The sequence below is a fragment of the Drosophila yakuba genome, unplaced genomic scaffold (assembly GCF_016746365.2).
Source record: "Drosophila yakuba strain Tai18E2 unplaced genomic scaffold, Prin_Dyak_Tai18E2_2.1 Segkk4_quiver_pilon_scaf, whole genome shotgun sequence".
NCBI lineage: Eukaryota > Metazoa > Arthropoda > Insecta > Diptera > Drosophilidae > Drosophila > Drosophila yakuba.
The window spans coordinates 1,159,235-1,303,413 of record NW_025048816.1 but is presented as its reverse complement, the minus strand read 5'-3'; the positions used below and the strand labels follow the sequence as shown (position 1 = coordinate 1,303,413).

The 144,179-nt window shown below is 38.6% G+C and overlaps 6 protein-coding genes and 1 pseudogene across 7 annotated transcripts; 5 read left to right on the top strand and 2 right to left on the bottom strand.

Moving 5' to 3' along the window:
* Positions 1–15,319: 15,319 nt before the first annotated feature.
* On the top strand, positions 15,320–16,204 carry LOC122319667. The gene has a single exon (XM_043207263.1). It carries the CDS (start codon positions 15,320–15,322, stop codon positions 16,202–16,204), a length of 885 nt encoding a protein of 294 aa, XP_043063198.1.
* Positions 16,205–31,611: 15,407 nt separating this feature from the next.
* On the bottom strand, positions 31,612–33,453 carry LOC122319666. Its single transcript, XM_043207262.1, has 2 exons — positions 31,932–33,453; positions 31,612–31,869 (listed from the first exon to the last, which is right to left on the bottom strand). The coding sequence occupies exons 1-2, from the start codon at positions 32,760–32,762 to the stop codon at positions 31,612–31,614; spliced, it is 1,089 nt and encodes a 362-aa protein (XP_043063197.1). The 5' UTR covers positions 32,763–33,453.
* Positions 33,454–33,815: 362 nt separating this feature from the next.
* On the top strand, positions 33,816–36,590 carry LOC122319665. Its single transcript, XM_043207261.1, has 2 exons — positions 33,816–33,972; positions 34,681–36,590. The coding sequence occupies exons 1-2, from the start codon at positions 33,816–33,818 to the stop codon at positions 36,588–36,590; spliced, it is 2,067 nt and encodes a 688-aa protein (XP_043063196.1).
* A 2,063-nt stretch (positions 36,591–38,653) lies between these two features.
* Positions 38,654–41,265, top strand: LOC122319664. Its single transcript, XM_043207260.1, has 4 exons — positions 38,654–39,221; positions 39,332–40,021; positions 40,148–40,671; positions 40,807–41,265. The coding sequence occupies exons 1-4, from the start codon at positions 38,654–38,656 to the stop codon at positions 41,263–41,265; spliced, it is 2,241 nt and encodes a 746-aa protein (XP_043063195.1).
* A 16,854-nt stretch (positions 41,266–58,119) lies between these two features.
* Positions 58,120–95,035, top strand: LOC6540043 (homeobox protein Nkx-2.1). 2 transcript variants are annotated; one of them, XM_002086874.4, is made up of 7 exons: positions 58,120–58,407; positions 60,002–60,470; positions 62,618–62,829; positions 68,109–68,260; positions 72,172–72,267; positions 79,551–79,637; positions 94,354–95,035. In XM_002086874.4, exons 2-7 carry the CDS (start codon positions 60,043–60,045, stop codon positions 94,783–94,785), a joined length of 1,407 nt encoding a protein of 468 aa, XP_002086910.2. In that variant the 5' UTR covers positions 58,120–58,407; positions 60,002–60,042; the 3' UTR covers positions 94,786–95,035. The 2 variants fall into 2 exon arrangements, with proteins under 2 accessions (XP_002086910.2, XP_015044812.1); XM_015189326.3 differs by lacking the exon at positions 60,002–60,470 and having other exon boundaries at positions 58,122–58,407.
* Positions 95,036–96,115: 1,080 nt separating this feature from the next.
* LOC120322270 lies at positions 96,116–100,271 on the top strand. The gene is made up of 2 exons (XM_039377321.2): positions 96,116–100,030; positions 100,087–100,271. Exons 1-2 carry the CDS (start codon positions 99,662–99,664, stop codon positions 100,096–100,098), a joined length of 381 nt encoding a protein of 126 aa, XP_039233255.1. The 5' UTR covers positions 96,116–99,661; the 3' UTR covers positions 100,099–100,271.
* Positions 100,272–136,816: 36,545 nt separating this feature from the next.
* Positions 136,817–143,856, bottom strand: LOC122319663 (annotated as a pseudogene).
* Between the last annotated feature and the right edge of the window lie 323 nt (positions 143,857–144,179).

Here is a 144,179-nt window from a genome sequence, read left to right as displayed (position 1 = left end):
TGCTGGACACGGGCTCGAAGACCTTCGAGACCGGGGCCATGATCGACCCATGCATGCCGGTGAGCAGCATCGACCGGTCGTTGGCGGCTGCGTTCCGGCTGCCCATCACCCGGCTGGGAGACGACGAGGTCTGCTCGGTGACACTCCGGTCCCGAACAAGCACCTTCCGACTCAACGTCGTCCTGAAGATCGAACCCAGTCTAAGGATCCGGACACCCATCCGAGCTCTGAGGGACGCCGCAAGGGCCAAGTTTGGGGGGGGGGGTTGAATGTTCACGCCAGAAGGGCGCAAACAGTTGAGCGGCAGTGTAAGCGGCCAATGCTTGTACTCAAAGCTCCTCCACGGCTCGCAAGCACCGCTGCTCGCGCTCTCCTTCTCTCCTCTCGCTCTCCCTCCTTCCCGCAAGGTATTCACCACTCCGCGGTCCCGCGGTATTTCCAATGTTAGTTTTAAGTTAGTCTTAATTTACAAGTGTTATAATAAAGTGCTAAAGTGAAGTCGCACCCGTGAGGTTAATTTCTGGAAGAATTAGCAGCAGCAGCCGCAACAACAACAAATTCCGCCCACTCCATTTCATATCTATCTATCTTTACACATAGAACAAGAACATTAGAAGGCCAGACCAGCAGCCAGCGAAGAAGGCCTTGGCCCACGAACTGGCATGTGTCAGAAATAACGCAAACAAAAATAGGAAAAAACAAGAGAGAACGCTGTAGTCAAGTTCCCCGACTATCTGATACCCGTTACTCAACTGGTGAAAGTGCAAAGGAGAAATTTCCATACCGACAGTTTTTGGCGCTTTGTGGGCGTTAGAGTGGGCGTGGCAAAACGTTTTTTGGCAAATCGATACAAATCAACGAGACTAAAACAAAAATGAAAATATATCGAAACATTTTTATACCCGTTACTCGTAGAGTAAAAGGGTATACTAGATTCGTTGAAAAGTATGTAACAGGCAGAAGGAAGCGTTTCCGACCATATAAAGTTTGTCCGTCCGTATTAACGTCGAGATCTCAGGAACTACAAAGTTGAAAGTTGAGATTAAGCATACAGACTCCAGAGACATAGAAGCAGGGCAAGTTTGTCGATTCACTCACTCTAACGCCCACTCTAACGCCCACTTTGAACTATGACACTTTTGAAAAATGTTTTGATATTTTTTCATTTTTTTTATTGATCTTGTAAATTTCTATGGATTTGCCAAAAAACTTTTTGCCACGCCCACTCCAACGCCCACAAACCGCCAAAAACTGTCAGTGTTTGAAGACTCTCATTCGCTTTTTCACTAGCTAAATAACGGGTATCAGATAGTCGGGGAACTCGACTATAGCGTTCTCTCTTGTTTTTTTAATACAATTGGAAGGGCTGTACATCACAAATGCCTGCCCGAATTTAAGAGAATACAGGAGTCTTATGTTTCATGACGGCAGTAGGTACATATACACAGTGACAAACGGCCGATACACGTTATCGAACAGGAGCTTCGTACTCTCAGGCAGGGGAGCCTCATGATCCTAAAATACTATGACGAGGCTGAAAGGAAACTCACCTTTCTCCATAACAACGCCACTATGTCGTACTAAGCGTCGGCAGCGAAGGTCTTGTGCGACAAATACAGGGATGACGCCTTGCGTGTTTTCACTTCAGAAGTTAGGCGCAGTGCTATTCTAGGCAAAGCCGAAAGACGACGTCAGCACTCGCCTTAGCGCAAGGAATGGAATCTAACCACGAGAAATACTCACTCGCGGCTTCGTTTGTAAGAAGCCAAGAGGATAGAGACCGTAGGCAACACCCAAAAGTGCAAGATCGCCAACAGGCCCCGCCTGAGAAAAACTTAAATATCGTCGAACGACCCGTACTTTACTAGACAGCATAAGGTGCAAGTACACCCTACACGCAGCAATAATCTCCGGGAAGCACACCGGAGCCCATGGACTTCGATCCTTCACTGTCCAAAATGTTTAAACAATCCCACGTCCCGGCTTACTGGTCACTCTGTCCCTCACAAGGGTCAAAGAATTAACCATATTTCATATTTCATGTCATATGCCGCCACAGCCCCCGGTGCAGCGGAAAGAGTACGACTCTGACGCCGTTTATTTTTCAGGGGAAAATCCTTGCTACCCGTCATCCGACGAAGAGTAGCTGGGATCGATATGAGACTCCTGGTTAACAGTGGCGTGGCCAAAAATTTCATTCGACCATTCAAAGGGTATCCCGATTTGCAATCCATTCGATTCATTGCGTTAATACAATCACGGAAAAGTGTTTTGTGTGCAGTTTTAACTTGCAGGCTACTTAACTTGATCATTGGCATGGACCTGCTTAAATAGGACGGCGCATCGCTTTGCTTAGCTTCCGGTCAGCTCAAATGAGGCACCGAAGTATAGCAAATCAACTTCCACACTTGCCTCAATGTCAATTTCACTAATGTAGTATGCACATATATTGAATATCTACTGTTTCAATTTGTTGCACTGTTTACATAAACAGAGCTCCGGTTTTTAGCCTAAGTGGCCGAAATATGAGTCGATCAGCGCGCACCAAGAAAGAGCAAATGTAAGCATTCTGTTGCATACGCCAACCGCCCGATCGAACTCAAGTGCATACATATACCATTGCACTCCAGCTTAAAGAGAGCATATATATATATATATGTAATATAAGATATATACATAACCGTCCCTCTGCTGACCAACTGTGGGCAGCGCAGCTAGAAGACCTATGCTTAATTAGAACCTAAGGAATAATGTAAAACTCAGATCCATTTTGACATGGGAGCGGCACCATTGCTGCTCCCACAATAAATCCAAGAAATAAAATAAAAGGACCACGGAGTTTCATTTATTGCACTAAAGTTCATTGCTCGGACGCTCCGCCTTTGGTAAAATGCGTTTTCTTGAAGATGCTCAAGAACAGGAGAAAAACATTCACAGATCTTAACGAAGCTCTTTCCTACAACAAGTCGGTAGTAGCCACTATCCGGACGGTTGAAGAGGAGCCCATCTATGCCGAGAAAATGATGTCCGGTTACCACCAGATTATGCTCGCCGAATGCGACCGTGAGAAAATGCCATTCTCAGTAAATGTAAGAAAATAAGAGTTTCGAAGACTTTCATTTGGACTCAGGAATGCTGTAAGCATCTTCCAATGAACCACTGACGATATTTTGCGGGAGCAGATCGGCAGGTTCTGTTATGCACATGTTGATGACGTTATCATATTTTCAGAAGAAAAGAAAGTCCATGTGAAACAAGTAGATTGGTTTCTAAAGAGCCTGTACGGCGCGAACATGAGGATATCAGCACAAAAGTCACGTTTTTTATAAAAAGCGTAAGCTTTGTAGGATTCATTGTCACCAATAATGGTGCAGCGACGGACTCAGAAACGGACAGGGTCATAAAAGAATTTCCAGAGCCCCAAATGTATTTGAGATAAGCTAATTTCTAGGTGTAGCCAGCAATTATAGATGCACCATCAAAGACTTGCGTCAATAGCAAGACCTATTTCAGACATACTGAAAGGCGAAAATGTGAGTGTTAGCAAGCACAGATCTAGGAACATTCAAGTGCAATTCTTGGAAGCACAACAGCGGACCTTCGAGAAACTTCGCAACATCCTAGCCTCTGAGGATGTTATCCTCAGGTACCTAGGCTTTAAAAAAGCGTTTGATCAACGACAGATCATTCGCCCTACGGCATTGGCGCAATACTGTCCCATCACAATGATCTCTAGGACATTGAAAAACAGGGAGGTAAAAAGGAAGCTGTTAGCCATAGTCTGGGCGCTGGCCAAGTTACGCCACTACCTCTACTCAGTCAAAGAATTAAATATCTTTACCGATTATCAGCCTCTGACTTTCGCTGTATCAGAATACAATCCGAACGAAAAGATCAAGAGAAGGAAGGCTCATTAAAAATCGAGCTCGCGAATTTTCTAAAAGTCTAGCAAGGATAACCTCGTTGCGGATGCCTTCTTAAGAGAGCAACTAAACGTGGTTAGAGATTAAGTGCCAGAGTTGTGCACAGCCACGATACGTAGCGAACTTTCGCTCACTGCTTTCAGAACCAAATAATTTTGGAAGAGGTGCGCTCCCTATGGAAACGCAGCTTTACACTGTTTGGGAATAAAAGAGGACACTTAATATCTCGTGCAAGCAATCGTTGCTCTAGTAACTGGCCCACACCATTATCCATAATGGGGTAAATGCCTTTAACTGTGACGTTGGCATTAATTCCAGATGAGGTGGTTTGAAGATTCCCAGACACGAAGTTTTGGAACTGCAAGAAAAGGGTAACAGATATATTTGCGGTCGCAGAGAGGAAGGACATCCCCCTCATAGCAGAACATAACAGAGCTCATAAGGCGGCCCAGGAAAACGTTTATATGTAATTGCAGAACGTGCTCCAAAGCAATATAGGACAGATATCTGAAAAAACATAATCTCGGCAAGACACAAGAATTACCTGTATCACCAATATTAAATATCGCAATTTTCTCCACAGATAAAAAATACTTTTCCACCGGCATTGATAAATTTTCAAAATTCGCTATTTTAAATTAATTAATTTCTTAAGCTACTAACCTGCTTTGTTTTGGTCCTTGGTACTTATTTTAAATTAATTAATTTCTTAAGCTACGAACCTACTTTGTTTTGGTCCTTGGTTCACGACATCCTGGACGCCCCTGAAACTACATCGCCAGCACCAACGCAGATGCAATAACAATAAGCAATAACATCCAGTGGATCGTAATAGAATTATTGTTATGACATTTATGTTCATATGCTTGATATAAATCTTGCCAAAATTTACGTAGTTAGTCCAAATATCTTGGATCATGCAGATTTCGATCAAGGACCCCACCGATACTCCTATCTCAGATATTTTGTCTATTTCATTCGTAAAGATTTTACATTCATAATTTAAATTCCCTAAAGTAAAGATAGATTGTAATAAGGTTATTATCCTTCCCGTGGCCCACCATGATACGATTTTGACGTTTGTAGATAATAAAGTGGCCAAATGTGACTGAAAAATCCACACGGTTAAGAACTGCTCCGTAGTGCGTGGAGCCACATTTTACCAGCTGTCTACAATAGGCTCGTGCGCTCAAGAACTTCATGCAGGTGGGACAGCACATTGCGACACGCAACCAAGCGACTTGTATCCCATCACCTACGTTGATGAAGGAATTATTGTTATAAATGACAGACAACGGTACAACGGAGAGGGGAGTAAATAACTTAATAAACGGAAACGACCCGCCAACTTGGTGACACAGCGTCTGGCCAGACGCAGAATTTTGGCAGCTATGAATAACTACTGTGTTATCTTTTAAGTTCAGTTCGTTTTATGGTTTTACACAATTAAGACCCATTAAATACCACTCCGGTGGACTCAATTGTCGTTATTATCAAATACTACGTCAAAAGGCTAGCTATACTAAGCTAGAATGTTAAGATTAGGCATACAGATTCTAGAGACATATGCGCAGCGAGAGTTAGTTGACCCATGTTGCCACTATTAAAAATGTTTTGATATTTTTAATTTTATTATTAGTCTTGTAAATTTCTATCGATTTGCTAAAAAACTTTTATTCACGCCCATCTCAAAAATCTTTTTGAATATGTTATGTTTTGATATTTTTTCAAATTTTTGTTAGTTTCTCTCGATTTTTTGTCCCGCCCGTCAGTTTCTCCTTCTTCTTCGCACTTCCACTAGCTGAGTAACGGGTATCAGATAGCCGGGTAACTCGACTACAGCGTTCTCTGTTGTTATTGTAAACTTTGTTTTTTTTTTTGTGGAATAAATACTTTTAAATACTATAGAGGTCTGCATTAATACAGTCACGCAGCACTCTCACTCAATGTTCTGACTATATGAGTGAGACATTGAGTAAGACGGATTTGGCAAATGTGGTGAAGGCATGAGTAGAAATTTACCGTTATCGAACGGAGAAGCAATGCACGACCGAGTACTCGGAATAACCGTGTCGGTTAATTGTGCGCCGCATTGACGACGATTTATTGCGTGTTTGTTTTGATTTTTAATACAAGACATAAATAAATAGAAAGACTTGGATTTTTTTAATAGATCATACCGAAATTGACCAGAACATTAATCAAATTCGTTTCTTGTATCAAAATTAATTTCGGCCCGAAAATCGTCTTCCAGCTCAAAACATTAGAAGCTTTTGAGACGACAGACCTGGCCAAGACGACAGAAGCGCCTGAGCGAGATCCCGCAAAAGTATGCAATTGGCGAGCCTGAAACAACCTACGTGCAACTAAAAGCCCGACCCTGCATAACCACTCCACCCCGCGCCACGCGCGGCAGCGTATACACTGCTCCGACTAGTCTGTCAAGCAACCTCATGGGGGGTGACCGTGCTTAACCTTACTTGGGAGCGATATTACGTCACCGGTATTGATATAACGTTACGGATTGGACATCCGCGCCACGCACTAAAAAACTGACGAAAGTGTACAAATGGCAAAGTCATCCAAAGAGAAACCTAAGAAGGTCATGCTTACTCCAATATACTTTCGCGAAAAACGATCAAGTGCATAAGTAAACCAAATAGCTAACTAAGAGGAAAAAACTCATTTTACGTAATCCCCCTAAGAAAAGGGAACGTAAACGAAACTAAAGTTCAAACTGAAACCGAGGCTAATCATTGTATTATAAGCAAATTACTAAGGAGTCGCCTTAACAAACTAACTAACAGATAAGCACAACTTCCATATTCCAGGATACCTATTCTAAGCCACAAACCATCCTGACGGCAAAGCCCATTGCGGCACTGGCAAACTTATCAGAATTGTCAAATGGCTTTTGAGTATTTCAAAAAACAACTTTAAGTCTGGCAATTCTTTAATATCCTGATTTCTGCATAACCACAAAGTAAAGTAGGGTTACATGCGGGCACTACTTAGTCAAGTACATAAGGAAAAGCTATTGGCAATTTCATTCGCTTCAATGACTTTTACAACAGGGAAAGCAATAACTCAAGAATAGAATAAGAACTCACGTCAACTTATTGGGCAGCTAAAAACTTTGTAGGTAGCCATCCAAAAACTCCTCGAATTGCTGCTTGTATGAGACTAGTTGGGTGATGGCCTCGGGCTACTCGACAACTCTACTACTCCCCGTGCCTCCGATTTTCTCGAGGTTTCCAGGATTGGGGGCACAAAGGATTCGCCAGCGATCCTTGCTCCTGCAACCGCCTCCAGAGCCAGCCTCTCGTAGTGAAAACGATGGCATTCCAAGATGACGTGATAGGCATCGTCTACTATGACTTCGCCGCACTCCTGGCAACCAACACTTGGTTGAGGTAGAAGTCTACCTGGCCGTGTCGAGCATGGCTGTAACTCTGATACCCTCAACTTGGCTTCCTGCTTGAGATTAAGACAGGTTCAGTTTTTTGAGAGGCCAACTTCAGAGTTGTGGGAGTCCGACCGTAACCTCGAACCCTCTGGAGCCCGATATCGATTCCAGAACAAGCACCCAATTACTGAAGTAGCTGCTTACGACCTGCAGTAAGTATTCTGGGACCTTAAAATAGTTCTCTCGAGGGCTTGCCTGGCTTGGCGCTTCCATCTATCGGGAAGACAATTGTTGAATAAATCGTCGGTCTCCTTTGGGTGTATGGACAACAGCAGCTTTGTTGCCTTGTTTGGGATCCGATCGGGTCCTTGTGACTTTTTGGCTCTGAGGCTCCTCTCAGCCGGCAGGATCTCGGTCTCCGTGACCCAATGACACAATTCGATTCCGCTTTGGACGTCTCCGCTTGACCGAGTCTGCCAAGCGGGAATAGCAGACCGACAGCTGACTAATAGGACGGGGATATTTTCCCGTGCAATCGGGTCGGATGGAGCTTCCGATTGACTACCTGTAGGCACTGCCCACGGGTCACTTTCCGCTACGTCGCAGAGTTTAAGAAAGCATTCGCGCTTGCTGGTTCTAATCGCCTTCTTCCATATAATCCTCATGGCATGCTTCTAGGCGCGAGGTGCCACGAGCTCTATGGAAAAGTTTTCTAGTGCGCAAGCAGAGGCTGCGCTGTGTGGCAATCTCGTCGCTTTACCAGAAAACGGGGGTATCATGCCGTCGGTATGTCTTCCTCGTTTGCATTTTGTACCCTGCTGCGCTCACGGGGTCCGCTTCGTCGACCGTCAGGTTGTGGAGAGCGGCCACGTACTAATCTTGACTTATGATGTCCTGACGGTAGGCCTTAGTTTGTTGCACGGTAGCCTTGCTGTCAAATGGTTCTTATGCCGAGTTCGACGTGGATTGCCTCGTGGTCACTGCCTTTTTACACCTTCATAATGCTTCAACGGGATAAGCGTGCCAGTGGACTGCTAACGAACGTGAGGTCGATAAATGACCATGCGCCGGCCTTGTTGAACATATGCTGGTTGCTCTCGTTGAAGAGGGCAACGTCAAGCGTAGCAAATGTATCGAGGATTGATTTGCCTCTAGAAGTTTTGTTTGGTGATGCCCACTCTGGAGTGGCACTGGTGCCCACGCATTGAAGTCCACGACATTACTGTTTCTTCGTATATCGCAGCTGAGGTCTTGATGAATGCATTAAAGGAGACACATTCCATGACACTTTCCATCGCAGCTGAGGTCTTGATGAATGCATTAAAGGAAACACTTTCCATGACCTCGACTACCTGAGTTACGACCTCCCAGCATAGGCTGCTTTCAAGTTAAGTTAAATCAGTTGCATGAAGACGGTTTATGGCGAGTACGCCTGCATCCTGAGGGGCATGGCTTGCCACCTGCTTGATGCTCGTGTTCTTTTTACCGGAAACGACGCAAACAAAGCAACTATCACTCCGGTCAATCGGGCTCTTGCATCTACTTACAATGTGGCCCAGCTTCAGGCATCTAAAACTTCGTCACCCAGCTCGAGAGAGTTGAGCCCTAAGAACAGCAGGGAGTTCTCAGTCAGTCAGTATTGGGACCCGGGGGCTATGGCTCCAAACGGATGGTAACAAAGCTAACGAATATGCTTGATTTGCTTCAGACTCCCACTGAGAGGAAGTCGTAAACTTTTTGGATACTTAACCACCCCAGCACATGAGACATACCACGCCGCAAGAAGTCACTGTTCAGATAAAGGCCCTCCAACTGAAGAACACACCTGAATGACATGGACAATTGTGCAGCCAAACAACTTTTACGCAAAGAGTTCTGGCCCAGGTAAAAGTTTTTAATTTATTGTCATGATACGCAAAGCCGGCAATCCTTCAACGCAGATAGACTCATACCGCCCAATAAGTTTGCTTCCAACCTTTTTAAAGGTCTTTGAACGCATTCCTAGACGTTAAGCAAGCCTTTAACAAGGTATGGCTCAAGGGGTTTTTGTAAAAAATGAGGGCGCTCCTTCCGGCACCCCACTTCGCAATTCTTTCATCATCGATCGGGCCTTCGAGATGGCAGTGAGAGACTCTTTTTCAAGGCTACTGGTCATGAACGCAGGTGCTCCATAAGGAAGTACACTCGGACCTTTCCTGTACACCCCCTACACAACTGTTCCGTCCCCTAGTGCTCCTTCGGCCAAGACACTAAAGGACACATACGCTTACGACACAGCCATGTTTGCGTTGCACATATCGCTGCAAACGGCCATGGATGGAGTATAGAAATGGCTGCACGACATGCAGTCTGGTCAGCCAGGTGAAACTCATCTGTACTGTACATGGTAATCCCCTCTTGTGTTCTTCGCGCACCGGCCCGGCACCTGCACTGGCCTACCTTACAATGGAAACATCAACTCCCGCTGTTACCTTGACTCCACCACATCCACATCGAAAACTCATTTGGAGGGTCCATATCATAGCAGTTAAGACGAAGTGCATTCAAAAGGCATTGCGGTCAAGCAAACTTCAGGTTTCAACAAAAGTTGTACTCAAGAAGGCGATAATAAATCCTATATAAACCTTTGCCATAAATAAATTTTTACAGCAATCAATACGCAGACAAGCTGGCAACACACCCAAACATGTGCTGATCGGTATGCGTTCGGGCTTGCTTGCAACGTCTCCAATTACGCTATCCTAAGGGGTCTGCTGATAAATCTGATTGGTGATCAGATAAATTTTTACAGCAATCAATGCGCAGACAAGCTGGCAACACACTGTGCTAAATGTGCTGATTGGCGTGCGTTCGGGCTTGCATGCAACGTCTCCAATTACGCTATCCTAAGGAGTCTGCTGATAAATCTGATTGGTGATCAGATAAATTTTTACAGCAATCAATACGCAGACAAGCTGGCAATATACCCAAACCCATTGGCGAGTGGTCTCGCCATTTCTCATCCTCTCCGAAATTTGAAGAGAACCCACCTCACTGATCTCCTTACTCTGATTATTTTCTAATTTTACTAATAACTAATTAATGTTACTAGTAAATGTTATCAAGTTAAGGCTCCATTTACCATACTCTAACTTTCCATGTTCCTCGTCCGGTTATGTTCAGAAGGCACTGAACGATTCCACCCAGTGGAACTAAAAGATCGTTCGATTCCATATAAAAGATTACCCTACGGTTTAAAGGCACCACTAAAATCATTTCAAGGAATGATGTACCTAACATTCGCCGGACTTAAGCCATCATCACAAACGTTCTTAAAAATGGATGTCTTTACAGTCATAGACTGCTATGACGATTCATAGCTTTCTGCAATTACTATCGTAGACTTATCCCAAATTTTTCATCACCACAACGCTTTCAAATAATAGAATAAACATTTAATTTATACGAATTGTCAAATGGCTTTTGAGTATTTCAAAAAACAACTTTAAGTCTGCCAATTCTTTAATATCCTGATTTCTGCATAACCACAGATGGCCTCCAGAGCCAGTCCCTCGTAGTGAAAACGATGACATTCTAAAATGACGTGATAGGCATCGTCTACTCTGACTTCGCCGCAGTCCTGGCACCCAACACTTGGTTGAGGTAGAAGTCTACCTGGCCGTGTCGAGCATGACTGTAACTCTGATATCATCAACTTGGCTGCGAGCTGTCTCCACCAGCTTCCTGCCTTGTTTGGGATCCGATCGGGTCTTTGTGACTTTTCGGCTCTGACCGCTTGACCAAATCTGCCAAGCGGGAATAGCAGACCGACACTGCTGCGATGCTGCGCTGTGCGGCAATCTCGTTGCTTTACCAGAAAACGGGGGTGTCATGCCTTCGGTACGTCTTCCCGTTTGCATGCTTCGGTCGCCTCCTCCACCCTCGCTACCATTTTGTACCCTGCAGCGCTCTCGCGGTCCGCTTCGATTTCGACGTGGATTGCCTCGTGGTCACTGCCTTTTTACACCTTCATAATGCTTCAACGGGATAAGCGTGCCAGTGGACTGCTAACGAACGTGAGGTCGATAAATGACCATGCGCCGGCCTGGTTGAACGTATGCTGGATGCCCTTGTTGAGGAGGGCTACGTCAAGCGTAGCAAATGTGTCGAGGATTGATTTGCTCTAGAAGTTTTGTTTGGTGATCCCCACTCCAGAGCCCACGCGTTGAAGTCCACGACGTTACTGCGTCCTCGTATATCGCAGCTGAGGTCTTGAAGAATGCATCAAGGGAGAGGCTTGGGGCCAGGTAGCAGATATAGATTCAGAGCCTGCCTACCTTTACACGGACAAATCTGTTGGTTGCCTCGACTATCTGGGTTGCGATCTTCCCGCATGTCCATAGGATACTTTGCCTGTTCGCTCTGAAATGCACTTGAAACAGGGGGCCATCGTTATACGGGTCGCTGAGGAGAGCTACCTCTATATCTTGATCGCGGACGGTCTGTGTGTGCTCCTGCGCCACCCTGCAATGATTCATGTTAATTTAAATCAGTTGCATGAAGACGGTTTATGGCGAGTACGCCTGCATCGTTTGGGGCATTATTAGACACCTGCTTGATGCTTCGTGTTCTACTACCAACTACCACTCCAGTCAATCGGGCTCTTGCATCTACTTACAATGTAGCCCAGCTCCAGACATCTAAACCTTCGTCACCCAGCTGGAGAGAGTTGAGCCTTAAGAACAGCAGTGAGTTTTCAGTCAGTCGGTATTGGGACCCAGGGGCTATGGCTTAAATCTGATGGTAACAAAGCGAAAACTTTTTAAATGTGCCTACTTAACCAGCCCACCGATGAGACCACGCCGCAAGAAGTCACTTTTCAGTTTGAGGCCCTCCAACTGAAGAAGTCACCCGGATGACATGGACAATCGTGCAGCCAAACCACTTTTACGCAAAAGAGTTCTGGCCCAGGTAAAAGTTTTTAATTTATTGTCATGATACGCAAAGCCGGCAATCCTTCAACGCAGATAGACTCATACCGCCCAATAAGTTTGCTTCCAACCTTTTTTAAATTCTTTGAACGCATTCCTAGACATTAGGCAAGCCTTTAACAAGGTATGGCTAAAAGCGGTTTTTGTTAAAAATGAGGGCTCTCTTTCCGGCACCCCACTTTGCAAATCTGAGTTCCTTCATAATCGATCGGGTGTTCGAGATGGCAGTGAGAGACTCTTCTTCAAGTCATAAACGGGGGTGCTCCATAAGGAAGTACACTCGGACCTTTCCTGTACACCCCCTACACAACTGTTCCGTCCCCTAGTGCTCCTTCGGCCAAGACACTAAAGGCCACATACGCTTACGACACAGCCATGTTCGCTTCGCACATATCGCTGCAAACGGCGATGGATGAAGTACAGAAATGGCTGCACGACATTGCAGTCTGGGCAGCTAGGTGGAATACATCTGTACTGTACATGCTAAGTCCGCTTGTGTGACCTTCGCGCACCGGCCCGGCACCTCCACTGGCCTAACATACAATAGCAACGTCAACTCCCACTGTTACCTTGAGTCCACTACATCCACATCGACAACTCATTTAGAGGTTCCATATCATAGCAGTTAAGACGAAGTGCATTCAAAAGGCATTGCGGTCAAGCAAACTTCAGGCTTCAACAAAAGTAGTACTCAAAAAGGCGATAATAAATCCTATATAAACCTTTGCCATCAATGTATTGGAAACGGCCTCCAAACAACGACTTGACAGGCTGAAACATGTGTGATCGGCGTGCGTTTGGGCTTGCTTACAACGTCTCCAATTACTCTATCCTTAGGGGTCTCCTGATAAATCTGATTGGTGATTAGATAAATTTTTACAGCAATCAATTCGCAGACAAGCTGGCAACACACCTGAACATGAGCTGATCGGCGTGCATTCGGGCTTGCTTGCAACGTCTCCAATTACGCTATCCTAAGGGGTCTGCTGATAAATCGGATTGGTGATCAGATAAATTTTTACAGCAATCAATACGCAGACAAGCTGGCAAAACACCCAAACCCATTGGCGAGTGGTCTCGCCATTTCTCTTCCTCTTCGAAATTTGAAGAGGACCCACCTCACTGATCTCCCTACTCTCATTATTTTCTAATTTTACTAATAACTAATTAATGTTACTAGTAAATTTAATGTAGTTAAGGCTCTATTTACCATACTCTAACTTTCCATGTTCCTCGTCCGGTTATGATCAGAAGGCAGTGAACGATTCCACCCAGTGGAACTAAAAGAACGTTCTATTCGATATAAAAGAATACCCTACGGTTTAAAAGCAGCACTAAAATCATTTCAAGGAATGATGTACCTAAAATTCGCCGGACTTAAGCCATCATCACAAACGTTCTTAAAAATGGATGTCTTTACAGTCATAGACTGCTATGACGATTCATAGCTTTCTGCAATTACTATCGTAGATTTATCCCAAATTTTTCATCACCACAACGCTTTAAAATAATAGAATAAACATTCAATTTAACTGCGATACGAATTGTCAAATGGCTTTTAAGTATTTCAAAAAACAACTTTTAGTCTGCCAATTCTTTAATATCCTGATTTCTGCATAATGTAAGAACAAGAACTCACGTCAAAAACTTTGTAGGTAGTCATCCAGAAAACTCCTCGAATTGCTGCTTGTATGAGACTAGTTGGGTGATGGCCTCGGGGTACTCGACAACTCTACTACTCACCGTGCCTTCCATATTCTCGGGGTTTCCAGGATTGGGGGCACAAGGGATTTGGCAGCGATCCTTGCTCCTGCAACCGCCTCCAGAGCCAGCCCTTCGTAGTGAATCCGATGGCATTCTAAGATGACGTGATAGGCATGACTTCGCCGCACTCCTGGCAATTAACACATGGTTGAGGTAGAAGTCTACCTGGCCGTGTCGAGCATGACTGTAACTCTGATACCCTCAACTTGGCTGCGAGCTGCTCCACCAGCTTCCTGCTTCCTGAGATTAGGACAGGTTCAGTTTTTTTAAAAGGCCAACCTCAGGTCGACCACATCTAGCCATGCTTCGACAGCCTTGATCACAGTGTTTGCTGCCGCCCAACTTCTTTGCGACTACTGTCAGTGTCACGTCATCGGCGAGGCTCACGATCTCGGTGCTTTCCTCAAAAACAAGCTTTAGAACACCATTATATAGTGTTTCACAAAAGCGGTCCCAGGACAGAGCCTTGTGGGAGTCCGACCGTAACCTCGAACCCTCTGGAGCCCGATATCGATTCCAGGATAAGCACCCAATTACTGAAGTAGCTGCCTACGACCTGGAGCAAGTAGTCTGGGTCCTTATCGCGTTTCGGATGCAATGACTCAGGCAACCGTGTTCGTGAACGTGCATATCGCGTCCAGCGTCGACAATCCTTTTCGGAGTCCGTACTGGATCCGAGAAAGTCCCCGTGCAGCCGCTATTGCTTCTTCGAGCATCGCCGCAATCACCTTCTCGAAGACCTTGCCAATCGTGTCCTGCAGGCATGGTTCTCTTAAGGGCTTGCCTGACTTGGCGCTTCCATCTATCTGGAAGACATTTGTTGAAAAAAACGGCGGTCTCCTTTGGGTGTATGGACAACAGCAGCTTTGTTGCCTTGTTTGGGATCCGATCGGGTCTTTGGGACTTTTTGGCTCTGAGGCTCCTCTCAGCCGCCAGGATCTCGCACTCCGTGACCCAATGACATAATTTGTTTCGGCTTTAGACGTCTCCGCTTGACCAAATCTGCCAAGCGGGAATAGCAGACCGACAACTGGATAGTAGGACGTGTATATTTTTCCGAGCAATCGAGTCAAATACAGATCGCCGACGTGTGAAGACGTGTTTTGATCGAGCTCCGCACAAAATCGGTTGTTTTGATTGAAGTGAACGACTAATAAAATAAACTAAATAAATAATCCGAAAGCAAAAGAGACGATCTACGCGATGCAAGATCGCTTAAATAGATATAGTTATTCGTTATTTTAAATAATAAAACTATGAGTCAGAACGACACTCGCGTTCAGCGTCAGCGTGAGCAAGACGAACGTCGGTTCTCAATTCAACGCAACAACGCGTACTTTTCCTACGTCTCAGCGACGATCCTCAACGCAGACATCAAGCGGTCAATACCCCATAGCCCAAGAAACCTTCTTCTACCAACAAATCAAGATAGAGCGCGCTCTTGCCCTCCCGCTCTTTTAGCTCCGACACAAGCCCCGCCACCTCCAACAACAACAGCTGGAGCTAGACCGACCGCCCGCTCTATTTCGTCGTCCGCTGCACCCGCTCCCGCTCTGACTGAGTCAGCGAAAGTAAAACCGCAAGCAACAAACGGTACTGCTGCACTACCAGCAAATCTAAACGAAGACGTAAACAAAAAAGCTGGGTCGACCTGGCGGGCTATAATGGACCGCTACATTACAATAAAGCGAAAGCTCAGCCCGGAAAATTCAGATTTGGAAAACAAGCCGAAAAATATGCGCGACAACTCTACCCTGATCAACAATGTAGCCCCCGCAAATAGCAACAGATTTGCCTTGCTGGCAGATACCGCTGAGGACGTGCCGCTGAGATCCGTTGATATCGAACCGAAGAAAACAAAGCCTCCGCCAATATATATCCGCGAAAAGAGCACAAGCGGCTTGGTAAATACTTTGATTGGCCTAGTTGGGAAAGATTGCTTTTATATAATTCCCCTCGTAAGAGGTACTATCAATGAAATCAAAATTCAAACGAAAACGGAGGACAACTACAGAAATGTCACAAACTACTTACCGCAAAAAAATATAGGCTTCTACCCCTACCAGCTTAAAAACAGCAAGGGCCTGCAACTACCACTGAAGGGCATTGAGTCTGATGAGATAGTGAGTCCGAAGAGATAAGTGAGGCGCTAAAGGAAAAAGGATTATCAAAAACAGAAACAGGCAGCCCCAACCACTCTTCAAGATTGAGCTTGAACCAGAAAACAAGCCTCCTTAAAACAACGAGGTACATCCAATTTACAAACTCTAGCTCCTCCTGCACTTTAGGATCACAGTAGAAGAGCCGCATAATCGTAACGCTCCTGTACAATGTACAAACTGCCAAAAGTATGGCCACACGAGGTCGTATTGCACACTTCGCCCGGTGTGCGTAGTCTGTGGAGGTCTCCATGACTCCACACACTGCCAAACTAATAAAGAAAATGCAAACGAGAAAAAATGCAATAACTGTGGGGGTAATCACACAGCAAACTACAGAGGCTGTCCAATCTACAAAGAGCTAAAAATCCGTCTTCACAAAAGAAATAACACGGCGCGGGCACACCAAGGAACAGCTACGCTGACACCATCAGAAACAAATCCTAAAGTACTTTTCTCGAAAGCAGCAAGTTTCGCTCCTTGGTCTACACCCAGCACCAACAAGATAACCTTTGCAAACGTTTTAAAATCAGGTATGACGCCTCCAACCCAAAATACCCGAACCCCACATGAAGTGCATACAAAATTAGACACACAACAGAACTATAACCCAGCTACGCAGCAAAAACAAAAACTGAAGCTATAATGCAAGCCTTACAACAGAGCACGATGGAATTTAAGACATTTGTGAGGAACACCATACGAGACATGTTGCGTAATCAAAAACATTTTGATACAATGCTTGTAGCCCAACAATAAAATAAATAATGGCTACATTACGCATAGCTACGTGGAACGCCAATGGCGTTTTAATGGCAAAATAATATTCAGGCCACATATATCAACATACAGCTGGAGGACAGCACTCACCTCACACTAGCGGCCGTATACTCACAACTCACACCAACAGGCACGAAACATAAGTCACTGTAGAGAGCCCACTCATCTCTTCGCCCACCGACTGAAACCGTTTTGCCGATAAGGAATTCCTCTGGCGGCTGGGCCCGTAGTGATGCAGATACAAAATGTGTTCACGCCAAACCAGGCTACTAGCACGTTCGCGCTACCGTCCTCACCCGTAAACTGCCACCAGCAACACTCCCCAATTCCTAAAGAAGTAATTAAAATAATCAAAGACAATCTCAGCCCGGGCTGCGACCTTATAACACCGGAAATAATCATCCAGCTACCTCACTTTGCAGTTCGCTACATAACCCAGCTCTTTAATGCCATCACCAAGCTTGGTTACTTTCCACAACGATGGAAGAGGTCCTTAGCTACAACACCCTCACCGACATTGAGAAGTGGCTCTCTGACTGGCGAATAAAGGTAAACGAGTAAAAATGCAAGCACGTGACGTTTACGCTAAACAGACAAGACTGCCCTCCGCTCTTATTAAACAACATACCACTTCCGAAAGCAGATGAGCTAGCATACCTAGGAGTACGCCTTGACAGAAGACTCTCATGGCGCAGCACATTGAAGCCAAAAAAACTCAACTGAAACTCAAAGCCAACAACTTACACTGCCTCATCAACTCTGGTTCTCCGCTCAGCCTAGATCACAAATTCTTACTCTACTATTCTGTATTGAAACCTATCTGGACCTATGGCTCACAGTGCCAGCAACAGCAATATTGACATCATACAGCGAGCACAATCAAAGATTCTGAGAACCATCACTGGGGCACCGTGGTACGTTCGGAATGAAAACATCCAAAGAGACTTAAATATCCCATCAGTTATCAATGCAATTACGGAACTTAAGGAAAAATACCATAGCAAGCTTTACTCGCACCCAACCACCTGCCAACCCACCAAAGAAATTTTTAGGGCCGTTTAATCATAGAAAAGTTGGAAAAATAATACCACTGTTCAGAACAAAAAACTTCTTATAGTTAAGATTTTTAAACTTATTTATAGTTCTTAAATAAGAAGATTCAATAAATAAAAGCAAAGTAATAATAATAAAAAAAAAAAAGAAGAGACGAATTAAGTGAACAGCCAAATGGCATGCGGCCGCTGAAGCTTGTTGAAACCACTGGGTTATTTTAGAACGGCGGAAAACGACGAAAAAAAAGGGTCCAGAAAACGCCTGCCCGCAAATAACTTGAATCCAACAAACCAACAGGCAAAACAAATACTCGCCGGCTGATGGTCACAGTACCACTTTGTTTCAAGCCCGTCTGCGGCGAACGACAATGACACGACCTGTGTGGTACACGAATAATTGTGCGCCGCGACTCCGGAGCGGATCCGAAACTGGTGAAAGTTGCACGTGCTCGGAACGCCACCGAAGAAAATTCGGCCAGAAAATTTCAACGGCCGACTGCTGCTGCGGGCGGATGGTGCGCTATGTGGAGTGGACATCAGAGTTGGGACCGGGAGTGTAGGCAAGAAGATCCGAGATCTCGATGGACGTTGAGCTTTCTTATATTTTGTTGGGTCAAAAAACCAAATTAGGTTGATGTTGTCCCGTAATCCGAAAATAATTATAAATAATTCAGAAAATATTAATCACATAAATTCACTTATTCTCCAACTTTATAATTGCGAAGCCGGAACGGTGTAATTAAAAGCTTGGCTGTTCTGCCGTCGGCAAGCAGTGAGTGCGTAAGGTACGCAAGAGAGAGGGAGAACAATCAACAACAACACCGCGGCCTGTGCAGCGGTTAAATCGAAACTTTGGACAAAAAATCCATCGCCCTCCCGCCTTAATGGATTTGTTATAATGTTGTTGTTTTTGTCTCGCTTTTAATTTGTATTTATATTAACTCGTAGTTTAATAATTTCGTAGCGGAGGTTCCTGGAAAATGGCAGATAATATCCGTATATGGAATATATGGGCATGCATGCATATGTAAGGGCACAGTAAAGCGTCGAAAAGTAGACTGCATTTGGATGTATTGAATATCTGTAAAAGGATGTGTGGGATGAATATATATGTAACTATGTTTAATGTATTAACCAGAGAACTGCAGCAAGCCACCGGCACCCTACGTGCACCCGCTAAACACCGGGTGTCTCAACACCCGGGTGTTTGTAATCTCTAATTTTAGAAATGACAAACACCCGGGTGTTTTGCGTGTTTTGAGTGGCGAGTGTGATCGGCTCTCGCGACGTAGGGTGCCGCATTGATCCGGATGCGCGGACACCAGGGTGTTTGCAGACACCCGAATATTTTGAGCGGGTGTTTGTCAGTACCCGCGATGACCGGTGTGAGTGGCACCCGCCACTCAAAATTGTTGAGTGTGATAAGGGTAGCAAAAAATGCCACTCTTGAACACATGTAAATATATATATTGTATGAATATATGTATGATGTATGAACATATGACCATATGTATGTAAGTTAAGTAAAACATTAATTATTGGTTTCACAAGAAAGTTATTCGGACCAGAGGTCCGGGTTTATTTCAATAAAATTTAGAACTGAAGTTGGTTTACATGTTTTGGTGTTATTTATGCCACCGGCTCCGTCGCTGCCTCTGCCTGCCAAGGTGCCAACTCCGTCGCTGCCTCTGCCCGCGTCGGTGCTGTTGGTTGCCGTCAGCGCTCCCGCGGGAAGCGCTCCAGGCGCTGATTTTGCAGTTTTCTGTTATTGCATCTGCACGGCCGGATGCGCGTGCAAGCTTTTGCTATTTGTTGTTTTAAATTCTTCTGGTGTTAACTCCTCCACCTTTAAAATTGAGTGTCCCCACTCGTTGCGGTCGTTGATCGGTTTGTCATCGGTGTTTGGGTTGATACGGAACTTTGTGACCATCCTAATCAAGATGCAGATCGTTATTAGGACGACTCCGGTGATTATGACGCAGCCCATCAGAATATCGGCTGCGTGGGGGGTTGTCTTTAGCAGCTCCAAGGTTTTGGTATTGTTGGCATTAAGTTCCTTGACCAATTCTAGTGATAGTTTCTCTTCCAAGTTTTTGATGGTATAGGTTCCGGCATAGGTTAATGGTATACGGAGTACTTGTTCGTGAAGACTTTGTCATCAATTTATATTGTGGTATTGCTGAAATTAATGACAAATGACCCATTAGGCGTTGACGTTGTTCCTTTGACTGAGACTTCGCCGCTGAATTTGTTGAGTAAGATAACTCCGGGTGCGATTATATCGATGGTGGGGATGTGTTGGTTGTTGATTCTAGTGCAGGTGGCAGGGCGACTTTTTAGGAGGTTTGGTAGGCAAGATGAGTTACTAATGTCTACCATATTCTTATGTTTACAAATCGTTATTTCATTATAGCTATTACATTTCGTACTTTTTGCGAATAATTTTTCCATACATCTAATTACATTTTCGGTTTCTGTTTTGTTGACATGTTGACCTATTTTTATTGGTTTAAATAAACTTTCTTCACATAGCTTGGTGTCGGTTACAGGGATTTTTACAATATAGATTAACATTGGTCCGTTACTGACTATGTTTACTTCTGCTATGTGCATGGCTTCCTTGAAATGGGTGTAGGGTAATTGCTTCTGGTCAAATATTCTTTTGACTTCACTGATCTCCTGGTCTCCTAGTATTTGGGGGTTACTTATGTCTGCTTTTGCCCACTGTATGGCCTGGTCAAGATTAAGATTTGCTCTTTAAGCATCTGAATTTGAAACATTAATGTGGTGCTAATATCATTTTGGGCGTTTCCTTCATATTTTAAGTGTGTCTGTGGTATGTTGGGGAAATAATTTCGAATTTGTAGGATTTTTCTCTCAAGGATAGCAGTATTTGATTTTTGAACACATTTATTGGTTCTTCTGCCATAGGTATTAAGGTTGCTAAAACTACTGTGCACGGTTTCTGTCATTGCATTTAGTTCTTCATGCGGAGGTCTACTAAATGCATCGGCAACCACGTTTGCCTTGACAGTTTTGTGCAAAAGTTCGTGGGTCTTTTCTTGTAAAAGTAATAATAAAAAAAAATCGGGTCGGGTGGAGCTTCCGATAGACTACCTGTAGGCACTGCCCACGGGTCACTTTCCGCTACCTCGCAGAGTTTCAGAAAGCATTCGCGCTTGCTGGTTCTAATCGCCTTCTTCAGTGCTCTTTCTGCGACCATATACTCCTCATGGCATGCTTCTAGGCGCGAGGTGCCACGAGCTCTATGAAAAAGTTGCCTAGTGCGCAAGCAAGTGCTGCGCTGTGCGGCAACCTCGTCGCTTTACCAGAAAACGGGGGTGTCATGTCTTCGGTACGTCTTCCTCGTTTCCATGCTTCGGTCGCCTCCTCCACCCTCGCTACCATTTTGTCCCCTGCAGCGCTAGCGCGGTGCGCTTAATCGACCGCCAGGTTGTGGAGAGCGGCCACGTACTAATCTTGACTTATGATGTCCTGACGGTAGGCCGTAGGTTGTTGCACGGTAGCCTTGCTGTTGTTATGCCGAGTCCGACGTGGATTGCTTCGTGGTCACTGCCTTTTTACACCTCAAATGTTTCGAGGATTGATTTGCCTCTAGAAGTTTTGTTTGATGATCCCCACTCCAGTGCCCACGCGTTGAAGTCCACGACGTTACTGTGCCCTCGTATATCGCAGCTGAGGTCTTGATGAATGCATCAAGGGAGAGGCTTGGGGCCAGGTAGCAGATATAGATCCAGAGCCTGCCTACCTTTACACGGACAAAACTGTTGGTTGCCGTGACCTCGACTATCTGGGTAGCGACCTCCTCGCATATCGATAGGCTGCTTTGCCGGTTCGGACGAGTACGTCTGCATCCTGAGAGGTATTGTTTGCCACATGCTTGATGCTTCGTGTTCTTTTTGCCCGAAGCGACGCAAACAAAGCAACTACCACCCCTCTCTATCGGGCTCTTGCATCTACTTACAATGTGGTCCAGTTTCAGGCATCAATAACACCGTGACGGGCCACTCTTACTGCAGATCCGGCACAAAGACCATCCTATTTTAATGTGAGAGACTGCCTTCCCTTCGGGGACGGTTAGCCTCCCCGACGGCAGTTTGGGTCCCTGCGAAGCTTGGGCGAATGCTTCGAACCTTCACCTTAATCGCATCTATCCTAAGTACACCTAACCCTGCTAACGCAGCTCTCCAGGTTTACAAACTGGCTATCGTTCCTTCTTGTGACCATGGCAAGGATCTCGCTGTACGATTTCCCTTCCGCCTTGTCCGGGTTGTCTTTCGTTCTCCTTGTGAACGTGTGCCATTCGTTCCTCGCTGGTGCTGGGGCATCAATCGTGTTTAGCGCTTATGGGCGACGACCTTTTGGTGTCCCTGTGGTGACCTCGGTGGCAGCTCAGTAGCAGCCACGGACGCTTTTCGGGTTTCTCCTGGAGAGCGCTTTTAAACACCCTCTGGGCTTGCAGCACCTTGTCGGCAGAGCTCCCCGCAGTGTCCGAGCATCTCGGGCATTCTCTTTTCGGCGCCTTCTGAGGTGTTCATCCACTCACAAACGGGTCCCCAGTGATCTCCAGCGACTGGATTCCGTAGGTTAGTTCTCGCGGCTGCTTTGCTTGACCGTTGGCAAAACTGCTTACGAACCTGCTACCGTAAGGGTTTTCAGGGTGTGATGAGTATAGCTATTTGCAGTGGCAGAAACGCTTCCCATATGTTGAGTTTATTGTTGTGTATTTAAATCTTCATATCCTGAAGTTAAAAGGTCGTCGCTGTCCACGCTAGAAGCTTCATAATAATTACCGCTTCCACTTATCTACGCTGACCCATGAACCAGCGTGTAAGCAAGATCCGACACTTGGGTTTTGATGTATAGGTACTAGAGGGCTGCATAACACCATTCTATTTGTTTGCATTTAGAGTACTCATTCGTTTTAGTATGTATTCAGAATACATACCATTCAGTTGTCGCGATCTCTTTGCGTTCACTTCGTATGCGTTCGGAGTTTTGGGCACCCGAGCGAAATGAAGTCAATGAATGCGCGCGAAAAGTAAATGAAGCCAATGAATTTTCAATAGAAATTCAGAGTACTCTGAATACTTTATGTTGTCATTGTGTAAAATGAGTTCGGACAGCGCGGAGGTAAGTCTGAGTTTTCTGTGTTTGTGTATAATTATGTGCGTGTGCGTCTTATTTAATAATATTGTAGCATTTGTCTAATACATATATATAAATTGTGTTGTCAAATATAAATATTTAAAAAAGAATAGTAAAAAAAAAGTAAGTAATAATAAATAAGTAATAATAAACAATAATATTAAAACACGAATTTAGCATCTTTTATTGAAACTCACACACACACACACATACGCAGACAAGACATTCGAATCACCCATTCACTTTACTCGGTCTTCACTTCATTCGTTTCAGAATGTGCCGTTTGAATTGAATGAATTGAAGTCGGCGCTCGTTGCCGACTTCACTTCGTTCATTTGCAAACGCGCCGAATTCACTTCGTTCGTTTCAACACGAATGTCTCATTTGCCGGTTTGAATGGTGTTATGCAGCCCTCTAATAGGTACCAGTGAAATTCACGAGACTAAGACAATTAAAATAGGGTTTGTTTAATTTGAGAAATTCCCGCCGCGATGCAAGATCCAAAGCGATAAAATAGTTGGTTTTGCGTGTACGGCGTACATTTCAGCTCATCACGCTTTAGCGGGGCATCAGTGTGATGCGTGACAGGTGATCTTCGAGCTTATGGTGTGCGTACGAGTTTAAAAGCCACTAAAGTGTCGCAACGAGATGTAAGATATTTCAAGTCTGCACACTGTGCCAAGTCTTGGCGAATATCTGAATCCAATTTGGTTAACAATATGAAAATTAACCTTGGATCTCGTTCTTCGCAGTTTTGTGGCTGATGTTAGTGTTGGTATCAGCCGGAACTGTCATAAAACTCATTAGAAACGATCGGGTTTGTCATAAAGCTGCTGTAGCCGCAACCAAACTTCACGACAGTTCTCATTGCAGCAACATGTTTGACTTCCTCGGGCAAATTAGATTTTAGGTAACGCCAACGATTGTTGGCAGTCATTTAAGAGTGCATTAGTCACAATCGATGCCGTAAACATGTCCGAGAAATGGTTTTAATTCCTACAACACCCGGTAAAGGTAGAACGTTTAATTAGCTTAAACTGAAAGTCCACCTGCTTTCCTACGTGGTATTTAGCGTATTTAGCGGTATTTAGCAAGGGTCAGGGTACTATTGGTCGCACACTCAGCCAGTAATTCCTCAAAGGTATTGCTTAAAATTGCATTTGTAGGATAATGCTTCTCCTCATAGGCATCAATGTCGTCGTCAGGGTTTTGGAAGCATTTTAGACAATATCAGAAACAGATATAAAGTTGAAAACGTGAGTGTCGAACCCTTTATGGTTATACATGTTTAACATTAAAATATTTTCATGTACCTCAGCTAAGCAAGTTTTAGTTAATTTCTTTTCGATATATTTTCTTCCCTTTTCAATTATAAACATATATATTTTTTTACATTTAGGAATTATATGTAATTTTTTCATTTATGAGATAGAATACTGAGTTTGGCTTGCTTTTATGTCTATACATAACATTCATTATTTGAAAAAAATCATAATGAGAAATCACTACTTGCCTCTACAATTAATTTTTTAAACAAATTTTATTTTTTTTTTTATTTTTAAAAATATTTTCAAAAACTTCTTTAGTCCAAAGTCTGATTCTATTGAATATATGTTTAAACAAGAGAGAACGCTATAGTCGAGTTCCCCGACTATCTGATACCCGTTACTCAGATATTGGAAGTGCCCAGGGGAGTCTTCAAAACTGACAATTTTGGGCGGTTTGTGGGCGTTAGAGTGGGCGTGGCAAAAGGTTTGTTTGCAATCAATAAAAATTTACAGGACTAATACAAAAATGAAAAATTTTAAAACATTTTTCAAAAGTGTGGGCGTGGCAGCTTCGAGCAGTTTTTGGGCGTTAGAGTGGGCGTGGCAACATGAATCGACAAACTTGCGCTGCGTCTAGTTTCTGGAGTCTGTATGCTCAATCTCAACTTACTTGCTTTTGTAGTTCCTGAGATCTCAGCGTTCATACGGACGGTCAGAGGGACAGACGGACATAGCCAGATAGACTCGGCTATTGATCCTGATCAAGAATATAGATACTTCATATGTTTGGAGAGCCTTCCTTCTTCCTGGTACATACTTTTCAACGAATCTAGTATACCCTTTTCCTTTACATGTAACGGGTATAAAAATAATAATTATAAAATAAATACAAATATGCAAGTTGTTTACTGCTAAATTAATTTCTTGGGGAACGACGTGCGGACATAAGCACTAAAGAATTTTTGTCTACAAATATTTTTTAAATGTTGCAAACTACTCAAACTTATCACAATGCCTAGCAAAAACCTCATCAAAGTTACCGAACATAAATGACTAAATCCGTTTGAAGGTGTTATATGCTGCAATTAACTTAGAGGTATCAGCGAAGCTGAAATTATGGTCACAACGCAGATCCCCATTCAAGAGAAAGAAAATGCCCCGTATTTAAAACGTACTAAGAAATCCAAGCCCTAAAACGTATCAAAAAATTTAACAATCGTAGAGCCTGGGCTATATACAAGACCAGACATCAACCGTATGGATCATATTAATCATCATTGGCATGTAGCTACACCTTACTCGGAAAGACCAACAAAAAGGAAGCGAACACTGACGAACTATGCGATGTCTACAAGCTCCCTCTCTACACTTCGGCTAAGTCTACCTCTCAAACCAAACAATCAAACAATTTAGAACAAAAATTGACCCAAGAGAGAAAAAGGAACCTTAAAATTAGTAATGAAAACATGCAAAATACAATAATAACTAGATTTAAGTTAAAGACTTTATTAAGTGCGGATTCAATTAACAGCATAAATATGGAACAAAAAAAACCCAGTCCCCTAACATAAGCTATTCAATCGTCATGACACTAACTATTTCACAATAAATTTTAAACGGTTATTTTAAGAACGACAACGAACTCCTTATACGTATAATACAAATGAGTCCCAAATTCATCTCCCTCCAAGAAACACATATAGTTTATAACCAAATATTCCCTATTCCAGTAAATGTTGTATTGTTTCATTCAAGGCTGAACTTAAAATCCACTGTGACGCAAAAATCAACGACACATTACAGGATAGTGCCCACTTTACCATTACTATATATAGGTTTAGCTCACAAAACAAAAAAATATACAATTAAACACCGAGATTCATTACAAAATAAGCAAATTGGGAAAAAAAGGAAACTACTAACAGGAAAAATTTCCACCGAAAATCCAGTCGCCTAAAACACCAACAGAAAACTACAATTATTAAAAAAGTGTAAAGCATGGACAAAATTTAACAGGACAAATAAAAACCTCATCAATTTCAAACGTTCGCGTTAAAGTACAGAAAAGAAATCCGAAAAAGCAAAAAAGCGAGTATAGACAAACCCACATCCAGCACCTGCCCCGACATCGAATGTGAAACAATATGGAATAAAATACGATGATTTTGTGGCAAAAAAAAGGCAACAACGATCCATTGTATCCATGATGATTTGCCGCATAAAAATGTAGAGTTCCTGGAATATTATATAAACCAATTAGAACCCGTAACTGCTCTAAACAGTTTAAAAAAAACAACCCCAGGCAACGACCGAATAAATTACACAATGATAAAACATTCCTCTGATGTCTTAAAAAAAAGACTGATAAGACTCAATAGAGTCTTGAAATCTCAAATTCCTTACATGTACAAGATTAGCATCAGAATCCCAATCCACAAACTCGGTCGAGACAAGTCGACTCTTGATTTCTACCCATACCACTCAACTCCTGTAAATCCAAAATACTGGATAAGATAATTGCTAAAGGACTATGGTGGTTTGTCATAACAAACAAAATAATCTATTTTCATCAAATGGGCTTTAGAAAATCTATTGCAAACTGTTTACTATACGTGGGCGCTCTAGTCAGCAGAGCCCTTTCGGAAAAAGGATACGTTGCGGTTATTTAGCTAGACTTTGAAAAAGCTTTTCGTAACTTATTTTGATACTGCAGGCAGACGATCTTAAAATAAGTAACGAATTTTATGACTAGCCAAAAAATTTGTGTTCGAACGAATCAGGCCCACTCAGCACATAATCTACACAACGGCATACCACAAGGATCACCGCAATGACAACTGAAAGACACAAAAAGCTTACATTTTTAGCAAACGCAAACGATTTTAAAATAATAATAAACCTCCTCTTTTTACAAAAATTAGGTCGATCTTGATAACAGAGATTATAGGTCGAAAAACGAATTGCATTTGCAAAATAGATTCATGTCTATACGAAATAAAAACAAGAGAGAACGCTATAGTCGAGTTCCCCGACTATCTGATACCCGTTACTCAGCTAGTGGAAGGGAGAAGGAGAGTCTTGGCGGTTTGTAGGCGTTATAGTGAGCGTGGCAGAAAGTTTTTTGGCAAATCGATAGAAATTTACAAGACCAATACAAAAATGAAATAATATCAAAACATTTTTCAAAAGTGTGGGCGTAGTAGCTTTGGGCGGTTTGTGGGCGTGCAAAAGGTTTTTTTGCTTGCCTTGTTGGGCATGATAAGTCCAAATGTTCAAAAAATTTTAATTTTATAACACCATCCTAAAGAGACGGAACTCTCAGTCTTATTTCAAAAATGCTAAGAAACGTAAGGAATTCGTCGTTGTGTAAAGGGCGAGAACACTGTTTTAAAATAGCAAGTGATGAGGAAGAAGAGTTTATATACTGCCGGGTAGGAGGCCAGAAAATTCGCCTAGTTATTGACTCAGGATCAAGATTAAACCTCATCAGCAGCTCGAACTGGTAACTGCTACAAAAGAAAGGCCCTAGATTTTTCAATGACAGATCATAATCGGAAAAACAGTTTCGAGGCTATGCTTCTTGCTATGCTATGCTATGCTTGAAGCAATTCGTGTTTTTGAGTCACACATTTCAGTTGAAAGAATTATTAAAGAGATTCCGAAATATTACGTTATCTAAAATGGTCGACAATCATTATTGGGGCGAGACGCAGCTATAAAACTCAATGTCCTTCGCCTTGGTTTGAATGTCAACCGCGTTGAAAAGCCCAAAATAAAACTTTGCATAGATCCCGAGACAAAGCCGGTGCAACAGCCGGTATGAAAAATTCGGGTAGTTTTAGAGGGAGAAAGTTCATGCTAAGCTGGAGAAAGCCCTTGAACGTGATATAATCGAACCAGTTATGGGTCCAAGTTAATGGATCTCTCCTATCGCACTGGCATTTAAAGTGAATGGAGACATTTGGTTATGCGTGGATATACGATTGGCAAATATGGTAATTCAGCGGGAAAACTTTACCCATTTTTTAATTCTTTATGACATAATTGAAAGACGAAAGATGCCTATCACCAATTAGAATTGGTAAGTCTAGTAGGAAGATTACAACGGTTATAACGTCTAATTGGGCTTTCGATATAAAAGATTTATGTTCGGCTCCTGCGACTTTCAGAGCCGCACAATGGCGCGAAAAATACAGATGCTATACAAAAATCAAATATTTGATGCCAACGGATCGTTGCATGGGATATCGCATTCGACAGGTAATAGTTCAAAGGGGTTGAATCCAAAAATGATTAAAATCGGTTCAGTATTTTAAAAATTACACGTGTTCAAAGATGAACCTTTTTTGGGTTGCAAAAAAATCAGGTATTTTTTTTAGAAATTTCGGACTTTGCGGTCGATTTTTAGGTAAACTATGTAATAGACCTGCTTGGTTATGGTCTCTATGGAAAGGGCGATCAAATCTCGGTAAAACATAGGTAGAATAAATGTATAATACTCTTTACAAGTGCTAGATTACCTGTTTTACCAAAGTACTAATTTTCACATATTTTTCAAAATTGATGGAGAAAATAAAGCGATTCCCTGGGTTGGGAGTATGAGGTGTTGTTATACCCGTTACTCGTAGAGTAAAAGGGTATACTAGATTCGTTGAAAAGTATGTAACAGGCAGAAGGAAGCGTTTCCGACCATATTAAGTATATATATTCTTGATCAGGATCAATAGCCGAGTCGATTTGGCCATGTCCGTCTGTCCGTCCGTCTGTCCGCCTGTCTGTCCGAATGAACGTCGAGATCTCAGGAACTACAAAAGCTAGAAAGTTAAGATTAAGCATACAGACTCCAGAGACATAGACGCAGCGCAAGTTTGTCAAGTCATGCTGCCACGGCCACTCTAACGCCGACAAACCGCCAAAAACTGTCAGTGTTGAAGACCTCCTTCGCACTTTCACTAGCTAAGTAACGGGTATCAGTAAGTCGGGAAACTCGACTATAACTTTCTCCCTTTTTTTTGAATTATAATAAAAAGAGATATTGGCGGCTTGTTTTTTAACCCCTGACTTTGTAATGATTTTAAATGAATGATTAATTATTCTTCAAAAATATTAAATTAAGTAAAATTGAATGATTATTTTTAATAATTTGTAAAAAAAAAGGTAAAAATAGATGAAATAAAAACAAAATAAAACATAAAAATAAATAAAAAATGTTCTTTAAAATTTATTTATTTTTTGTTTTTAAAACATTAAATATTTACTATATTAGCATTTTCAGAGAAAACAAATGAAAAGTATTTGCCGAAATTGCATAAAAATTTAGATATCTGCCTCGAAAAAAATTAATTTTCGAGTATAAAATCTACTATTATTTCACCACATTATCTCACCATATTGTATGACCACTTAATCAAAATGTACTAATATTACCTTTCATTTAAAAAAAATTATGAAAATATCTCAACTGGTTTAAGAGTTTTGATTTTTGTAGCCCAAAAGTTTCTAAGCCGCCACTGTGCGCCGCACTATGGGGCCATTAATTAATATTAATTAATGGGGAATTAATTAATAACTCGACAACGAAGCATCATATTTATGTTCTGTTTTTTATTTATGTTAATGATAAAAATAGTAATATATTTGAGGTAAAATGGGCGTGGTCCTGCGTTCAAACAAAAAAAAAAAAAACAACACCAATTTTTGTTGTCGAAAAAAATTTTTGATTTAAAAAATGTAAAATATAATCTTAAAATATACCAATAAAATAAAATAAAAAATCAATGTAAACATCGCACCGCTGTAATTGTCCGCGAGCTTGCCCAGTACTTTTCCAAACTTCTAACTCCCTTCTAACTGTAACTTGTTTACGTCTTATGCTAGTTTAATCGTATGGCGTGAGTACAGCCAAAGCTTAAGTTAGTCACATTCTTGATCTGCAAGAAAACGTACGCATCGGTGTCGAACTAATTAATATTAAGTGTCTGAAATTAACCAATAAATCAAACTAAACAGTAACACTGGCGGGTTTATTTATGAACATAAAAAAATCTGGTCCTTCGAGAGCTGGAATACCGGAACTGCGTTTCTTTCGGGCATTTGATTTTGATTATTGGCTTTTTGGCAAACGGTGATCTATAGATTCCTACATCGTATAGAATCGTTCCCTTCTTTCGACCACCATGCGGAGTGTGATTCAACAACGGGGCTTCTGCAAAAGCCAAATTACTCGTGCGCATAATAAGGCCTTAAAATTTGTTGATGACATTCATTCAGTGCAAACAATAGTTGTCCGCCTGGCGCAACTACAGGAAAATTATTTATGTATGCATTTAAATCGGAAGCCGATTGGGAGAACCCTGACGAGGATTTTGACGCATATGAGGACAAACATTATGCTACACAAGCTATTCTCAGCAATACTTTGGAGGAGTTGACACGGGATGTCACCTCAAACAGTATTGATGCCACCAGCGTTTAAAAAACTGTCGTAAGTTTCATGTCACATGATTTTGCTTCTGCTTCTGCTTCTGAAAAATCAGAAGTCGCAGTCAAAGCATAAGTAAAAATCCCGCAGCGACGAATATCAAAAATCAGCAGCAGTCGCCGTTTTTCGTTTTTTCGCTTTCTGCTTTGCTGTTGCTTTTCATGCCTTCGACTGTTTGCTGCTTTTGATTTTCGTTGCTATTGCTGCTGACCAACAGTCGCAGCAGCATAAGTCGGTGCTTTCGACTGTTTGCTGCTTTTGATTTTCGTTGCTATTGCTGCTGACCAACAGTCGCAGCAGCAGAAGTCGGCGCCTTCGACTGTTTGCTGCTTCTGATTTTCGTTGCTATTGCTGCTGACCAACAGTCGCAGCAGCGTAAGTCGGTGCTTTCGACTGTTTGCTGCTTCTGATTTTTGCTGCCGAGCAGCATAAGGCGACAGATGCATGAGGCGACAAATTCATTCAGTAGCCGCGACTTTTATTTAATTACGAATGACTAAATTTTTTGGAAATTACTTATACGCTATACTTCTTGTACTTTTTTATTTTTTGGACTTTCTTTTTGTATAATGCTTATAAAATAATACAACTAATCAATTTTAAAAAAATTATAGAAACAAAATTAGCAAAAATAAAAACCTAATAGTATATGAATTTTGAAAAATGATACATAAATAAATTTTCATTGCTTTCTGTTATAACTATTATTTTACTTATTTTATACCCCACTAAGAGTAAGTTCTTCGTTTTCAAAAAGTGCAAAGTATCAATGGCCATGTCCAAAAAGGTGGGATTTAATTTGACTAGCAATATGTTCTCAAGAACATCCTGGCTTAATCGATTGCGGTAGTCGGTAAGCAACACCCTCAGAGTGGAGAATGCTCGTTCAATCGACACCTGTTATAAAATAAGAAACTATCTAAGAAGGAACCTAAATTATTTATGCCATTTTTATTTACCTGAGTTGGCGGTACGACATAACAAACGTTACTAACTGCGTATAACTCCTGGTCAGTATACTGCTTTCCTTTCCAGTAAGATAGCACGTCTATGTCAAATCTTTGATATGCAAGTTGTAGATTTTCAATTTTTGTGTACACGTCTATTGAACTATTTACTTTTGATTGAACGCCTTGCGATAAATAGGCCTCTAACATTTCGTCTTCCTCGTCAAAAAAGAAGTTGTCTATTTGATTGAAGCTAGAGTTGGGAGTTGAACACATATTGCCAGTAGGGTTCAGACTATATAGTCTGTCCCAAATGGATTTTAAATGATTTATTGCGTCGGTTTTTTGTTGCGGAGACAATATATGTTGAAAGAGGGGATCCAAAAACAAGCATGAAACAACAAATTTATTATTTAACAATGTTTTTGTTCGTGTTTCTATTGAATTTAAAATTTTATTTCCAATAGTTTTTGTTAAATTGTGACTTGAATCATTGACTATTTTTTCGGTCAATATTTTTAGTTTAAGCCATTGTGCGTAAGAATTACTATAATGTAGTTGCTCCTCTTGGAATCTTTGTATAGATTTTTGCAAGGGACTAAAAACATTACAATATGTTTCAATAAAATCCCAAAACGAGGCATCTACATCAAAATTCTCTTCATCCATTCTGTTTTTAAGTGACTCAATTTTACTTAAAATATCTTTCGCTTCCAACAAGTTTTTTAACATTATGTACGTGGATCCCCATCTTGTTGGACAGTCTAATTGTGACACTTTTAATTTTTTAAGCTCAAATATTTCGCGGTATCCATTCGATGGTTTTCTAATATATTTAGTCATATTCCTACAATTAAGTAGGTATTTAATTATGTCCAATGATTTATTTAAATCGAGGGCAACCAGCTGTGCTGTGTGCAGCACAACGACAAACTTCAATATTTCCTATTAAAACTTTGGGAATTTTTTCTATTAAGTCTATTTTATCCAAATAATCGTCGTTGGTGCACTCGTAATCGTTCTCTTCATTATTTTGTTCAGACACAAATGACAAAATATAATATTAGTTGCCTGAAGCATATTTGCCCCGTTGTCAGAAGTAATAGATACGATTTGATTTAAATTTATATTATATTTATTAAGCACTTTGATCACTTCGGCTGCAAGATTTTTGGCTCCACGTGATCCTGCACCTTTCAACTCAATCATTCCTAATATTATAGATTTTATTTGAGCCGAATTTATATACTGTGCACTTATTCCAAAAATATTTCTGGACATACGCGTTGCACTGTCTATTTTCAAAGATAATAACGTGTTTTTAAGTTCAGCTGTTATATGTGTTCTTATATTATTTGCCACTATTTCCAATGTATTTTTACAGTTTACTGCGTTTAATTTCATCATTTTTCCTTCTGCTGTTTTTAGACCTTCACAAATTGGATCAAGTATGTTTCTCATATTCTGTGAATTTAGAACATTGAAGGGAATGCTATCTTCGGTTACCAATCCTATATATGATCTTATTAGTTGTTTTTTATTTACTTCAATTTTTATTTTATTTTTTTTCTTATTATTTTAGAAGAAGAACTTGATGAAGTTTCAAGATTTTCTAAACTAATGACATTAACATCAATTTTGTGTTGTTTTTGTAAATGTGCTTTTAAATTTGAAATTCTGTTATTTTTTTGAGAACTTTTACATATATTACATACAGCTAAGCCCTCGACTGCCTTATTTTCAAAATATTTCCAAACTTCACTTGGTTAGCAGAAATATGCAAGTGAGCGTACGTGTCAATCAAGCAGCAAACGTTTTACAAGTAAAATTAATATGCGGAAATAAACGCTGCGACGGCTGCTGTCGCTGCGGATGACTTTCAAAATTTGTCGCCTCATGCGTCTGTCGCCTTATGCTGCTCGGCAGCAAAAATCAGAAGCAGCAAACAGTCGAAAGCACCGACTTACGCTGCTGCGACTGTTGGTCAGCAGCAATAGCAACGAAATTCAGAAGCAGCAAACAGTCGAAGGAGCCGACTTCTGCTGCTGCGACTGTTGGTCAGCAGCAATAGCAACGAAAATCAAAAGCAGCAAACAGTCGAAAGCACCGACTTATGCTGCTGCGACTGTTGGTCAGCAGCAATAGCAACGAAAATCAAAAGCAGCAAGCAGTCGAAGGCATGAAAAGCAACAGCAAAGCAGAAAGCGAAAAAACGAAAAACGGCGACTGCTGCTGATTTTTGATATTCGTCGCTGCGGGATTTTTACTTATGCTTTGACTGCGACTTCTGATTTTTCAGAAGCAGAAGCAATATCGCTCGCAGCAGAAGCAGTGAAAAGCAAAAATATTGCGACTTCTGCTAATTCGACTGCAGCTTTTCAAACACTGGATGCTCGACGCGCAGCTACAACGCACCACGCAGACACGCATCCAAGACGGGAAGAGCCGAAGTGCACATCGTGCCAGCAGAATCACCAACTGTTTAAGTGTCCTCAATTCATCGCACTCGACATTGCATCTCGCCGAGACTTCCTCAAATCAAGAAAGCTCTGTTTCAATTGCCTCAGCCCGGCTCATATGGTGGGCAACTGTACATCGAGGCATACTTGTCGAATCTGCCGCCGCAAGCATTATACTTTGGTTCATGGCTCGTCGCAGCCAATTCAAAATGGCAACAACATTGACACAGCAAGTGTTGACAGCCGCGATTGACCAGCAGTCTCACATGCGGGATCTACAATTGGCCACAATCAACCGCTAGCTCGAGAAGGTCATCGCTTGGGAAGCGAGACTCCCGCGGAAAACAACTTTACGCATCATACTCCGGAGAATATTCCGGCGGCTGGTTCTCAGACTCTGTTGCCAACCATCATTGCTGACGTCATCGACGCCTGTGGAAACACTACAACCTGCAGGCTGCTCCTGGACACTGGATCTACAATAACCTTGGCATCGGAATCATTTGTTCAGCGAATAGGCGTGCGTCGAACGCACGCACGGATTTCTATTCTCGGTCTCGCCGCCAACAGCGCGGGCGTTACCCGAGGACGCGCACATATCAAGCTGCGCTCTCGTCATTCGGGCCAAACTGTCGAATTGGTCTCGTTCATTCTCAACTCGCTGACGTCATCACTTCCTGCCCAAGTTATTGACACCTCATCCTCTACGTGGAGGCAAATCTGCGAGTTTCCTTTGGCAGACCCAACGTTCTGCACACCTGGAGCAATCGTTGTCATTGTTGGATCGGATAAACTTTGGTCTCTATACACAGGAGATCGGAAACACTTTGGTAACGACTTTCCTATCGCCCTCAATACTGTATTTGGTCGGATTCTTGCAGGCTTTTACTCTGCATTCGGTGATCACCCTACTTCTGCGGTTACTCATCACGCGGACCTAGACACGATGGTTCGTTCATTCTTGGAGATTGACAGCATTCAGCCTAATCAGGCTCTCTTGGACGCCAGCGATCCCACAGAGCGTCATTTTGCTGCCACACACAAGCGCTCGACGGACGGGGTGTACGTCGTCGAGTATCCCTTCAAGGAGAAGGCACCGCCTATTGATTCGACCTTGCCACAGGCCATCAATCGCTTCTTCTCGCTGAAACGCAAATTTCGTCGGTATCCAGAATTGAAGCAGCAGTACGAAGCTTTCCTGGACGACTACTTGCAACGTGGACATATGGAACAACTGCCCTCGGCTCAGGTTGAGGAGTCCCCAGACACCTGCTTCTATTTGCCGCACCACGCTGTCATCAAACTGGACAGTCTGACTACCAAATGTCGTGTAGTTTTTGATGGATCAGGAAAGGACAGCTCTGGAGTATCGCTCAATGACAGACTACATATTGGTCCACCGATTCAACGCGATCTTCTTGGCGTTTGTCTACGCTTCCGGCAGCACCAATATGTTTTATGCACAGATGTCGAAAAGATGTTTCGAGGCATTAAAATTCAGCGCATTGTTTGGCGTAAGACTGAGAATGAACCTCTGCTTCATTTTCGCCTGCTGACGGTTACCTACGGATTGGCACCGTCACCATTTCTAAAGCAACTTGCCGACGATCATGGCCATAAATACCCTGCAGCAGCTCACGCTCTTCTGCACGATGCCTATGTGGACGATATCCCTACAGGCGCCAACACATTCGAGGAGCTTATGATTCTCAAGGACGAGCTTATAGCCCTCTTGGATAAGGGAAAATTCAAGCTACGCAAGTGGAGTTCTAATAGTTGGCGTCTTCTGAAATCATTACCAGAGGAAGATAGATGTTTTGAACCTATCCAGCTCCTCAACAAATCAGCTGCGGATTCACCTGTCAAAGTTCTTGGTATCCAATGGAACCCTGGGAAGGACGTTCTGTATCTCAACCTAAAGGGATGCGATGCGACCATTTCTCCGACGAAAAGAGAACTCTTGTCTCAGCTATCAAGAATTTATGATCCGCTTGGACTGGTAGCGCCGGTCACAGTTCTACTCAAGCTAATCTTCCAAGAAAGCTGGACAAGTGTCCTGCAGTGGGCCGACCCCATTCCTGAAAGTCTACGTACGCGCTGGAGAGCCTTAGTAGAGGATTTGCTAGCACTTACGCAATGCGTAAGGACGCACAGCGCCGACTTATTCGACATGTGCAAAAGAAATCCTTTGCCAGAGAATATGCGCAGCTAGAGAATCGACGCCAGCTTAACGCTAAATCGCATCTTATCCGGTTTTCTCCGTTTCTGAATGATTATGGAGTAATGCGAGTCGGTGGGAGAATCGAGAAATCTACACTCAACTACAACGCCAAGCACCCGATTCTGATACCTAAAGATACACCACTAGCTGGACTGCTGGTTCGACATTTTCATGTCTCCTATCTGCACACTGGAGTTGATGCAACGTTCACCAATCTTCGTCAGCAGTACTGGATTCTGGAAGCCCGCAATCTCGTCAGAAAGGCAACCAGATCATGGGAGAGCTACCAATTCCTCGAGTTCAAGCTAGCCGCTGCTTTCAACACACAGGGCTGGACTACGCTGGACCGATCGCAATCAAGGAATCAAAAGGAAGAGCTCCACGCATCGGAAAGGCATGGTTTTTTATTTTTGTGTGCCTCACTACAAAGGCACTTCACATCGAGGTTGTTAGAGAGCTAACTGCACAGGCTTTCATCGCAGCCTTTCAACGATTCATTGCCCGCCGAGCGAAGCCTACTGACCTGTATTCGGACATCGGAACTACATTTCATGGAGGCTTTGGATGACATGAGACGTCTGGCCATTCAACAAGCCAAAGATGAGGAACTAGCAGGATTCTTTGCTAATGAAGGGATTTCTTGGCACATTATACCCCCCCCCCATTTTGGAGGGATGTGGGAAGCTGCAGTTCGCTCAATTAAACTCCATATGAAACGGATACTTGGATCAAAGGCTTTAACGTTTGAGGAGTTCTCTACTATCCTGACTCAAATTGAAGCTATCCTGAATTCACGCCCGCTGTGCCCAACTGGGGATAATTCTTTGGATCCACTGACCCCTGCTCATTTTTCGACTGGATCTCCGTATACTGCATTGCCTGAACCCTGTCGTCTGGATATGCAAGTCAATCGATTGGAGAGGTGGAATCAGCTGCAAGCCATGGTTCAAGGCTTTTGGAAAAGGTGGCATATGGAATACCAGCGGACAAAGTGTCATCTGAAAACCGAGAATCTGAAGATCGACACACTGGTAGTACTCAAGGAGCCCAATCTACCGCCCTCTAAATGGATTCTTGGCCGCATCACCGCAGTGCACGCAGGAATCGACGACAAGGTCCGAGTCGTTACAGTGAAGACTGCTCACGGATTATACAAACGCCCAACTGTAACTTGTTTACGTCTTATGCTAGTTTAATCGTATGGCGTGAGTACAGCCAAAGCTTAAGTTAGTCACATTCTTGATCTGCAAGAAAACGTACGCATCGGTGTCGAACTAATTAATATTAAGTGTCTAAAATAAATCAAACTAAACAGTAACACTGGCGGGTTTATTTATGAACATTTAGAAACGGAGAGAGCCGGACTCACTTTGTTTCTCTATTTAAAAATTATAATACACTACAAAAGTTGTGTTTTATTAGGGTTAGAACTTGAAGATTATTGGGACACCACAGTTAATTTCAACATTCTACGATCACAAACACATATTACAAACCACAAGGATTGGACTGCATGTTATAAGTAACACTTTTGATAATTGTTTTTGCACTTTTTGTCACTTCAAACTTGCAAGATTTTTCAGCGATTAACGAAAATTCGGTTATCGGTGTGGTAGCGCAAACGAAACAGCGAATAGGCGTGCGTCGAACGCACGCACGGTTTTCTATTCTCGGTCTCGCCGCCAACAGCGCGGGCGTTACCCGAGGACGCGCACATATCAAGCTGCGCTCTCGTCATTCGGGCCAAACTGTCGAATTGGTCTCGTTCATTCTCAACTCGCTGACGTCATCACTTCCTGCCCAAGTTATTGACACCTCATCCTCTACGTGGAGGCAAATGTGCGAGTTTCCTTTGGCAGACCCAACGTTCTGCACACCTGGAGCAATCGTTGTCATTGTTGGATCGGATCAACTTTGGTCTCTATACACAGGAGATCGGAAACGACTTTCCTATCGCCCTCAATACTGTATTTGGTTGGATTCTTGCAGGCTCTTACTCTGCATTCGGTGATCACCCTACTTCTGCGGTTACTCATCACGCGGACCTAGACACGATGGTTCGTTCATTCTTGGAGATTGACAGCATTCAGCCTAACCAGGCTCTCCTGGACGCCAGCGATCCCACAGAGCGTCATTTTGCTGCCACACACAAGCGCTCGACGGACGGGGTGTACGTCGTCGAGTATCCCTTCAAGGAGAAGGCACCGCCTATTGATTCGACCTTGCCACAGGCCATCAATCGCTTCTTCTCGCTGAAACGCAAATTTCGTCGGTATCCAGAATTGAAGCAGCAGTACGAAGCTTTCCTGGACGACTACTTGCAACGTGGACATATGGAACAACTGCCCTCGGCTCAGGTTGAGGAGTCCCCAGACACCTGCTTCTATTTGCCGCACCACGCTGTCATCAAACTGGACAGTCTGACTACCAAATGTCGTGTAGTTTTTGATGGATCAGGAAAGGACAGCTCTGGAGTATCGCTCAATGACAGACTACATATTGGTCCACCGATTCAACGCGATCTTCTTGGCGTTTGTCTGCGCTTCCGGCAGCACCAATATGTTTTATGCACAGATGTCGAAAAGATGTTTCGAGGCATTAAAATTCAGCGCATTGTTTGGCGTAAGACTAAGAATGAACCTCTGCTTCATTTTCGCCTGCTGACGATTACCTACGGATTTCACGATTTCTAAAGCAACTTGCCGACGATCATGGCCATAAATACCCTGCAGCAGCTCACGCTCTTCTGCACGATGCCTATGTGGACGATATCCCTACAGGCGCCAACACATTCGAGGAGCTTATGATTCTCAAGGACGAGCTTATAGCCCTCTTGGATAAGGGAAAATTCAAGCTACGCAAGTGGAGTTCTAATAGTTGGCGTCTTCTGAAATCATTACCACAGGAAGATAGATGTTTTGAACCTATCCAGCTCCTCAACAAATCAGCTGCGGATTCACCTGTCAAAGTTCTTGGTATCCAATGGAACCCTGGGAAGGACGTTCTGTATCTCAACCTAAAGGGATGCGATGCGACCATTTCTCCGACGAAAAGAGAACTCTTGTCTCAGCTATCAAGAATTTATGATCCGCTTGGACTGGTAGCGCCGGTCACAGTTCTACTCAAGCTAATCTTCCAAGAAAGCTGGACAAGTGTCCTGCAGTGGGACGACCCCATTCCTGAAAGTCTACGTACGCGCTGGAGAGCTTTAGTAGAGGATTTGCTAGCACTTACGCAATGCCAAGTACCACGGTATATTGCGTCACCATTTCGAGATGTTCAACTACACGGATTCGCCGACGCATCCTCGCACGCCTACGGTGCGGTAGTTTACGCTCGAGTTGCAGTTGGATGCAGCTTTCAAGTGACTCTGGTTGCCGCCAAAACACGGGTGGCCCCGATCAAGCCCGTATCAATTCCACGTTTGGAGCTAAACGCTGCGTTTCTTTTATCTCGATTGCTTTCTATTGTCAAAACATCACTAACAATTCCTCCTTTCAGCACGAGCTGCTGAACAGATTCCGAAATTTTGCTACACTGGCTTTCAGCTCCCCCTCGACGGTGGAACACCTACGCCTGCAACCGAACTTCTGAGATATTGAGCGACTTTCCCCGTAGCTGCTGGAACCATGTTCGCACGGAAGACAATCCTGCTGATTGTGCTTCCCGAGGACTTCATCCGTCAAAGCTTCTGGAGCATCGACTGTGGTGGAAAGGTCCGTCCTGGCTGGCCACACCCACCTCTGAGTGGCCACCTTCTACAAGCAAGTTCAGCGTATCTTCAAGTTTCGATGTCAACACCGAAGAACGAGCCATAAAGCCCACGACTCTACATAACTTTCCTGATGAAAGTATACACGAGTTACTCATCCACAAATTCTCAGCCTGGACGCGTCTTATAAGGGTATCTAGCTACTGTCATCGCTTTATTCACACCCTTCGATCTCATCATAGGAATTCGGCACCATTCCTTACGTCTGAAGAGTTGCTGGACGCACAGCGCCGACTTATTCGACATGTGCAACAAAAATCCTTTGCCAGAGAACATGCGCGAATCGACGCCAGCATAACGGTAAATCGCATCTTATCCGGTTTTCTCCGTTTCTGGATGATTATGGATTAATGCGAGTCGGTGGGAGAATCGAGCAATCTACACTCAACTACAACGCCAAGCACCCGATTCTGATACCTAAAGATACACCACTAGCTGGTTCGACATTTTCATGTCTCCTATCTGCACACTGGAGTTGATGCAACGTTCACCAATCTTCGTCAGCAGTACTGGATTCTGGAAGCCCGCAATCTCGTCAGAAAGGCAGTCTTCCAATGCAAATCCTGTTTTCTTCAACGAAAGGGCACAAACAACCAGATCATGGGAGAGCTACCAATTCCTCGAGTTCAAGCTAGCCGCTGCTTTCAACACACAGGGCTGGACTACGCTGGACCGATCGCAATCAAGGAATCAAAAGGAAGAACTGCACGCATCGGAAAGGCATGGTTTTCTATTTTCTTGTGCCTCACTACAAAGGCACTTCACATCGAGGTTGTTAGTGAGCTAACTACACAGGCTTTCATCGCAGCCTTTCAACGATTCATTGCCCGCCGAGCAAAGACCTGTACAAAGACCCTACATTTCATGGAGGCAAGCAAACTTTGGATGACATGAGACGTCTGGCCATTCAACAAGCCAAAGATGAGGAACTAGCAGGATTCTTTGCCAATGAAGGGATTTCTTGGCACTTTATACCCCCGTCTGCTCCCCATTTTGGAGGGATGTGGGAAGCTGGAGTTCGCTCAATTAAACTCCATATGAAACGGATACTTGGATCAAAGGCTTTAACGTTTGAGGAGCTCTCTACTGTCCTGACCCAAATTGAAGCTATCCTGAATTCACGCCCGCTGTGCCCAACTGGGGATAATTCTTTGGATCCACTGACCCCTGCTCATTTTTCGACTGGATCTCCGTATACTGCATTGCCTGAACCCTGTCGTCTGGATATGCAAGTCAATCGATTGGAGAGGTGGAATCAGCTGCAAGCCATGGTTCAAGGCTTTTGGAAAAGGTGGCATATGGAATACCTGACATCTCTTCATGAGCGGACAAAGTGGCATCTGGAAACCGAGAATCTGAAGATCAACACACTGGTAGTACTCAAGGAGCCCAATCTACCGCCCTCTAAATGGATTCTTGGCCGCATCACCGCAGTGCACGCAGGAATCGACGACAAGGTCCGAGTCGTTACAGTGAAGACTGCTCACGGATTATACAAACGCCCAATTGCCAAAATCGCTGTACTGCCTCATTTAGAAACGGAGAGAGCCGGACTCACTTTGTTTCTCTATTTAAAAATTATAATACACTACAAAAGTTGTGTTTTATTAGGGTTAGAACTGGAAGATTATTGGGACACCACAGTTAATTTCAACATTCTACGATCACAAACACATATTACAAACCACCAGGATTGGACTGCATGTTATAAGTAACACTTTTGATAATTGTTTTTGCACTTTTTGTCACTTCAAACTTGCAAGATTTTTCAGCGATTAACGAAAATTCGGTTATCGGTGTGGTAGCGCAAACGAAACAGCGAATAGGCGTGCGTCGAACGCACGCACGGTTTTCTATTCTCGGTCTCGCCGCCAACAGCGCGGGCGTTACCCGAGGACGCGCACATATCAAGCTGCGCTCTCGTCATTCGGGCCAAACTGTCGAATTGGTCTCGTTCATTCTCAACTCGCTGACGTCATCACTTCCTGCCCAAGTTATTGACACCTCATCCTCTACGTAGAGGCAAATCTGCGAGTTTCCTTTGGCAGACCCAACGTTCTGCACACCTGGAGCAATCGTTGTCATTGTTGGATCGGATCAACTTTGGTCTCTATACACAGGAGATCGGAAACGACTTTCCTATCGCCCTCAATACTGTATTTGGTTGGATTCTTGCAGGCTCTTACTCTGCATTCGGTGATCACCCTACTTCTGCGGTTACTCATCACGCGGTCCTAGACACGATGGTTCGTTCATTCTTGGAGATTGACAGCATTCAGCCTAACCAGGCTCTCCTGGACGCCAGCGATCCCACAGAGCGTCATTTTGCTGCCACACACAAGCGCTCGACGGACGGGGTGTACGTCGTCGAGTATCCCTTCAAGGAGAAGGCACCGCCTATTGATTCGACCTTGCCACAGGCCATCAATCGCTTCTTCTCGCTGAAACGCAAATTTCGTCGGTATCCAGAATTGAAGCAGCAGTACGAAGCTTTCCTGGACGACTACTTGCAACGTGGACATATGGAACAACTGCCCTCGGCTCAGGTTGAGGAGTCCCCAGACACCTGCTTCTATTTGCCGCACCACGCTGTCATCAAACTGGACAGTCTGACTACCAAATGTCGTGTAGTTTTTGATGGATCAGGAAAGGACAGCTCTGGAGTATCGCTCAATGACAGACTACATATTGGTCCACCGATTCAACGCGATCTTCTTGGCGTTTGTCTGCGCTTCCGGCAGCACCAATATGTTTTATGCACAGATGTCGAAAAGATGTTTCGAGGCATTAAAATTCAGCGCATTGTTTGGCGTAAGACTAAGAATGAACCTCTGCTTCATTTTCGCCTGCTGACGGTTACCTACGGATTGGCACCGTCACGATTTCTAAAGCAACTTGCCGACGATCATGGCCATAAATACCCTGCAGCAGCTCACGCTCTTCTGCACGATGCCTATGTGGACGATATCCCTACAGGCGCCAACACATTCGAGGAGCTTATGATTCTCAAGGACGAGCTTATAGCCCTCTTGGATAAGGGAAAATTCAAGCTACGCAAGTGGAGTTCTAATAGTTGGCGTCTTCTGAAATCATTACCAGAGGAAGATAGATGTTTTGAACCTATCCAGCTCCTCAACAAATCAGCTGCGGATTCACCTGTCAAAGTTCTTGGTATCCAATGGAACCCTGGGAAGGACGTTCTGTATCTCAACCTAAAGGGATGCGATGCGACCATTTCTCCGACGAAAAGAGAACTCTTGTCTCAGCTAGCAAGAACTTATGATCCGCTTGGACTGGTAGCGCCGGTCAGAGTTCTACTCAAGCTAATCTTCCAAGAAAGCTGGACAAGTGTCCTGCAGTGGGACGACCCCATTCCTGAAAGTCTACGTACGCGCTGGAGAGCTTTAGTAGAGGATTTGCTAGCACTTACGCAATGCCAAGTACCACGGTATATTGCGTCACCATTTCGAGATGTTCAACTACACGGATTCGCCGACGCATCCTCGCACGCCTACGGTGCGGTAGTTTACGCTCGAGTTGCAGTTGGATGCAGCTTTCAAGTGACTCTGGTTGCCGCCAAAACACGGGTGGCCCCGATCAAGCCCGTATCAATTCCACGTTTGGAGCTAAACGCTGCGTTTCTTTTATCTCGATTGCTTTCTATTGTCAAAACATCACTAACAATTCCTCCTTTCAGCACGAGCTGCTGAACAGATTCCGAAATTTTGCTACACTGGCTTTCAGCTCCCCCTCGACGGTGGAACACCTACGCCTGCAACCGAACTTCTGAGATATTGAGCGACTTTCCCCGTAGCTGCTGGAACCATGTTCGCACGGAAGACAATCCTGCTGATTGTGCTTCCCGAGGACTTCATCCGTCAAAGCTTCTGGAGAATCGACTGTGGTGGAAAGGTCCGTCCTGGCTGGCCACACCCACCTCTGAGTGGCCACCTTCTACAAGCAAGTTCAGCGTATCTTCAAGTTTCGATGTCAACACCGAAGAACGAGCCATAAAGCCCACGACTCTACATAACTTTCCTGATGAAAGTATACCCGAGTTACTCATCCACAAATTCTCAGCCTGGACGCGTCTTATAAGGAAATCTAGCTACTGTCATCGCTTTATTCACACCCTTCGATCTCATCATAGGAATTCGGCACCATTCCTTACGTCTGAAGAGTTGCTGGACGCACAGCGCCGACTTATTCGACATGTGCAACAAAAATCCTTTGCCAGAGAACATGCGCGAATCGACGCCAGCATAACGCTAAATCGCATCTTATCCGGTTTTCTCCGTTTCTGGATGATTATGGAGTAATGCGAGTCGGTGGGAGAATCGAGCAATCTACACTCAACTACAACGCCAAGCACCCGATTCTGATACCTAAAGATACACCACTAGCTGGTTCGACATTTTCATGTCTCCTATCTGCACACTGGAGTTGATGCAACGTTCACCAATCTTCGTCAGCAGTACTGGATTCTGGAAGCCCGCAATCTCGTCAGAAAGGCAGTCTTCCAATGCAAATCCTGTTTTCTTCAACGAAAGGGCACAAACAACCAGATCATGGGAGAGCTACCAATTCCTCGAGTTCAAGCTAGCCGCTGCTTTCAACACACAGGGCTGGACTACGCTGGACCGATCGCAATCAAGGAATCAAAAGGAAGAACTGCACGCATCGGAAAGGCATGGTTTTCTATTTTCTTGTGCCTCACTACAAAGGCACTTCACATCGAGGTTGTTAGTGAGCTAACTACACAGGCTTTCATCGCAGCCTTTCAACGATTCATTGCCCGCCGAGCAAAGACCTGTACAAAGACCCTACATTTCATGGAGGCAAGCAAACTTTGGATGACATGAGACGTCTGGCCATTCAACAAGCCAAAGATGAGGAACTAGCAGGATTCTTTGCCAATGAAGGGATTTCTTGGCACTTTATACCCCCGTCTGCTCCCCATTTTGGAGGGATGTGGGAAGCTGGAGTTCGCTCAATTAAACTCCATATGAAACGGATACTTGGATCAAAGGCTTTAACGTTTGAGGAGCTCTCTACTGTCCTGACCCAAATTGAAGCTATCCTGAATTCACGCCCGCTGTGCCCAACTGGGGATAATTCTTTGGATCCACTGACCCCTGCTCATTTTTCGACTGGATCTCCGTATACTGCATTGCCTGAACCCTGTCGTCTGGATATGCAAGTCAATCGATTGGAGAGGTGGAATCAGCTGCAAGCCATGGTTCAAGGCTTTTGGAAAAGGTGGCATATGGAATACCTGACATCTCTTCATGAGCGGACAAAGTGGCATCTGGAAACCGAGAATCTGAAGATCAACACACTGGTAGTACTCAAGGAGCCCAATCTACCGCCCTCTAAATGGATTCTTGGCCGCATCACCGCAGTGCACGCAGGAATCGACGACAAGGTCCGAGTCGTTACAGTGAAGACTGCTCACGGATTATACAAACGCCCAATTGCCAAAATCGCTGTACTGCCTCATTTAGAAACGGAGAGAGCCGGACTCACTTTGTTTCTCTATTTAAAAATTATAATACACTACAAAAGTTGTGTTTTATTAGGGTTAGAACTGGAAGATTATTGGGACACCACAGTTAATTTCAACATTCTACGATCACAAACACATATTACAAACCACCAGGATTGGACTGCATGTTATAAGTAACACTTTTGATAATTGTTTATGCACTTTTTGTCACTTCAAACTTGCAAGATTTTTCAGCGATTAACAAAAATTCGGTTATCGGTGTGGTAGCGCAAGCGAAACAGCTGGCGCGCCGGCTGGAACATTGTTAGCTGCTTTTCCGAATGCCGTGAATTACACCGTCGACGTGATAATTGTTGGTGCCAACGAACCCGAACAAAGTCTTTACCGACCATACCGTTTTGTTAAACAAACAAAACTACATTTGGAAAACAAATAGACTAAAATTCTTGGGGCACATTTTGTCAGACTCGGGAATTGAAGTTGCCCCTGAGAAGATTTAGGTTGTTAAATCATTAAGAGTCCCAAAGAATTAGGAAGAAACCCGCAGTTCTCTCGGTCTCATTACCTATGTTGAAAAATCCTGATTTGGATGGGAACACGAAACCCTTACGCCTATTATTACGAAAAAAAAAAAGCAAATTTCAAAGGGGCGATACCGAGGAAAAGGCTTTTCAAAAGTTAAAGTCTCATTTAGCAAAGGATCCTAATCTTGCTTATATTACCCGAAAGAACCGCACCCGGTCAATTGCGGAACGCTCTGTTTTCCTGCAGTTTGATACTAATAGCGATCCGTTGATTATTTCATTTGCCAGAAAAGCCCTGACTAAGGTTTATAGGCGGTACTCTCAAACGGAGAAAAAGAGTTTAGCACTAGATAAATTCTACTATTACCTAGCTGATTTTCATTTTGAGCTGGTAACAGATCATAAGCCCTTGAACTATTCTCAAACCGACATCGAATCCCCCGGCTCGTACTAGAGATGGTAGAGATGGTTACTACGCCCTTAATCATAAAATTTTAAAGTAATCTAAAAAACTGGAAAGGAAAATATATTTGATGTATTGTCTCGATTTTACCAATCAACGTCAAGTCCAACTACCTATAGAATGGAATATAAGTAGCATCTTGCGGATAGTGGAAAGCGCTATTTCCAAAACAATGTACATCTCCGAGATCGCAAAATCGTAGTTGTCAAACGAAGAAATTGTCGATGAAATACACGGTTTGGAAAATGACTCTTGGGAATGAGAAACGGCAACAAAATTATATCCATTTCGATTTGTACTGTTGACCATAAGACCTCTCCTGCTATGAGGAAATCGCATTGTAATCCTAACAACTCTTCGCAAACGGATACTCGATTTGGCACATGAAGGACACCCAGGAGAATCAGCAATGAAACGCCGCCTATGATCCAAGGTATTGTGGCGCTGATCGAAAGAGATCAAAACATGCAGGGTACCCCAGTCGATAAGACCAGCCGCAATGGACAGAAATCGATTACCTACGGGTTCGTGGATTTGGGTGGCGTCAGATCTGGGGACCCCTACCTAACAATTCATCTTAGTTTTTATAGACTATTTTTCTCGCTATATGCGGTCGATCTCATCAGGCAGTTTGATTGAAGTCATGAAAGAAATATTTTGTAGATTGGGCTATCCAAAATGGGGCCAAAAATATCGACATTAAGGTTGAAAGTGTAAGTACAAAACGTAATTTTTCTAAGTATACTAATACTGACTTTCGACCAAACATAATAATAACATAGTAAAGATAGCTGGTGGGAGCAGAATATTAATGAGGAACATACCGCACTTAAAAGGTATATGTCGCCCCAGTGCCCGAGTCGAGGACCCAACAAGCCATTCCAACATCTTTTCAGAAGGCCCTAGAAGACCTGCCATCTGAAACACCTGCTCAACACTCTCCTTCGAATGTGAAACGCCTGAAGCTGCGTCTTATAAATAAAGGAGGGGTGAGGGAATCTGTACCAAACAGCGAGAGCTGGAGAGGCGTGATGAGTGGGCAGCGAGAGCGAGTGTTAGTTAATTGTGAACCACCAATAAACCAATAAAACAGATTAATAACAGAAGCTCTGCGTGTATTGATTGTATATTTTCGGGGTCTGCAAAAAAACATCCAACTAACCGTATAACAAATACCAGGAAAATGAAGAAATTGGAGCGCTTGAGAAAATCTAGAGTTGCCACCTTTTTTACAGTTTTAATTCCGATGTTTGCAATTCCTTTACGTTTTCGATTTGTAATCAAACAATTTTTTTTTTGCTTTTATTTATTGAATTGTGTTGTATAAGAACTAACAATAAGTTTAAAAATCTTAACAATAACCAATTTTTAAAAAAGTTATTATATTTTTCCAACTGTTCCTCGATTATACGACCCTAAAAATTTGTTCGCTGGGATGGTAGGTCCTTTTGACGAAGGCGGGAGCGACGGCTGAGTTCTGTTAGACCCCTCGCTAAGTTCATTTGAGATCCGTAATTACATTGATGACAGGTGGAATATTTAAGTCTCTTTGGATGGTTTCATTCCGAACGCACCACGGTGCCCCGGTGATGGTTCTGAGGATCTTTGATTGTGCTCGCTGTATGATATCCATATTGCTGTTGCTGGCATTGACCCATTGCTGTGAGCCATAGGTCCAGATAGGTACGGAAGAGTAACCCCTTGTAGTGAAGGCTGATGGGAGAGCCAGCGTTGATGAACCAGTGTAAGTTGTTGGATTGATTTTTTTTTTGGCTTCAATGTGCTTGCGCCATGTGAGTCTTTTGTCGAGATACATTCCAGGTACATTATCTCATCTACTCTCGGGAGTGGTATGTTCTTCAGCAAAAGTGGTGGACAGTCTTGTCTGTATAGTGTAAACGTCACGTGCTTGCACTTTTGTTCGATTACTTTTATTCGCCAGTCAGAGAGCCACTTTTGTCTATGAGGTGCAATGCCAGCTGTGCTGTAGCTTGCATTGGGGACCTTGAACGGCTTAGAATAGCTGTGTCGTCGGCAAACATAGATACCGTAATCCGACTATTTGTAGGGATGTCGGCTGTATAGATGAGGTATAAAGTGGGACCAAGAGCTATGGGGGATTCCAGCCTCGATTTAATGGTCACCGGAAATGGCCGTGTTGCCTCGCACTTCGAAAGTTCTGTCGTAAAAGTATAACTTTAGAAGTTTGTGAGTACTTTCGGGTATGGTTTTTATACCCGTTACTCGTAGAGTAAAAGGGTATACTAGATTCGTTGAAAAGTATGTAACAGGCAGAAGGAAGCGTTTCCGACCATATAAAGTATATATATTCTTGATCAGGATCAATAGCCGAGTCGATTTGGCCATGTCCGTCTGTCCGTCCGTCTGTCCGCCTGTCTGTCCGAATGAACGTCGAGATCTCAGGAACTACAAAAGCTAGAAAGTTGAGACTAAGCATACAGACTCCAAAGACATAGACGCAGCGCAAGTTTCTCGATTCATGTCGCCACGCCCACTCTAACGCCCACAAACCACTTATATTATTTCTAACAAGTCATTTAATAAAATAATTTACAGGAACACTTGCAATTACAATTGGTATAATACTGTAACGAACTGAGTTTTTTATTTCTGCTCGCTACGGATTGCAACGGCTAGCTCCAATGCTCACTGTGGGAATCCTTGTTGCGCTGCGCCAATTTAGATACTGAATGTAAAATGTCTGGCCTTGATGATAGCGCCCACCACATGAGTTCACCAATGACCGCTTGATAAGCCAGTTCGTTGACTATTTTGCATCCCTCTTTATCACACGTGATTTGGAATCCGGCATCCAGTGGAGTTGCAGCTGCTCTACACTCCTTAATACCGTGCCGCTGAAGTAGATTTTCAAAATACTGGCTCTGACTTAACGTCATCTCGCCCAGCTCGCCTTCTCGCTGAACTTCCAGTCCAGGAAACATATTCAACTGTCCATGATCTACACATTTGAAAGATTGAGCGATTTTTCCTTTTATGCTCATAAGATCATTTTTATCTTGACAAGCTATGATGAGATCGTCCACATATACAAGAATAAGTGCAAGATGTACATGGATTAAAACCAATACTACGCAAAACTCCATCCAATTTACAGTTCCACTCTCTGCCAGATTGTTTAAGGCCATAAATTGCCTTCTTTAGCAAAAGCACGCCGTCCGCATGATCTTTGGCTCGAAATCCGAGTGGCTGTTGCATGTATACAGTGTCTGTTAAATCACTATTCAAATATGACGTACATACATCCATTTGGTGCAAATGCAATTTTAACTGTGCAGCCAGGGCAAGTATGAAACGTATACTTTCCATCCGACAAACAGGTAAAAAAGTCTCTGCATAATTAATTCCATACTGCTGTGAACAGCCCTTGGCTACTAGACGTGCCTTGTACCGCTGCACTTGCCCGTTCGCATCCCTCTTCACAGTGAAAATCCATTTGCAGCCTATAGCTCGTTCTGTTCTCGGAAGATCTACTATCTGCCAAGTCTGGTTGTTCATAAGAGCCTTGTACTCTCGATTCATCCCTTCCAAACATAATTCCGAATCAAGACACCTGATTGCTTCTTCGTAGCTTACCGGAATAAATACGTCACTGCTAGTTGCCACTCCTAAGACATTGTACTGCTTTCGCGGGCGTCCAGGTTTGCCTGTTCGAATCAGCTTAGGTCTGCCAGGACCCACTCGTTTTCCATCCTGCGAGTTTTCCTCACCCTCTGCACCGTCATTATCGTTGTCACCGTCTTCTGCGCTTATAAACTCGTCAATGCTGTGATAATTTTTTATGCCGACCTTGTCTTGGTCGTATGAGCTTTCGTCTTCCGAACTGGTGTATTCGGGCGAACCGGGGTTGAATTTTTTATCTGATCTTAAGTCGTTGCTGCAGTTGTCCCTCTCATCCTCCAGTTGTCCGTCTGAAAGACCACTGCCTTGTGGTAGTTCAAACGATACGAATCCAGCATCCTTTGCTATGTTATCAGCTCGCTCGTCGAAAAGTACGTCCCTCTTTTCGATAACTTGTCCTGTGCTCGGGTCGAAAAGCCTATACCCTTTGGCTGTTTGAGAATAACCAACCATGCGGTATTCCTTTCCTTTCTGCTTGAATTGAACCAAAAGAAAGAACCAAAAACTTTAAAATGAGATATTGATGGTTTTTTACCATTCCACGCTTCCATTGGTGTAATATCTCTCAGGGCGTTCGTAGGCGCTCTGTTCCGCAGATAGACAGCTGTGTATATAGCTTCTCCCCATAAAGACTCCACCAGGCCAGATTGCGTCAGCAAGCATCGGGCCATCTCCACTAACGTACGGTTAGCCCTTTCCGCTACTTCGTTTTGTTGTGGGCTGTACGGGATTGTTAATTGCCGCTTAATCCCATTCGCTTTTAAGAAATTGTCAAAGGTTGCGTTAACAAATTCCTTTCTGTTATCGCTGCATATGCACTTCAGAAGCTTTCCAGTTTGCCTCTCCACAAGTTTCTTAAATTCCACGAATTTTGAGAATACTTCGTCTTTGCCTTTCAAAAAGTAAACAAATATGCGACGAGACTTGTCATCGATAAACGTGAGAAAATATCGATTGCCACCCAATGATCTTGTACTAAAGGGGCCACATACATCTGTATGAGGTATGTGGAAACGGCTGAGCATGTATTTTGCTCACCATACATGTTTTGCAGGATGTATTTTGTGGTATATTACAACCTTCAATTCCACGAACCATGTTCTTCTTCACGATATCGGACAGACTGCGATAGTTGATGTGACCATATACCATAAAATACCATCGGCGTTTACAGCCGCATTACACTGATTGGACTTTTCATCGAATATATATAGATTTCCAGTTTTCTTTACTTGAAATATACACTCACCGTTTTGAATAATCTTTGCGTGCCTTTCGTTAAAGTGCACTAAATTGCCTTACAGACATGAAGTTTCCCTTCATTGTAGGAACAAATAGTACGTCGTTTAGTACAAGAGTGTAGCGATCCGTCTTTAGCTTGACCACTCCTTTTCCCTCTGCCATCAGAATTCCATCTCCTGCTAAGCCAATCGTCTCTGTGTGCTTCTCCAGGGTTGTAAACAAATTTTCGTCTCTTTCCCTCTTCTTTGATCTTGATTCGCAGTACCTCGAACTCCGGCAGTGTATCGCGCGTCTCGATGGCGATCACAACATTTTCGTACTCCTTGGGAAGGCTCGATAGCAGGATTATAGCTCGAAGCTCCTCACTTATGTCAATTCCCACCGACGATAGTTGATCCAAAACTTCACTGAAAGCATTCAGGTGACTGCAAACATTTTGGCCATCCTCCATCTTTAAGCTTAGCAAAGTTTTGTAGAGCGATACTTTTCTGACTGGTCCACTCGGTTGATGCATCTCTCTCAGTTTGGTCCAAACTTCAAACGATGTCGTACACGTTTTTATATAGCTTAGTTGCGACGTTTTAACGCTGAGAGTGATCATGGCTAGAGCCTTACTGTCACGGCTTGGCCAATTCGAATTTTCACCTGCCTCATCCTGTTTCAACGTGCCTGATGCCACGTCCCATAGCTCCGCGTGTACAAGTACGCTGCGCATCTGTATACGCCAAGAATCATAATTCTTTTCCTCCAATATGTCGATTTGGTATAGCGCACTCATAATGAAGCTTTTCGTTTTAGCGATCCGATTCCAATATCATCTGCTTGCACTCGTAATGCAGACACCGTCAACTTCTCAACTTTTACTCAAGAACCGCGTGGCCTATACATGCATATGTATGTATGTGTGTCCTGGGCCCATAACCTCTTAATGTTGATTCCGCTTGAGTAAAAACACGTCCGACTTTGTTGAGTATATACACAACAGAGATATCTTTATTCGATACTTTTAGTGACTGCTACTGCAGTACTTACTAGTACTATCGATACAGATTTTGTGTTAGAGATTACAGTGCTATCTGATAGTATCAATAATAATTACTAGTCTGATTTTATTGTCTAGAAGTTCCATTAACGTTTCCCTTAAAACTGTCACTGTTCAAGAATGAAAAACATCAGCAGCTGTTACTGAAATTCGAATTTGTGAATTTATTGGTAAAACTTCTCGGTCATCAACATCTAACAATCGAATTCCAGAAACTTTCAATTCATTTGTTTTTATATGAATCAAATTTGATATTATTCAAAACCGAGTATTCATTGCTTCAGTATCATTGATAACCAACTCTTTTTGAAGTCACTGATGGTTCATTAACTTCATCCAATTAATGAAGTAAACGTAAGGGAGGGGGGGGCAAAAAATAATAAAGAAATTTATAAACATTATTATTGAAAAGTAGTATAAATATTAAATACCGAACTAATACTGTAGTTATTACAAAAATTAAAAATGCATTAAAGGAGAAGCTCTATCTTGTAAACCTAAATTAGATCATGTAGAGATTTATTTTCTAATAAAGGTACATTTTTTTTAATTTGGAGTGGCTTTTGGCTCCACAAAAAAATAAATTTAATCTGCCATGTATGAAATTACTTTGTAATTCAGAATATCTATGTTCAGCTGGTGATGTATTTTGATATCACTCAATAGATGAATTTAAATGAACTGTGTTGTTAAGATAATAATATAAACCAAATAGTTGACCTAATAGTTGATACAACATTCCGTACAAAGTAGCTAATCAAGTACAAATTTTAATTCCATGGAAAACAATAACTATATTAGCAAAAGTAAGATTCGAACTGTAAATATATAAGTTCATACAAAAATCCTAATATTCCAATGGCAAGTATAGCATAAATTTTTCCTAAAGAACCGACAATATTATTTTTACCTAACTCTTGCCTACTAAGATTAGAAAGTATTAAAAATCAGGCTAATATTAAAATATAAGCTTCTTGGTGAAGCTGTTGATATAAAATAGGTGTTGAAAATAGGAACTCTTTATTTTTAGTAAAAGGGTATTCTAGATTTGTTGAAAAGTATGTAACAGGCAGAAGGATTCATTTCCGACCATATAAAGTACATATATTCTTGATCAGGTTCAATAGCCAATTCGATCTGTCCGTCTGTCCGCCTGTCTGTCTGTCCGTATGAACGTCGAGATCTCAGGAACTATAAAAGCTAGAAAGTTAAGTTTGTGGCGCCCAGACTAAAGCCGAGTCTGGCAACACGGCTTAAGCAAGTACTAACGCCAAGGCCTTTCCTGGAAGACGATAGCTTCTGATATCGTCAGACTGGCAACTCGAGACTTCCCCTCCGCTGCGCTACAAGCTTACGGCATCAATTCAACATTCTATTGTATTTATTAATTAAATAATGCAGTAACTACATAAGTTACTATAAGTTTAAGCATGCACACTCCAGAGGCATAGACACAGCGCAAGTTGGTCCGTTCATGGTGCCACGCCCGCAAACCGCCCAAAACTGCCACGCCCGCACTTTTAAAAATGTTTTGATATTTTTTCTTTTTTTTTTAGTATTGTCAATTTCTATCGATCTGCAGAAAAACTTTTTACCACGCTAACGATCACAAACCGCCCAAAACTGTTTTGAAATTTTTTTACATTTTTGTTCGTTTTGTAAATTTAACTCTATATACCAAAAATTATTTTGCCACGCCCACAAACCGGCAAAAACGGTGTTGAAATTTACCCGCTGAGTAGCGGGTATCAGACAGCCAAGGAACTCGACTATATAGTTATAAATAAGATTCAGTTGAATAATTTTGTTACATTCTTATTTGATATGTTAAAATTAGCAATTTTGTGTGGGAAGAAAGGCGCGCAAACTTATTTGTTTTCTTTTTGAATTTCTTTTAATCCGTTTACTTTAAGCTGACTATAAACTATACGCAAATCGATTTTTTGAAGTTTTGCTTTATACACAAATTCAAATTTTATTAAAGCCGTTTTATTGCATTAGAAAAGTACGAAAATTTAAGCGCCAATAGTAATTGCTATAAATAGAACCTTTTTAGTTGTTAACGTATTTTCTTAATTTTAAAAAATATAACTTAACATTTAATAATTGATATAATAGATGGACTAGAGCACTTACTTGATCGCTCTAATAAAATGAGAAGCCACATTTGCGTATTTGTTATTCGGGAATTCGGGAAAAAAGAACTGGAAATTTATATTAAACTATTTCGTGCCCAAAACAAATCAATAAATCGATGAATTTATGTACCTTGTTGCTTTAAGTCACCAATGAGAAAACTTACTCTACCTTAAATAATAATAAAAACATTATGTTTTATGGCATTCCGCATATTTTAAAGTCTATAAGGAATAATTTTCTGATAGCTAATTTTGAAACCTCTGGCGGACTAGTTGACTTTGATGTCATCCGAGAGGATTACGAATTAGATTAGTGACGAAGGTGTTACGTTAATTCAACTATATTTGAGTCAATGCGGGTATGTTTGGCAACTCAGACACTTAGTAACAACATTGCAGCGGCAATTAAAACTTGTAACCAAAACAAGCAATTTCATCGAAATAATGCCGAAAGTGCAACTTCTACTGCTGCATTTGTCAAAAAAGTTAACGATTGCTTTGATTGCATGAGTAGCTTTTTATTTTTAACTAGTAGAATTAACCACTATCGCCTTGAAAATATATTTTTGCGCGTTCGAGCAAAAGGAGGAAATTGCAGAAATGCTTCAGTTAACGAATTTAATGTAAAATTGCCTAGCTAATATCTTTACACATTTTTAAATTTTCACGAAAGTCCAATTGCGAATCAGATGATGATGTTATGTTGTTAGAGTTTGATTCGATTATATATTAGCATTGCATTGAAATAAAAAAAACACCACAGCAAAATTACTTTGTATCATTTTCTGAATATGTACAAGGTAATGAATGGTACTTTGACCAAAATAAAAATTACTTTATTGAATTGAATTAACATGTATACATGTATAAATATGTATATAAATGTAAATAAATATATACATTTTATATATATGTATAAAAATCTATATATATATATAGATTTATATATTATATATGTATATATATAAGCTATAACTGACTGCCGTCACAACTGATCTCCGGTATGATATACGAACAGTATAATAACAGAACAGAATATTAAGCGGTATTTTCTAAGGACGTATGTATATATATAGCAATAAAAGTTAGCTTTCAGTAAAATGTGTGTTCGTGGTAATGTATCATAGAAAGATATATCAAGAAATTTACATATCAGCCACGGGCTTTCAAAAACTTCTTTAAGAATAATTTCGGATGTTTAGAATGTTAAAACAACGATGTACTCGAGTTTCCCGACAGTCAGATCGCTGTTACTCAACTACGGGGAATGTATCGGTAAAATATTCAAACATAAAAAAAATTAAAAACTTTTTTAAGTAATGGGTGAAACAATATTTTGCGGTTTGTGGGCGTGTCAAAAGTACGGGCGGGACATTTTTTGGTGGCTTATGGTCGTAAAAGGGGCCGTAATAAAATAACAAATATAACATAAAAAATTCCGAACACTTTATAAAGGTAAGTGCCTTTAAGTGACCATTGTGTGACGTGAATATTATGTTTTCGGCATATCGATAGAAATTAGCAATACAAATATTTAAATTAAATCATTTCTGGATAGTACGGAGTTTTGGCAGTTTGCGGCCGATAGAATGGTGCCTATGTGTAGGCGGCACTAGTATCTGCATGCTCAGTTTCAACTTTCTTGCTTTTATAGATCCCGAGATCAAAGCGTTCATACGCACGGACAGCAGACGGTCATGGTCAAATCGACTCTGCTAGTTATTGGTATGATTTTTTTTCTCTAAGGAGCAAATGGTAAACAATTTTATAGAGTATACAACGAAGTTAATGGGCGATATCGTGGATGTCCAACTTAAATCGTATCTCGTGCTTCCATAAAGTAATATGTGAACAACCAAACTGTAAGTAAGAACATAAAAGACATGGGTAAAAGTAAAACAAAAATTAACAGATTACTGCGAGCTCTTCGTTTTCTGAAAACTATACAAAGATTTGCAAAAGACTGCAAAACCATCGAAATTTGACACAAACGGCTTGGACAATTTTAAAGAACCGTCGGAATCTAACCAAAAAACACTTACTTTTATTTTTTAATTTTACGATTTCTAAAGTGCGCGTGAGAATTCTCTGAAGCAAAGTTGCGTTGAGTCTACGTCCGTTCAATCTGCACGCTTAATCTTAACTTGCTAGCTTTTATGGTACTTGAGATCTCTGCGTTTATATAGATAGGCAGAAAGTCAGATTAACAGACAGGATTGACTTCGCTAGGTATTATGAGCAAAACCCTTTTGCTACCTGTTTACATACTTTAGTATATTATTTTACTTTAGTAGTAACAGATAGAACGTTAGTAATTATTCCAATACTCAAAAAAAAAATTATTTAATAAAAAAGTAGGTATATACATATATATTGATGAATATTCAGAAAAATGATAAATGAAAATGCATTCTATAATAATAATAACTTATAAAAATAAAATAATATTTTAAGATATTCATATTTTAATACACTTATTTATGATTATTTTGTATATATTCTTTTCTATTTGTTTTTTGGTTTCGGCTTTGCATATTGGAGAATTAGAGATTAAAAGAATAACTTAAACAATTTCAAATATGGTTGTGTTTCTAATGTAAATTTACTTCACATTAATTATTTTTAATCAAAAGCTTATCCAAAAAGCAAGGCCACATTATTCATTTGGCCGTTTAAAGTACGAGTGTTTGTGAAAGTTTAGAAATATAAGCTAAGTTAAGTTTTTGCGTGTTTGCAGTGAAAGAAAAATTCAATTGGAATTTACTGCCTTTCTAAAATGTTTGCATCGGGGGTAGGATTGTGAACGACAATGCCATTGGCTGCCTTCCAGATTCGGCTCACAATTTTAACACGTACCTGAAAACATAACGATAAAGCTATAGCTGTCCCTTTTCGGCTTTTTTCATTTTCCATTGGGCTGGAGAGCGAATGAAACGAGACCTACATCGTGAAACGAAGAAACAAGCAGCAGTGACCTTTCGGAGAGATTGCTATCGGATCAGCCCCTTTTAGTTCTAGAGCTGGTATTGGCTGTCTGAAGTAAAATGAATAAGCAATATTTTCTGTTTGTTTTATTCACCTAAGTATGTAGCCAGTACCAAACACAGCACAAAGTCATCGTTAATAGGAAAAACTTATTCGAGGGCTATCCAGAAGCCATCTGAGGAGTACTCGTCAGTACTGTTCAGACCTCTTATTTCATTTGACGGAATCGTGTCGAGTGGATATTCATAATAAATTCACTGACGTGAGCTTCTATGTGTTGTAATTTACATACATACTTTATTGTGCTAAAGAAACAAGAATCAGATTTTACATATTCTATGTGATTTGGCAATAAAAATATAGTGAATAAATCGACGTTAATAAATAAATCTCAAATAACGTCCATCGGAATTAAATTTAATAGATCTTTGTATTATGAAATTAAGCTGCATAAAAAGATTATAAAAGAGAATTAAGTGAGTGAAATCAAATTATAAACAAATTATAAAAGAATAACACATTGTTATATACAAACCTGTAGCTCTACATAGTATATCGTGTCTCATTAAATCTTTAAATCACCTTATAATTTTTTTAGTAATTGTCATATTGGTGCCAGAACGTTACATACAACATTAATTTTAGCATTTATAATAACAGATTTTAAGAGGCTTGTATACTTGTATATATAATATATGTAAAGACAACTTTTTTTGGAAATATTATTTATGCTGATAATTGATGCCTTTTCGTTTTAAAGATAAATATTTTTTAAATAAGTTAGCACACAGCACACATCAATTTAATTGGGAACTGGATTTAAAATATATTGCTTATGGGATATATTGGGCATTTTTAAATTATTATTAAATTGGGCATATTTAAGCTAAGCATCAGAAAAAAGGAAAAAAACACTTTCATTTTGAAATAATTTTTTTTCATATATTTCGTTTGATACAATGTTGGTTTTCACATAATTTAAATAATATTGATAATATTACTAATGGTTAGACCGTTTGTCTCTGTGAACGAGATGTCGTTTTCTAGAGAGTTCAAAGCACTCGCCGGAAATAAATCTAGCACCCTCAATATGATGATCTACAAACTTTTTCTTCAACGTTTTCCTTATAAGTTTAAGTTAAGTTCCGAACGCAAAACCCTTTTTAACTGTTGTTAAATCTTTGATTTAATGCTAGTTTCGGCTTTGTTAATACTTTATATGGTCGCAGATAGCTTGCAATCTTCTGGTTAAAATCAATCTACCCTCTGCAAACGTATAACATCTTTACCTTAAATAGATGTTACTGATACTTCGTATAGCAACAATCTGACATTTAATTTAATAATAAACAGTTATTTCGGCCTAGAAGTTAATCATATAAACGATTTTATTTAGAATATTTTTATACCCGTTACTCGTAGAGTAAAAGGGTATACTAGATTCCTTGGAAAGTATGTAACAGGCAGAAGGAAACGTTTCCGACCATATAAAGTATATATATTCTTGATCAGGATCAATAGCCCAGTCGATCTGATCATGTCCGTCTGTCCGTATGCCCGTACCTGTGTCCGTCCGTATGAACGTCGAGATCTCAGGAACTACAAAAGCTAGAAAGTTGAGATTTAGCATACAGACTCCAGAGACATAGAAGCAGCGCAAGTTTGTCGATTCATGTTGCCACGCCCACTCTAACGCCCACAAACCGCCAAAAGCTGCCACGCCCACACTTTTGAAAAATGTTTTGATATTTTTTCTTTTTTGTATTACCCTTGTAAATTTCCATCGACTTGCCAAAAACCTTTTTGCCACGCCCACTCCAACTCCCTCAAACCGCCAAAAACTGTCAGTGTTGAAGACTCTCCTTCGCACTTCCACTAGCTGAGTAACGGGTATCAGATAGTCGAGGAACTCGGCTATAGCGTTCTCTCTTGTTTATATTCAATAAGACATTTTTTATTCTCATTATTATTATGTCTTCATTTTAGTTTTTATCCTATGGAAAGAAAAAGAAGTAAATAATTAATATATGAAAAAAATGGTATTAATATATACGTTTTTTTTTATTTTAGCTGTAAAACCCTTCAACGAACTTGTTAAACAATTATTACGCATGTCAACGCACGGTCTTTCTAATACATTAAAAATTGAAAAAAAATCTTTTAAAGATCTACAAATTAATAGAGATCAATATTTTGTAACTGCCCCAAATGAAGAAGATTTGGTTATGAGTTTATCTCCAAAGGACATTCTGATACCTACTGCCATTTCTGAACATCATCAAGTGGATACTTCTGCAAAATTAAATACAAACGAAACATCGACACAAAATACCGTATCTACCGCAGCCGCGGCAGCGGTGGCACATCATCAGCACAACCTTTCTAGTATACACCACCTCCAAAATCTGCATAGTCAGCATCAGAGTTCTTTATTTAATAGTAATCACTCAACACCCTTTAGCGTGAACGATATCTTGAGTCCAATTGAAGAATCGTATCGCAAACTGGAACTGAACGGAAATCCACCGTCTCCGTATCGGTAAATATAAGTAAATCGTTACACTATATATACGTTATTCCACAATTCATCAAGAAACAGGAAATCATTAAATTTTAGGAGTCGTAAATACATTCAGAAAAAATCATCGAAATGTTTGAAAATTACGGTACACTTTACGGTTAGGCTTAAATTTTAGGTAAATTTTGACATTAACTAATGTTCATTAACATAAAAATTTTGGGAGGTTTGTTGACGTTATGATGGGGGCGTATCAATATTTTGAAATAAACTTGCGTTGGCGGCTCTAGAATCTGCATGCTTAGTCTTACCTTTCAGTTTCTTTAGTTCACGAGATCTCGACGCTTGTACGGTTAGATCCTCTACAAAATATCTGGTATACTACCCTTTTACTCTACGAGTTACGGGTTTATTGGGCCAGATTATTTAAGCGCACTTCTTACATAATTAATTAAAATTGTTTTCCATTTATATACGAATTTTGTTTAAAACTGTGAATATGATTTTTTTTTATTTTCTATAGACTTATTAGTACAGGAAATAAAATGCAATAAAATCCAAAGTAATAAATTCATTTATTTTCCCTCAGTTTATTATAACTTTTTGTTAAAGCTGTTATTGGCGCACTATACTGACACTTTCGCAACTTGGATCATCAATTTACGTCACCATTAACAAACCGTTCACAAAAATATATCATATAATTTATTCTAATCACTGTGGACGGTAGTGTTGAATCCTAAAGAAATATTTTTTTGTTAAATAGTTCGATATAAGAAACTTCAGTATTATCCCTTTTTGAAAAATTAGTTTCGCGGGAAAAACGCAATAAATAGCTAAATTTCCTTCATCTATAACTTCTTCACACCTGGGTTTAAAGATATTTACTATTTGTCATGAAGTCATTTTCAAATGCTATATACTTTACTGAAACCAGCTTTTGTGACAAAACATTTTTTATATTCAATTTATAACTAAAATTAAGTAAATTTCAAATATGGTATTTTCTTAGACGACTGTAAAATAATTTTTCGTAGAAGAAAGCGTTTTCAACCACATAAAGTATGTATATATATTCTTGATCAGGATCCATAGCCGAATCGAACTGGTCATGTCCGTATAACGTTTCGATCTCAGGAACTATAACAGCAATAATGTTAAGAGCGCAAGTTTGTTTCCAAATGCTTTGAAATTTTTTCGTTTTATTATTAGTCTTGTTAATTTCTATCGGTACACCAAAAATATTTTGGCCACCCCTTCTTACGCTCAAAAACCGTTCAACCCACTCTTTGCTTAGCAAAATAAGAAATTTCATGTTCGCATTCCCACTACCTGAGTAAATGGTATCTGTTAGTCAAAACTTTAAAAGTTTACACCCTTTATAATAAGACTGAATAAATAAAAATAAAAACAAAACTGAATATATATACGTTATATGGTCGGAAACGCTTCCTTCTGCTGTTACATGCCTTTTTAACGAATCTAGTATACCCCTTTACTATAAGATTTACGGGGTATAAAAAGTAGGCCTGACGACAGCAGGAAACAAACTTGAAAAACTATTATGTTCCTGAAGTCTGCTAAATCTGCTATTGATCATGTTAAAAAATATTCGAATCTAGTATGTATGTATAACCTTTACCAAATACATAAGAACTAGACATTATTTTAATGTCTTTGCTTTTACTCTACGAATATAACAAGGGTATACGGGTATATAACTACGGGTATAACAAGGGAGAACGCAAAAGTTCCCTGACCATCAGATACTTGTTACTGAACTACTGCGAGTGCTAGTGATAAATTAGAAAATTATTTTACCATTGTGTAGAAACTGAAATAGTAAAATAAAAAAGTAATTCAACAATTTTTCGAAATTGTAGCTGCTGACACTTTTGTTCTCTTTTGAGCGTCAGAGTAGGCGTGTCAATCTTCTGAAACAAACTTTCACTCTGCGAGTAACGGTTTTAATCAGAATTTAAGAAAACAAGTATGTAGTTATGGTAACAAAACTATAATACTTTCCATATGAATCGATAAATATATTATTAAATATTCAGTGCAGTAATACTTTAAATCATAAATATAGATACATATATTTAATGTTAATACTTCTTAGTAGACAGCTAATTTGAAAAAATATTCAATAATACTAAAACTATTTTCAGGTCAAACTCTAGTAGCAGCAGTATAAATTCTCCTGGAACATTAACTACATCAACTATGGCCAATCCTTACGCTATGGGAACCTTATATCATAGTCCAGGTGTACAGACCTATTGCGGACCTACGGATAACATATCTCTGGCTGGTCACTACACTGACATGAGAAGCTCTGCATCATGGTACGGTTCAACAGCAAGCGACCCAAGATTTGCAAGTAAGTTAGGGACTATATAAGAAATGTTTTATGAAATTACATTACGAATAATTTTATTACTTTTCCTTTATTTATTTTAAGATAATCCTTTATTTGTGATAGTCGATCACACATTTTGTCCTTTTCCGGATAGATCAGTCCTTTTTCTAACGACTGTTTAGAAATCTGTCATGATTTTCGTGTTTTTTTTTGCTATTTTCTTCAATAACACCAGTGAAAAGCTCCCTTAAGTTATATACATATATTCCATTAAATTTTTACGAGCAAAATGCCAATGAGTTTATAGACAAAAGAAGCCCTATAAAATTAATCAGAATTTGAAAACTGGATGTCTCGCAACTAGAAAGGCACCATTAAAGCTTTCTGCAAATACGGCCGATGTAAAGTTTGAGCTCAGAAATTGATCATATCCTATAAAGATAAGAACAAAAAAGCACGAGCACAAGGTATTAGCTTTAAAACTAAACTTATAATTACATTACACATGCGCATAGAAGTGATGATGATACCGATGCTGCTGCCAAAGATATGTTATCACCGACTCAGCTTATTAAAATCTTTTTATTTTTTTGCAATAAAAATTAAAATATTATTAAAGTAAAAGTTTGCTATTTCCTAAAAACGTTGTCAGGAACTAGTATATAAGCTAGAAAGTTTAGATAAACCAAGTTCGATTTTGTCACGCCCAATATAACGTCCACAAATCATCCAAAAACAACCACAGCCACACTTTGATTTTTTTTTCATTTTCTTTTTTAGCTTGTTAATTTATATTGAGCTGCCATAAAAACAACGCTACATATATTCGGCTGGTAGGAATGCGGAGGAGATACTTTAGTATTTTATCAGTATAGAGATAGAAATCAAGTTATTTTTATAACCGTTACTCGTAGAGTAAAAGGGTATACTAGATCAGTTTAAAAGTATGTAACAGGCAGAAAGAAACGTTTCCGACCATATACAGTTTATATATTCTGTCTGTCCGTTTGAACGTCGAGATCTCAGGAACTATAAAAGCTAGAAAGTTTAGATTAAGTATGCAGACTCCAGAGACATAGACGCAGCGCAAGTTTGTCAATTCATGTTGCCTCATGATATTTTTTAATTTTTATATTAGCCTGTTAGAAACCTATTGATTTGCCAACAATTTTTTTTCCACGCCCATAAACCGCCCCAAGCCACCCCCGCACTTTTTTGTTTTGATATTTTTTTACATTTTTGATAGGTATGTAAATATCTCTTGATTTGCCAAAAAACTTTTTGTCACGCCCACTCTAACGCCCACAAACCGCCAAAAACTGTCAATATTGAAATTTCTCCTTCGCACTTCCACTAGCTGAGTAACGGGAATCAGATAGTCGGGGAACTCGACTATAGCGTTCTCTCTTGTTCAAACATGTGAGCGTGACATTTTTGGGCGGTGCCTTTGTAGGCATTAGTGAGGAGAAAATTGTAGAATTACAAATTTCAATTTTTTTTTATGGTATTATCGTCTTCTGGGAGAAACCTGGAACATAAATTTTATAAATTTGATTAAAAGTAAAAAAAAAATGTTTTTAAAAAAATCAGAGCATTTGTTTTTTAAGTTTTTTAATTATTAAGAATAAATAATATTAATAAATAGAGCCACAAAATTATGTATATGTATATTTTTTTGGATCAGCATCTAATGTCTAATGTTGTATCGCTCGATTCCAGCAAGCTAGGTATATAGGCATAGCTATTTATCAAAAGGTATCGCAAAAATTAATTTATTTTATTCAAAGTCTTTGGAAAAATAAGATGGATCACTATAAAAAAGAAAATGCTTCTCCTTAGGTATAACAAAAACTCTTCGGCAGTTGTGTAACATAAGTAAAATTATTTGCGTCATCGTATACAGCGTACTAGCTTAAAATGAATGTAAAAAGGTAAATCAAGGTTTACCTGGCGTTGTTCATTGAAAATCTATAGTAAATGAACTGCATCTTATTTTTCTTGGTAGAGCCCATACCCCTATATAAACAATTATAAATATACATATTTACAGAGCTCCATACCAAAAATATATTCATACATACACACATTCAAATAGTTTTTGTGTTTACATACCATTCAACAATAATAACCTCTTAGAGAGTAGGGTCATAAAAGCAAAAATCAACAATCATCTTTCCATTTTTAAAGTAAACAATGACAACGAAATAATTTTAAATTTAATTGCTTTATTCGATCACCTTTTACCTGAAATAGAGTAAACCCTCTTAGTTACACTCCTTAGCCGTTTAAATATCCTTGAAATATTTTGTGTAACAAATTTGCTTGCACATTGCTCAAGCATTAACAACATATAGAAATTTGACTTTTAGTTACTTTTCTATTATTTATTTCAAACTGCAAAATTGCTCTTTTGTAATCGTGTCCTGGACTTAAAGAAAATTAATTTTTCTAAAAAAAATTATAAAGACAATTGTTTATAAAGTTGCTTTCGAAATGTATAATTATAAAAAGTTAAGTAAAGGGTGCGCCATCTGGACGTATCCTATTTCAACATTGAAAAATATTTAATTAAAATACAATTATTCAATGTTTCGGCTTGTCAAAAATGATCTAGTGGCATAATAATATGCAAGCGCAGGAGGGTACACGAGCTTTGTCGACTAGTGCTACTACAATTGACAAATTTCCAAAAAAAAAAAAAACAAGAGGAAACGCTATAGTCGAGTTCCCCGACTATCTGATACCCGTTACTCAGCTAGCGGAAGGGAGAAGGAGAGTCTTAAACAAAGTTTTTAGCGGTTTGTAGGCGTTATAGTGGGCGTGGCAAAAAGTTTTTTGGCAAATCGATAGAAATATACAAGACTAGTACAAAAATGAAAAAATATCAAAACATTTTTCAAAAGTGTGGGCGTAGCAGCTTTGGGCGGTTTGTGGGCGTTAGAGTGGGCGTGGCAAAAAGTTTTTTGGCAAATCGATAAAACTTTACAAGACCAATACAAAAATGAAAAAATATCTAATTATTTTTTAAAAGTGTGGGCGTGTCAGTTTTGGGCGGTTTGTGGGCGTTAGAGTAGGCGTGGCAACATGAATCGACAAACTTGCGCTGCGTCTATGTCTCTGGAGTCTGTATGCCTAATCTAAACTTTCTAGCTTTTGTAGTTCCTGAGATCTCAGCGTTCATACGGACGGACAGACGGATATGGCCAGATCGACTCGACTATTGATCCTGATCAAGAATATATATACTTTATATAGTCGGACACGCTTCCTTCTGCCTGTTACATACTTTTCAACGAATCTATTATACCCTTTTACTTTACGAGTAACCGGTATAAAATGTTAGGCGTATTAATAAAATTTATTTAAAAAAAAAATAGTAAAATAACAAAAGAAAAATTGTGGGCGTTGCCGATATGCGTTTGGCATATTTATTACATAAAATATTCATCTAGTATTTATATGATGCACTGTTTTGTTAAGATTGAGCGCATATATGGGACCAATGTTATGCAATGGTTAAATTTTTTTATTAATTATAAATATGAAATGATATGTAAAAACAAAAGAGATACAGTTTTCAAAGGAACACCGTGGGCAACAATTAGTGCCCACATTTTCTTACAACTTGCTAAGTTGATCAGTAGAAATTAAAACGATTAGCTCTCTATTTTTCTACACAAATGGATGACAAATATTTGAGGATAATTTAAAATTGTATTAATGAAATTTATAATAAATGCAATAACAATTATGTTTTAACATTAGCAGGCAAAAATATTTTTAAAATAAATTTGCGTCTCTTTTTTTATATTATATTTTTATACCCGTTACTTGTAGAGTAAAAGGGTATACTAGATTCGTTGAAAAGTATGTAACAGGCAGAAGGAAAGGTTTCCGACCATATAAAGTATATATATTCTTGATCAGGACCAATAGCCGAGTCGATATGACCATGTCCGTCTGTCTGTCCGTCCGTATGAACGCTGTGATCTCAGGAACTACAAAAGCTAGAAAGTTCAGATTAAGCATACAGACTCCAGAGACATAGACGCAGCGCAAGTTTGTCGATTCATGTTGCCACGCCCACAAACCGCCCAAAACTGCCACTCCTACACTTTTGAAAAATGTTTTGAAATTTTTTCATTTTTTTGTTGGTCTTGTAAATTTCTATCGATTTGTCAAAAAACTTTTTGCCACGCCCACTCTAACGCCCACAAACCGCCCAAAGCTGCTACGCCCACACTTTTGAAAAATGTTTTGAAATTTTTTCATTTTTGTATTGGTCTTGTAAATTTCTATCGATATGCCAAAAAACTTTTTGCCACGCCCACTCTAACGCCCACAAACTGCCCAAAGCTGCTACTCCCACACTTTTGAAAAATGTTTTGATATTTTTTCATTTTTTTATTAGTCTTGTAAAATTCTATCGATTTGCCAAAAAACTTTCTGCCACGCTCACTATAACGCCTACAAACCGCCAAAAACTGTGTTTAAGACTCTCCTCTCCCTTCCACTAGCTGAGTAACGGGTATCAGATAGTCGGGGAACTCGACTATAGCGTTCTCTCTTGTTCATATATAAGTTAGTGTTTTCTTTGTTTTAAAATTTTGGCACGCATTGAACGGAAATTATAAATTTTTTATACTATTAACTTAAAGCTAGAAACTTGTTCATATACATATCCTTTTTCAATTTTAAATGGCGCCTTGTGAAAAAGACTCTAATATTGAAAATATGTATATTGTGGAAAGATATGGTGTACCCTTGCGGGGGTTACATTAATTTTAGTCAGAAATTTGTAAGGCGAAATAAAGACTTTTTTTTAATTAATTCTTGTTTAAAATACGCATTGATTGCAATTCGTCACTGCGGACGGGAGTACAATAAAAATTGGCAATTCAACAGTTTATCTTTTATAGTTTCCGAGAGTAAGAGGGTATAATAAATTCTTTGAAAAGTATTTAACAGGAAGGAGGAAGCGTATCCGACTCTGTAGAGTATAAATATTGCTAATCAGGCTTACTATCCAAGTGTATCTCGCCTTGTCGGTCCTATCAACGATGTGCAAGTTGGCTTCATAGCCTGCGTGGGAAAAAACTTCTACGCCCACAATAAACAAATTTTTATTTTTTTCCATTTCTATCGATATGCCAAAAAAATGATGCAATTTCCCAGAAATCTTACTTTTACCCGTAACATATTGTATCTGCATTTTATTTCATTTAGCTGGGCTCCTTTAGTTATCTCTTTATACATTATAAAAAACATGAATAAATGAGCAATATTTTTGAATATTTCAGTATCTCGCCTAATGAGTTCATCAGCCAGTGGAACAATGAGCCATATGGGAAACATGAGTGGACTAGCAGCTTGCAGTGTAAGCGATACAAAACCGCTACAGTTTCCTTTGGCACAAAGAAGAAAGCGAAGGGTTTTGTTTACACAAGCCCAGGTTAGTATTTACATCATAAAGATTGCTACTATTAAAAAACCACAAATATTTATAATAAGGAAAGAAGTCAGCTCGCTCGAGTAACATTTTTAGCAGAACATTTTTAACAGTGTGTGAAGAAAAAATGGATATAGCCCGATTAACTTTACAAATCATCATCATCATTAAAATATGCATTGCTTAGATTGTTTTTTTTTGCAAAAATTGAATAGAGCCTAATCTTAAAGGTACAGTCCGGATCCTTTCATATGACAAAAACGTTTGATTGCCAAACAAAGAATTTAACCCTTATAATACATTTTATTAAATAAAAGTGTACAACTGTGTTGCATAGTCTGCATTTGTGTACCTCTTCAAAGGTACCCTTAAATACGATGTTATACCCGTGTGTTTGTATATTTGTTCAAATATACATATATGTATGTACATATATGCACATGCTTACCAAACAGCAGTAAAAAAAGTACTGCACGGGCATACAAGTATTTGCTCAATTTAAATACAAAACCTTAATAATATTTGTATTTATTTAAGCCTCCAAGTCGTCAAGTGCATGGTAAATACAAAATACATTTTTCATTATAACATTCTAAAAATTTTAAAAGTGTTTTTTTTTGCTTTATACCCACTAAAATATATAATAATTGAGCGGAAAACATAACGGATATGTAAATATTTCGGAAGTGCAGGGTGAGAAATTTCAGTTTCAGTAAGAAACAAGAGAGAATTCTTCAGTGAAGTTCCCCGACTATCAGGTACCCGTTACTACGGAAGTGGAAGTGCGAACGAGAAAGTTCAACATTTTCTGGATTTCGCTAGAAAAAGGAAAAACAATAATAAAATGAAAAATAAATAAAAAACAAGAGAGAACGCTATAGTCGAGTTCCCCGACTATCTGATACCCGTTACTCAGCAGGGAGAAGGAGAGTCTTGAACACAGTTTTTGGCGGTTTGTAGGCGTTATAGTCGGCGTGGCAAAAAGTTTTTTGGCAAATCGATAGAAATTTACAAGACTAATACAAAAATGAAAAAATATCAAAACATTCTTAAAAAGTGTGGGCGTAGCAGCTTTGGGAGGTTTGTGGGCGTTAAAGTCTGCGTGGCAAAAAGTTTTTTAGCAAATCGATAGAAATTTACAAAACCAATACAAAAATGAAAAGATATCAAAACATTTTTCAAAAGTGTGGGCGTGGCAGTTTTGAGCGGTTTGTGGGCGTTAGAGTGGGCGTGGCAACATGAATCGACAAACTTGCTCTGCGTCTATGTCTCTGGAGTCCGTATGCTTAATCTGAACTTTCTAGCTTTTGTAGTTCCTGAGATCACAGCGTTCATACGGACGGACAGACAGACGGACATGGTCATATCGACTCGGCTATTGGTCCTGATCAAGAATATATATACTTTATATGGTCGGAAACCCTTCCTTCTGCCTGTTACACACTTTTCAACGAATCTAGTATACCCTTTTACTCTACGAGTAACGGGTATAAAAATTGGGAGCGTTGGTTCTTTTTTAAACGAGCCTTAACAAGAAAGAACGCTATAGTCGAGTTCCCCGACTATCTGATTACTTTTACCGTTACTTACCTAGTGGATGTGCGAGGGACAAATTTCCGCTGTGACAATTTTTCGCCCTTTCACTGGCTGAGTAACGGGTATCAGATAGTCGGGGAACTCGACTATAGCGTTCTCTGTGTTTTTTTTTACAAATTTTTAACGATTACCAGAATTTTGAAAAATACTTTTCATTTGTTTTCTATGAAAATGCTAATATGGCACATATTTAATGTTTTAAAAACAAAAAATTAATAAATTTCAAAGAAAAAATGTCATTTTTTCATTAGGTAGCTAAAATGTACTATGCAAATGTTAATGCACTATACTTGTATTCCGATTATTAAATTTAAAAATTTAAAATTTTTTAAGTTTCATATATAAGTTGAATTTTTGAAACAAAAAATATTGTGCGTACATATATATGTAAATGCAAGTGTATAAGCAGGCAAAGAAGTCGGAAGTAGAATTATTTCAATAACGTTCTTTCTTAACTCTTTTCAAGTGGAAGGTGTTCCATAAGAAAAACGTTACTACTCCACTTTGCCAGTCGTGAGACTCTCTCTTATACTTCTCGTGCAACGCATTTGTAAGCGCTCCGTGAAAGGCTTCTAAATGCATTCCTAAAAGGCTTCTGTAAGCATTATCTATATATTATCTACATTCATAATGCTTACAGAAGCCTTTCAGCGAATGCATCCAGAAGCCTAACTGTATTAATACTGTTTTATGCTGTTAATAGAGAACAAAATACTATGGAAAAGAAACAAAAAATAACACGAAAATACAAATTCCTTATTAAAATAAAATTATTGAAGCCGTTACTTCTAAGGCAAAAGAAAACACTGACGATCTTGATGATTCAAAATCAAAAATGCAACGAAACAGAAACGCATTAATAGAATCAAACTGCTGAGCGCTGCTTTGTTCGCTTCTATGGTTTTCTTTATTTGATTTTCGTAAGTGCAGTTTGTTTGACAATGATGTACGGTGTATGTGTGTTAGAAAATGTATAGAAATATTCGTAATTAAAATAGGAGGACATTGTAAAATAAAAATATAATTTGAAAAGAGGCTATTATTTTTGTAGACGAAACAGGGTTCGGTTTGTACCCAAATATACACCATACTTTTCGCTCCAACAAAATAATATTCTTGTTTTGGGAATATCTTAAGAAAGCTTCTGTAATCCATACTAGTAAAAAATTACTTTGAAATGGTTTTCAATTTTTTTAAAAGTCTTGACAAGCGCTTTACTTTTTTTTATCTTTTGATTGGTAGACTGTAGACTTTAATTTATTCCTTTATACTCAGCAATTGTACTAGGCACACACTCCATTTGTGCTCCTTGACTATCAAATACCCGTTTTGTGGGTGTCACAGTAGGCCAAAATGTTTTTGGCATATCGATAGAAATTGGAAAAACAATAAACGAAACAAAATTTGAACACATTTTTCAAAATGTGGGTATGGTAGGTTTGGGCAAAAGGTGGGTGTTAGAGTGGACGTGGCAAAAAAATGTATGTCATACCTATAGAAATCAACAAGACAAATAATAAAATGAAAAAGATCAAAATTTTTTTTTAATTGTAGGCGGAGACATATTGTGGAATGTAGTATACCATTTTACCAACGGCGTTATTCGAATGTCTGTGATAATACTCTACAAATAACGGGTATAAACATCAGAGCTCTAATTTTGTTTTTCTTACTACCTCAATAATTACACCCGTTACTTGTAGAGTAAAAGGGTATACTAGATTCGTTGAAAAGTAAGTAACAGGCAGAAGGAAGCGTGTCCGACTATATAAAGTATATATATTCTTGATCAGGATCAATAGTCGAATCGATCTGGCCATATCCGTCTGTCCGTCCGTATGAACGCTGAGATCTCAGGAACTACAAAAGCTAGAAAGTTTAGATTAGGCATACAGACTCCAGAGACATAGACGCAGCGCAAGTTTGTCGATTCATGTTGCCACGCCCACTCTAACGCCCACAAACCGCCAAACGAGTATATAGTAACGAGTATCAGATAGTCGGGGAACTCGACTATAGCGTTCTCTCTTTTTTTTTTTTATTCGTTCATATAGCCTCTATGACACTGTCGTCTCATTTCCTTAAAATTTATTTCGTTACTTACAAAGGGATTTTGTTTCGTAATATTGCCATTAACTGCAAAAAAAGGCACTGTACGAAGTAAGTCATGGTCTACGCTGGGTTAGTCTATTTATAATTTTGGTCAAGACCTTATATAAACATTTGTAAGGCGCGCTATATTATTCACTCGGGGCTTAACTATATCAGTGAATTTCTTAAAAATTAAATTAATTTCAATTATTTTTAACTAATTTTAGGTGTATGAACTCGAAAGGAGGTTTAAGCAGCAGAGATATCTTTCCGCACCGGAACGAGAACACCTAGCTAGTCTTATTCACTTAACCCCAACACAGGTGAGTTAAAACTTATAACAATTTTATAAAACCCAAGAAGAAATAACAGATGAGTGCCTTAAATTATTCTGGTCAGCAGTACACGTAGTGCCGTAGCACATAAGAAGACTGCAGCAACTACTACTTATGCATTTTTACACGAAAAAATGAAATCCACCGATCATAACCATTGACACCCCAATTCGAATGGTATACCAAATAAAATAAAAGGACCAAGACTTTGAAAAAATTAAATGATTTAGAAAAGACGGGGTTAAAAGTGTAAAAGTAAACATTTAGGTACCATATTTGTGTGCCACTATGTTTTGCAAAAAATTCGACTAACAATATATGTTTCCCACAAATCCTTCAAACTCCTTTTTACGAGGTAAAGAACATGTGTGTGTATATTGCATGATCGAAAACACCCTTTAACCCTTTAGCAACGACCGCACCATAGCATTAAACATTAGCGTTAAAACAAAAGATATTAAAGTTTATTGCTTTAGGTGACTCGTAGGCAATTTCTCAAACCTCCTCATATCTCCAGTCTTTGTCTGACTAGTTTTCTTGAATTGGCTTTTTACTGACTTGGTGCAGGCTTTTTAATTTATATCTAAACTATGCTAAAAGTAACTTTTTGTCATTTAATAGTTTTTGTAATCTTATTTTATTAACAAAAACGTCTTTAGACGTACTTTTACCAACCGAGATTTAGTGTTTGATGCAGTAAAGTATGTGTATTTGTCCACCGCAAACTGTAACCATCCACAATATGAGTCAAATAATAGTCCGTTTAAAATCAGTTTCTGTTACTTGCTTTTAGAGGTTTGCTGGGACTCCGGTTGCTGTTACTCAGATACTAGACTGCGCTTGCTAGATTTGGTCACACTGATCAGCCGTCACACTTGTCAAGGTTATACATATGTCCGAACTAGGTTATGTTGATGTCGACTTCTTCTTCCTCCTTAGTTACTTAAATGAAATTTACCTTGCAAGAGAATTCCTCGGAATCGGCCTTTGTGTATGTTCTTAGTCATGTCTTGTGTTAGGAAGTTTTTCAGAATTTAACTATAACACAAATTTTTAATTTCCCGAACGGTTCGATTTTGTTTTCTTTTTGTATATTTTATTAAAAGTTTACATAAATAGTTTTGTTATAAAACTTACTATTTGTGATTAATGAACTAATATCTATATTTAATTTTATTATATTTATTTTTTATATATATTTTATCTATACATATTTATTATTATTTATACCCGTTACTTGTAGAGTAAAAGAGTATACCAAATTCGTTGAAAAGTATGTAACAGGCAGAAGGAAACGTTTCCGACCATATAAAGTATATATGTATATTCTTGATCAGGATTAACAGCCGAGTTGATATGGCCATGTCCGTCTGCCTGTATGTCCGTCCGTATGAACGTCGAGATCTCACGAACTACAAAAGCTAGAAAGTTGAGATTAAGCATACAGACTCCAGAGACATAGACGCAGCGCAAGTTTGTCGATTCATGTTGCCAAGCCCACTCTAACGCACACAAACTGCCCAAAACTATCACGTCTACACTTTTGAAAAATGTTTGGATATTTTTTCTTTTTTTGTATTAGTCTTGTAAATTTCTATCGATTTGCTAAAAAACTTTGTGCCACGCCCACTCTAATGCCCACAAACCAACAAAAACTGTCAGTGTTTAAGACTCTCCTTCGCACTTTCAATAGCTGAGTATCAGATAGTCGGGGAACTCGACTATAGCGGTTTCTCCTGTTTAAAACTGTTGTCACTTTGTGAAAAAAAACTTGTACTTTATATGCCTATCTGGAGAGTGCGCAAAGGCGATATATCAGCAAACGAAAAATTAATATGTATTGTTTAATTAAGGAACATGAAAGTTGAGGATGTGAAGTACAATATCGAAAGTTTGGAACTCGGGCCAGTTTTTCGACCGTCTTAAATTCCGTTGTCGCGTAAAATATAAGTTTCTAACACATTTGGATGGTACATTTAACAAAAAATTATATAAAAGTTCTTGATATTACATAAACTTATCTGCAGAGTTGAAAAAATTGAGATAAAAAGCAGTAAAGCTTTCCTTTTACGTCACTCGCATAGTAAAAACAAAACCCATTACCAGTTGATTTAAATAAAAATTTAAACAACTTGTTTATTTATTAACGAATGAAAAAAATATTAATGGCATCTTTTTCTTTAATTTTCCCAAGAACTATAGTTAACATATTTCACACGCATTTTTGGCATCACAAAAGTCACTCATTAAAAATGTATTAAATTAACAAAAAAAAATTTTTGTGGGATATTCTTTCATCTTGATGACATCATAAAGACGTCTTGGTATTGAAGAAACTAATGTTTTAAATCTGATTTGCTGTATATTTCCTTTCCCCTCAAGTTATGCTCAAATTTATTTCACAAGTGTTCAATGGGGATTTCAGGACATGAGAATGTTGTAAAGCATCTATAGGCGGTATTTAATGTCGTGTGCTTTGGGTCGTAATCCTAAAAAAATCCTAATCCTAAAATTAAGACGATCTGCGGCTTGTTTAAGATATTTCTTAAGGATATCAATGTAAATTTTGTGGTTAATAGTACCCTCAATAAATTCTAGGTTTCCAACGCACCCAGAAGCCATACAGCCCTAAGCCGTAACTCCTACTCCACAGTGCTTCACCGTCTTAATGGTGTTTTTTGGCTAATAGGCGTCCCCAGGTTTTCGGCTTTGTAACGCCCATCTGATCTAAATATATTATACTTATACTCATCGATGAAAAGGACATTCCGCCAGAACGCAACAGGATTTTGTACTTTTTTGAGTACTCAAGTCGTAGAAGACGATTTTCTTTTCTATACATGCGACTTTTTGCGTGGGGTGTATGCACCAAATCCGAATTCTTTTATTGTTCTACGGACTGTTTCCGAGTGGACACCCCTTAAGTGGTACCTATGACTCCACTTATTTTTAAAGCATTTTGGAATGGATATTTTTCAACTATACGCTTAATAGTGTGTTTGTCCTTATTGTTTAATTTCGAGGGACGGCCATTTCTTTTTAAGATTTTTAACACGACCCTCATTTTTGAAATTTCCTATTACATGTTAAATAGTTGATCGGCTCCTGGGCATCACTTTGGAGATAGACAGGGACTCGAAGAGACCGACATAATGAAAGATTAACTTATTTCATGGATCATGAATATATAGAGTTTTTTACTCAATTAGGTTTAGTAGTATTTTACAGACTAGGTTATAAATTGAACGATTACATGATACTAAAAATAAAATAAATCATTGCATTCCGGTATTCAATAAATTCAATATTTCAATATAATAATGTTTGGTTTAAAGTCGAGTAGAAATAGCTTTGACATGCTACCGTTTAAGTAAGTTTTACATTCATTAGTATTTTAATGCCTTTAAAACGATAAATAGACGCTATGCATTGTAGATACTCACCTAACAATGCTAACCATTCAAATTAAATAACACTTTTTAATTATACCCGTTACTCGTAGAGTAAAAGGGTATACTAGATTCGTTGAAAAGTATGTAACAGGCAGAAGGAAGCGTTTCCGACCATATAAAGTATATATATTCTTGATCAGGATCAATAGCCGAGTCGATTTGGCCATGTCCGTCTGTCCGTCCGTCTGTCCGTCTGTCTGTCCGTATGAACGTCGAGATCTCAGGAACTACAAAAGCTAGAAAGTTGAGATTAAGTATACAGACTCCAGGGACATAGACGCAGCGCAAGTTTGTCGAATCATGCTGCCACGCCCACTCTAACGCCCACAAACCGCCCAAAACTGCGACGCCCACACTTTTGAAAAATGTTTTAATATTTTTTCATTTTTGTATTGGTCTTGTAAATTTCTATCGATTTGCAAAAAAACTTTTTGCCACGCCCACTCTAACGCCCACAAACCGCCCAAAACTGCACCGCCCACACTTTTGAAAAATGTTTTAATATTTTTTCATTTTTGTATTGGTCTTGAAAATTTCTAACGATTTGCAAAAAAACTTTTTGCCACGCCCCCTCTAACGTCCACCAACCGACCAAAGCTGCCACGCCCACACTTTTGAAAAATGTTTTGATATTTTTTCATTTTTGTATTAGTCTTGTAAATTTCTATCTATTTGCCAAAAAACTTTTGGCCACGCCCACTCTAACGCCCACAAACCGCCAAAAACTGTCCTTCGCACTTACACTAGCTGAGTAACGGGTATCAGATAGTCGGGGAACTCGACTATAGCGTTCTCTCTTGTTTTTAAGTGGATTCAAAGCGCTTTTTACATTTATGGGAATATATGAGTGATTTTATTTAAATTTTTAACAAATAATTTTGGGTACTGTTGTGCATACCACCGCTCATATAAAGTACTCGCTATAAATAAAGTAAAAACATTTTAAAGCATATGTATATTCTTGATTGAAGCAATTTCATTTATTATCATATCATTTATATTTTCATAATTTTGAAAATAGGTATTGCACTGCTAGACATCCGTGTATAATGATACCCCAAAGATGTAAGGGTGTGATACAAACAATGCCTACCACTTAACACATAATTGTCATTAGGTTAAGCAATTACTTTTGCGGTCTGCACAAAAGGTTCAAGATGCGACGTGTTATAACAATAAAAATATTTGAATTGTGTTGTCACCCTTCTGAGGTATTTTGCAAAAATTTCTTCAATGAATACCCCTATAAGCATAGATTTTGATTACCCTTGAATAAAGCAAACAAAATATGTGTATTCACAACAGTCTCTGTTTTTGAAAGATAAAACTGCATTAAGGGACAATGAAACACACCCCTGAAACTAGCCATTGTTTGATCATGCTCTTCCTAAGTAATGGGCATGGTATTGTGTTTATGTAAAGGTAGTAAGGTACCTTAGTTATAAAACTGTTCGAATTTTCATTCATCCATTAAATGTATGAAGAACATTAGAGATTTGACAAGAAAGGAAGCTTGATTATGTACCCATTCAGAATTAAGATTTTAATCAAATTTAAACTAGAATTATATTTAAAAAAACTGATCCTTACCGAAATAGAACAATTCATTATGAAAAATCATGATACCACGATTTATTTTCTATAATAATCAATTGTTTTCCGAATGTTCCATACAGAAATGGAAGGTTCGATTGGGTATAAACTTTTGGACGGCTAGACGGACATACATACAAATGGACTCTGTTAATGCCTATCGAAAATGTACATACATACATACTTCATAAAGTCGCAAATGTCTGCTTTATGGCGTTGCAAACTGAAATCATTTTACACCCTGCAATGGTGTAAGTGTGCTTATATTGGTTAGATAAACAAAAACCCACTTTTAGTTCTCTAAGAATGTGATCGGTATGTCCATTGTTCATTGTTATGAGAATTATACTAGGCATGGCATAAATGTTTTTTAAATGGTGGTACATTTTTTAATAAGTTTCTTTGCAATTATTTTATGTAAGGAACTAATAGTCCAAACTTTTCTTTATATTCTTTCAATTGAAGCAATAATTTCGCCATAACGACGAAAAACTAATTTTTAAAACTGTCACGCTAACACTTTCATAAAATTCTTCCAGACTGTGTTTTTTCTTTTTTAATTTTCATTCATAAATAAGCATAACTCTTAACGAGGTCAAAAAACAAAATAACGATCAAATCTTTACTATGCTAAAGTCCTGATATAAACATTCCTTATTGCATACTTTTTGCTTTTATCTTAATTTTAGAGACAATGGACAAAAGTCGTTTGCATAAACTTACTATAAGCATTCACATCTTTATAAGTATATACCTCAGGGAAATAAGTATATGTGTACGATTATTTTTACTGTTTATGAGCCTATATCTTCTATAATCGTAGCTTTTAATCTATTATTGGTATGCAATACTCTACTCTTGCCTTCTGTTCTTACAATGCAAATGCAAAATTCTTCTTTGCTCACAATTCGTAGCACCGTTATAGAAAAATTGTGTGCTGCGATTTTTATACCCGTTACTCGTAGAGTAAAAGGGTATACTAGATTCGTTGAAAAGTATGTAACAGGCAGAAGGAAGCGTTTCCGACCATATAAAGTATATATATTCTTGATCAGGATCAGTAGCCGAGTCGATCTGGCCATGTCCGTCTGTCCGTCCGTCTGTCTGTCCGTCTGTCCGTATGAACGTCGAGATCTCAGGAACTACAAAAGCTAGAAAGTTGAGATTAAGTATACAGACTCCAGGGACATAGACGCAGCGCAAGTTTGTCGATTCAGTTTGCCACGCCCACTTTAACGCCCACAAACCGCCCAAAACTGCCACGCGCACATTTTTGAAAAATGTTTTAATATTTTTTCATTTTTGTATTGGTCTTGTAAATTTCTATCGATTTGCAAAAAAACTTTTTGCCACGCCCACTCTAACGCCCACAAACTGCCCAAAGCTGCTACTCCCACACTTTTGAAAAATGTTTTGATATTTTTTCATTTTTTTATTAGTCTTGTAAACTTCTATCGATTTGCCAAAAAACACTCTGCCACGCCCACTATAACGCCGATATTTTATAACTTATTTACGAGTCTTTGCAAATTTCTATCGATTTGCCACTCCAACGCCCACAAGTGTCACAAAACTCACGCCCGCAACGAAAATGTAGAAATTTACGGTTTGCCAAGTGACGGAACTTGACTATGGCATCCTCTCTTTTTTAAATTTCTTTTTAAACGTCTATAGTGCAAGCACAATAATTCAGCAGCTAAAGAGGTATTTTCCAAATCTATCATACATAGCATACCCGTGAATTGATTCGTAATAATTCGCTTCCGACTTTTGCGTTTAAAGAAAGGGGTTGTTTCCAATATGTGCATCATAATCAATGCGTTTTTTTAAATAAGGTTTGATTGTAGTACAGCATTAAGATATTTAAATCATATTTAAAGGGCTCCTATAAAAGTGGGGTCTGAAATTCTTTGTACATATCAATATAAATTTGCTAAACAAATAATAATATAATAATTAAAAATGTGGCCATGAGAGTTTTAAACAGCTTTATCAGAACTTTATAGCTTTTGTGGTGCACTTCGTTTATACGGATGGGCAGATCAAAAGACGGGCGGCAAATGCACTTTATAGGGTAGGGTAAGCTTTTTTCTACTTGGGAAATACTTTTCTATAAAAAAGTTTATGCTCAATAAAGATGCTTCCATGCGTTAAGAATCTGTAACAATACCAACAAGATTTGATTGCTGTTTTAATACAGTTTTTGTGATTTCTCTTTATTTTCAGGTGAAAATTTGGTTCCAAAATCACAGATACAAATGTAAAAGACAAGCGAAAGAAAAGGCAATGGCTGAACAAAATCAACATAATCAGGTAAAAACAATCGTTATATACAAAAATCTCCTCTCACCTACAGCCGTGGAAGTATAAATAGCACACATCAGAACAGTAATATTTCAGAAATATTTGGCTTTCGATTCCAAAAATTTTGATGTGAATCGATTATTGCTCTCTTCTACATGAAGTACAAACCAAAAATGTATCATTTATATCTTCTGCTTTATGCTTAATTTTCGTTCGCGAGCGATTATTTAGCGTGGTCACAGGAATAGCACACTTTAATGAACTTACAGCAAATTCTGTGTAAAAAGTGGTTTTCGTAGGTTTTTTGCGTGATTTAACAAATTTCGTCAACAAATTAATGTAATTTAATACAAAAGTTCAAAAAATGTGTCGAGGAAAGCATTGTTCAGTTGAAGAAAGGAGGATGATATTCAATCTAACTGAATCTGGCAATACACCTGCTGAAATTGCCGAAATAATGAAATGTTCGAGGAAAATGGTATATAATGCACTGAAGGTAGTAAAGGAAAACACAGCATATTTGACCAATCAAAAAAAACGCAAACCAAAGCCACGAAAAACTGATCCGCTTACAGATATGCTCAAGGCGGATTCTTTCAAGTCCTCCCGCGAAATTATGGAGGAAATAAATAAAGAATGTGGCACAAATGTATCTAGGATTATTAGTGGCAAGAAGACTAATTGATGCTTCCCTCTTTGGACGCATCAGGAGAAAAAAACCGCTCCTGTCAAAACGCAACGATATTGCCATACTTTTTAATTTCGTGTTTAGTTTTTATTTATTAATTTGTCTATACTTCATTGCTGTTTATTGTTTAAGTTGATTACAAATTAAATTTGATTCCCCGAATAATCGTGTATAGAGTGTAAAGTTTTGTTTATAAAAAATGTTTTGTTATGAAAAAAAAATCGAAATATTTTTTTTTGCCATCACTAACAACTGTTACTAAGTATGTTCCCTATTAAGAATGCAACGATCAGGCACTCCGGTATTTAATATCGAAAAATTGGTGCTCCGGTTTTTGAATTCTTAAGAACTTTTCGATTTGTACAACGGGCACTTTTGTCCAGCCGAAATAAAAAATGCCTTTTTTATATCAAATCATATCTTATTTACTAAGGAAAAAAAATAGTTTGCTCAGTGGTCTATTGATGGTTATTATACCCGTTACTCGTAGAGTAAAAGGGAATACTAGATTGGTTGAAAAGTATGTAACAGGCAGAAGGAAGCGTTTCCGACCATATAAAGTATATATATTCTTGATCAATAGCCGAGTCGATCTGGCCATGTCCGTCTGTCCGTCCGTATGAACGCCGAGATCTCACGAACTACAAAAGCTAGAAAGTTCAGATTAAGCATACAGACTCCAGAGACATAGAAGCAGGGAAAGTTTGTCGATTCATATTGCCACGCCCACTCTAACGCCCACAAACCGCCCGAAGCTGCCACGCCCACACTTTTAAAAAATGTTTTGATATTTTTTCATTTTGGTATTAGTCTTGTAAATTTCTATCGATTTGCCAAAAAAAATTTTGGCACGCCCACTCTAACGCCCACAAACCGCCAAAAACTTTCAGTGTTGAAGACTCTCCTTCGCACTTCCACTAGCTGAGTAACGGGTATCAGATAGTCGGGGACCTCGCCTATAGCGTTCGCTCTTGTTTTCACCTATTTTTCAACTTTGATGGAAAAGAAAAAATGGGATTTTACCGGATTTTGGGTTTGGCGTATGCTCATAGCTGTTGTTCTTGAATGTGCTCTTTATCCAAATCAAAACAGATCGGGTCCCCTGACGTTCCACCACGAATTTCCCAGGCAAAAGATACTTTCAACTCAGCGTAAAAAACGCGCGGATTAGTGCAAATTCTGCTACAAGCGCAGTCGCTGGGCAGTACGAAATTGTATGGCGGGCATACATTTTTTCCTGTATTGGCGGCTTGTTTGTTAATCCCTGACTTTGTAATGATTTAAATGAATGTATAATGTTTAACTATTCTTAAAAAATATTAAAATAAATAAAAAAAAATTAAATAAATTAAAGTTGAATGATTATTTTAAATTATTTGTAAAAAAAATGTTAATTAAATTAAATTTTTTTAATTTTTTGTTTTTAATACATTAAATATGTACCACATTAGCATTTTCAGAGAAAACAAATGAAAAGTATTTGTCGAAATTGGATAAAAATTGAAAAAAACTGCGCCCAAAAACATTAATTTTTGAGTATAAAGTATCACACCATATTGTATGACCACTTAAGGGAAAGGTACTAAAATTACCTTTCATTAAAAAAAAATAATGAAAATATCTCAACTGGTTCAATTTATAATTTTTGTAACCCAAAAGTATCTAAGGCGCCACCGTGAGACGTACGGACAAATGGACTTGGCCAAATCAACTGCTACTTAAACTTCTGATAGGGTCAGGCACCTAAAACAATGTGTTTCATAAAATTTGTTTTTGTAAGAAAGGGCCAACTTTAATTAGTAATTCCACCAATTTATTGCCTTTTCACTTCATATATAGCACATTTCATACCAAATAATAATTTTTTGTCTTATTTGTGTGTTTCCCATTTAAAAACTGACACTGTTACTTCTCAAAAAAACGGTATTGGGATCGATTTTGTCTTGAAATCAAAAACGTTCGTTTCTTCTCGATTTTACTTTATATGGTCAAAAATGTCTTTGTAAGGGTAAATTAAAAACATATTTCAAAGTCATGGCGTGACACCGAAGGCAGTTTTTTATACCCCTTACTCGTAAAGGTCAATAGGGAAGATTTGTTGAAAATTATACGTCCGGTAGAAGGAAGTGTTTCCGACAAATTAATTATAATTTTGTTCAGGATTACTAGCCCAGCCGATATAGGCATGTCCGCCTGCCGCTAGTTAGTACGAACGTCGAGATTTGGGAAACTAGAAAGTAGAGACTTGGCATGTAATTTCTAGTGAATACATATGGTGTTTCAGAATGGTGCCACTTCCACAAGTGCCAACGACCACAACTGTCGAGCCCTTACTTATGACACATTTATTTAGTATTGTTTATTTCTATCTTTATGCCAAAAAACAGTTTTACTGTGACTGCGGATTTTGGGCATTAGAGAGGTCGTGTTGAAAATTTTTTGGTAAAATCTGAAAAAAAAAGATAAAAAGCAAACGGACGTATTTACTTTCTTTATTATTTATATCAAACAAAAAGAGCTGGTTAGTCACTATGGCTTCAAGTTGGCGATACTACCAGATACAGATACAGTAAAGTAAAGATACAGTAAACGATTTGCTTTTGAGCGGATAGAGCGGGTTGTGAATATGCAGTTATTCTTTCCGTGCAGAGAGCAAAGATAAAAGCTTTGTTTTACCTCAAGTTTTTTAAGGCCGAGCCTAAAATACTATTGTTGTAGTTGGTCCATCCAGAAGGGAACCGTCTCTAGGCGAGCGCTTAGTTTCTAAGACGCCTACCCTTCATAATTCAAATTATTCTCTTTCTTTTTTCAGTGAGCTGATCTTGTCATTTCTTTATATCAGGCTATTGTTGCGTCTAACGTAGTTGCTTAGGTTGTAGCTGATATTGCGTGAAGTACCCGCTGTCGACAAAGTTGGACAAAGTACCGGAGGACTCTCCAATACTTCTACTTTAATTATTTTGAGCGTTATTGCTCTTCCATGTTTATATGTCTGTTAGTAAAGATAGGTTGAGTGATCAAGGGATCTGCAGTTCGTCTCCCAGTTGTAAAATGCAAAGTACGCCTCCAAGCCAGTCAGTCAGTCAGTTTATTACCATATGGACTTAATTTTAAATTTCGCTGCCTGCCGAAAACGTGGCTTGCAAACTGTGGCGCAACGATCTATTTACCCTTTCAGCAGGACTAGACTGCGGGGAGTGTACATATGTAAAATTTTGGTACTTCGTAGTTATTACAAATTTTCGTTTCGACGAATTTGAATATCGCTGCATGACTATCACGAACCACGACAACGACAAACGAAGTTCAAGAAGTATTCTGCCATACAAAAACTACCGAGTTTATAGCTTTGGTCCTTAGATACCCTATAAAGTCTATGAACAGCTTTTGAACAGCTTTTCGTAACCCGCTCTTCTCGCATAGGTGGAGGAATATTTATTCCAGTTACTCGTAGAGTAAAAGGGTATACTAGATTCCTAGAAAAGTATGTAACTGGCAGAAAGAAGCGGTTCCGACCATATAAAGTACGAGTATGTATATTCTTGATGAGGATCAATAGCCGAGTCAATCTGGCCATGTCTCCCTGTTCGTCCGTCCTAAATCTCAGGAACTATAAAAGCTAGAAAGTTGAGATTAAGCATGCAGGACTCCAGAGAATAGACGCAACGCAAGTTTGTTGACCCATGATGTCACTCCCACTCAAACTCCCACAAACCGCCTAAAACTGCCACGCCTACACTTATGCCAAATGTTTTAATATTTTTTTTATTAGTCTTGTAAATTTCTATCGATTTCAGGAACATTTTATTGCCACTCCCATAACCCGCACAAAGCTGCCACGCCCACACTTTTGAAAAATGTATTAATATTTTTTCATTTTTTTATTAATATTGTAACTTTTTATCAATCTGCAGAACAACTTTTTGCCACGCCCACCCTAACGCCCACTAACTGCCCAAAACTGCCACGCCCATACTTTTGAAAAATCTTTTTATATTTTTTCACATCTTGGTTACTTTTGTAAATTTGGCAATCCCAGCCAATTTTGCTAAGAATTTGTGTAAATCCCAAATCCTTGCGGTCATAGCATGGGGTGCTTTCTGAACTAAATTAGATCTTAGCTCAAAAGAGCTGTAAGGTCTTACCACCGCTCACTTCCCCTCCCACACAAAATCCAAACTGCTCGATTGCAAATTTCGGGATGGTTTATATTTTTCATTGGTCTAAAAAATAAAAATATTGCCTTTTTTAAGTTTACTACCATAAGAAATTATGAGTTCGGACCACCCGCACAAACACCATCTGCAGTGCCCAAACGTCTCTCACTAGTCCATAAGGGGTTGTTGTACAGGAATAATTTAGGCAAACCCCGATAGTTTGTAAGCGATAGTTAAGTGGTATGGCGATCGATACCGATAGAGTAGAAAGAAGAGAAGATTGAAAAGAAGCGCACGCGGAGTTTTGTGAAAGCGAAAGTCAATTTAGTGAATGTTACCCTCTTAGCAGAGGCAGCGGAAGAGTCGGCGGCGTGGGATGTTTGTAACAGGATAGGAGTTCCCAAAAGTCTAGAGGACAAGAGATAAGACATTACGGATAAGGCATCCTTTCCTACGTGTCTGATGGATTCAAAGCGAAATACTCAAAAATCTTGGTTAATCTACCTATACATGCAAAAAGCTTGTGTGTATGTGTAGCGTCGGTGTGAAATTCACAGGAGGTGAAATTCACGATAATTGTGGTGAAATAGCGACCACCCTTGCAAACGGGCATGCAGCGGTACTCGTGGGTGCAAGATTGTGCGTGCAAACGATTGTGGTTGTGCGTACATTCACAGAAGGTAAAATTTACGAGAATTGTGGTAAATACAGCGGTGCTCTTAGGTGGAAGATTCTGCGTACAAACGATTGTGGTTGTGCGTACATAGAAAGGAAAACAGTCATGTTTTTGAGAGGAGCGATCATTTTTGGAGGAGATTGTCAAGATAGCGGAGCTCAAGGCAGACCAGTTGCGGTAGCTGCTGAGAGAGAGGAATTTGGGAGTTCCGGCAACTCCAGAGCAGAATTAGTGCAGAGACTAGTGGAACACAATAATTCTGAAGAAGTGGATTTGCCACAAACAGTTGGAACTTTGAGCTAGCACAGGCGGCAACGATTTCAGAACTACTACAGCAGTTGACTACGCTGACAAGCATGATGGAAACGGAAAGATGAAATTGATATATATGAGTTTATCAACCGTAACCCTGGAGATCAAGCGGCGATCAGCCATGCGTCGGTTAAGGAAATTGCGAATAGCTTACCAGACTACGACCCCGGAGATGAGAATCTGATCCCAGTGAATCAGTTCATCGATCGTGTCAACAAAGTGGTAGATGCGTTTTAATGGGACGAAAAAATTATACTTCTTGCTATATACACAAAGCTGACGGGTCCCGCCAAAATGTGGCTCGATTCTTCGCAGATTTTACACACAACATAAGCAGTTTTGCAGCAGCAATCCGAGAGGAATTCGGATCAGAGCCGGACGCGGCAGAAATTTATTTCAGCATGGTAAATGCAATCAGACGCACAGTGGCGAATTAGATACTTTACAAATTTAATGTTTAAAAACAAACAAAAAATAAATTTCTAACAAAAAAAAATGTTTTTTTTATTATGTATTTTGTAAATTTTTCATCTATTTTTACCGTTTTTTTTTTAATATTTTACTTAATTTAATATTTTTGAAGAATAGTTAATCATTATACATTCATTTAAAATCATTAAAAAGTCAGGGATTGAAAAACAAGCCGCCAATACAGGAAAAAATGTATGCCCGCCATACAATTTCGTATTGCCCAGCGACAATACCTCATACCAGGGAATTGTAGGGAATTGATTTATATTCTCCATCAAAGTTGTATATGTGAAATATGTGAAAATTAGTACTTCGGTAAAACCGGTATTCCTGCACTTGTTTTACCGAGATTGGATGACCCTTTCCATAGAGACCATAACCAAACCGGTAGGTTACATTTTTTTTTTTACCTAAAAATCGACCGCAAAGTCCAAATTTGCTACAAAAAATACCTGCTATTTTTGCAACCCAAAAAAGGTTCAACTTTGAACACGTGTAACTTCTAAAATACTGGACCGATTTGAATCATTTTTTGAATTCAACAATTACCTGTCGAATGGGATATGCGATAACGATCCGTTGTCATCAACAATTTGTATTTTTGTATCTAATGCGCCACTGTGAGACGATCGAAGGACGATCGTTGCTCCAAATGCAATAGTTTTCAAGCCACCGATGTAATTTGCCAAGCCGCACAGGTGATGCGTTTGGGCGCATCCAATCAGGATAAGCTCAAAATTAATCCACATCAACGAGAAAGTCTATAACGCTTTCATTAATACTGGAAGCAAAGCCTGTATAATTCGCCAATCCATTGCGGACGAGATCGACGCAGATCGACAGGAGTGCTTTATGAAAAATGTGGGAATATGTGGAGGCTTACGTATCCTTACCGAAGCTATGTTATTGGATATCGAAATCGCTGAAAAAATTATGACAGGCAAAGTCGCCGTCGACAATCTGTTGCAGGAGGATTTGTTTTTGGGACAATATGTAATCACATGCGCTGAACTTTTGTAGAAATTCGAACCAAGCGAGATGAAAGTCAAGAGAGGATTTCATCAGCCGGTAACACGTTCAACCGAGAGTATTTTAAAACCATTTTCAGAAAGAAGAAGAACGGAACAAAGTTTGCAGTTTGCTCGAAGAGTTTGCAGACATTTTTTCCACAGGTTTGGAAGGCATAGGCAAGACAAACGTCGTCTAGGCACAAATTTATGTTGGCCAGTAGTTTCTCAAGCGCCATACCGAGCCAAAGAAGGAAGTTTTTGCCAAGATGGTCGACGAACTATTATAGCGCGATATTATTACTCCATCCACATTAGAGTACGCCAGCCCGGTGGTGCTCATCAAGAAGCCGAACGGTAGTGATAGAATTTGCATCGATTACCGCCGCCTGAACAAGCCGATCAGAAAGGAAAATTTCCCCGTACCGAGTGTTGAGGTGAGGTTGCAGGAAGGGTAGCGTTTCACATATATTTTATTAATCCTCACAGCAGAAAGTTCACTGATAAGATATGCCACCTGCACAACGAAAGCAATGACACTATAAGTCAGTGTATTCATCAGACAACATGGAACGCTGGTGCGATGACGCTGTGATCGTTAGGAGAGGCCAAATGTAACGAGCGGGTTATTATCCAGGAATAATTTAAGCAAAACCCGATAGTTTGTACGCGATAGCTAAGTGGTATGATCGATACTGATTAAGTAGGATGAAGAGGAACCAAAACTGCCACGCCCAAACTTTTTAAAAATCTTTTTATATTTTTTCACATCTTTGTTAGTCTTGTAAATTTGGCCATCCCAGCCAATTTTACTAAGGATTTGTGTAAATCCCCATTCCTTGCGGTCATAGCATGGGGTGCTTTCTGAACTACATTAGATCTTAGCTCAAAAGAGCTGTAAGGTCTTGCCACCGCTCACTTGCTCTCCCACACAAAATCGAAACTGCTGGATTGCAAATTTCGGGATGGTTAATATTTTACATGGTCTAGTCTAAACAAGAGAGAACGCTATAGTCGAGTTCCCCGACTATCTGATACTCGTTACTCAGCTAGTGTAAGTGCGAAGGACAGTTTTTGGCGGTTTGTGGGCGTTAGAGTGGGCGTGGCCAAAAGTTTTTTGGCGAATAGATAGAAACTTACAAGACTAATAGAAAAATGAAAAAATATCAAATAATTTTTCAAAAGTGTGGGCGTGGCAGCTTTGGGCGGTCTGTTGTCGTAAGTTCCAGTTGTACAGAATCCGAAACAGCTTAATAATTTCTTTAACAATAAGTGCAAATTTTTTACCCTTCACGGCTATTTTTTGAAAACTCTACGGTCACATCGGAACAGGCTATAGCCGATTTATTTGACCAGTTTTTTCAAACAACATATACAACGTTACCTTATTCCGAACAGCCTTACTCCCTAGAGAGTTCCCTGGAATACTCGAGGAATTCCAGGGAATTTTCCACACCAAGCGGCCTGATATGAATCCCAAAAAAAAAATGGGTGGAGCAATGTAAAATCCCAACTGGCAATATATGCAGTCCCTTCAAATGGAATGATGGAGCTGTGGGGAAGAACAAAGGACGTCTGGTACGCTATTCCTCCTGAAATGGTGCTACGCTACACCCAAAATATGCCAAATTGCATAACGAAGCCAAAATAATTAAATGGGCTGTGGACTCATTATTAAAATAATCGCAAATAAAATTTTCGTTAAATATTTAACCCCAGTGCAAATCTGTAACAATTGACTTTTTTTACATTTTGTTTCGGCATATTTATTCCAAACGATCAAATCGCTTCATATTTTCACAAGCGATAGTCAAATATAGTAGCAACAACATCATACATAAAAAAGGAGAGAAGATACTGATTGTTGAAGCTAGAATATGCAACTCGTGTTACAGTTTTGCTCGTCAGTGTATATAAAAACAAGAGAGAACGCTATAGTCGAGTTCCCCGAATATCTGATACCCGTTACTCAGCTAGTGAAAGTGCGAAGGAGGTCTTCAATACTGACAGTTGTTGGCGGTTTGTGGGCGTTATAGTGGGCGTGGCAAAAAGTTTTTTGGCAAATCGATAGAAATTTACAAGACTAATACAAAAATGAAAAAATATCCAAAAATTTTCAAAAGTGTGGGCGTGGCAGCTTTGGGCGGTTTGTGGGCGTTGGAGTGGGCGTGACAGCATGATTCGACAAACTTGCGCTGCGTCTATGTCCCTGGAGTCTGTATGCTTAATCTCAACTTTCTAGCTTTTGTAGTTCCTGAGATCTCGACGTTCATACGGACAGACAGACGGACGGACAGACGGACGGACAGACGGACGGACAGACGGACGGACAGACGGACGGACAGACGGACATGGCCAAATCGACCCGGCTATTGATCCTGATCAAGAATATATATACTTTATATGATCGGAAACGCTTCCTTCTGCCTGTTACATAATTTTCAACGAATCTAGTATACCCTTTTACTCTACGAGTAACAATATGATTTTACTCGGTAAACTTACCCTCAAGGCAGAAATAAAAAATGATATTGAATTTTATCTGTTTTTCGTTTTTTATTTATTCGGTCATCGATCCGAAGCAGGTGAGTCTTCTAAAGATACCTAAACGCCTACGGACTAAACACCTCAAAAAAAAATTAAATAAAATTAGCAAAGGGAGAATGTAGACTCTACGAAAAATGTATGTATATATGGAACTAGCACTATTTTGCTCTTATATGGCATCGCTACCGCTCTTCTAACCACAGTAGTAACCTTAAATCTTTCTAAATCGATTGCCATATTCCCACTTGCTAAGCAAATACCTAGAGCTAAAGAGGATACAGGTGCATTGTAAAAGCTACGAATATCTAAAAATCTCCTACCTATAATAAAAGTGCCTTCTGCGTCCTCTTAAAAAGAATCTATTTCAATCGGGATGTGTTTATGAATAGTTATCGAAATCGTTAGAAGAGCCTGAAACCGGATCTCCGATTTTCTTTATCGTCAGGTTTTGGAAACCCTACATTCTTCCTCTAGTTTATTTTCTACTATTCTTTTTAAAAATTTTCGCATGACACCCAAATCAGTAAGGTGCATGCAATCTAAAGGGACTTGAGAAAGCCAATTTTTTCTAAAGCGGACTGAACAGTTAAATATTCTACTTTATAATGGTTACGATATGTCCTGTTACTAAGTTTTCATCTGACATCAATTCACCATGCTCAGTGCTAATGTCAATACAGAATCTACTTTTCGTCCTACATTTGCTGCAGTCATGCTAGACGTATGCCCAGTCGTGCCAGTTATAAATGCTCGAGCAGGACCATCACAAACGATGGTTATGATTTCCATACAAATTTTTTTTATTAGAAATTGTTAAACCATTTTTTATAATTTCGAAAGTTTCGGACATAAATTTAGAAAAAACTCGTCGAAATAAAGTGCTTATTATGTCCCATAAAAACTCCAATTGGCAATACGGTGCGGCCATGGATATTATTTATTCTTAGAAGAATAGGCCATAACTGCGTTCTAGAACTCTTACAAATTGGAAGTCCGTCAATGTTTATATCGATGCTCAGTTCGTCCGGCAATTGAGGAAACACTGATATATATTTAATTGTTTTACTAAAGCGACATGTAAATAGGAGCCGCCCGCTACTTTACTTATATCGGGTTTTTATAAAATGGCTTTATTTTCAACTTATGAGCATTTAAAATAATAAGAAGATCCATGGCATATCCTCGTGTTGGCCTATGATTTAAATACCAATTTTTAACTGTGTATTTAAGTTACAGCTATCACGAATATGTGATTAGTGGCTCCAATTCAATGTTGTGCTAGGCCCTCCTACTTCACCTATACCCTCGACTTCAATTTGATTGGGCCTTTCTAGAGCTCATCGCTTCATAATTTTTTCCCTTTCCTTAGCTGCTAATTTTTTAATATATCAAGGGGCCACCATTTTCTTTCAATGCTAATTTTAATGTTGAATGTAATTTATTTATTTTTTTTATTCTTTTATTTTTATATTTTTTAATTTATTATGAGCTTTATCATAAAATAATCATGAAAAATAATAAGTACCACCAAAGAAGTCAACAGCAAAAAACAACTAAAAAGTAAAATTGCTTCACTTAAAAAAATGTTTTAAAAATGTCGCGTTCAAACCATATTTTGACTAAATTGCTCTACTTCCTTAAGCGCAATATTTTTAAATCAATATTTTTATTCGGCGCCATTTTAATAGGACTTTCTTTTTATATTTCACGTTGCAAATTTTCCAAACACCACTTGTCACGTTCTACAATTGAATGCGAATGCAAAAGGAAAGGGGTGACGGGAAACACAAAAGAAAATTCTGACAGGCGCGTGCCCCTTATGTAACATATAACTTACAACTTATATGTAACTTAGCTAGACAGCTTTTAAATGTAGTGCCGCGATAACGTACTAAACTCAAGTGGCTCCAAGTGTAAAGTTTTGACCTGCTGTCGATTCATCCCATGACACATAACTTACACCCTAAGTGGGTGCTCTTTGGACAGAATAACACTGGTTATTGGTCTTGGTTTTCTTTTGGATCCTTAACTTCAATTTTTAGGCGAGATTTCTTCTATTGATTCTTGAATAAAGATCACCCGTTTGGAGTCCACAATGAACTCTACACTTGGACCGCATTGAATAGGTCCACAAAAAGTTCTTACGGTTTGCCTTATGGCACCTTATCTTACCTCTTTAATCCGGTAGACTAATGCCAATGAATTGGAACAGTCTTATTTATGATTTTATTCGTGGTAAAGTTGATAGTCCCGACTTGGTCATCCGGCTAAACTTCTTTGTTCCATGCAGATACACTAGATATTACGTACCTCTAATATTAAATCATTGTAGATATATGTAGCTATGAGTTGCATGACCCTTAGAGAGTATTATGTTCTGACTATAATAGACTTTATTCTATTATCTCTATCCCTGACTATCTTCCGCTTTTAGTGCGATCTATACTATCTTCTTTAACACAAAATTAGATTTTACTGATCTTTATATATTTTCTCGCAAATCGAGCCGTATACACGGCAGCGCCCCTCGGTCGTGGGTCTCGTGCATTCAAAAAAAAAGTCAGCTTCGTCAACAAAAAGTAGCAAAAGCAACACTAAAAGTAACGACAACAGCAAAGATTTCAACAACAATAGCCGCCAGACCACCAGCAACAGATATCCCGACATAGACTTTATTCGCAGCAATAGTTTAATGACCAGCAATGACACCCTCAAGAGCAAATATATTTTTTTAATCCTACGAAAGACTGTCGATCCACGTTGCTTAGATTGACAAGTTATGTTAATGATATATCAAAATTGTTTCCCTAAAATTATTCAGCCCCTGCTCAAGCACTCGTTGGACTCCTCCCAACTAACGTAGCCCAACCATTAGTCAAATCCGCCTTATAATTGGAGTGTGGAAAGCCGACGGATCTGGCAACAAAGCTTGAGCTCTTTGCGCTAAGACAAAATATTGACATATCCAACAAAAATTGCGAAAAAAGTTTTCTGGGTCGTAAAACAAGGTACATGGGTATGATATCCATCAACTCTTTCCCCTATCGGAAACGCAGTGGTTGTGCAATTTGAATTAAATCTTGTTAATGTTAACAGTTTTATAGTCAGCAAAGTCAAAATGTTTAATATGACATAGTCAAAGTGAAAACCGTTGAAAAAGCTGTTAAGAACAGAGTTCAAATTCGCTGGCGACTGAAATGCTCACCATCGTCTGGGCGGGCCTTGAAACGCAACCACCCGGGAAGAGCACTCGCAGACTTCATTCGCAGTTAAAATGACCAGTTCCTTGTTACAGAATGGCTCACGCATTATCTATACAGCCAAAGAACACCAACAGCCGTTGACTTTGCTGTCTATAGACGGATTTGGTCTGAGTGTTTCTCCATCACTGAAAGTCTTTACTACTTCTACTACTGCTTACTTTATAAGTTGAAATCACTACTCCTCCTGAAATCACACATCCCTCATCGAAGCATTATGGTCGAGGTGAGAGGAGAAAGATCAAACATCGGAAGTGTTCGTGCTCTACTTCTGTATACTTCAGATCCTTCATGTGTACCAACAATGAGCCGATCACGCTTTTGGCAACATATGCTGATAACACTGCCTTCCTCAAAACACTTCCTGTCGAATCGAAGCGTCAAGTGGCCAAACAGATGGAATATTTCTATAATCGATTGTGGTCCCCTCAATGATCTTCTGCATCCTAGTATGAAAGTGCATGAATGTCATGAAAGTTCAAAGATTCCAAAACTGGGCGTCGCGCATGATTGGAAATGTTAATAGGGACATGGGAAAGATGCCGTACCATATGGTATTCATTCTCCTTCTGACAGAGAACAGGTCAACCGTCACTTGAGCCGATTTAACGAACGCCTCACAGTTCACATTAACCACCCGGCAGCCTGGTAGGCTAGTACGATGACCAGAAGAAGGGCTAAGCGAATATAACCTGGCTATCTTTGGACAGAGTCCTAAAGCAGTAATTATACCCGTTACTCGTAGAGTAAAAGTACTAGATTCGTTGAAAAGTATGTAACAGGCAGGAGGAAGCGTTTCCGGCCATATAAAGTATATATATTCTTGATCAGGATCAATAGCCGAGTCAATTTGGCCATGTCCGTCTGTCCGTCCGTTTGAACGTCGAGATTTCAGTTGAGATTCAGCTTGTAGTCTCCGGAGACATAGACGCATCGCAATTTTTTTTTATTCATGTTGCCACGCCCACTCCAACGCCTACAATCCGCCCAAAACTATCACCCCCAAACTCTTTTGTTAGTCTTGTAAATTTCTTTCGATTTGCCAAAAACTTTTTGCAACGCCCACACTTTTGAAAAATGTTTTGATATATTTCCATTTTTTGTTAGTCCTGTAAATTTCTATCGATTTTCCAAAAAGATTTGCCACGCCCGCTCTAACGCCCACAAACCGCCAAAAACTGTCAGTGCAAAGGAGCGACTTTGCACTTCCACTAGCTTAGTAACGGGTATAAGGTAGTCGGGGAACTCGACTTTAGCGTTCTTTTTTGTTTTTTTTTTGTTCTGTTATGTATTCAAGCTCTCATTTCACATTTTCTTTTACCAATCGTATTATAGTCACTAATTGACGTTTTATTTAATTTATATGTTACACAAAAAAAAAAAATTAATTTGAGTATCCCTCAATACAACAACTCATCTCTTGTAAATTACAGCAAGTTATGAAGAAACCAACTGTATCAACTATATTGAATGCAAACTACGCTTATTATGAGAGCTACGTTTTATACCTTAACAACAAATGATTGTCTTTATATTTTAAAACTTTCTTCCTCGTATCCTAAATATTATGAAGTGTAATGTTAAATCAATATTTTTGTTTATTTTAGTCTGCAAGCTCACCAAGGCGAGTTGCTGTTCCTGTACTTGTGAAAGACGGTAAACCGTGCTCTGGAAATAACAGTTCAAATCAATCGCAACAGCATGGAACCAATTCGACATCAGCAGGCAATAATACCGGTTCAGCAAATAGTGGAAATACCAATAGTGGAATAGTTTCGGTAACTGCAAATGTTTCAAGTGGTCTCAATCTTATAACAGGAGACACTCCTAACTCCCACTCACCGGACACATCATCATCTTTACTTGCTAGTTATGGGACTGTTGGAGGTTCTAACGTTGCTATGCTACAGCAACCATGCAATAATACTTTGATGTCGAATAGCTTGGCAATGGCATACAGAAACCAAAACAATTTTATTTCTAATGGACATCAACAGCAATGTGGCGGATACCTGCCCTTACAAGGTCGGGCATGGTAAACATGGAAGATAATCCCTCGGTTTATTTACCTAAGTGTACTCCATTCGGTTATGTAAGTGAGAAATATTAAATACAATTAAAAAATGTTATAACGGAAAATAGATTCATAAAATGAATTATGAGTATTTGTAGTTTAAACTTATGGAAGCGTCAATAGTAAAAATAATATATAAGAAAATGCTCAAAAACTAATGGTTAAGTGTAAATAAATAGGCCAATGCATTAAATAAATATTAATTATTAAAGTAATATTATTGGAAATAATTATTTTATTGGTATTCCTGGGTATACAATACAAACCTTTTTATAATTCTTGAATAAAATTGTTAAAGTACAGATGCAATATCTAAAATGAATTTCTGAGTTTAAAAAAATGTGGTATACATATAATTAGACTAACGGATACGTTATTAGAAAAAATGTTAGGAGTAAAGTCTGTGGTTAGGTGTAAATTTGTTTATATTTCAATTTTTTGGTTCTTGAGCATTGCCTCAAAGGGCCATGTAGTCCATGACAGGGCCATAGATTCTTTTATGTTCACTTGATTTGTGGACGTGGCCAAACAAATAATAAGCTTACGTTTGAGTCCAATTTGCAGGGTGCAGTCGTCTGCAAGCTTTATAGTTCCCAAGATCACAGCGCTTAAATGGACAAACAGAGTAATGTATTATAAATAGGAGGACGGCAGAACAAGTTGATATGTCCATATCGTTTTTTTATATTGCCATTAATAAAATAAAACAAGAGAGAACGCTATAGTCGAGTTCCCCGACTATCTGATACCCGTTACTCAGCTAGTGGAAGTCCGAAGGGAGTCTTCTACACTGACAGTTTTTGGCGGTTTGTGGGCGTTAGAGTGGGCGTGGCAAAAAGTTTTTTTGCAAATCGATAGAAATTTACTAGACTAATACAAAAATGAAAAAATATCAAAACATTTTTCAAAAATGTGGGCGTAGCAGCTTTGGGCGGTTTGTGGGCGTTAGAGTGGGCGTGGCAAAAAGTTTTTTAGTAAATCGATAGAAATTTATAAGACTAATACAAAAATGAAAAAATATCAAAACATTTTTCAAAAGTGTGGGCGTGGCAGCTTTTGGCGGTTTGTGGGCGTTTGAGTGGGCGTGGCAACATGATTCGACAAACTTGCGCTGCGTCTATGGTTCTGGAGTCTGTATGCTTAATCTCAACTTTCTAGCTTTTGTAGTTCCTGAGACGGACAGATAGACGGGCGGACAGACGGACATGGCCAGATCGACTCGACTATTGATCCTGATCAAGAATATATATACTTTATATGGTCGGAAACGCTTCTTTCTGCCTGTTACATACTTTTCAACGAATCTAGTATACCCTTTTACTCTACGAGTAACGGGTATAAAAAGTTCCCTGTTGCTCAGATTGACAAGCTATTCCTAATCATAATGTCAATGATGGGCCATTTCTTGAAACTGTTGTCCCAAAATTCTTCGGGCACTGCTTAAGCACTCGTTTGACTTCTCCAAACTAACGTAGCCCAACCATGAGTTAAATTGGCCTTAAAATTGGTGTGTGAAATGCGGACGGTCATGCCAACAAAGCCCTTTAGCTGACATAACTTTGACATCATATTGGATAGCGAAAAACAGTTTTGCTCTAGGTCGTTCTTTAAGGTACAAGAGAATAATATCCAGCCACTCTATCTGCGATCGGAAACGCGATGGTTGTGCAATTTGAATTGTTTATGTTATCAGTAAGGTTAAACACATTATCTATAGAGCCAAAGAACACCAAAAGCCGTTGACTTTGCTGTCTATAGAGGGATTCGGTCTGAGTGTCTCTCCGTCACTGAAAGTCTTTAATTTTCTACTTGATACAAAATGAAAATATGTTAATGGGATTCTCCTTAACGAGTAGAGTTCAATTTCGCCCATTTCGCTCAGTCAGGCGTTAGGAAAACTTGGATTTTATACTCCTCCCTATTCTACCCACTCTTTCTTGATAGCAGGTATACGTTTTCTAATAGCTACTCCTTGTTTGACAATAATATAGTTCTTTCGAACCTTACACATATTGTTGTTTCGGTAAGGATCCATTAATAATGAAATGCTAGACCATTATTTCATTCCGTTATACTTATTTTTCAACGAGTCTAGCATACCCTTCAACTCTACAAGTAACTGATATAAAGGTATAATATGGTGCTATAACGTTTCAGCTACGGCTCTATGTCACGAGTTATGGTAAACACCTATCGATATGTATTTTCGAACAATAGTGATCCAAATATATATACGAGTATATATGTGTATCGACAATAATTAACACTAAAAATAACCTAAATTAACAATGGAAAGCTTTTACTGATCTACAACTATTTGTGGCTGCCGTTTGCAGTCTTGTCAGTTCAAAATTTCTATGAGATGGCCCGTCGTGTTTATCTGTTTCACATCTGGCAGCACTGTCGCTCGTTCTAATAATAATATCCACTGAACGCAGATATTCTCCAAAAGGGTATTTCAGCTTGTATATTGGCTTATGCACTAGCCCAGTTACACATGTACTACCTGTAATACTTTTTCTTTTCAAAAACTTCAGACGTGTGTGATTGAGGCGAGCAAAAATCTAGTGAACGAGCGCCGATGTGCTACCGAACATCTTGTGTGATAGATGAGCGTGGTGTAGATGAGCGACAAAGAAAACTGATGTTGAATTTTCTGGAACTCGGGACTCTCTATTTGCTCTATTTGCGAACATGGATGTGATTTGAACTAGATGTTACCCTTTACACTCTCAAATATTAATTGAATCTTCAACCACAATTGCTCGAGAGTCGTATCTCAAGAAGCGGTTATCTGAAATTCGCTGATCCTTTCCTATCCTGTATATCGTTAAGGTGAAACGCCATTGTTTTATTTTTCTCTTTTGCTGGGCTTACTTTCTTAATAAACGTCGACTTAACAAATACGGGGGCAAGTTTACTACTGAATTTCTTGACTGCATTTCTCTGAGCAATGTTTCGGGATAATAACGTGTCACCTACATACAGTTTAAACCGCTAAGCGTTGGACTGGTGCGTCGTGGCTATCCTAGCTTTAGGAACTTGTCGAGCTATCATAATTTTTTAAAACTACATCTTCCGTTAGGGTGTCGAGCATTCGCACTAATTCGTAATTTCGTAACCGGAGTAAAGATAAAAAGAAGAGAAGCCGGTGCTACGTTGAAAGCTAGTCCTCAAATCGCCAAAAATATAAAATACCTGACTTACTAGGAAATCTAGGATTTTGTCAGACGTAAATTTCTTTAATGGCTGCAATATATAAAGCTTTAAAAATTATTAAGTCGTACAATTTTTGAAATTCCCTAGATGAGCTGAGTCAGCTGGATAATGGGCTCTATCTCTACCGAAGGCGCGCAAGTTTCATAGTTTCCATGATTTACTATCTATACATTTCTCTTCTGCTTTTCTGTCGTCAACACGCTTGTAAACGTATCCATTGGATACTTGAAGGTGTGGTAATTTTGACTGGTTTTTCTGTATTCTCTTCATCAAGTCCAGATATTTGACAACAAATCAATTATAGGACCACCATCTTGGATTTCATTGACAAAAATTTCGTTTTGCCTTGAAAGTGTTTCCGCCACTACGTTTTGTGTCCCTTTCCAGTGTTTAATTTTAAAAGCCAATCTTCCTAACGAATCTTTCTGTTTTATCAGCCACTGCAAAGAAGCGTGCTCGGTTACTACTGAAAACTAACATATATGGAAAAACGGACATATATGCTATAGGAAGCTCGGTTCCTTCTTCATCTGTTTACTCCAAAAGTAGTTAGCCTATTCTTTAACTGGGTGAATGCTCTATCTGATTCTGCGTTTCATTCAAACGAACGAGTTTTCTTTAACAAATCTGTCAACGCTCGGGCGATGGAGGCATAATTGTCAACAAATCGCCTATACCATCCGGCAAGACCTAAAAATCTCCTGAGTTGCTAGGCAGTAGTAGAGATTGGAAAGTCCATAATCGCTGAGAAATGGTCTGGATCAGCTTTCCCGATAAATAAACATAAATATATAAATATCACTCTTGTTCTCAATTTGCGGTATGACTTACTGCTCTAGCGATATCCTCCCTATGACTTGACACGATTAGGGTTGAGTTTGTACTTTTAAAAAGATTGTGTTCAGACTACATTTTAATACCTGGTCGTCATACCTTTATGTCCACTACCGCACGAGCGAAGTCTTCGGTTGTATCTAGCGCGTCACGCGCGCACCCCACGCGGCCGCGACTTCGGCGCGGACTACGCAAAAATCTACCTAGTGGCCGTTACTCCTGGAAGGTTAACAAGAATCAAGTGACGAACCGATCAACTCGACTAAGCTCTGTTTCGTTTCAAAATGATTAAATTCAATTAAACTTGTAGAATTCGGTGTTAAGTTTGTAGTAGGATAGATACCCTTTAGGCCCACAGTACCATGTATGTATCATGTAGTAGTTTAGGTTAACGTATGAAGCCCATGGTGGCAGAGAGAAGTATGCGATCATATCCCCGTTATAAGTAAGGACAATACTGTTGTCCCGCTCTTACTTATAAGTTAGCTTTAAGAGATAACAATGTACATACACCGTGAGAGGCATGAGAGAGCATAAGAAAAACGAAGAAGCAAAGCGCGGCATTCGGTCGCTGGTTCTTGAAGAATAAAGTCGCTAAAAAAGAAGAACTGAACTAAGCAAATCGTCGCACCGGAGGTAGTTCGAGCGTTTACAACATCAGAAGTGGTCATTACTCACTATGCCTGACACCATATTAAATCAATTCTCGGTGCAACAACTAAAAAAATGGTTGGGAACCCTTGGACGCCAAACTTCCGGCACTAAAGCGGAGTTATTTCGAGGACAAGATGATGCTGGCCAACGATATCAACATCGATCTGGAGGAACTCCTGGAAAACATTATCGAAGGAATTCCGGCACCAGCGCTACGCAATCAGGCCCGCATACAGTGCTTTTCCGAACCGATGCAGGTTTTGAGAGCCTTCTCGGAAGTACGTCTGCCAAAGCACAAGCCGGATAATAGTTCGCCAAAACGCTTCTATGAAGGAGGTCCAGCTAAGAAGGATTTGCGTTGCGCCAACTGCAACTCAAAAGGACACTTCGCCAAGGAGTGCCTGAAGCCGAAGAGAGAGCCCGGATCCTGCTACGCTTGTGGAGCGTTCGGACACTTCGTCGGACAATGCCCGGAGCGCAAGAGCGCCAATATCAACAATTATGTAAGGCAGGTTAAGATTTTTTTTGCACAGTAGCTATAAAACCCCACTAATTACAGAATGCCTCATAGACACCGGGAGCCCAATATCATTTGCAAAACTAAGCAGTATATCCAGTGAAGTCAATTTAGAGTCTGCTGCTGAAAACTATTTCGGGCTAAATAAAAGCCAACTAATAATACTCGGAAAAACCTTATGTTACATTACAAAAGAAAGAATAAAATGTTATTTTGATTTATACGTAGTTCCAGACGGGTCTATGAGTCATAATGTAATCCTTGGACGAAATTTTATGGAAGCTTGCCAGCTTAAACTGGATCCAGATACTTTGGGAAGGATTACGGTTAACTCATTAAATGAGGAAACAGTTAGTACCTTAGACAATGATACAGTTAGTAATACAGTTAGTGAGACAGTTAGTGATACAGTTAGTAATACAGTTAGTAAAACAGTTAGTAAAACAGTTAGTGAAACAGGTTATGGAACAGTTAGTATAGCAGATATCGAAACGAGTAGTAAAACAGTTAACCCTGCAGTTATTAAAACACTGAACGAAACAGTTATTCCTTTAGGCAGCGTTACAACGGATTCCGCACTTAGTCAGAAATTTTATAATACAGTTAGGCCCAGTTATGAAAAAGCAGTTAGAGAAATTTTTAGCATTGATTACCAAGAGGATGAGCAAATGAATTACATATGCGGCGCAGAAAATGACCGAGCCTTAAACTGTCAATTGAAAGAGATTATCAAAAGCAACTACTTAAATGTTAGAAAGCCTACCGAACCTCTAGTCAGATGTAAAATAAAACTATGTTTAGAAACGTCAAAACCATTTAGCTGCTCACCAAGAAGACTTGCCTACTCAGAAAAGGAGAAATTATAAAAATTGTTAGATGAATATATGAAAGAAGGGATTATACGACCTAGTGAATCCGAATATGCTTCGCCAATAGTTTTAGTTAAAAAGAAAACGGGAGACATACGACTATGCATAGACTTTAGAAAACTAAACAAGATATTAATCAAGGACAATTACCCGATACCGCTTAGACAAACTAGTTAACAAGAAAATTTTTTCGAAACTTGATTTAAAAAACGGTTATTTTCATGTATTTGTTAATAAGGTTTCGGTTAAATACACCTCATTTGTTACACCGTTAGGTCAATTCGAGTTTCTCAGGATGCCAATGGGGCTAAAAACTGCATCGGCAGTGTTTCAAAGATTTGTAAACAAAATTTTCGAGGATCTCATTAGGGACAACAAAGTAATTGTATACATGGACGACATCATGATCGCCAGCAAGGACACGGAGGAACACTTAAGAACCTTAAAGGAAGTGTTTCTCAGATTAGCTCAAAATAAATTAGAATTAATAATAAATGTGAGTTTCTTCAAACAAATATTAAGTATTTAGGATTCATTATAAACGGCGAAGGCATTAGGGCAGATGATAAAGGTATAGATGCCATACAACATTTTCCAATTCCAGACAAGATGCAATCCGTTCAAAGTTTCCTAGGTTTATGTTCATACTTTCGTAGATTCATAAAAGATTTTTCAACATTAGCGAAACCGTTATACGACCTCTTGAGAAAAGACGAGAAATTTAAATTTGGAGAAAAAGAAATGAGCTGTTTTTCTACGCTCAAGGAAAAGTTAGTGCAGGCGCCGGTTTTAGCCATTTATAATTTCAAAGACGAGATAGAGCTGCACTGTGATGCAAGCGCTCTTGGCTTCGGTGCCGTATTATGTCAAAAGAAAGAGGATGGAAAATTGCACCCCATATTTTATTTCTCAAAACGTACAACAGTCGCTGAGGCAAAATATCACAGTTTCGAACTGGAGACGATGGCAATTATTCACGCACTGAGACGATTTAGAATATACTTGTATGGAAAACGCTTTAAAATTATTACTGATTGTAATTCACTTACTTTAACACTGAATAAGATTGAACTTAATCCACGAATAGCTAGATGGGCGTTAGAGCTCCAGAACTACGACTATGAACTTATACATAGAGAAGGGAAAAGGATGCAGCATGTAGATGCTCTTAGTAGATGTACGAATATCATGATAGTAGAATCGAATACGTTTGAAGACAATTTAGTAATTTGCCAAGCCAAAGATCAAAAAATTCAAGAAATTAGAAAACTGTCAGAGGAAAATGAACATAAGTTATACGAAATGAGAAACGGAATAATTTATAGAAAATGTAACGACGGCAGACTATTATTTTATGTTCCCACAGACATGGAAGATCATATTCTATTTAAATATCACAATGAGATCGGACACATAGGTAGAGACAAAATGTTAGATATAATTTTGAAATCTTATTGGTTTCCCAATGCCAAAGACAAATGTTTAAGCCATATAGAAAATTGTTTAAAATGTGTTGCGTTCTCCCCTAAGACGGGTAAGGAGGGATTTCTGCACTGCATTCCAAAAGGTAGTCAACCGTTTGAACTAATACATATCGATCATTACGGCCCAGTCGACTCGGGTAGATCCAAAAAACATATTTTTGTTGTCATCGACGGTTTTACTAAGTTCGTACGTTTATACACTACAAAGACCACCAATACAAGAGAAGTCATAACAGCTTTAAAAGACTATTTTAGAGCATACAGCAAGCCTAGATGCATTATTTCAGACAGGGGAAGTTGTTTTACATCCAAGGAGTTTGATGATTTTATGTTAGAGTTTGATGTTAAGCATATGAAGATTGCGACTGGATCACCACAGGCGAACGGACAGGTTGAAAGAGTCAACAGAAGTTTAGGTCCAATGATAGCGAAACTGGTAGAACCAGAGAAAGGTATATATTGGGATACAGTAATAGATAAGGTGGAGCACGTTCTAAATAATACACAACACCGCAGTATCAAGCAAACTCCAAGCAAAGTTCTTTTTGGTTTAGAGCAAAGAGGAAAAATAGTAGACGAATTGAAAGAAAAACTAGAAGAATTAGATAACACTCCAGAAGATAGGGATTTAGAGTAGATTAGGAGCGAAGCAGAAAATAATCAAGGAAAAGCTCAAGAGTATAACAAAACACAATATGACAAGTCCGCCAGAAAACCTTCTGAATACAAAATAGGAGATTATGTAATGGTAAAAAATTTCGACAGCACAGCAGGTATTTCTAGAAAATTGATTCCAAAATGTAAAGGTCCATATATGATTTCCAAAATATTGAGAAATGACAGATTCTTATTAAAAGACGTAGAAGGTTTCCAGGTATCCCGTAACCCGTACCAAGGTGTCTGGAGCATTCAAAACATTAAACATTGGATAGGCAATAAGAAAAATAAACGAACACACAATTAAACACTGTTAACAAGGTCAACAAACATATATAGTACGTGCAATTACATAAATATTTAAGATACAAAATCATTATACATGTAACTACAAACAAAAAAATGTAAACCATGATCAGGGGATCAGCTAGTCAGGACGGCCGAGTTGTAGTAGGATAGATACCCTTTAGGCCCACAGTACCATGTATGTATCATGTAGTAGTTTAGGTTAACGTATGAAGCCCATGGTGGCAGAGAGAAGTATGCGATCATATCCCCGTTATAAGTAAGGACAATACTGTTGTCCCGCTCTTACTTATAAGTTAGCTTTAAGAGATAACAATGTACATACACCTAGCTCTCACGCATGAGAGAGCATAAGAAAAACGAAGAAGCAAAGCGCGGCATTCGGTCGCTGGTTCTTGAAGAATAAAGTCGCTAAAAAAGAAGAACTGAACTAAGCAAATCGTCGCACCGGAGGTAGTTCGAGCGTTTACAAGTTAAAAGTAGTTAAAGCCGAACTTTTGATGTAGGCTTTAAACATAACGTGTACATATTGTTCGACTTCCAGTCTGTAAAGAGCATTTATTCATGAAATCATAATTAATGCATAAATCAACCTTACATCGGACGTCATCATGTCGGCTGACTTCGTGGGATCTTCCGTAAGTACGGCATAGCCGCAATTATAATAATGTATGTGTTTCCACCAGAAACTCGCGTTCGACAAAGATACACGCTTGAATAATGAGGTGAAAAAATGTAAATATCGATTAGAAATAAGTGTAAAATATTGGAATAATTTTTGTATAGTGCGATATATGTCCATAATCCTCGTCTCACACTGGTGGAAAGGTAGTTTCACTTGCTTGCCAAGACGAGTGGCGATGCACACGTAATTGTGTCAAATTCACCGGTGACGAATGAAGCGTTTAGCTTCGTTTAACTGACCCGCTCATATAATGCTTATATTTATGTGTTCTTAATTACATATATAGATATACATATGTATACAGAAGGCATGCAAATTAAAATTGATGTTAAAAAATTATTTAAAAAAATATTTTATTTTTATATTTTAATAAATTTATTGGTGATAAACTTTTTCACTTAAACAATATTACAAGACACTATTATCTGATTTTATCTTCGATCGTTCTCGATCCGATCCCGAAACAGACTGACTCTTAGATTCTGAATCCTGATCCATTCAACCTCGGCCAGAAGCTTTTCTTTGGAAACTTCTTGAACTTTCAATTATGTTTAAAATAAAAGCTTGATGCTGAAATTATTTCTTGCATTGTGAAATTCAATTATGCTTACGCAATAAGTTGACCATGGTTTGGTCTCCAAGCGGAAGCTGTGTTTTTTTGGAGTTTGATTGTTTATCTTGGCGGGGAGCTAAGCGCTGGCAAAGGCAGTGACAAAAACAAAGACAAAGGAAATGTCGCCTAGATTGAAATTTAAAATTTGTTTATAAACTGGGATAGAGTGCTATGTTTACGGGTTGGATAACTCTCCCCCTTCTAAAATGACGCGTCCCGCTTCATTACGAATTTCGTTTAAACGTTCATTTAATTCTGTTTAAAATACTTCCTCATTATTTGGTTTTTCTAGTTCTGGCCGTTTTTGTTTGGTTACAAATAAAAAATATCTGAATTTTACTATTAATGTAGTAATCAAATACAAAATGAATAAAATTAACAATATAAAAGAAAGTGATATCTTGGTATTACTTATTTTAATGAAGGGATTTAAAATGTTTATATTATCTAGAGAGAGTTCCGAGTTATTGGACAATATGTAATCGGATATTTCATAATCTGTAAAATGGTTTGTGGGTATGTATTCAAGAATTTTACTTTCTAAATTTGTATATGAAATGTTGTTTATTGTGGTTGTTCCGTTAAATGTTATTAGAAATGACCCATTTAAGTGGGAGTTGTTAACAATATTGTAACCATTTATAAAAATGGCACCATCTTGGATGATATCTATTTCCTTATTTTTTTCCCTTATTTTCTTACAAGTGGATTTTTCTCCATTTAATAATTTGGTAAAACAAGTTTTTTCCTTACTTATAGTACAGTAATTGTTAAAAAGTTCGGTCTTAAATGTAGACATTTCATAATATGTATTGTCGCATTTTGCGACTTGATTGCTTATTACTAGTTTTCCATCGCCTTTTGAAATCGCTCTAGCATAGTATATTTCGCATCTGTTATAAACTATAGGGTATTTTACATAAATTATTAAGAGTTCTTTATGTAATACGATTTTGAACACAGAGATATCCATTAGGTCTGCAATGATTACTGGTCTTAATTCGTGACTTAATATTTCTTTTATTTCTTCATGGTTTAAAATTTTAGTATTAAAGACATCAATTTTAGCTAATGTGATAGTATCGATAAAATTTTGCAAGTCAAATGTTAAAAGTTTTAGGCGATGTTTTCTTAATGGTAAATCTTGGTCCATAAATACATGTTTAAAATCATCAGAAAGAGATTCTATTTCGTTAAACAATTTGGAATTGATAATAAATTGTTTGTTATTATTTTCTATTAAGTCATTGATTGTATTTTGAATTTTGACGAAGTCGTCATGATCCGGAGTTCCAGCTAACCACTTCCACACGGTGCCTAATTCATTAATTCCCCTTTTGGATCTAGATGATGTTAACTGTGATAAAATTAGTTCGATAACTTCTAAGTCGTATGTGATTTCCCATTGTGATCTTTTGTTAGTGTCTCTCTTTATGTTTTCTGTTTCAACATTGATTATTTCTTTATAAAAACTTAAATTGGTTACGTGGAATAAATCGCTATAGGATTCGTAAGTAAGAACATCCTTTTTGTCTTTGAACAGGAAAAATTCGTGATTGGAGTAATCAATTATTTCTGAAGTGGCTATCACTACGAATGGTATTAGAAGTAACAAGAAATGCATTGTCTGTAAATTTAAAAGAAATATAATATTTGTTAAAACTTAATATTGTCTTTGTGAATAGTTCTGTTTCTACTATTGATTACTATTTTATTAGGTAGGTTTTCCTTAACAATCTGTTTTTTATATCTTGTTTTTAGCTTATTTCTTTCCCCATGTTTCTTTTCATAAACAACCTGTCCTACATGATATTCTTTTTCTTTACGGCCTTCATTATGTGTTTCTAACATTTTTTCCTGAGTGTTTTTCAGAATGTTTGGAATGTTTTTGTGTTCAATTTTATTATAGAGAATATCAAAAGGTTTTTGGTTTGTTGTAGAATGAATACTCTGATTGAATTCTTTTGCGGCTCTAATAATTATTTCAGAATAGTCAATGAGATTAAATTCTTCTTTTATGCAACGAGCTAATTCTGTTAATGTCGAATGTGCCCTTTCAATTTGTCCGTTCGAGGTACTATGTCTGGGGTCTGCGAAATGTAGAGTTAAACCACATCTTTGTGCAAAGGATTTAAATTGAGCAGAGGTAAAGCTCGGTTCATTATCGGTCATAATTACTTTGGCGTGTGGAAATTGTTGAAGTAATTCCATTACTTTATTCTCGATGTTTAGTTTATTTTGAATTTCTTTTACTACTAGGAATTTTGAATATGCGTCAATACAAGTTAAGAAAATAAGATTCTGCGCGTAATAAATATCGATGTGTAAATTTTCTCCTTCTTTAGTTGGGATAGGAGCTTCCCCAATAGGAATTTTAATTGGATGCCTGTTATATTTATTTTCGTTGCAAATTGTACAATTTTTTATGTATTCCCTTAATTTGGTAAGTAAATTTGGCCAATAATATAATCTATTGATTTGTTTGTAGTTTTCGTCTAGTCCTCTATGAGCTCGACAATGTGTTTCTTCTATTATAATCGCCCTATCTTCATTTTTTTCCACGTCTTGTAGAAATATTTTAGTAAAAAGAAATTTGTTAGTAAAGTTATTTTTTAAAGGTAATTGAATATGATAAAGATCTTCTAAGGTGCAATGAATTCCTACCGTTATGTTTGGTGGTAGATATTCCCTTAATATTGTTATTAAATTTTCTGGCGTATCATATTCGATTATATTTCGTGTCTTGTCAAAAACTTTCAATGACTCATGTATTGTATACCTTCCCGTTGTTAATAACAGTTGTTATTAACGGTTTACGGGTCTCTTGTATTACATTTTCAAAACTACTTTCGGCAGAATGCTGTGTATTTTGATCTGAGCTTGATTGTTCTATATCGCTGTATGTAAGGTTATTTAATTTTATTCGAGATAATGCGTCAGCGACGACATTTGTTGTTCCGGGCTTATATATTATTTTTGGGGTGAAACTTTCTATAAAAGAATACCATCTTTTCATTTCTATGTTCGGGTTTTTATCCGAGATTGTAAAAGATAAAGATTGATGGTCTGTTTGTATTTCTATACCGATTACTCCATATAAATAATTTCTGAGATTTTTAAGAGCCCAAACTATGGCTAACAATTCTTTTTTATTAGTGGCGTAAAGTTGTTCGGTTTTATTTAAAGTTTTGGATATGAAAGTAATTGGTTTACTATCCTGTGATAATACCGCTCCGATAGCTACATCTGATGCGTCTGTTGTCAAAGTGAATTTTTTGTTGTAATCTGGTTGGACTAATTCCACTTGTGCTATTAAATTATCTTTTAGTTCGTTAAAAGCTTTTACAGCTGGATCATCTAACTGTATTGTAATTTTTGTAGACATTCTTCTAGAAATTTTACCATTATCTCCTCCTAAGTATTTGGTTAGAGTTTGGCAATTTTTGCATAGTTTCGGACAAATTTTCGGTAATATCCAGTGAGTCCCAAGAAACTTCGAAGTTCTCTAATGTTTTTTGGAATCGGATACTTCATAATTGTATAAATTTTTTCAGGATCCGTTTTAATTACATTGTGGGAAACGATATAACCAAGAAATGCTGTTTCTAGTTTAAAGAATTTCGATTTTTCAAGAGAAATTTTCATATTAGCTTGTTGTAAAATATTAATTATTTGAATTAGATCAGTATAATGTTGTTCAATTGTATTTGAAAAGATTATTATGTCATCCATATAAACATGACAAGTTTTTCCGACTTGTTCTCTTAATATATCGTCCATTGCTCTTTGAAATATTCTGGGGGCGTTTGTTAACCCAAATGGCATACGTAAGAATTCAAATTTCCCGTTATTAATAGAAAAGGCTGTTTTTTTCAATATCTGACTCTTTCATTAAAATTTGGTGGAATCCTGATTCCAAATCAATTGTTGAGAAATATTTTGACTTTCCTAAGTTAGATAGTATTACAGACGGGTCTTGCATCGGGTATCTGTCCGGTATTGTGCTTTCGTTTAATTTTTTATAGTCGATAACTAGTCGGTGTTTTAGAGTTCCATCTTCGTTTTGACCTTTTTTGGGTACTACTAAGACTGGTGAATTATAGGGGCTTCTACTAGGTCTTATTATTTGTTCTTTTAACATTCTATCGATTTCATTATTAACGAAATCTGAGACTGACATAGCATAAGGATATTGTTTGCTATAAATTGGCCTGTCATTGACAGTATTTATTTCTCCTCGAATATCGGTTCGAAAAGGGATTTGCATACTTATTTTAAAATGCTCCTTTTCAATTTTATTCATAATTTTATTTTCGAAATTTTTCAGTTGATTTGAATTTATTATTAGATTATGAATTTTTTCTTTGTCGGAAAATTCAACGACGGCGTGTTCAGGATTTGTGGATCCCAAACTATTAGTTTTATTGTTGACGGATAATTCAACGTCGGAGTGATCAGGATTTTTTTGATCCTAAGCTTTTTGATTGTAATTTGACGGAAATAACATCGTCGGCGTGTTCAGGATTTTTTGATCCCAAACTTTTCAATTGTAATTTGACGGAATTAACATCGTCGGCATGTTCAGGATTTTTTGGTCCCAAACTTTTCAATTGTAATTTGACGGAATTAACATCGTCTGCGTGCTCGAGATTATAAGATCTCCAGCTATAACTACTTCTTTCTGCAATATCTGATTCAGTTTTATATTCTATTTGATTGCAAAAGTATTTCTTTATAATATATTCTTTTAATGGAAGAGTATTATTTTCTCCAATTAAACACAAATCGTTTTTCTCTTCATTGTCATAACATTCTAGTTTTTCCTTTTTTCCATTATATTCAAGAATACCTTTTTCTACATCTATTTTAGCTCCGATTTTCCTTAATAGATTGTACCCAATTAATAAGTCGGATTCCAAACCTTCTATTTCATAAAATATATGTTTCGCTTCAAATATTGTTAGTATATGGTAATATTTTATAATTGAGTATCCATGAACTGTTGATACTCTCTTGTAAATTGGTAATTCTTTTTTATTTTTATAAATTCCTTTTTTGATATAGCAAGAAGAGGCTCCTGTGTCAATTAATATTTTTAGTTGTTTTTTTGTATTTCTGTCTATTCTTGTTATATGAGGCATTCCTCTGTAGGACCTTGATTTAAAAAATGATCCTCATCAATGTTATTTATTCTCATACCTTTCTGGGCTGGTTGACTTACTGTCCCAGTTGCTTCCCTTTTTAATGGGATTTGTGGTTCAATTTTTTGAGCTTGGTTATGATTATAATTATATCTTTGTGCAAAATTATTATAATTCTGTCTGTTATTATTATACCCCCTATTGTAATTATTACTCGGACGATAGTAATTATTATTCGGACGATTTTGATACTTTATGAAACTTTCGACTTCCATTGGTTCTGGTGGGGGTTGTACCTTAGAATTGTTATTTGAGTTCCAATTATTATTTTGCCCAAAGTTCCCGTTTTGCGGCCAATTATTATTCAGGTTGTTATTCCAGTTATTATTCATTCTGTTATTATTATTATTATAATTAATATTATTATTGTTGTTATTATTATTATTCTGTCTGGAATTAACTGTATTAAATCTTAAGTTGTTTCCCTGACCTTTATTTTCATTCCTAAATCCATAATACCTATTTGCAAATTGGGCTCGAAAGTTGTTAGACTCTAATTCTTGACACTTTGCCAAAGCATTTGGCAAGTCTGGTGGGTTTAGAGAAAATAGTGTTTCTGAGATTGAACCGTTCAATCCAGAAATAAAAATTCTAAGAGCGTTGCTCCTAATTGTTTTATTTGTTTCTTTGGTTATTTCGCTGTCTTTTCCATATGTCATTATGGTTTTATTTATCAGTAATGTCATTTTCTTGTTTACCTCGTTGTAGAATTCTGTAATGGGCATACGTCCCTGCCTAAGGATGCTTAATTCTGATTCGAGAATATGGATTGGTCTTTTATCGTTATAAAGAAAATCCAATCTGGAAAGAATTGCTTGAAAGTTTAAAACTGTACCATGGTTAGTTAGAGCATCATGTGCTGCTCCCATGATTTTATTACGTAGAATTGTTAAAGCGATAAAATATTGTTCGCTTCGAATTTTGTATAGACTCATGGCAGTTTCTGCCGCTTCTCTCCAGCCTACATATTGGGTTATTTCTCCTGTGAATTTTGGTAAAGATTTAACAACCTCTAGGGTAGTTTCACAATTTATAGTTGGGTCGATTGTTTGGATTTTATAATCTTCCACTACATTTTTGCTAGCGATTATATGCCCTTCTATCCCTTCAATTTTTCTGGTTACTTCACTCAATTGTACACTTATTAATCGGTTAATTAATTCCATCGTCAGATTGCTGGCGTTGGATATCCCGCCCGCAGAGAGTATTGGTGATGAACCTCCGGTTGCCATTGTTAAATTTAAATCTTCAAAACTTTTTATTAAATTTTCTAGATTGTTTTCTTATATTAATGGTTTAAATAGATTTTAAATTTTTTTCTTTTTTACACTTTATAGTATTTTGTATATCCTGATCTTGTTTTATTAAATTGTTTAAAGACTTAAAATTATTTTATTCTGCTCACGATACTTTCCGTTGTATTCTTCCTTCAGTTCTGTTGGGGTCTTCCTTCAAAAAAAAATGTTTTGTATTCAGCTGTGGCGGGGGATGGCCCTTTGCTCTTCCTTCCTTCTTGGTGTTGATTTTTTATTATATATTTTTTTGAATATTTTGGTTATAGTTTTTGGGTTGGTTTCATTTCTTTTTCTTGTTGAGTTCTGGTTTGGTAGAGTTCGGTTTTTGTTGAGTTCTGTTTAGTATCGTGTTCTTGTAATTCGTATTAAGTATTCAGTCCACCTTTTTTTTTAACTTCTTAATTGGATTATTGCATTAATTAATTTCCAATTAAGTTTTTCCACGATCACTGTCACAGTAGTTAAATGTCGTTGGATTAATGAGGATGTTTTAATTTTTCCTCTAAAAATATGGGTTGTTGGCGGCGCGAGTTCCGTTTTATATTTAACTTATTATCATTAATATTTATTTAGAACTTTTAAATGACACCGCCCCACGTTGGGCGCCAATTAAAATTGATGTTAAAAAATTATTTAAAAAAATATTTTATTTTTATATTTTAATAAATTTATTGGTGATAAACTTTTTCACTTAAACAATATTACAAGACACTATTATCTGATTTTATCTTCGATCGTTCTCGATCCGATCCCGAAACAGACTGACTCTTAGATTCTGAATCCTGATCCATTCAACCTCGGTCAGAAGCTTTTCTTTGGAAACTTCTTGAACTTTCAATTATGTTTAGAATAAAAGCTTGATGCTGAAATTATTTCTTGCATTGTGAAATTCAATTATGCTGACCGATGCAGTTTGATTGAAGCGCAATAAGTTGACCATGGTTTGGTCTCCAAGCGGAAGCTGTGTTTTTTTGGAGTTTGATTGTTTATCTTAGCGGGGAGCTAAGCGCTGGCAAAGGCAATGTTATGCATATCTTGACCACTTGAGCTGCAAAGTGCATGATCAGCATTCCCACGCTGCGCAATCGGCTTATGTATGAGCGTTAGATCGTATTACTTGGGTTGTGGAATGCTTATGGGTCATTGGTCTTTTGTGTCGTTGGTCTTTTGGGTGTTTATATATTTATATTTATTATGACAAAGTGCCACAATGTATTGACGCTAAGTTATACCAAATTATTAAATGTATTGGTAGGGTAGATATGCTACACCTTCTTTTTTTAAGAAATGACTGGTGTTTTTGGTGTTTTTTTTTTGGTTGATCAGACCTAAAACGTTTTATTGATTATATATTTTTAACCTATCCTTATGTACTTTTTGTTTCTTCTGCTTTTAATCTCTAATTATAATGTTCTCTGTCTTCTATGGTTTCCACTGTATAAGACAAAAATATACTGGATCTAACTTATGACCCGCTTCGTTTTTATCTCCTATTTTAAATTCAAAATCTGAAGTTTTCTTATCGAAATTTTGTTTCCTGTAAGACTTAGCTTTATCTTACATAAGTCTAGCTCTTGTATATGCTATTTCTAATCTACATTTAATTTCCTTAGAGTAATCTTCTACATTATATATACTGGTTCTATTCTATCTATTTGTTACGTCGGTGTATTCGTGCTTGTGTCCTGGAAAAGGACTCAGGCCGAGGGAGGGGCATCAGATGTTCAGGCACTAAGATGCCGGCGTAAGCTCGTCGATTTTGGGTTGAGCGATCTTGGTAAGCCCCTCACCTCTCCAACATAACGAGAATAAATATTAGTAGTGCCTGAAAAAGTTCGTACCGTTCGTCAGTCAGCAGTCCTCACTGCCCCACAAGCTGTAGCTTGATCGTAAAACGATCGGTCAATGTTTCGGCCACGTTCCTCCCCTTCATGCATCCGCATGCCTGATGGATCGTCGCGGGCTGCGCAATACGATCCCCTTTTGTCAAGGTTGTCCGCCAAACGTTATGGGAGGGGCATCAGATGTTCAGGCACTAAGATGCCGGCGTAAGCTCGTCGATTTTGGGTTGAGCGATCTTGGTAAGCCCCTCACCTCTCCAACATAACGAGAATAAATATTAGTAGTGCCTGAAAAAGTTCGTACCGTTCGTCAGTCAGCAGTCCTCACTGCCCCACAAGCTGTAGCTTGATCGTAAAACGATCGGTCAATGTTTCGGCCACGTTCCTCCCCTTCATGCATCCGCATGCCTGATGGATCGTCGCGGGCTGCGCAATACGATCCCCTTTTGTCAAGGTTGTCCGCCAAACGTTATGTCTTCGTTTTTACCTACTCCACTTCTCGCGTCAGCACCCCTTCTGGAAATGTATACCTACAGATTTTGTTGTATTTAAATTAATAGCATAACTTTATTGATTAACAAATTGTTGACTAGTGCCATTTGTAATACCAGAACCGACTATTTTTATACCTGCCTAGACCTTTTTCTGAGCTTTTCCGGGCATCAGTCTTCTATGCCCAGTATTCCCAGCTAGGAGTCATATATATAGATTTCCCCTATTTTGGGAGTAAATAACCCCGCGGTGAACTGTGCCCGTAACTGGAGTAGGTTTTTTCTGCGACCTATTCCGGCCGCTGAACTGGTCATCGGACACTCTTTTATTGTCGACTTGCATTTTCTTTGTCGCGTTCCGTCTGACTCATTGAGATTGTGGTTCCCCTTTCTCTGCTTTAGATTCTGGTTGTGATTCTTCAAAAGCGTTATAATCTTAGTTGATTTTCATTCTTTGTTTGTAACAGGCGCCCATAAACCTGTGATTTCGACCCACCATACTCTGCTGACTACGCTAGCCGGGCTATGTGTATTTATGTAAAGACAGATGTTATCGGTTGTAATCTGTTTTTTTTTTACAAGAATGCTTTTGCTAATTTTCCAATACAATTTTTACTAACACGGGTATTTAGTATTTCCAGTAATTCTACTTCTACCGAATTCCCGGTCTTATTTGGCGGTCTCCTTCAAAAACCCGTGTGTTTATTCTCATTACCTGACTTCTGGAAAAAACGTCCAGTGGACTCATGGAATCGAGAGATGCATGGATTCATGTTTGCGGGGTGTTGGCGGTAGAAATCCGCTCCACTTTTTGGACCTTGCGATATAATACGCCTTTTCGCAGATCATACGTTTTGGCTAGGTTTTCGGCCAACTCATCTGACTCCAATTTGTTAACAATTTTTGTTATCTCGGGGTCCAATCGTTGCTCAGAAAGAAGCCAAGTACTTGAAATTTCGGACACATTTACTCTTTTTTCGGGAATCTTGTTCATTAGCAGAATGTGTTCGGATGGTAAAGGATTTCTTGATAGGAAATCGACATGAGCCATACGTTTACTCTCTCTATATTGAATTTCAAAATTAAACGTAAGTAGGACCACCAGCGTTGAACTCTGAAGGTTAAATCTACTTTTGTGCGAGAAGCTTTTAATGAATTGCAGTCGGTATAGACAACGAACCAATTAGTTAATGGCGAAAATGCTTATCGAAAATGCTTAACGGCTTTTACTACTGCCAAGGTTTCCAGCTCGTAAGAGTGATATCTAGATTCAACAGAGGTAGTTGTTTTACTGAAGTAATCGATTACATGGGGTTTACTTTCTGTACGGTGTAAAAGTATCGCTCCATATCAACAGGCACTTGCATCAGTGTGCAACTCTATAGGATAATACGGGTCGAAAATGACCAGAACAGGCTCATTTGTGAGGATCGTCACAACTTTGGGTCTGATTTCTTCTAGCTCGGCGCTCCATGTAATCTTGCCGTTATCAGACGAAAGTGAATACAATGGTTTCAAAAGTTTTGAAAATCGAGGAACGAATTTGCGAAAGTACAAGGCCAGGCCAATGAATTGTCTAACGCCGGAGACAGTTTGAGGAGGAGGCAAAGAGCTTAATGAAGCTATCTTTCGGACATTCGGGCGAATCTGCCCAGTTCGCACTTCAAAACCCAAGTACTGGACCGTTGTTTTGAGAAAACTACAAAAAACCAGCAAAACCAGCCTTTGTAAGAACATCCAAAACAGTTGTAAGCTTTTCCAAAGCCAATTCCTTGGTTAGCGATACTACCATTATATCGTCCATGTAAACTATTACAAAAGAATAAGCAAGGTCACCAAGGAAGGAAGCAAGGAATAAGCTGGAAAACAGATGGCGCATTTTTGAGGCCAAAAGGCATTGTAAGAAATTCCAATTGACCGTCTGGGGTCACAAATGCAGTATATTCCACTGATTCAGGGTTAATCGGGATTTGGTGGAAGCCACTTGCCATATCTAAGCATGTGAAATATTTTGCTCCGCGAAGTCTAGCAATTTGATCGCTAATAAGCGGTATTTATCCGAAATCGTGTTTGAATTTAGCTCTCTAAAATCGACACACAGACGGTCGGTTCCATTCTATTTGACGAGCAACATGGGGCTAGCAATCTAATATAGTCAGAACATAATACTCTGTAGGGATCATGCAACTCATTATTAGATATACAATGATTTAAAATTAGAGGTACGTAATTTCTAGTAAGTCTGCTTGGAACAGTGAAGTTCAGCCGACTAACCAAGTCGGGACTATCCACTTCACCACGAATAAGGTTAAAAATAAAGACTGTTCCAAGCATCGTTCTGAGGTTAGCTAAGGAGGGTAAGTTAATTAACATTAATCTACTTGAATAGGGAGGTAATCTAAGGTTTGCATCCCAATTAAGGCGCCGTAAGGCAAAAAGTAAGATGTTCTTTTGAACCGATTCGATGCGGTCCGAGTAAACTTCATATTGTGGACTCCAAACAGGTGATCCATACTCGAGGATCGGACGGACTAGAGAAATAAATAAGGTTTTGGTCATGTAAGGATCATCGAATTCCTCTGCCCACCGTTTTATAAAACCAAGCACACCTCTGGCCTTATTGACAATATGGTCCGAAATATGGTCTGAAAATTTAAGTTTAGGGTCAGAAGAACACCAAGATCATCAACATGTGTTATTCTGTCCAAAGAGCACCCACTTAAAGTGTAAGTTGCGTGCATTGAGTTGGCACGATAAAAGGTCATAACTTTACACTTAATGCCATTTAAGTTTAATACGTTATCACGGCACCAGGTTTGAAAGCAATCTAGATCGGATTGTAAGTCCAAATGGCGAGAAATGCCTTTATATTGCAAGCATACCAAGGGACCTAGGTGGCTCCCTTGTGGGACGCCGGATGTGACTCGGAGAATACAAGAAAGAGAATTTTTAAAGAGAACCCGTTGCGTCCTGCCATTCAGATAACTTAGAATCCAATTTAGGAGATCAACAGGGAATCCTAATAAATCAAGTTTTTTTTATTAAAAGTGAATGATTAACAGAGTCGAATGCTTTACTAAAATCCGTATAAATGACATCTGTTTGAAGATTATTTTTGAAGCCCTGTACTACGAAAGAGGTTAGCTCCAGAAGGTTAGTAGTTGTTGATCTGCGTTTCATGAACCCATGCTGACATGGTGATATAATGGACCTACAAAGGTGCTGCAAATGAGGAGTGATAACGTTTTCAAAAAGCTTAGGGATAGCAGACAATTTGGAGATTCATCTGTAATTGCTTGCATCCGATTTGCTACCTTTTTTATGGAGAGGGATCACAAAGGACTCCTTCCATATTTGGGGGAACTGTGTAGATTCCAGAGATAAGTTAAACAGTTTTAGTAGAGGCTTGCACAAGGCACAGAATCTAAGGACACAGCCAGGAATTCCGTCGGGACCTGGCGAAAGACAGTCTTAACTCGCTGAAGATCATAAAGCAGTGAGCTTTCGTTTAAAGTGGGACAGATATTAATTTGAATTTATTATTAGATTATGAATTTTTCTTTGTCGGAAATTCAACGACGCGTGTTCAGGATTTGTGGATCCAACTATTAGTTTTATTGTTGACGGATAATTCACGTCGGAGTGATCAGGATTTTTTTGATCCTAAGCTTTTTGATTGTAATTTGACGGAAATAACATCGTCGGCGTGTTCAGGATTTTTTAATCCAAAACATTTCAATTGTAATTTGACGGAATTAACATCGTCGGCATGTTCAGGATTTTTTGGTCCCAAACTTTTCAATTGTAATTTGACGGAATTAACATCGTCTGCGTGCTCGAGATTATAAGATCTCCAGCTATAACTACTTCTTTCTGCAATATCTGATTCAGTTTTATATTCTATTTGATTGCAAAAGTATTTCTTTATAATATATTCTTTTAATGGAAGAGTATTATTTTCTCCAATTAAACACAAATCGTTTTTCTCTTCATTGTCATAACATTCTAGTTTTTCCTTTTTTCCATTATATTCAAGAATACCTTTTTCTACATCTATTTTAGCTCCAATTTTCCTTAATAGATTGTACCCAATTAATAAGTCGGATTCCAAACCTTCTATTTCATAAAATATATGTTTCGCTTCAAATATTGTTAGTATATGGTAATATTTTATAATTGAGTATCCATGAACTGTTGATACTCTCTTGTAAATTGGTAATTCTTTTTTATTTTTATAAATTCCTTTTTTGATATAGCAAGAAGAGGCTCCTGTGTCAATTAATATTTTTAGTTGTTTTTTTGTATTTCTGTCTATTCTTGTTATATGAGGCATTCCTCTGTAGGACCTTGATTTAAAAAATGATCCTCATCAATGTTATTTATTCTCATACCTTTCTGGGCTGGTTGACTTACTGTCCCAGTTGCTTCCCTTTTTAATGGGATTTGTGGTTCAATTTTTTGAGCTTGGTTATGATTATAATTATATCTTTGTGCAAAATTATTATAATTCTGTCTGTTATTATTATACCCCCTATTGTAATTATTACTCGGACGATAGTAATTATTATTCGGACGATTTTGATACTTTATGAAACTTTCGACTTCCATTGGTTCTGGTGGGGGTTGTACCTTAGAATTTATATTTGAGTTCCAATTATTATTTTGCCCAAAGTTCCCGTTTTGTTTTTTATATTCATTCTGTTATTATTATTATTATAATTAATATTATTATTGTTGTTATTATTATTATTCTGTCTGGAATTAACTGTATTAAATCTTAAGTTGTTTCCCTGACCTTTATTTTCATTCCTAAATCCATAATACCTATTTGCAAATTGGGCTCGAAAGTTGTTAGACTCTAATTCTTGACACTTTGCCAAAGCATTTGGCAAGTCTGGTGGGTTTAGAGAAAATAGTGTTTCTGAGATTGAACCGTTCAATCCAGAAATAAAAATTCTAAGAGCGTTGCTCCTAATTGTTTTATTTGTTTCTTTGGTTATTTCGCTGTCTTTTCCATATGTCATTATGGTTTTATTTATCAGTAATGTCATTTTCTTGTTTACCTCGTTGTAGAATTCTGTAATGGGCATACGTCCCTGCCTAAGGATGCTTAATTCTGATTCGAGAATATGGATTGGTCTTTTATCGTTATAAATAAAATCCAATCTGGAAAGAATTGCTTGAAAGTTTAAAACTGTACCATGGTTAGTTAGAGCATCATGTGCTGCTCCCATGATTTTATTACGTAGAATTGTTAAAGCGATAAAATATTGTTCGCTTCGAATTTTGTATAGACTCATGGCAGTTTCTGCCGCTTCTCTCCAGCCTACATATTGGGTTATTTCTCCTGTGAATTTTGGTAAAGATTTAACAACCTCTAGGGTAGTTTCACAATTTATAGTTGGGTCGATTGTTTGGATTTTATAATCTTCCACTACATTTTTGCTAGCGATTATATGCCCTTCTATCCCTTCAATTTTTCTGGTTACTTCACTCAATTGTACACTTATTAATCGGTTAATTAATTCCATCGTCAGATTGCTGGCGTTGGATATCCCGCCCGCAGAGAGTATTGGTGCTGAACCTCCGGTTGCCATTGTTAAATTTAAATCTTCAAACTTTTTATTAAATTTTCCAGATTGTTTTCTTATATTATTGGTTTAAATAGATTTTAAATTTTTTTCTTTTTTTACACTTTATAGTATTTTGTATATCCTGATCTTGTTTTATTAAATTGTTTAAAGACTTAAAATTATTTTATTCTGCTCACGATACTTTCCGTTGTATTCTTCCTTCAGTTCTGTTGGGGTCTTCCTTCAAAAAAAAATTTTTTGTATTCAGCTGTGGCGGGGGATGGCCCTTTGCTCTTCCTTCCTTCTTGGTGTTGATTTTTTATTATATATTTTTTTGAATATTTTGGTTATAGTTTTTGGGTTGGTTTCATTTCTTTTTCTTGTTGAGTTCTGGTTTGGTAGAGTTCGGTTTTTGTTGAGTTCTGTTTAGTATCGTGTTCTTGTAATTCGTATTAAGTATTCAGTCCACCTTTTTTTTTAACTTCTTAATTGGATTATTGCATTAATTAATTTCCAATTAAGTTTTTCCACGATCACTGTCACAGTAGTTAAATGTCGTTGGATTAATGAGGATGTTTTAATTTTTCCTCTAAAAATATGGGTTGTTGGCGGCGCGAGTTCCGTTTTATATTTAACTTATTATCATTAATATTTATTTAGAACTTTTAAATGACACCGCCCCACGTTGGGCGCCAATTAAAATTGATGTTAAAAAATTATTTAAAAAAATATTTTATTTTTATATTTTAATAAATTTATTGGTGATAAACTTTTTCACTTAAACAATATTACAAGACACTATTATCTGATTTTATCTTCGATCGTTCTCGATCCGATCCCGAACAGACTGACTCTTAGATTCTGAATCCTGATCCATTCAACCTCGGCCAGAAGCTTTTCTTTGGAAACTTCTTGAACTTTCAATTATGTTTAGAATAAAAGCTTGATGCTGTAATTATTTCTTGCATTGTGAAATTCAATTATGCTGACCGATGCAGTTTGATTGAAGCGCAATAAGTTGACCATGGTTTGGTCTCCAAGCGGAAGCTGTGTTTTTTTGGAGTTTGATTGTTTATCTTAGCGGGGAGCTAAGCGCTGGCAAAGGCAATGTTATGCATATCTTGACCACTTGAGCTGCAAAGTGCATGATCAGCATTCCCACGCTGCGCAATCGGCTTATGTATGAGCGTTAGATCGTATTACTTGGGTTGTGGAATGCTTATGGGTCATTGGTCTTTTGTGTCGTTGGTCTTTTGGGTGTTTATATATTTATATTTATTATGACAAAGTGCCACAATGTATTGACGCTAAGTTATACCAAATTATTAAATGTATTGGTAGGGTAGATATGCTACACCTTCTTTTTTTAAGAAATGACTGGTGTTTTTGGTGTTTTTTTTTTGGTTGATCAGACCTAAAACGTTTTATTGATTATATATTTTTAACCTATCCTTATGTACTTTTTGTTTCTTCTGCTTTTAATCTCTAATTATAATGTTCTCTGTCTTCTATGGTTTCCACTGTATAAGACAAAATATACTGGATCTAACTTATGACCCGCTTCGTTTTTATCTCCTATTTTAAATTCAAATCTGAAGTTTTCTTATCGAAATTTTGTTTCCTGTAAGACTTAGCTTTATCTTACATAAGTCTAGCTCTTGTATATGCTATTTCTAATCTACATTTAATTTCCTTAGAGTAATCTTCTACATTATATATACTGGTTCTATTCTATCTATTTGTTACGTCGGTGTATTCGTGCTTGTGTCCTGGAAAAGGACTCAGGCCGAGGGAGGGGCATCAGATGTTCAGGCACTAAGATGCCGGCGTAAGCTCGTCGATTTTGGGTTGAGCGATCTTGGTAAGCCCCTCACCTCTCCAACATAACGAGAATAAATATTAGTAGTGCCTGAAAAAGTTCGTACCGTTCGTCAGTCAGCAGTCCTCACTGCCCCACAAGCTGTAGCTTGATCGTAAAACGATCGGTCAATGTTTCGGCCACGTTCCTCCCCTTCATGCATCCGCATGCCTGATGGATCGTCGCGGGCTGCGCAATACGATCCCCTTTTGTCAAGGTTGTCCGCCAAACGTTATGTCTTCGTTTTTACCTACTCCACTTCTCGCGTCAGCACCCCTTCTGGAAATGTATACCTACAGATTTTGTTGTATTTAAATTAATAGCATAACTTTATTGATTAACAAATTGTTGACTAGTGCCATTTGTAATACCAGAACCGACTATTTTTATACCTGCCTAGACCTTTTTCTGAGCTTTTCCGGGCATCGGTCTTCTATGCCAGTATTCCCAGCTAGGAGTCATATATATAGATTTCCCCTATTTTGGGAGTAAATAACCCCGCGGTGAACTGTGCCCGTAACTGGAGTAGGTTTTTTCTGCGACCTATTCCGGCCGCTGAACTGGTCATCGGACACTCTTTTATTGTCGACTTGCATTTTCTTTGTCGCGTTCCGTCTGACTCATTGAGATTGTGGTTCCCTTTCTCTGCTTTAGATTCTGGTTGTGATTCTTCAAAAGCGTTATAATCTTACAAAATGGGTGTACGTAACAGGCTCGAAGTGATCGAGGTGCTTACGCTTAGAACTTCGCAAAAGAAATCGTACACTATTCTTTCAGTTGATTTTCATTCTTTGTTTGTAACAGGCGCCCATAAACCTGTGATTTCGACCCACCATACTCTGCTGACTACGCTAGCCGGGCTATGTGTATTTATGTAAAGACAGATGTTATCGGTTGTAATGTTTTTTTTTTACAAGAATGCTTTTGCTAATTTTCCAATACAATTTTTACTAACACGGGTATTTAGTATTTCCAGTAATTCTACTTCTACCGAATTCCCGGTCTTATTTGGCGGTCTCCTTCAAAAACCCGTGTGTTTATTCTCATTACCTGACTTCTGGAAAAAACGTCCAGTGGACTCATGGAATCGAGAGATGCATGGATTCATGTTTGCGGGGTGTTGGCGGTAGAAATCCGCTCCACTTTTTGGACCTTGCGATATAATACGCCTTTTCGCAGATCATACGTTTTGGCTAGGTTTTCGGCCAACTCATCTGACTCCAATTTGTTAACAATTTTTGTTATCTCGGGGTCCAATCGTTGCTCAGAAAGAAGCCAAGTACTTGAAATTTCGGACACATTTACTCTTTTTTCGGGAATCTTGTTCATTAGCAGAATGTGTTCGGATGGAAAGGATTTCTTGATAGGAAATCGACATGAGCCATACGTTTACTCTCTCTATATTGAATTTCAAAATTAAACGTAAGTAGGACCACCAGCGTTGAACTCTGAAGGTTAAATCTACTTTTGTGCGAGAAGCTTTTAATGAATTGCAGTCGGTATAGACAACGAACCAATTAGTTAATGGCGAAAATGCTTATCGAAAATGCTTAACGGCTTTTACTACTGCCAAGGTTTCCAGCTCGTAAGAGTGATATCTAGATTCAACAGAGGTAGTTGTTTTACTGAAGTAATCGATTACATGGGGTTTACTTTCTATACGGTGTAAAAGTATCGCTCCATATCAACAGGCACTTGCATCAGTGTGCAACTCTATAGGATAATACGGGTCGAAAATGACCAGAACAGGCTCATTTGTGAGGATCGTCACAACTTTGGGTCTGATTTCTTCTAGCTCGGCGCTCCATGTAATCTTGCCGTTATCAGACGAAAGTGAATACAATGGTTTCAAAAGTTTTGAAAATCGAGGAACGAATTTGCGAAAGTACAAGGCCAGGCCAATGAATTGTCTAACGCCGGAGACAGTTTGAGGAGGAGGCAAAGAGCTTAATGAAGCTATCTTTCGACATTCGGGCGAATCTGCCCAGTCGCACTTCAAAACCCAAGTACTGGACCGTTGTTTTGAGAAAACTACAAAAAAAGCAAAACCAGCCTTTGTAAGAACATCCAAAACAGTTGTAAGCTTTTCCAAAGCCAATTCCTTGGTTGGCGATACTACCATTATATCGTCCATGTAAACTATTACAAAAGAATAAGCAAGGTCACCAAGGAAGGAAGCAAGGAATAAGCTGGAAAACAGATGGCGCATTTTTGAGGCCAAAAGGCATTGTAAGAAATTCCAATTGACCGTCTGGGGTCACAAATGCAGTATATTCCACTGATTCAGGGTTAATCGGGATTTGGTGGAAGCCACTTGCCATATCTAAGCATGTGAAATATTTTGCTCCGCGAAGTCTAGCAATTTGATCGCTAATAAGCGGTATTTATCCGAAATCGTGTTTGAATTTAGCTCTCTAAAATCGACACACAGACGGTCGGTTCCATTCTATTTGACGAGCAACATGGGGCTAGCAATCTAATATAGTCAGAACATAATACTCTGTAGGGATCATGCAACTCATTATTAGATATACAATGATTTAAAATTAGAGGTACGTAATTTCTAGTAAGTCTGCTTGGAACAGTGAAGTTCAGCCGACTAACCAAGTCGGGACTATCCACTTCACCACGAATAAGGTTAAAAATAAAGACTGTTCCAAGCATCGTTCTGAGGTTAGCTAAGGAGGGTAAGTTAATTAACATTAATCTACTTGAATAGGGAGGTAATCTAAGGTTTGCATCCCAATTAAGGCGCCGTAAGGCAAAAAGTAAGATGTTCTTTTGAACCGATTCGATGCGGTCCGAGTAAACTTCATATTGTGGACTCCAAACAGGTGATCCATACTCGAGGATCGGACGGACTAGAGAAATAAATAAGGTTTTGGTCATGTAAGGATCATCGAATTCCTCTGCCCACCGTTTTATAAAACCAAGCACACCTCTGGCCTTATTGACAATATGGTCCGAAATATGGTCTGAAAATTTAAGTTTAGGGTCAGAAGAACACCAAGATCATCAACATGTGTTATTCTGTCCAAAGAGCACCCACTTAAAGTGTAAGTTGCGTGCATTGAGTTGGCACGATAAAAGGTCATAACTTTACACTTAATGCCATTTAAGTTTAATACGTTATCACGGCACCAGGTTTGAAAGCAATCTAGATCGGATTGTAAGTCCAAATGGCGAGAAATGCCTTTATATTGCAAGCATACCAAGGGACCTAGGTGGCTCCCTTGTGGGACGCCGGATGTGACTCGGAGAATACAAGAAAGAGAATTTTTAAAGAGAACCCGTTGCGTCCTGCCATTCAGATAACTTAGAATCCAATTTAGGAGATCAACAGGGAATCCTAATAAATCAAGTTTTTTTTATTAAAAGTGAATGATTAACAGAGTCGAATGCTTTACTAAAATCCGTATAAATGACATCTGTTTGAAGATTATTTTTGAAGCCCTGTACTACGAAAGAGGTTAGCTCCAGAAGGTTAGTAGTTGTTGATCTGCGTTTCATGAACCCATGCTGACATGGTGATATAATGGACCTACAAAGGTGCTGCAAATGAGGAGTGATAACGTTTTCAAAAAGCTTAGGGATAGCAGACAATTTGGAGATTCATCTGTAATTGCTTGCATCCGATTTGCTACCTTTTTTATGGAGAGGGATCACAAAGGACTCCTTCCATATTTGGGGGAACTGTGTAGATTCCAGAGATAAGTTAAACAGTTTTAGTAGAGGCTTGCACAAGGCACAGAATCTAAGGACACAGCCAGGAATTCCGTCGGGACCTGGCGAAAAGACAGTCTTAACTCGCTGAAGATCATAAAGCAGTGAGCTTTCGTTTAAAGTGGGACAGAATATTAAATTTGAATTTATTATTAGATTATGAATTTTTTCTTTGTCGGAAAATTCAACGACGGCGTGTTCAGGATTTGTGGATCCCAAACTATTAGTTTTATTGTTGACGGATAATTCAACGTCGGAGTGATCAGGATTTTTTTGATCCTAAGCTTTTTGATTGTAATTTGACGGAAATAACATCGTCGGCGTGTTCAGGATTTTTTAATCCAAAACATTTCAATTGTAATTTGACGGAATTAACATCGTCGGCATGTTCAGGATTTTTTGGTCCCAAACTTTTCAATTGTAATTTGACGGAATTAACATCGTCTGCGTGCTCGAGATTATAAGATCTCCAGCTATAACTACTTCTTTCTGCAATATCTGATTCAGTTTTATATTCTATTTGATTGCAAAAGTATTTCTTTATAATATATTCTTTTAATGGAAGAGTATTATTTTCTCCAATTAAACACAAATCGTTTTTCTCTTCATTGTCATAACATTCTAGTTTTTCCTTTTTTCCATTATATTCAAGAATACCTTTTTCTACATCTATTTTAGCTCCAATTTTCCTTAATAGATTGTACCCAATTAATAAGTCGGATTCCAAACCTTCTATTTCATAAAATATATGTTTCGCTTCAAATATTGTTAGTATATGGTAATATTTTATAATTGAGTATCCATGAACTGTTGATACTCTCTTGTAAATTGGTAATTCTTTTTTATTTTTATAAATTCCTTTTTTGATATAGCAAGAAGAGGCTCCTGTGTCAATTAATATTTTTAGTTGTTTTTTTGTATTTCTGTCTATTCTTGTTATATGAGGCATTCCTCTGTAGGACCTTGATTTAAAAAATGATCCTCATCAATGTTATTTATTCTCATACCTTTCTGGGCTGGTTGACTTACTGTCCCAGTTGCTTCCCTTTTTAATGGGATTTGTGGTTCAATTTTTTGAGCTTGGTTATGATTATAATTATATCTTTGTGCAAAATTATTATAATTCTGTCTGTTATTATTATACCCCCTATTGTAATTATTACTCGGACGATAGTAATTATTATTCGGACGATTTTGATACTTTATGAAACTTTCGACTTCCATTGGTTCTGGTGGGGGTTGTACCTTAGAATTTATATTTGAGTTCCAATTATTATTTTGCCCAAAGTTCCCGTTTTGTTTTTTATTCATTCTGTTATTATTATTATTATAATTAATATTATTATTGTTGTTATTATTATTATTCTGTCTGGAATTAACTGTATTAAATCTTAAGTTGTTTCCCTGACCTTTATTTTCATTCCTAAATCCATAATACCTATTTGCAAATTGGGCTCGAAAGTTGTTAGACTCTAATTCTTGACACTTTGCCAAAGCATTTGGCAAGTCTGGTGGGTTTAGAGAAAATAGTGTTTCTGAGATTGAACCGTTCAATCCAGAAATAAAAATTCTAAGAGCGTTGCTCCTAATTGTTTTATTTGTTTCTTTGGTTATTTCGCTGTCTTTTCCATATGTCATTATGGTTTTATTTATCAGTAATGTCATTTTCTTGTTTACCTCGTTGTAGAATTCTGTAATGGGCATACGTCCCTGCCTAAGGATGCTTAATTCTGATTCGAGAATATGGATTGGTCTTTTATCGTTATAAATAAAATCCAATCTGGAAAGAATTGCTTGAAAGTTTAAAACTGTACCATGGTTAGTTAGAGCATCATGTGCTGCTCCCATGATTTTATTACGTAGAATTGTTAAAGCGATAAAATATTGTTCGCTTCGAATTTTGTATAGACTCATGGCAGTTTCTGCCGCTTCTCTCCAGCCTACATATTGGGTTATTTCTCCTGTGAATTTTGGTAAAGATTTAACAACCTCTAGGGTAGTTTCACAATTTATAGTTGGGTCGATTGTTTGGATTTTATAATCTTCCACTACATTTTTGCTAGCGATTATATGCCCTTCTATCCCTTCAATTTTTCTGGTTACTTCACTCAATTGTACACTTATTAATCGGTTAATTAATTCCATCGTCAGATTGCTGGCGTTGGATATCCCGCCCGCAGAGAGTATTGGTGCTGAACCTCCGGTTGCCATTGTTAAATTTAAATCTTCAAAACTTTTTATTAAATTTTCCAGATTGTTTTCTTATATTATTGGTTTAAATAGATTTTAAATTTTTTTCTTTTTTTACACTTTATAGTATTTTGTATATCCTGATCTTGTTTTATTAAATTGTTTAAAGACTTAAAATTATTTTATTCTGCTCACGATACTTTCCGTTGTATTCTTCCTTCAGTTCTGTTGGGGTCTTCCTTCAAAAAAAAATTTTTTGTATTCAGCTGTGGCGGGGGATGGCCCTTTGCTCTTCCTTCCTTCTTGGTGTTGATTTTTTATTATATATTTTTTTGAATATTTTGGTTATAGTTTTTGGGTTGGTTTCATTTCTTTTTCTTGTTGAGTTCTGGTTTGGTAGAGTTCGGTTTTTGTTGAGTTCTGTTTAGTATCGTGTTCTTGTAATTCGTATTAAGTATTCAGTCCACCTTTTTTTTTAACTTCTTAATTGGATTATTGCATTAATTAATTTCCAATTAAGTTTTTCCACGATCACTGTCACAGTAGTTAAATGTCGTTGGATTAATGAGGATGTTTTAATTTTTCCTCTAAAAATATGGGTTGTTGGCGGCGCGAGTTCCGTTTTATATTTAACTTATTATCATTAATATTTATTTAGAACTTTTAAATGACACCGCCCCACGTTGGGCGCCAATTAAAATTGATGTTAAAAAATTATTTAAAAAAATATTTTATTTTTATATTTTAATAAATTTATTGGTGATAAACTTTTTCACTTAAACAATATTACAAGACACTATTATCTGATTTTATCTTCGATCGTTCTCGATCCGATCCCGAAACAGACTGACTCTTAGATTCTGAATCCTGATCCATTCAACCTCGGCCAGAAGCTTTTCTTTGGAAACTTCTTGAACTTTCAATTATGTTTAGAATAAAAGCTTGATGCTGTAATTATTTCTTGCATTGTGAAATTCAATTATGCTGACCGATGCAGTTTGATTGAAGCGCAATAAGTTGACCATGGTTTGGTCTCCAAGCGGAAGCTGTGTTTTTTTGGAGTTTGATTGTTTATCTTAGCGGGGAGCTAAGCGCTGGCAAAGGCAATGTTATGCATATCTTGACCACTTGAGCTGCAAAGTGCATGATCAGCATTCCCACGCTGCGCAATCGGCTTATGTATGAGCGTTAGATCGTATTACTTGGGTTGTGGAATGCTTATGGGTCATTGGTCTTTTGTGTCGTTGGTCTTTTGGGTGTTTATATATTTATATTTATTATGACAAAGTGCCACAATGTATTGACGCTAAGTTATACCAAATTATTAAATGTATTGGTAGGGTAGATATGCTACACCTTCTTTTTTTAAGAAATGACTGGTGTTTTTGGTGTTTTTTTTTTGGTTGATCAGACCTAAAACGTTTTATTGATTATATATTTTTAACCTATCCTTATGTACTTTTTGTTTCTTCTGCTTTTAATCTCTAATTATAATGTTCTCTGTCTTCTATGGTTTCCACTGTATAAGACAAAAATATACTGGATCTAACTTATGACCCGCTTCGTTTTTATCTCCTATTTTAAATTCAAAATCTGAAGTTTTCTTATCGAAATTTTGTTTCCTGTAAGACTTAGCTTTATCTTACATAAGTCTAGCTCTTGTATATGCTATTTCTAATCTACATTTAATTTCCTTAGAGTAATCTTCTACATTATATATACTGGTTCTATTCTATCTATTTGTTACGTCGGTGTATTCGTGCTTGTGTCCTGGAAAAGGACTCAGGCCGAGGGAGGGGCATCAGATGTTCAGGCACTAAGATGCCGGCGTAAGCTCGTCGATTTTGGGTTGAGCGATCTTGGTAAGCCCCTCACCTCTCCAACATAACGAGAATAAATATTAGTAGTGCCTGAAAAAGTTCGTACCGTTCGTCAGTCAGCAGTCCTCACTGCCCCACAAGCTGTAGCTTGATCGTAAAACGATCGGTCAATGTTTCGGCCACGTTCCTCCCCTTCATGCATCCGCATGCCTGATGGATCGTCGCGGGCTGCGCAATACGATCCCCTTTTGTCAAGGTTGTCCGCCAAACGTTATGTCTTCGTTTTTACCTACTCCACTTCTCGCGTCAGCACCCCTTCTGGAAATGTATACCTACAGATTTTGTTGTATTTAAATTAATAGCATAACTTTATTGATTAACAAATTGTTGACTAGTGCCATTTGTAATACCAGAACCGACTATTTTTATACCTGCCTAGACCTTTTTCTGAGCTTTTCCGGGCATCGGTCTTCTATGCCCAGTATTCCCAGCTAGGAGTCATATATATAGATTTCCCCTATTTTGGGAGTAAATAACCCCGCGGTGAACTGTGCCCGTAACTGGAGTAGGTTTTTTCTGCGACCTATTCCGGCCGCTGAACTGGTCATCGGACACTCTTTTATTGTCGACTTGCATTTTCTTTGTCGCGTTCCGTCTGACTCATTGAGATTGTGGTTCCCCTTTCTCTGCTTTAGATTCTGGTTGTGATTCTTCAAAAGCGTTATAATCTTACAAAATGGGTGTACGTAACAGGCTCGAAGTGATCGAGGTGCTTACGCTTAGAACTTCGCAAAAGAAAATCGTACACTATTCTTTCAGTTGATTTTCATTCTTTGTTTGTAACAGGCGCCCATAAACCTGTGATTTCGACCCACCATACTCTGCTGACTACGCTAGCCGGGCTATGTGTATTTATGTAAAGACAGATGTTATCGGTTGTAATGTTTTTTTTTTACAAGAATGCTTTTGCTAATTTTCCAATACAATTTTTACTAACACGGGTATTTAGTATTTCCAGTAATTCTACTTCTACCGAATTCCCGGTCTTATTTGGCGGTCTCCTTCAAAAACCCGTGTGTTTATTCTCATTACCTGACTTCTGGAAAAAACGTCCAGTGGACTCATGGAATCGAGAGATGCATGGATTCATGTTTGCGGGGTGTTGGCGGTAGAAATCCGCTCCACTTTTTGGACCTTGCGATATAATACGCCTTTTCGCAGATCATACGTTTTGGCTAGGTTTTCGGCCAACTCATCTGACTCCAATTTGTTAACAATTTTTGTTATCTCGGGGTCCAATCGTTGCTCAGAAAGAAGCCAAGTACTTGAAATTTCGGACACATTTACTCTTTTTTCGGGAATCTTGTTCATTAGCAGAATGTGTTCGGATGGCAAAGGATTTCTTGATAGGAAATCGACATGAGCCATACGTTTACTCTCTCTATATTGAATTTCAAAATTAAACGTAAGTAGGACCACCAGCGTTGAACTCTGAAGGTTAAATCTACTTTTGTGCGAGAAGCTTTTAATGAATTGTAGTCGGTATAGACAACGAACCAATTAGTTAATGGCGAAAATGCTTATCGAAAATGCTTAACGGCTTTTACTACTGCCAAGGTTTCCAGCTCGTAAGAGTGATATCTAGATTCAACAGAGGTAGTTGTTTTACTGAAGTAATCGATTACATGGGGTTTACTTTCTATACGGTGTAAAAGTATCGCTCCATATCAACAGGCACTTGCATCAGTGTGCAACTCTATAGGATAATACGGGTCGAAAATGACCAGAACAGGCTCATTTGTGAGGATCGTCACAACTTTGGGTCTGATTTCTTCTAGCTCGGCGCTCCATGTAATCTTGCCGTTATCAGACGAAAGTGAATACAATGGTTTCAAAAGTTTTGAAAATCGAGGAACGAATTTGCGAAAGTACAAGGCCAGGCCAATGAATTGTCTAACGCCGGAGACAGTTTGAGGAGGAGGCAAAGAGCTTAATGAAGCTATCTTTCGCACATTCGGCGAATCTGCCCAGCTCGCACTTCAAAACCCAAGTACTGGACCGTTGTTTTGAGAAAACTACATTTAGCAAGATTAAAGGCAAAACCAGCCTTTGTAAGAACATCCAAAACAGTTGTAAGCTTTTCCAAAGCCAATTCCTTGGTTGGCGATACTACCATTATATCGTCCATGTAAACTATTACAAAAGAATAAGCAAGGTCACCAAGGAAGGAAGCAAGGAATAAGCTGGAAAACAGATGGCGCATTTTTGAGGCCAAAAGGCATTGTAAGAAATTCAAATTGACCGTCTGGGGTCACAAATGCAGTATATTCCACTGATTCAGGGTTAATCGGGATTTGGTGGAAGCCACTTGCCATATCTAAGCATGTGAAATATTTTGCTCCGCGAAGTCTAGCAATTTGATCGCTAATAAGCGGTATTTATCCGAAATCGTGTTTGAATTTAGCTCTCTAAAATCGACACACAGACGGTCGGTTCCATTCTATTTGACGAGCAACATGGGGCTAGCAATCTAATATAGTCAGAACATAATACTCTGTAGGGATCATGCAACTCATTATTAGATATACAATGATTTAAAATTAGAGGTACGTAATTTCTAGTAAGTCTGCTTGGAACAGTGAAGTTCAGCCGACTAACCAAGTCGGGACTATCCACTTCACCACGAATAAGGTTAAAAATAAAGACTGTTCCAAGCATCGTTCTGAGGTTAGCTAAGGAGGGTAAGTTAATTAACATTAATCTACTTGAATAGGGAGGTAATCTAAGGTTTGCATCCCAATTAAGGCGCCGTAAGGCAAAAAGTAAGATGTTCTTTTGAACCGATTCGATGCGGTCCGAGTAAACTTCATATTGTGGACTCCAAACAGGTGATCCATACTCGAGGATCGGACGGACTAGAGAAATAAATAAGGTTTTGGTCATGTAAGGATCATCGAATTCCTCTGCCCACCGTTTTATAAAACCAAGCACACCTCTGGCCTTATTGACAATATGGTCCGAAATGTGGTCTGAAAATTTAAGTTTAGGGTCAGAAGAACACCAAGATCATCAACATGTGTTATTCTGTCCAAAGAGCACCCACTTAAAGTGTAAGTTGCGTGCATTGAGTTGGCACGATAAAAGGTCATAACTTTACACTTAATGCCATTTAAGTTTAATACGTTATCACGGCACCAGGTTTGAAAGCAATCTAGATCGGATTGTAAGTCCAAATGGCGAGAAATGCCTTTATATTGCAAGCATACCAAGGGACCTAGGTGGCTCCCTTGTGGGACGCCGGATGTGACTCGGAGAATACAAGAAAGAGAATTTTTAAAGAGAACCCGTTGCGTCCTGCCATTCAGATAACTTAGAATCCAATTTAGGAGATCAACAGGGAATCCTAATAAATCAAGTTTTTTTTATTAAAAGTGAATGATTAACAGAGTCGAATGCTTTACTAAAATCCGTATAAATGACATCTGTTTGAAGATTATTTTTGAAGCCCTGTACTACGAAAGAGGTTAGCTCCAGAAGGTTAGTAGTTGTTGATCTGCGTTTCATGAACCCATGCTGACATGGTGATATAATGGACCTACAAAGGTGCTGCAAATGAGGAGTGATAACGTTTTCAAAAAGCTTAGGGATAGCAGACAATTTGGAGATTTATCTGTAATTGCTTGCATCCGATTTGCTACCTTTTTTATGGAGAGGGATCACAAAGGACTCCTTCCATATTTGGGGGAACTGTGTAGATTCCAGAGATAAGTTAAACAGTTTTAGTAGAGGCTTGCACAAGGCACAGAATCTAAGGACACAGCCAGGAATTCCGTCGGGACCTGGCGAAAAGACAGTCTTAACTCGCTGAAGATCATAAAGCAGTGAGCTTTCGTTTAAAGTTGGACAGAATATTAAATTTGAATTTATTATTAGATTATGAATTTTTTCTTTGTCGGAAAATTCAACGACGGCGTGTTCAGGATTTGTGGATCCCAAACTATTAGTTTTATTGTTGACGGATAATTCAACGTCGGAGTGATCAGGATTTTTTTGATCCTAAGCTTTTTGATTGTAATTTGACGGAAATAACATCGTCGGCGTGTTCAGGATTTTTTAATCCAAAACATTTCAATTGTAATTTGACGGAATTAACATCGTCGGCTTGTTCAGGATTTTTTGATCCCAAACTTTTCAATTGTAATTTGACGGAATTAACATCGTCGGCATGTTCAGGATTTTTTGGTCCCAAACTTTTCAATTGTAATTTGACGGAATTAACATCGTCTGCGTGCTCGAGATTATAAGATCTCCAGCTATAACTACTTCTTTCTGCAATATCTGATTCAGTTTTATATTCTATTTGATTGCAAAAGTATTTCTTTATAATATATTCTTTTAATGGAAGAGTATTATTTTCTCCAATTAAACACAAATCGTTTTTCTCTTCATTGTCATAACATTCTAGTTTTTCCTTTTTTCCATTATATTCAAGAATACCTTTTTCTACATCTATTTTAGCTCCAATTTTCCTTAATAGATTGTACCCAATTAATAAGTCGGATTCCAAACCTTCTATTTCATAAAATATATGTTTCGCTTCAAATATTGTTAGTATATGGTAATATTTTATAATTGAGTATCCACGAACTGTTGATACTCTCTTGTAAATTGGTAATTCTTTTTTATTTTTATAAATTCCTTTTTTGATATAGCAAGAAGAGGCTCCTGTGTCAATTAATATTTTTAGTTGTTTTTTTGTATTTCTGTCTATTCTTGTTATATGAGGCATTCCTCTGTAGGACCTTGATTTAAAAAATGATCCTCATCAATGTTATTTATTCTCATACCTTTCTGGGCTGGTTGACTTACTGTCCCAGTTGCTTCCCTTTTTAATGGGATTTGTGGTTCAATTTTTTGAGCTTGGTTATGATTATAATTATATCTTTGTGCAAAATTATTATAATTGTGTCTGTTATTATTATACCCCCTATTGTAATTATTACTCGGACGATAGTAATTATTATTCGGACGATTTTGATACTTTATGAAACTTTCGACTTCCATTGGTTCTGGTGGGGGTTGTACCTTAGAATTGTTATTTGAGTTCCAATTATTATTTTGCCCAAAGTTCCCGTTTTGCGGCCAATTATTATTCAGGTTGTTATTCCAGTTATTATTCATTCTGTTATTATTATTATTATAATTAATATTATTATTGTTGTTATTATTATTATTCTGTCTGGATTTAACTGTATTAAATCTTAAGTTGTTTCCCTGACCTTTATTTTCATTCCTAAATCCATAATACCTATTTGCAAATTGGGCTCGAAAGTTGTTAGACTCTAATTCTTGACACTTTGCCAAAGCATTTGGCAAGTCTGGTGGGCTTAGAGAAAATAGTGTTTCTGAGATTGAACCGTTCAATCCAGAAATAAAAATTCTAAGAGCGTTGCTCCTAATTGTTTTATTTGTTTCTTTGGTTATTTCGCTGTCTTTTCCATATGTCATTATGGTTTTATTTATCAGTAATGTCATTTTCTTGTTTACCTCGTTGTAGAATTCTGTAATGGGCATACGTCCCTGCCTAAGGATGCTTAATTCTGATTCGAGAATATGGATTGGTCTTTTATCGTTATAAATAAAATCCAATCTGGAAAGAATTGCTTGAAAGTTTAAAACTGTACCATGGTTAGTTAGAGCATCATGTGCTGCTCCCATGATTTTATTGCGTAAAATTGTTAAAGCGATAAAATATTGTTCGCTTCGAATTTTGTATAGACTCATGGCAGTTTCTGCCGCTTCTCTCCAGCCTACATATTGGGTTATTTCTCTTGTGAATTTTGGTAAAGATTTAACAACCTCTAGGGTAGTTTCACAATTTATAGTTGGGTCGATTGTTTGGATTTTATAATCTTCCACTACATTTTTGCTAGCGATTATATGCCCTTCTATCCCTTCAATTTTTCTGGTTACTTCACTCAATTGTACACTTATTAATCGGTTAATTAATTCCATCGTCAGATTGCTGGCGTTGGATATCCCGCCCGCAGAGAGTATTGCTGAACCTCCGGTTGCCATTGTTAAATTTAAATCTTCAAAACTTTTTATTAAATTTTCCAGATTGTTTTCTTATATTAATGGTTTAAATAGATTTTAAATTTTTTTCTTTTTTTACACTTTATAGTATTTTGTATATCCTGATCTTGTTTTATTAAATTGTTTAAAGACTTAAAATTATTTTATTCTGCTCACGATACTTTCCGTTCTATTCTTCCTTCAGTTCTGTTGGGGTCTTCCTTCAAAAAAAAATTTTTTGTATTCAGCTGTGGCGGGGGATGGCCCTTTGCTCTTCCTTCCTTCTTGGTGTTGATTTTTTATTATATATTTTTTTGAATATTTTGGTTATAGTTTTTGGGTTGGTTTCATTTCTTTTTCTTGTTGAGTTCTGGTTTGGTAGAGTTCGGTTTTTGTTGAGTTCTGTTTAGTATCGTTTTCTTGTAATTCGTATTAAGTATTCAGTCCACCTTTTTTTTTAACTTCTTAATTGGATTATTGCATTAATTAATTTCCAATTAAGTTTTTCCACGATCACTATCACAGTAGTTAAATGTCGTTGGATTATTGAGGATGTTTTAATTTTTCCTCTAAAAATATGGGTTGTTGGCGGCGCGAGTTCCGTTTTATATTTAACTTATTATCATTAATATTTATTTAGAACTTTTAAATGACACCGCCCCACGTTGGGCGCCAATTAAAATTGATGTTAAAAAATTATTTAAAAAAATATTTTATTTTTATATTTTAATAAATTTATTGGTGATAAACTTTTTCACTTAAACAATATTACAAGACACTATTATCTGATTTTATCTTCGATCGTTCTCGATCCGATCCCGAAACAGACTGACTCTTAGATTCTGAATCCTGATCCATTCAACCTCGGCCAGAAGCTTTTCTTTGGAAACTTCTTGAACTTTCAATTATGTTTAGAATAAAAGCTTGATGCTGTAATTATTTCTTGCATTGTGAAATTCAATCATGCTGACCGATGCAGTTTGATTGAAGCGCAATAAGTTGACCGTGGTTTGGTCTCCAAGCGGAAGCTGTGTTTTTTTGGAGTTTGATTGTTTATCTTAGCGGGGAGCTAAGCGCTGGCAAAGGCAATGTTATGCATATCTTGACCACTTGAGCTGCAAAGTGCATGATCAGCATTCCCACGCTGCGCAATCGGCTTATGTATGAGCGTTAGATCGTATTACTTGGGTTGTGGAATGCTTATGGGTCATTGGTCTTTTGTGTCGTTGGTCTTTTGGGTGTTTATATATTTATATTTATTATGACAAAGTGCCACAATGTATTGACGCTAAGTTATACCAAATTATTAAATGTATTGGTAGGGTAGATATGCTACACCTTCTTTTTTTAAGAAATGACTGGTGTTTTTGGTGTTTTTTTTTTGGTTGATCAGACCTAAAACGTTTTATTGATTATATATTTTTAACCTATCCTTATGTACTTTTTGTTTCTTCTGCTTTTAATCTCTAATTATAATGTGCTCTGTCTTCTATGGTTTCCACTGTATAAGACAAAAATATACTGGATCTAACTTATGACCCGCTTCGTTTTTATCTCCTATTTTAAATTCAAAATCTGAAGTTTTCTTATCGAAATTTTGTTTCCTGTAAGACTTAGCTTTATCTTACATAAGTCTAGCTCTTGTATATGCTATTTCTAATCTACATTTAATTTCCTTAGAGTAATCTTCTACATTATATATACTGGTTCTATTCTATCTATTTGTTACGTCGGTGTATTCGTGCTTGTGTCCTGGAAAAGGACTCAGGCCGAGGGAGGGGCATCAGATGTTCAGGCACTAAGATGCCGGCGTAAGCTCGTCGATTTTGGGTTGAGCGATCTTGGTAAGCCCCTCACCTCTCCAACATAACGAGAATAAATATTAGTAGTCCCTGAAAAAGTTCGTACCGTTCGTCAGTCAGCAGTCCTCACTGCCCCACAAGCTGTAGCTTGATCGTAAAACGATCGGTCAATGTTTCGGCCACGTTCCTCCCCTTCATGCATCCGCATGCCTGATGGATCGTCGCGGGCTGCGCAATACGATCCCCTTTTGTCAAGGTTGTCCGCCAAACGTTATGTCTTCGTTTTTACCTACTCCACTTCTCGATTCAGCACCCCTTCTGGAAATGTAAACCTACAGATTTTGTTGTATTTAAATTAATAGCATAACTTTATTGATTAACAAATTGTTGACTAGTGCCATTTGTAATACCAGAACCGACTATTTTTATACCTGCCTAGACCTTTTTCTGAGCTTTTCCGGGCATCGGTCTTCTATGCCCAGTATTCCCAGCTAGGAGTCATATATATAGATCTCCCCTATTTTGGGAGTAAATAACCCCGCGGTGAACTGTGCCCGTAACTGGAGTAGGTTTTTTCTGCGACCTATTCCGGCCGCTGAACTGGTCATCGGACACTCTTTTATTGTCGACTTGCATTTTCTTTGTCGCGTTCCGTCTGACTCATTGAGATTGTGGTTCCCCTTTCTCTGCTTTAGATTCTGGTTGTGATTCTTCAAAAGCGTTATAATCTTACAAAATGGGTGTACGTAACAGGCTCGAAGTGATCGAGGTGCTTACGCTTAGAACTTCGCAAAAGAAAATCGTACACTATTCTTTCAGTTGATTTTCATTCTTTGTTTGTAACAGGCGCCCATAAATCTGTGATTTCGACCCACCATACTCTGCTGACTACGCTAGCCGGGCTATGTGTATTTATGTAAAGACAGATGTTATCGGTTGTAATCTGTTTTTTTTTACAAGAATGCTTTTGCTAATTTTCCAATACAATTTTTACTAACACGGGTATTTAGTATTTCCAGTAATTCTACTTCTACCGAATTCCCGGTCTTATTTGGCGGTCTCCTTCAAAAACCCGTGTGTTTATTCTTATCACCTGACTTCTGGAAAAAACGTCCAGTGGACTCATGGAATCGAGAGATGCATGGATTCATGTTTGCGGGGTGTTGGCGGTAGAAATCCGCTCCACTTTTTGGACCTTGCGATATAATACGCCTTTTCGCAGATCATACGTTTTGGCTAGGTTTTCGGCCAACTCATCTGACTCCAATTTGTTAACAATTTTTGTTATCTCGGGGTCCAATCGTTGCTCAGAAAGAAGCCAAGTACTTGAAATTTCGGACACATTTACTCTTTTTTCGGGAATCTTGTTCATTAGCAGAATGTGTTCGGATGGCAAAGGATTTCTTGATAGGAAATCGACATGAGCCATACGTTTACTCTCTCTATATTGAATTTCAAAATTAAACGTAAGTAGGACCACCAGCGTTGAACTCTGAAGGTTAAATCTACTTTTGTGCAAGAAGCTTTTAATGAATTGCAGTCGGTATAGACAACGAACCAATTAGTTAATGGCGAAAATGCTTATCGAAAATGCTTAACGGCTTTTACTACTGCCAAGGTTTCCAGCTCGTAAGAGTGATATCTAGATTCAACAGAGGTAGTTGTTTTACTGAAGTAATCGATTACATGGGGTTTACTTTCTATACGGTGTAAAAGTATCGCTCCATATCAACAGGCACTTGCATCAGTGTGCAACTCTATAGGATAATACGGGTCGAAAATGACCAGAACAGGCTCATTTGTGAGGATCGTCACAACTTTGGGTCTGATTTCTTCTAGCTCGGCGCTCCATGTAATCTTGCCGTTATCAGACGAAAGTGAATACAATGGTTTCAAAAGTTGTGAAAATCGAGGAACGAATTTGCGAAAGTACAAGGCCAGGCCAATGAATTGTCTAACGCCGGAGACAGTTTGAGGAGGAGGCAAAGAGCTTAATGAAGCTATCTTTCGCACATTCGGGCGAATCTGCGCAGCTCGCACTTCAAAACCCAAGTACTGGACCGTTGTTTTGAGAAAACTACATTTAGCAAGATTAAAGGCAAAACCAGCCTTTGTAAGAACATCCAAAACAGTTGTAAGCTTTTCCAAAGCCAATTCCTTGGTTGGCGATACTACCATTATATCGTCCATGTAAACTATTACAAAAGAATAAGCAAGGTCACCAAGGAAGGAAGCAAGGAATAAGCTGGAAAACAGATGGCGCATTTTTGAGGCCAAAAGGCATTGTAAGAAATTCAAATTGACCGTCTGGGGTCACAAATGCAGTATATTCCACTGATTCAGGGTTAATCGGGATTTGGTGGAAGCCACTTGCCATATCTAAGCATGTGAAATATTTTGCTCCGCGAAGTCTAGCAATTTGATCGCTAATAAGCGGTATTTATCCGAAATCGTGTTTGAATTTAGCTCTCTAAAATCGACACACAGACGGTCGGTTCCATTCTATTTGACGAGCAACATGGGGCTAGCAATCTAATATAGTCAGAACATAATACTCTGTAGGGATCATGCAACTCATTATTAGATATACAATGATTTAAAATTAGAGGTACGTAATTTCTAGTAAGTCTGCTTGGAACAGTGAAGTTCAGCCGACTAACCAAGTCGGGACTATCCACTTCACCACGAATAAGGTTAAAAATAAAGACTGTTCCAAGCATCGTTCTGAGGTTAGCTAAGGAGGGTAAGTTAATTAACATTAATCTACTTGAATAGGGAGGTAATCTAAGGTTTGCATCCCAATTAAGGCGCCGTAAGGCAAAAAGTAAGATGTTCTTTTGAACCGATTCGATGCGGTCCGAGTAAACTTCATATTGTGGACTCCAAACAGGTGATCCATACTCGAGGATCGGACGGACTAGAGAAATAAATAAGGTTTTGGTCATGTAAGGATCATCGAATTCCTCTGACCACCGTTTTATAAAACCAAGCACACCTCTGGCCTTATTGACAATATGATCCGAAATATGGTCTGAAAATTTAAGTTTAGGGTCAGAAGAACACCAAGATCATCAACATGTGTTATTCTGTCCAAAGAGCACCCACTTAAAGTGTAAGTTGCGTGCATTGAGTTGGCACGATAAAAGGTCATAACTTTACACTTAATGCCATTTAAGTTTAATACGTTATCACGGCACCAGGTTTGAAAGCAATCTAGATCGGATTGTAAGTCCAAATGGCGAGAAATGCCTTTATATTGCAAGCATACCAAGGGACCTAGGTGGCTCCCTTGTGGGACGCCGGATGTGACTCGGAGAATACAAGAAAGAGAATTTTTAAAGAGAACCCGTTGCGTCCTGCCATTCAGATAACTTAGAATCCAATTTAGGAGATCAACAGGGAAACCTAATAAATCAAGTTTTTTTTATTAAAAGTGAATGATTAACAGAGTCGAATGCTTTACTAAAATCCGTATAAATGACATCTGTTTGAAGATTATTTTTGAAGCCCTGTACTACGAAAGAGGTTAGCTCCAGAAGGTTAGTAGTTGTTGATCTGCGTTTCATGAACCCATGCTGACATGGTGATATAATGGACCTACAAAGGTGCTGCAAATGAGGAGTGATAACGTTTTCAAAAAGCTTAGGGATAGCAGACAATTTGGAGATTCATCTGTAATTGCTTGCATCCGATTTGCTACCTTTTTTATGGAGAGGGATCACAAAGGACTCCTTCCATATTTGGGGGAACTGTGTAGATTCCAGAGATAAGTTAAACAGTTTTAGTAGAGGCTTGCACAAGGCACAGAATCTAAGGACACAGCCAGGAATTCCGTCGGGACCTGGCGAAAAGACAGTCTTAACTCGCTGAAGATCATAAAGCAGTGAGCTTTCGTTTAAAGTGGGACAGAATATTAAATTTGACTTTGATACCGCGTAAGAGTAAGGGCGTTCAGAATGAGGTAACGTAGAATATGTGGTTTAAAAAAACTTGGGAAATAGATCGGCTATTGCCTGATCCGATGTTACCTAAGTATTTTCAAAAAAAAAAATAGCGAGGAAGGGTAACTGGTTGTTTTGCGCTTAGTGTTAACGAAATTATAAAACTGTTTGGGATCCTAGGCAAACTGGAACTTACAACGGTTTAAATAATTCTTATAACAGTGAGCGTTAAGCACGGTAAAATTTAACCGAGCACTTACATATTTAAAAAAATATAGATTGGGAACCGGTATTTTTAAATTTTATATAAAGTCTGGACTTAACATTTCTTAGATGTGTCAACTCTTTATTAAACCAAGGAGGTTTGTTAGAGGTAGACGGATAGTACATCGGAACACAAGAGTTGAAAATTGCAGTATAAAAAATATCTATGGCATCGGCCATTATGCTGCAAGAATATAGATCGGACCAATTAAAGCCAGATATAAAAAGATTTAGCCTCCGAAAGTTTGCCTTACGAAAACAATGAATTCGTTTGGTTGACCTATCTGGCCTCTCTTTTATTACGGTACCTGTGTCGATTGTCACCTCGAAAGTTGGATGGTATGGATCATCTGGTTGACTAAGAGGTGCTACTCTAGTCAGAAACACACTTTCAGGACTTCTAACAAAACATAGATCCAATAAGCGGCCAAGAGAATTTCAAATATAATTAACTTGCGACAACTATATGTCAAGCTAGCCGTCAATAAAGTCATGTTGTGCTATAGGCAGGAGAATATTCGACTGTTCTTAAGTGGACCACTTAGTGCTTGGTATATTAAAGTCACCTAGAACAACTAGTTAGTCCCTATCGGCCAGTCTGTTTGAAACGGATTGGAAAGCGGACAAATGGTTAATATATTCAGGAAATTCAGAGCACGTAATATAAACATAGCTATCAGAAAATGACAGCTTTACGCATAAGAATTCTAAGTTACGAAACTCATCAAAAAGTACCTCCTCTGACGTGAGGGTAGACCTAACAGCAATTAGGACTCCCCCTCCCCGCCTGGAGGGACGATCATGCCTGTATACTGTGTACATACCTGGGAAAACTTCGGAGTGAAGTATCTCCGGTTTTAACCAAGACTCTGTAAATTAATTAGTAAATAGCTAATAAGCTAATAAATTAGCTTCAAACTCTTTCACAATCATACTTTCCGGCCAAAAATCACCAGAACATATGGTTGAGAATAGCTCATTTGGGACAGTTATCTTGAAAGATGAGATATCCCTAGCATAAGAAAAGTTAAATTTTTCCACTTTTATGTTGTCGGCTTTTGTTTTGTCTTGTACATAAGACAGTACATCAGATGATGTTTGATCAGGGGAAAGCCGAGAAAAAAAAATTTGTTTCTTTAGTGGAACCACCGAGAGAGGGTTTGGCACTGCAGGTTGTATTTTTGTGCCGGTAGTCCGGACTCAATATTTCTTTGTGGTGGTAAACAATTCGGGACGGGTGGAATCACCGGTTGAGAAACCAGTGCGGACAAAACGGAATCTGTAGCAATCCCAGGCTGGACTCCCTCCACAACCGATTGATCGGATTGCACCGAATCTTTTTTAGCTGCCGATCTAAGCAACATTTGAGGGTTTGCTGCGATCGTCAACTGATCAGCTGTGGAGTCCTGTTGATCACTTGCCGAAGGTTGCGGGGCATTCTCCTTAGGCAGCCTACCACCAGCGGCTTTCTTGCGCTTTGGAGATTCTTCTAATAGTTTGAGGCTATTAAATTGTGAATCAAGCGCAGAAAGAAGATCATCAGCTCGACGAAAACGTTCTCTATCACAACAGTATTTTAGATTAGGGCCTGTAGCTAGGTCATCACTTGTTCGGCCGTTAAAACCAGCGCACTTAGTGTGCACCATTCTATCACATAGCCAACAGGTAATTTTTGACTGATCAGGCTTTATTACCTGACGGCATTTGTTATGGAAGCAGACAACATTGGTTTCCATGTTTAATTGGGTTTCGACCACTGTACCAAAAGACAAAATCAGAAAATGTACCGCAAGAGCGCAGTCTGCACTTTAGGATTTTGTGTGGGAGAGCGAGAGAGCGGGTGCACCGTGGAGTTAAGTACAAAAACAACACCAAACAGCACTACGTACAACGCACGAAAGAGAGAGTAAACAAAAACACTTATCACAAAAGATTCACTCGCGAAGCGAACGGAACTTTTACTAGTACGGATTACGAAATTGAATTATTAAAGAATTTGTTAAATTCCACCACTGGATTTAGCAAAACAAAAATAAATTCGGAGCGCAGAAAAAAAACACGACCGTTCGTTTGAAGCTAATGTTTTCGTTAATAGTAACCTTACTCAAGATTTTCAATGTACTGCATACACTACCACCACCAATACCTTTTATCATTACAATATTGTTTATACGTTTACCATATAACTTATTACTAATGTCGTCTTTAATAAGGGAGCACTCTGCAACGAAATCGAAGCAAATTGGATAGATCTCACCCCGTTGATGCAAATTTCCCTTTGGCTCAGCCACACAACATTGGTTAAAAGTCTTCTGATGAGTAACATCTTGCTTGACTGCACTTCCGTTTTTCGGGCACTGGTTGGAGAAATGTCTTAATTGGCCGCACCGATAGCACGTGACATTTGATTTTTCACGCTGCGGTTTCGTCTCTCTATCTTGTTACTTCGCATTTTACTTCGGCATTCAACAATTCGATGTCCCGGCTTTAAACAGAAGTGACATATAACTGTCGGTGCCTTATGGTTCTTCTGGTTAGGTCCAAGGTTGTCATCTCGAGCATGTCGCTTCTTGTCGAACGTAAACGCTTTTAACTCCGCCTGTAGCTTACTTCTGGTGCGCAAATTGGATGTGAAGAGAACGCGTTGCAAACGACTGTCAATGTTTGCCATATGCGCCAGAACAGTTGTAACGGCAATTTCTTCTATTCCCATATTTCGCCACTTCGTAGTCAGCGTCGTCACCAACCGACTCGCATATACCGCGAGTCGGCGCCACTCGGGCGGCTGTTGAGTTAATTCAAAAACGTAGCGGCCGGCGTCTCTTCGGTTTCAAAGCGCTGTAGAAATAATTCCTAAAACTCTCGCCAAGTCATACCACGGTACGAAATTTGTGTGAGCCACTGAGATGCACTTCCCTCCATACAGTTGCTAAGTACTCAATTTACTTCCTTAAAGGGGGTGCTCAGACAGAATTATATCGGTTGTTGAACACCACTTTGCTGCCTCAACGCATGCAGCTTCAGGGTTAAATTTGGGTAGCTTAATTTGATAGCTAGGTTGCTGCTCGCGTGCCGGCGTCACTTGCATGATTTTTACGAGTTCAGCCGAATTCCGATTTTACATTTCGACCACTGCACGCCACTGCTCCTCAGAAAATGCAGGATGGGGCACAGATCCCACTTCTGATGTCGGGTTATTGATGCCAGGAGCCTCGTCGTCCGTTCTTACGTTCATATCGGCGTTACTTATAATGATTTTTTCACTACTCAATTTGTAAAGCTGCGCGCGTTTAACGAGTCCACTTGCGTCTACTTTGGCTTCTCAACGGTTAATGTGTCGTTTCGTACAGACTGCTATTTGTCTTCCCAATTTTTGACATTCCCTTTTCATTATGTCTCTTTCTCACTCTAATTCAAGTAGCGCAAGAGGCCACGTTCAGCAACAGC

What these genes read in the sequence shown, in the direction of transcription:
- LOC122319667 (XM_043207263.1), top strand. Translation starts at nt 15,320, where the DNA reads ATGAGTCAGAACGACACTCGCGTTCAGCGTCAGCGTGAGCAAGACGAA.
- LOC122319666 (XM_043207262.1), bottom strand. Translation starts at nt 32,762, where the DNA reads ATGACTAAATATATTAGAAAACCATCGAATGGATACCGCGAAATATTT. An exon ending in ATGTCGTACCGCCAACTCAG is followed by an intron (nt 31,870 to 31,931) that starts GTAAATAAAAAT and finishes ATTTTATAACAG; the next exon opens with GTGTCGATTGAACGAGCATT.
- LOC122319665 (XM_043207261.1), top strand. Translation starts at nt 33,816, where the DNA reads ATGCGTCTGTCGCCTTATGCTGCTCGGCAGCAAAAATCAGAAGCAGCA. An exon ending in CGACTTCTGCTGCTGCGACT is followed by an intron (nt 33,973 to 34,680) that starts GTTGGTCAGCAG and finishes ATCAACCGCTAG; the next exon opens with CTCGAGAAGGTCATCGCTTG.
- LOC122319664 (XM_043207260.1), top strand. Translation starts at nt 38,654, where the DNA reads ATGGTTCGTTCATTCTTGGAGATTGACAGCATTCAGCCTAACCAGGCT. An exon ending in CAAGCCCGTATCAATTCCAC is followed by an intron (nt 40,022 to 40,147) that starts GTTTGGAGCTAA and finishes ACTGGCTTTCAG; the next exon opens with CTCCCCCTCGACGGTGGAAC. An exon ending in GAATCGACGCCAGCATAACG is followed by an intron (nt 40,672 to 40,806) that starts GTAAATCGCATC and finishes ATACACCACTAG; the next exon opens with CTGGTTCGACATTTTCATGT.
- LOC6540043 (XM_002086874.4), top strand. Translation starts at nt 60,043, where the DNA reads ATGTCAACGCACGGTCTTTCTAATACATTAAAAATTGAAAAAAAATCT. An exon ending in TTTTGTTTACACAAGCCCAG is followed by an intron (nt 68,261 to 72,171) that starts GTTAGTATTTAC and finishes AACTAATTTTAG; the next exon opens with GTGTATGAACTCGAAAGGAG. An exon ending in AACAAAATCAACATAATCAG is followed by an intron (nt 79,638 to 94,353) that starts GTAAAAACAATC and finishes TGTTTATTTTAG; the next exon opens with TCTGCAAGCTCACCAAGGCG.
- LOC120322270 (XM_039377321.2), top strand. Translation starts at nt 99,662, where the DNA reads ATGATGCTGGCCAACGATATCAACATCGATCTGGAGGAACTCCTGGAA.